Source organism: Pseudorasbora parva, chromosome 10, assembly GCF_024679245.1.
Source record: "Pseudorasbora parva isolate DD20220531a chromosome 10, ASM2467924v1, whole genome shotgun sequence".
In the NCBI taxonomy this organism is placed as follows: Eukaryota; Metazoa; Chordata; class Actinopteri; order Cypriniformes; family Gobionidae; genus Pseudorasbora; species Pseudorasbora parva.
The window spans coordinates 44,780,436-44,887,305 of NC_090181.1; the positions used below are offsets into that span (position 1 = coordinate 44,780,436).

Consider the following 106,870-nt stretch of genomic DNA (forward strand, 5'->3'; position numbering starts at 1 on the left):
TGAGACATGGGACATGGGACATGAGACATAGGACATGGGACATGAGACATGGGACATGAGACATGAGACATGAGACATGATACCTGGGACGTGGGACGTGGGACGTGAGACGTGGGACGTGAGACGTGGGACGTGAGACGTGGGACGTGGGACGTGGGACGTGGGACGTGATCATGAGACGTGAGACGTGGGACGTGGGACATGAGACGTGGGACGTGGGACGTGGGACATGGGACATGAGACATGGGACATGGGACATGAGACATGGGACATGGGACATGGGACATGAGACATAGGACATGGGACATGGGACATGAGACATGGGACATGAGACATGAGACATGAGACATGAGACATGATACCTGGGACATGGGACATGGGACATGAGACATGAGACATGATACCTGGGACATGGGACATGGGACATGGGACGTGGGACGTGAGACGTGGGACGTGAGACGTGGGACGTGGGACGTGATCATGAGACGTGAGACGTGGGACGTGGGACATGAGACGTGGGACGTGGGACGTGGGACATGGGACATGAGACATGGGACATGGGACATGAGACATGAGACATGAGACATGATACCTGGGACATGGGACATGAGACATTAGACATTAGATGTGAGACGTGGGACATGAGACATGAGACATGATACCTGGGACATGGGACATGGGACATGGGACATGAGACATGTGGGCTGCGTCCGAAAACCTGGGCATTGACTCGTTGCCTTGCTGCCTCATCAGACAATGACTTGTAAGGCAGCGTTTTGTGCATGAAGGCATCTCATGAAACTAATTTCGGACAGACTTCTAAGGCAGTGTAACACTTTAATAATCTACAGCTAAATAGAGCGAGCTTTGGTGAGAACTAAACTCGTATTTAATTACTACAGTAGTGATTTCTCGCTATAGAAATTACATCAGAAGTGTAATATGTTGGTAAAAATCGTACATTTACACACAAACTGACCTGCAAACGCAACTTCTGGACGCCATCTTTTTCCCCCCATCTCAACTGTAACTGAAAGGAAAGCACAGGATTGTGGGATATAGAAGGCGGCGAAGGATACATGTGCGCTGCCTTTCAAAAATCGATCAGATGAAGGTCTCTCAGCAGCAGTGGTAGAGGAAGTACTGAATCTCAGTACTTAAGTAAAAGTACAAGTAACCAGAAATATATTTACTTTAGTAAAAGTAGAAGTACTACAACGACAACCCTACTTAAGTAAAAAGTAAAAAGTACCTGATTTTAAATGTACTTTAAGTATTAAAAGTAAAAGTACTTGTATAAAAATGTATTCTCTTAATGTCTAATTCTAATAATTAAAAAGAAGAAAACAGTATGAGCGGTGGCGTTTTAATTGAGTTACAGGGAGTGCAGAATTATTAGGCAAATGAGTATTTTGACCACATCATCCTCGTTATGCATGTTGTCTTACTCCAAGCTGTATAGGCTGGAAAGCCTACTACCAATTAAGCATATTAGGTGATGTGCATCTCTGTAATGAGAAGGGGTGTGGTCTAATGACATCAACACCCTATATCAGGTGTGCATAATTATTAGGCAACTTCCTTTCCTTTGGCAAAATGGGTCAAAAGAAGGACTTGACAGGCTCAGAAAAGTCAAAAATAGTGAGATATATTGCAGAGGGATGCATCAGTCTTAAAATAGCCAAGCTTCTGAAGCGTGATCATCGAACGATCAAGCGTTTCATTCAAAATAGTCAACAGGGTCGCAAGAAGCGTGTGGAAAAACCAAGGCGCAAAATAACTGCCCGTGAACTGAGAAAAGTCAAGCGTGCAGCTGCCAAGATGCCACTTGCCACCAGTTTGGCCATATTTCAGAGCTGCAACATCACTGGAGTGCCCAAAAGCACAAGGTGTGCAATACTCAGAGACATGGCCAAGGTAAGAAAGGCAGAAAGTCGACCACCACTGAACAAGACACACAAGCTGAAACGTCAAGACTGGGCCAAGAAATATCTCAAGACTGATTTTTCTAAGGTTTTATGGGCTGATGAAATGAGAGTGAGTCTTGATGGGCCAGATGGATGGGCCCGTGGCTGGATTGGTAAATGGCAGAGAGCTCCAGTCCGACTCAGACGCCAGCTAGGTGGAGGTGGAGTACTGGTTTGGGCTGGTATGATCAAAGATGAGCTTGTGGGGCCTTTTCGGGTTGAGGATGGAGGCAAGCTCAACTCCCAGTCCTACTGCCAGTTTCTGGAAGACACCTTCTTCAAGCAGTGGTACAGGAAGAAGTCTGCATCCTTCAAGAAAAACATGATTTTCATGCAGGACAATGCTCCATCACACGTGTCCAAGTACTCCACAGCGTGGCTGGCAAGAAAGGGTATAAAAGAAGAAAATCTAATGATATGGCCTCCTTGTTCACCTGATCTGAACCCCATTGAGAACCTGTGGTCCATCATCAAATGTGCGATTTACAAGGAGGGAAAACAGTACACCTCTCTGAACAGTGTCTGGGAGGCTGTGGTTGCTGCTGCACGCAATGTTGATGGTGAACAGATCAAAACACTGACAGAATCCATGGATGGCAGGCTTTTGAGTGTCCTTGCAAAGAAAGGTGGCTATATTGGTCACTGATTTGTTTTTGTTTGGTTTTTGAATGTCAGAAATGTATATTAGTGAATGTTGAGATGTTATATTGGTTTCACTGGTAAAAATAAATAATGGAAATGGGTATAAATTAGTTTTTTGTTAAGTTGCCTAATAATTATTCACAGTAATAGTCACCTGCACACACAGATATCCCCCTAAAATAGCTAAAACTAAAAACTAAAACTTCCAAAAATATTCAGCTTTGATATTAATGAGTTTTTGGTGTTCATTGAGAACATGGTTGTTGTTCAATAATAAAATTAATCCTCAATAATACAACTTGCCTAATAATTCTGCACTCCCTGTAGTTGTGGGTTAATGTAGTTGTTCTTACCATCTGTTGCCTAGTTTACATTCTGACTTACAATTCTGGTTATCTGCAAAGTTAAATGTCATTTTTTTGAAGCAACATTCTCATCAGCTTTGAAGTATTTAAATCTTCATATTTATGATATTTTAACCTTTTATAAAGGACATTTTCCCCTAATCTTATTAAATATAGACTTTGCTTCAGCTTTCCCTTTATATTCTTACATTAGATTAATAAATTAAATTAGAATAAGATACAATAGGGTTGTTACCAATCAAATTAAATAATTAACACTGAAAAATTACAACTGCACTTAATAATGCTTGATTGTTTGATAAAGATTGTTTTAACTAAAAAAAGTTAACTAAACCACCAGACGGGACGAGGCCCTGTTTTAAAGGTTAATCACATATTTTTTTAGGGGGGGCTGAGGCATAAGTTCATAAAAAAGGGCCTAGTGACGCCTTTGACAGTATTAGCCTACTTGATCAATTTAAACAGCTATCTCTGATGTAATGTTTTTTTAAATTCAAATTAACTGCTATAATGTTCTGCACCTGAAATGAGCATGGCGTGTGGTCCGTCCAGTACTAATATTCAGTGTAATGTTTTGCTCAACATTATGATGGAGCGACCACCTTAGTAGAGAACAAGTAACCAATAAGTAGGCTAACATACCTGTATATTTCGCTGTTTGTATATTTCCTCTTTTTTCTTTTTACGATACTGAGCCCCTGATGGCTTTGACCTTTTCATGATGATGAAACTAAAGCACTCTGTAACGAGTAGAAATATAGTGTGGCCCCTTTAAGAGTTGCGCCGCGCGCGCTCCCTGCAAACGAAGTCTGCATTTTTGTATGTGTGCACTGAGTCTTGAGCTCCCATGTGTGGGGATTATTTTCTGTTTTCTGTTGCTAACACTCAGTTATTTTGTTTTATTAAGTAATGCTGTGGACGGAAAGGGAGTTTGTGATGAGAGTTCAGCGGGGAATAAAGTGCGATCTGTTTGATGTTAATCGCCTCCGTGTTTGCATCCACTCCAGTTACATTAAGTGAGCTATCCGCATTTTTCACTCGGACACAAGCGTTACAACGCCACGGATGGACGTTCCCTGCCGCCCTCTACATGATCTCATTTCATTACAGCAGCGCCACTATCACCATGGCGACTTCACTCCAATAATCGCAACTAATCATAATGCCTTGAAATAGCAAAAGTACGAAATATTAATAATAAAATATATATGAAATAACTAAAAAATCTTGTTGGGGCGGGGGCTCACTGGCGCCCCCCAGCTGTTGGCGCCCTAGGCGACGGCCTAGTTTGCCTATGCCTAGAAACGGCACTGTTGCTGTGCAATACGTTATGGTTCAGATGTGGAAATCTTGGAAATATTTTCGCTGCTGAAATAGAACAAAAGCAATAAAGCAATCAATAAAATGTAAGTGACTTGATGTTAATTCATTGTTTATGGAACTGTCAAATGAAATCAGTGTCACATTTTCCGTCGTGATGGTATTCAGGAAAACTACACTCGTTGGTCGTGTCATGTGATGTTTTTTTTTAACCTTTATAAAATATAAAAACTAAACATTTTGATTTTTTAATATAGTATGTTACTGAGTTTCTTTGTGTGAGCGGGGCTGATTTGTTTCCATTTCTCCCCGAGAGGCTGCGCGAGCCTCAACAGCGCAACCGTCAGTTCATTAGCCTATAACGTACATATTATTATCCGGGCAAGCCTTAATCTCGAGCCCTGAAACTGATCAGAAAATGTAACGAAACGTTGTAGAAATGTAGTGGAGTAGAAAGTATAATAATTGCTGCAAAATGTAACGAAGTAAAAGTAAAAAGTATGCACTATTTATTCTACTTAAGTAAAGTACAGATACGTGAAAAATGTACTTAAGTAAAGTAACGAAGTATTTGTACTTCGTTACATTCCATCACTGCTCAGCAGACAGGAAGTGAAGCAAACATTAAATTCGGATGTGCTTTGATGCCTTCCTGCCTTTAAATGTGTCCTCCAAATGCAGCATTTTCCAGGTTTCGGAGGCAGCCGTAGTATATGGCTACGATGTCACTTTTTTTCCCAAACGCACTTTTTTTTTTTAAAGAGACGGTAAAGGCATTTTGAAACCTGTTTTCAAAAGCTTGTGTTTCCAGGCAAGTGAGCATGAACAGCCAAACAAATAAAACGTTTTCTGTATTTTGTTGAACACGGTGTTGAGTAAACATGCTTTAAGTGTCACGATCACCAGCTGGAGTGCTCAGACCCACCAGAGGGCAATCCTTCCCGGACCATTGTCATTCCACCATGAACTGCATTTCCCAGAATCCTTTATCTGTACTTATTAATCCTTTATCTGTACTTAGTTTCCACTGTTTCTAATATACTCATGTTAAAGGGGTCATATGTTGCCATTTTTGTACAAGCTAATATGATTATTTAGTGTCTAAATTAAAACTTTGTAATATACTTTAATTAAAAATTCTATTTAGTATTCTAAGAAATCACTCATTTAACCTGGTAAAAAAAGCTCTGTTTTCAGCAAGCCATTTCTGTGCATGTGCCTTTTATGCTAATGAGCTTTGCTCACCCCGCCCCTCTGTTCTGCGGGGGCTTTGAGTGTGAAGTGTTGCTTAGACAACAGGAGAAAGTTTGACAACGCGAGTCTCTCAGGTGCAAGTTCGACCGTATAAATTCGATATATCAGATATATCAACATCAAAATGACTGCTGTGTTCATTATTACACCCAAGAACAGAACACCACAATCGCTTAGACGCCATTCTGCTCCAGCGTATCCACAATGACGGACAGCTTGCGCTCGCTCAGGGCGGGTCTCCGATCGCGCAACTTCACACATCGAACGGCTTGATTTCAGACAGGTGAAAACATATAAGGAGATTAAATAAAAACACTTGATGGATTTTTATCATTATAGGATGGTTGTGTAAAGTCAATACCAACACACATTGCTGTATAATCAACCTGTAAAAGTGCATGTACCATTCATCGTCTCATTCTGTCTGTGTTGTGTGGTGTGGTCACTGATTACTCATTACCGGATCACTCTCACCTGCTGCACCTTATTACCTGGCATATTTATGCGTGTGTCTCACTCAGTCTTGTTGTCAGATCGTTACAGTGTGTCCTTTGGGTTTCCTGTTGTCTCGTATTCGTCGTGGGATTGCTTCGCTCCGGTTCCTGGTTCCTGATGACCGTGTCTGCCCGTTTGCCTCCTTGCTTCGCAGAGAATCACCCAGTGCCCTGCCGTCTCCCCTTTATGGACAGTGCTGCTCCTCTACCTTCTGAGACATTACTGCTCTGTTCTACCGTGTGTATTGAGAGTAATAAAACCTTGTTTAATTCGCATTTGGATCCTCCTGCTCTTCCCTACCAGTGCACGCGACAGATGCTGCGTTCAACCTCCAGTGCGTTCCACTTCGTGAAGTGGACAAGGGAAGTTTATATGGACAGACCCTTGCTCCCTCGATTTTGACTGAGGGAGCGAGTCTACTTCATATGTACACTTCGGGCAGCTTCATATACCACAATCCAACACGGTTGTGACGTCACCACATATCGCGTTTAATTTACCCCACCACAAACAACTCTATGATATTTTAAATATTTTTCAAAACATTTAAATCAACCCAAATACACCTATATACATATAGGATGTTGGATTAAACAATTTCATAAAGGAAACAACAACAAAAAAATACACTCCATAGTGGATTCCAAGTGATCAAGGGCTTAGGGTGCTCCAGTTCAGTCCATTGCAAATCACCCTCATACCTTCAAATAGCACAGTATTTGAGGGAACAGCCATTTTTAGTGGTGTCATTATTACCATAGTGGACATTATTGAGCACATTTATTCAATCCCACATCCCACCATTGCACTGCAATAATGAGTGTACAGCCCATGCATACTCAATAGGTGTCCGACTTCACGTACTAGTTTTCATTCACTCCTTCAAATGAATTATAATAGTGGACTAATGTAGGGAATAGTGAATGAGGGTTTAGGGGGGGATTTCGGATTCAGCCCTGGTTAACTCAGGCCCAGTCCACACGAACACAGGTATTTTCAAAACCGCATGTTTTTTCAATGAGGTTTGGCCGTTCATCCACACGCAAATGCAGTATCCGGACCCTGAAACTGAACTTTTTTGAAAACTCCTGCCATGGTGAACATTTTTAGAAACTCTGGTTGCAGTGTTGTCGCGTGGACAGTGAAACCGGAGATTTTAGCTTGTTTGCGTTAAAACTGGAACTGGCAGTAACCTTTTTTCCAGGCTTCTGATTGCCCAACATGGCTTTACAGTTAGGGTTATATCTTTTGGTTTGGCATGCTCTTGACATGCGTTTTCATGTTCAACGGTAAGGGAAAAACTCTGTTTATAAAAATACCTGTGTACGAGGGCCTTAGTCCCTCTTTGCAAAGTCTTGTATGTGTTATAGGGGAGCGCGGGGCACAACGTAATTCGGGGTTAGTTGTAACACACATGGTTTACAACTTTCCACATGTGCCAGCGTGACGAAAAGTTGTGTATTTACTAGTTGCCATATCAACATTATTTAGAGAAACAAATGCGCCAAAATTAAAAAATCTTTGGAAGATATTACTGAACATTTATTTAACCACAGCAAAAGTAAATTTCTACTTAAGTTTATTTTGCATCTGTTTTTTGTGTTAATTTAAAATAAGACAAATCTGATGTTATTGTAATCTTATATTTGTTATATAACAGTTGAGATAGTTCTTTAATGCTGATCTAACAGCAGGAGACACGAGCCACGGTTTAAATCCCAATTGCGCAGATGGGGTGCGTTGTCACATTGCATTACAGTGAGCCCCTATATGCTTTTATATTCTAGACTTGTATTAATTATTTTGAGAAAGGGTGAACAATGACTGAGAGTCAAGAGATTATTCATTATTATTATGTTTTAAACTATGCTGCATAGTTGTATTTAGCCATGTTTGTTGCCAAACTCAAAATATATATATATTTGTAATGATTAAAAAATGCCATTACTTGATTTTAATCATGAAGTTCATCATTGTATTTTATTAACAAAATATTTTAGTTTGTCTTGGATATTTTTTGGATTATATCAGGTAACATTTTAAGCTGTCATTTGGTTATGCTATGATGAACCCCACCTATGGGGCATGTTGTCACATTTAACTTCCATTCTTTTGGGGTTAAAAAAAGAAAAAAGTATACACTGTATTTATGAAACAAAAACACATAATTGTACTAGACGTGTGCAGTTAATGTGGGGAAAAATAAATACTCTGAACCCCAAGTGGATTTAAACTGAGAAAGTCAAAAAGATGAAATACTACAGGATGAAAGACTACAATTCCCAGAATGCTTCGCTGCCCTGTGAGGCCATTCCCAAAGCCACCAACTTGATTACTGTGACTGAGTTGGAGAAGACACTACAATTAAAAACTGAACGTGTGTGTTCGATATAATGAGTGAGTCACCGCGCGAGTCTCACAGCACTGAGCACTGACTGCAGGAGTGAGATAAATGAGCTGATGAACTCTCGTGATGAGAGCTGAGGTAATCGCGACTACACTCAACGCAAGTTCAGTCTGGCGCGTTTCAGTTCATGCCTTTGCAAGCTTAACTTTCATAGAAATTAATTTGAGAAGTTAAAATACTTCCGTTGCTCAGCATAGCTCCGTTTAAATGAGTGCCTGTAGCTGAGCTGAGCTGTGAGTGTGATCTCCATCCCTCATGCGCAGGTTCAAAACATGCGGAAATGGCTCCCTCTGCTGGCTGTAGTCTTTAGCCTTTGGCATCGTCAATTTGCATCATAGGAGGAATTTTTCCAGAAATAAAATGCATAAATCTCTTGTCTCAGGGGGATATGAGGGGGGAAAGCACATTTATTTGAATATATCCTCCAGGGTTTCTACTGATATAAAGCCATATGTTAATCGCTGAAGTAACCCTTTCATGAATGCTTGTCTGTTTATTGGATTACATTCTTGATTTATTCTTTATTAAATTCTGCATTTGGATCCTCTTGTGTCTAAGAGCAGTTACGAAACTAAAGGTTTAAGGTTTTTATATTTCATTTATAGACAATAGCTGTATTTTACAGTTATTTCAAGTAACATAATTGATTTTGATGGTTAAGTTTTATTGTGCTCGTGAGGGCATTTTCAGGATGAATTTTTCAATGGTTTCTATCTGGCTAAGCCTCGCTTGTTTTCTGTACTTATGGAGATGAGGCTGAAAATCCTCCATATCAGGGCATTAAGACTGTTGAAGTGTCAGCCCTTGACTGTTGCCCTGCAGCAGGTTTAGCAGCGCCTGCCATCACCTCCTTTCCCTTACGTGAGTTACTGCACTGGTAATGAGCTGCAGTAACACATACAAAATGGGAAACTGACCTGGAGTTCACAGTTTAAAACACAGCGTGACTGAATATGAAAGTGGATGGCAATCTCTCACCTTTAATGTGTGTAAGTACTATCATTAGAGGCTTTTGAAGAACATCACAGGCAACCAATGCACGTAACTTAAATTATGAGACAATGTAGATGGAATACATCTGAGGCATTATAAATCTGAATCTGTAAAATTACAGTAAGGGCAAGGTCTCTTTGAACAGAGTACTTTGGATGGTGTGTTTTTTTTTTGCATATAAATAACGATAACTGAACTCATCTTGCTTACATTGACACTGTCATTAAAGGGATTGCTCATACACAATTTCTGTCATCCTTTCCTCACTGACAGGGCAAGGCTTTGGTTAATCTTCGAAACCCCAATGAAGATATTTGTAATGAAACCTGAAAGATCTCTATCCCTCCTTTTGAAAGCCCAGGCAATAAAATCTTAAAATGTCATAACGGCGGGGAAAAACAAATCCATGATATGGAATTTCAAATGAAGATATTAGTGTTGAAATCCGATGGCTCAGAAAGGCCTTCATTGACACCAATGTCATTTCCTCTCTCAAGACCCATAAAGGCACTAAAGACGTCGTTACAAAGCCCATCTCACTACAGCGGCTCTACAATCATTTTATGAAGCCACGAGAATAGTTTTTGTGCAAAAAAACTAAACACCAAATAATGACTTATGATGGCCAATTTCAAAACACTGCTTCCTGAAGCTTCAGAGCGTTATGAATCAGTCTATCGAATCAGCGGTTCGGATCGCCAGAGTCAAGTGATTTCAGCTGTTTGGCGGTTTGATATGCTGATTCATTAAGCTCCGAAGCTTCAGGAAGCAGTGTTTTATAAAATGGTGTCATTTACTCATGTCGTTCCAAACCTGTATGACTTATGTTCACACTTTTTGAGGAAAATCCCTCCACTGACAGCTACACAACTACCACTCTGGCTCTTCAGAAAGTTCGGCTGTCTGTTCTGAATACCAATTCATTTAAAGGATTTGTTGTGGAGTGAGGGGAAAACAGCCTAGGATTTATAATATTTGAAAACATTTTTGTTTTATTTACTGGTATTTAATATACATATAAATGAATGCAAATGTTTGCAATTACGAGGTTAATGGGTGTTTTTGGAGTAAGATCAGTTTCTACTTCTTCTTTTTGGCCGGGTTACATTTCTCCATGTCGTAAACTTTAGGGGCAAGACTCCTACACTCTAAAAAATGCTGGGTTGTTTTAACCCAATGTTGGGTCAAATATGGACTAACCCAGCGAATGGTTTGTTTTAACCCTATGCTTGGGTTAAATATTTGCTTAAGACAACCCAATCGCTGGGTTAAAAACAACCCAATTGCTGGGTTAGTCCATATTTGACCCAACATTGGGTTGTTTTTTTACCCAGATTTTTTTAGAGTGTATACCGTGAATTTTGAAGGGCGTGATATTCAAATGACAATTGTTTTTAGCCGCCATATCTCATTCATGGGATTTACAGCATATGAATTCATTAATCACATGTGAACCCTATCATAAAATGAGTTCTGTGCTCAGATATGCTCTCCTTTCTACGTATTTATAAATGAGGCCCATTGAATTCAGGTCTTCACATATAAACATTCATTAATCTTTGTTAAAAATTGAATGGGTTTGGGACACATTGACAAAATCCCTTTAAGAATGACTCAAATATATTGGCTTTGTGTTTTTGGGATGAGACCTTATAGGGATGACTGTAGCTATTACAACATGTCATAAAGTCTATGCAATTAATTGAAGTAACTTCTCAAATTACACAGTAAATATTATTGTGAATAAATGAATGCAGTGATTTCTAAGCTGATATGATTTACCTTATAATAGTAAGAATATGAAATAATAAAAGATAAAAAGAGAACCTTGGTTTTCTGTAATATATAATGGACTAATTAATACCAGATCCTTCTGACCTTTGCCCAGCAACAACTTCCCACACAGGAGAAAAAAGCACACAGGAAGTGCTAACATGGGGCCAGACTGCTGGCATGGCAACAGAACAAACACAAAAGTGATTGGAACTTGCTTCAAGGCCAGTTGTGTTGCATTACTGCATTGGTTTCCCTGTTGGCGTTCAGCCTGATAATGCAATAAGAACGCCTGGGAGTCTCCCACCACAGATATTCCACACAGTGTCTCTCTCAGCAGGGCTTGAGCTGTTAGCAGCCAGTTCAAGAACCACACTGCTTTATTTACAACACGCACAGTTTTGCTCATGCATCCTGCTAGCCCTGAAGATTTTCTAGGTTGCGTTTCAAGGTGACCAGACACCTTTTCCTGAGTGCCGACCCAGAGTGTGCCTTCTAATTATCTCTCCATCCCCTATTCACTGTTGGGAGAAAAGCCAAGGCACACCTAGTTACGGACTACTAACTACAGACTAGCTACAAACAACAACCTCCACTTCAGTCGTTGTGGACAACTGGGAGAGTTTACCAATTTTTTTATTTATTCTGTCATCATTTACTGTCATTTCAAACATGAATTCCCTTTTTTTAACTCTGTATGACGCAAAAGAAGATACTTTGAAGATATATTTTCCCATGGACTTGCATTGCAATGTATTAATTGTACATTGTACATAATGGATGTATATGGGAACCAAAACTTTGGTTATCATCATTCTTCAAAATATCTAATTTTGTGTTCCTGAATATTTGGTGTTTGCTTGTTTGTCTTAGAATGAGGTATTAGCATGTTTTGTTAAAAGAAAAAAAAAATCTAAACAGATAATTTAGAGCTATACGTTGAGCTGATAAATGCATACACAAACCCTATAACATTTAATCATCCAGTAATTACACCAGTCCATACTGTTGCTACACTGAGCCAAAGGGATTCAGGCCATTCCCCATTTCATGGAAGGACAGCGGTATGTTACAGCTGAGGATGCCGAGGTCTGTCAGCATAAATTTAACTGATATCACCTCCATCGGAGGCCTATAAAGCTGATTTATTATAAAAACAGCTCCCTTGTGTTTACCGCACACATTCTTCTGTCTGCAACATCTTTCAAAGTGAGCACATGCAGGTGCTGAGGCCTGTCTCAGCCGGACAGACTCGAGCAGAGAGGTATCACAAAAACTGAAAACTTAAATGCAATTATGGCAGATTTACAGTGAGCTTCGGCGTTTGAGACCACTTTGAAAATCCAGGATTCAGAATGTGGAAATACACACTACTGTTCAATAGTCTGGGGTCTGTAAGATTTTGTGATGTTTTTGAAAGAAGTCTCACCAAGGCTGCATTTATTTGGTCAAAAATACAGTAATAACAGTAATATTGTGAAATATTATCACACTGTAAACGTATTGTTTTCTATTTGAATATAATATTATTAATTTTGTAAAATCGTGATGATTTTTTTTCTCAAGATTCTATGATGAACGTTCAAAAGAACAGCACTTATTTGAAAAAGAAGTCTTTTGTAACATTATAAATGTCTTTACTGTCAATTTTGATCAATTTAGTGCACCCTTGCTGAATGGAAGTTTTCATTTATCTTGTTTATCCTATTTACCCTACAACTTTTGAATGGTAGTGTTTGAATCACGTGTTTCCATAAAATATTAAGCAGCAAAAACTGTTTTCAACATTGACAATAATAATAAATGTTTTAAGCATCATGTGACACTGAAAACTGGAGTAATGATGCTGAAAATGTCTCAGTTATGATGCTGCAGTAAAATGTCTGATTCGCTGAGAAGGGCACGGTGAGACGCTGCGTCAGAAGTTGACGCTATGGGAATGCCTCTGCATGATTTTCACTTTTAAAGATTGTGTGATGAGCTTTAATTTATAAAGCCAAACAGTGTCAGCTTCTGATTGGCCAAAGCAAGTCGATTACAAGCATGCACAAAGTATGAGCTACTGCCCCTTTGAAAGTGAAAGTGCCCTTTTCGATTGCACCTCAGTGCCCCCGAACACGATTTCTATCCAAGGGGGAATCTATGAAAGAGTGTACCAAAGAGAATTGTAATGCTGACAAGTCATGTTCAGTAACAACTTTTGGATTTGAAATAAAAATTATGAATAAATGCTGTGTTTGCGGTATATAACTGCGGATCAGTTGTGCACTGCAAACACATGTGAAAGTACAATAGCATAACACACTGCATACAGATTGCAGACGGATGTGAAACAGGCTAGTGGTGAAGGAGTTGTCTAAGGTGAACATCACACTTCACGACCAAACGTTAGCGATTGGTTATGGCAGATCCATAATTTTAAACTTTAACAGAGGAAGTAAAAACTTAGGGAAGTAAACGCCAGGGCTAGATAAGCCCTGTGTCCATTGACAATTCACACTCCTCCACTTCAGGTGAAGCTGGGGGAGAAAGTCGGTAACGCTTTAGATTAAGGCCCGGAAAGTACTGCATAATTAAAGTGAATTTACAGCATAAATTTCGGTAATTATAGTGTAACTATAAAGTAAGTGTGTGTAGGTATAAGGGAACAATATGTAATATTGGGGGAATAAAGTGGTAACTCTCAGGAAAATTAACAAATTATTTATACTGTAAGTATTTTTTAATTAAGGGGTAATTATCCGTGTAGTTACGGGGTAAGTATGAATGTGTGTGCTGGTAATTAAAGTGGTGTTTGTTCCCCTCTTGTTTCATGCAGTTACAGGGTAAGTACAATAAAAACACAAATATCAGATTATCACTCGGAAACCTTTTTTTTAAAAACGGGTTTACAACACATTAATTTCTCTAGCTTGGCTTCATCCTCCTCTTGTTCCTCTTCTTTTTCGTCCATGGCACAGATGAATCTTAAGAAGGAATCCTGCATGTCTCGCTAGTATTCTGTATTATGTAACCTAACTGTTACACTGAAAATACAGGGAGCGCATGTCCCCAACACTTTTTGAAACACCTCATGGTACAGATGTATCTAATACAAATTAAACATCTCTAGTTGACTAGCAGAGTTAAATAATAGGTGATCTTTTGCTGGAACATGTTGTTTTTTAAATTCAAGCTATGGTTAACCATTGCGGATACTCTTTATTTGTTCCATTGATATCACAAAACAAAACGCACACACGTCCTTGCTCTTGGTATACATTACAATCATTAACGATTCTTTGAGATTGTGACTGACATCTTTGGTTTCAAATTTTTTTTTAAAACAACAACTTACAAACAAGGGCGGATTAGAACACAGAACTTCTGGCATGCTTACAGGTCCCGTTCTTCGCGATCCCATTTTTCAAACTTTAGTTAGTGTGTAATGTTGCTGTTAGAGCATAAATAATACCTGTAAAATTATAACGCTCAAAGTTTGATGCCAAGCGAGATATTTTATTCAACAGAAGTTCTCTTTCAAAGCCTACAGCGAACGGCCGGTTTGGACTACACCTCTGCACTTCCTGCTGTAATGACGTCACTAGAACCGTTTGTTGACTAAAGCTCCGCCCACAACAACACGCAAAATAGGGGGCGTGGTCTCGTTGCTCTCCCACGTGGAGAAGAGCGTGCATTCAGCCCTTGCATCTCCCCGTTTTGGTAAGAGGCGGGACCTTTCCGGGCAAAGTGCGGTAAGCTGCTGTCCAATCACAACATGGGAAGCGCTGGCCCAATCAGAACTCGTTACGTATTTCTGAAGGAGGGACTTCATAGAACAAGGAACTCATCAGGCCGTTTTTAGGACAGAGGAAACAGCGCTGTACAGATAAGTCAATTGTGTGAAAAATACTGTTTTTTTACACACAAAACATGAACTATATTGCACGCTGTAATATTGCACGCTGTAAACACAATCAAAGCTGCTTCAAAAACACGAAAAATGTGACCTTTAACAAAACCGCCAGACCATTAGAACCACTTTTTAAAACAAAGTGGTCAATGTTTGTCCTCCTAATTCCAACGAAGGAAGTCTTAAATGTTTCTGAATACCAAGACATTTTGGGCAATGTCGTTTCCAAATTTGTAGGAACAGTTTGGAGAAGGGCCTTTTTTATTCCAGCATGGCTGTGGTCCATAATTGTCCATAAAGACATGGTTGGATGAGTCTGCTGTGGATGAACTTAACTGGCCCGCGCAGTCCTGACCTCAACCCCATCGAACACCTTTGGGATGAACTGAAACAGAGATTGCGAGGCATTCTTGTCTAACAGCAGTGCTTTATTAGTTTAAATTAAAGGACAACTATTCTTAATGATGTAATCTGACTTCTGACATGAAATGTTTGCCTGAATCATAAATATAGACTGTCTGTTCATTGGTCAGAGGAGAACTGACACCCCGACTGAGCCTGGTTTCTCCCAAAGTTTTTTCTCCATTCTGTCTACTAATGGAGTCTTAGTTCCTAGCCACCGTTGCTTCTGCCACCTTCAAAGTACACAACTTCATAACCTTAGCAAAAGTAAAAGTGCTACTGTTAAAAAATTACTCCTTTACAAGTGAAAGTTGTAAAAACAGATTTCAAGTAAAAGTACATAAGTATTTTTTTTTTAAGTACTTGAGTATCAAAAGTAAATTTCCTTTTTAATGTCAACGTATTATTTTATTATTGTTGCATTGTTGTATAAATGCACACTATGCCATCATGGTGGTTTAAGCCAGTCAGCTACCCCTTTTCCACCAGAATGAACCGGGTGCTGGTTCAGAGCCAGTGCTAGTGTCAGTTCTAAGTTGGTAAGACTTGAGAGCCTTTAAGAACCGTTTTGGCTTTCCACAGGCTGGAGAGCCACCACAGAGCTAGGGTCTTACGTCACTGTATATGTCTCATCTTTCTTGCTAGCGTTTTAGCAATACTAGCGAGGCAGCGGGAAATACAAACACACCATCTTGTTCGAGATGCATCGGCGCTGCTCGGACCGATCCGCGTATGATATCAAAATACCACGTGAGCGATTCAAAAGCATAAAGAGTCGTTTGTGCTCACTGTACTTTGATGTCATACGGCGATCGGCCTGCACAGCACCGATGCATCTGGAACGAGCCTTCCCTCAATGGCTCATGGCTTTATGATCCTACATCGGCATCAAAACACCGCGAATCCAACGCATTCATGCAGCTCTCCATGATTTGTATAGACGGAGATTAAAATCCAGCAGCTGTTAGCTTGATTAGTTGCCATTTAAAAATGGCGGTCACAAGTTTGTATTTGTCTTGTTGGTCACGGTAACCCCGCCTCCAGCCACTGACGCAAGTGGTTCTTACTTCTAGCCCAGCAATGTTTTGGTGCTACTTAAGAACGACTTTTCCTGGTTCGGAGCTGGTGCTTTGGCGGTGGAAACACAAAGAACCGATTTGAAACTAGGCTCTGGCTCCGATTTAGCCCCAGCACTGTCTTGGGTGAAAAGGGGTAAGTGATGCTCCATCTGACATGCTAGCATACGACTACCTTAAACTAATGTATACTTGTATAAAAGTTACAGAGCCCTTTACAAATCTTCTGTCGCTTTATGGCTGAATGCACGCATCATATAACATTGATGAACATTTTGAACATTTTGACATCCATCTTCTTCCATTTTCTTATAAACTGATCAATGCTGAAAAAATGCTAGTGTCACATGACCCTACAAGAGTGATTCATGTAAGGCTTTCTGCAAAAACCCAAACACCTTTTAAAAAAGAAAAAAAATCATCCACAGACTTTCAAAGCTGCTACAGAAACGACTTTTAACTTTGAGGACCTTGATAGAAATGTAGTGGAGGAAAAAGTACAATTTTTGTTTTTTAAAGTAGTGAATGTAAAGGTGGGCATACACTGTGCGATTTCGGACACTCGGGAGGTCGTGAGATATTGCAGACGCTACGGGTCAGTTAATTTGATAATCGCATCAAATCAGCTGGTACACGACACGACTGCACTGCAAGCCGAGCGGCGGCGATCACACGAGCTTTCGCGTTAAACACAGAGACTGGAGCTTTCAATGTTTCTTCTATAGCTCCAGATAGAAAAAATAAAGAAAAAATATGTGTGCAAATGATTTGTTGAAAAGCAGAGAACAGTAGCGATTTCTTTTAACCGAAACAACAAGAGGGAGAGAGACGGCGTGCGTGAGAAAGTGTGTGTGTGTCTGTGTGTACGCTGTATGGTTGCAGCCACTGAGCTATAGCCTAATAATACTCATAGTTTGAGCCTATGTGATGTGGTTGTGCATGATTTGGCAATAGGGGTCAGCCATACTTTAACAATGTTAGTAGCGTGTGTGGGTGGAAAGGAGAAGTCAGGAACTCGTGGGTTTCTTTATTTTCAACTCAGTATCAACATAAACTGGTGCCTCGTGCACTTAAACAGTTTCTCACACAGTATCTCTTTCCCCAGGCAGGTTCCCACGAGTCCTCAGCATCCCTCTCTCCTGACACTCCGTTCCTGAGTGGCTTTTAACCGGTCTCTCAGCGCCAATCGCTGCAATTAGACATGTTTATCATCATGCACCTGACCTACTTTCTCACCGCTCGTCTCCCGGCTCCCTCCATCCGTGCAGACCTTGCAAAACCATGCCCCCCTCGCCACACATACGCTGGTGAAAATTGGGCCTACACCCCGAGCTTTTTAAACAGGCTTAAAAAATATCCTAAGGTCGGGAGGTGCTCCTAACGTCCTTGGCTCCTTTCGCATTTCCTCTCACACGCTGCGAGCCATGACAATACAAGCATCCAAGATGTCCACGAGATTTCTCCCAATGTTATCACTTTCCCCTCTCCCCCTCCCCTGAGTCGAGGTTGCCAGATAGGCTGCAGGATCCAGCATGAACGTTTTTAGCTGCAGCGGTGGTAACTAGAGCAGATCTGGCAACCCGGATGCCGAAACACTACTGATTTCATGATTGGTCGATAGGTTGAGAGTGGAGCTTCAGTCCTGGTCCATCCACGCCACAGGATCCAGGTCCACCGACGCCTGAGGGTCCACCGACGCCACAGGGTCCAGGTCCGCCCACGCCTGAGGGTCCAGGTCCGTCCACGCCTGAAAATCCAGGTCCACCCACGCCTGAGGGTCCAGGTCCCACCACGCCTGAGGGTGGGACCTGCCACACCTCAGGGTCCAGGCCTCAGGGCCCAGGTCCCACCTCGCCTCAGGGTCCAGGTCCCACCACGCCTAAGGATCCAGGTCTACCTACGCATCAGGGTCCCACACCTGAGGGTCCAGGTCTGCCCACACCTGAGGGTCCAGGTTCTCCCACGCCTCAGGGTCCAGGTCTGCCTACGCCTGAGGGTCTAGGTCCACCTACGCCTGAGGGTCCAGGTCCCCCCACGCCTCAGGGTCCAGGTCTGCCTATGCCTGAGGGTCCAGGTTACCCCACGCCTCAGGGTCCAGGTCTGCCTGCGCCTGAGGGTCCAGGTCCCCCCACGCCTCAGGGTCCAGGTCTGCCTACGCCTGAGGGTCCAGGTCACCCCACGCCTCAGGGTCCAGGTTTGCCTATGCCTGAGGGTCCAGGTCCACCTATGCCTGAGGGTCCTGGTCACCCCACGCCTCAGGGTCCAGGTCTGCCTGTGCCTGAGGGTCCAGGTCCCCCCACTCCTCAGGGTCCAGGTCTGCCTACGCCTGAGGGTCCAGGTCCACCTACGCCTGAGGGCCCAGGTCCCCCCACGCCTCAGAGTCCAGGTTTGCCTATGCCTGAGGGTCCAGGTCCACCTATGCCTGAGGGTCCAGGTCACCCCATGTCTCAGGGTCGAGGTCTGCCTATGCCTGAGGGTCCAGGTCTGCCTACGCCTGAGGGTCCAGGTCCCCCCACGCCTCAGGGTCCAGGTATGCCTATGCCTGAGGGTCCAGGTCACCCCACGCCTCAGGGTCCAGGTCTGCCTACGCCTGAGGGTCCAGGTCCCCCCACGCCTCAGGGTCCAGGTCCCCCCACCCCTCAGGGTCCAGGTCTGCCTACGCCTGAGGGTCCAGGTCCACCTACGTCTGAGGATCCAGGTCCACCTATGCCTCAGGGTCCAGGTCTGCCTACACCTGAGGGTCCAGGTCCACCTACGCCTCAGGGTCCAGGTCTGCCTACGCCTGACGGTCCAGGTCTGCCAACGCTCCCAGGCCCGTCCCTGCCATGCCAAGGTCCATGTTGTGTGCCTTGGCATGGGCTTGGCTCACCCTCCCTCCCCCAAGTCCGCCCCCCTCAAGACTGTTTTGATTATGTTTGGGCACCAGGGGCCGCCCATAGAGGGGGGGATCTGTCACAGGGTGTTTTGGTGTTGGGTTCATGTTGTGTGTTTTTAGATTTTCATGTTCTCCGTCATGTTCTGTCATGCACTTCCTGGTTTGTCATGTGATCCTGCCATGTGCTCCCTTGTCTTGAGTTCCCATGTCATGTTGTCATTGGTTTATTGGTTAATCATCGTTCACATCATTTGAGTTAAAGGTAGTGTAGGTAAGAATGAACTAAAATACTTTGTCCAAATTTGTGTAAGCTTTCTTTATATGTCAATGCATAATTAAAATTTAAGTACTCTGAAAAAGAGAGTATAAAAATCAAGTGACTCTTGACTTTTTAATCTGCAATAAACACCGCTCATTATTTTCCTTCGGGATGAAACAAGTGATTGGCTTGGGCGACTGTCACTCACACTCTCACTACCATGGCGACCACCGCTTTTGCTACAGGTTCCACCCACACATGCGCACACCCCTAGAAAGAGCAAAAGCATTCAAAATGCACGGTGCCAGGTTGTACAGTCAGCAAAGGCAAACAATGCAAAAAAAAAAAAAAAAATGAAGACAGTAGGCCTTCATGTAAAGGCAATGCACAAGAAGTCTCTGGATAAAAAAAGAAATCAAACGCGAGTAAATATCGGCGTGGCTTTCCAACGATGGTGAGAACTGAGGGACCTGAAACACGACTCATTGCTGGCTGTATTTCTGCTGGACAGGTCATCTTTCATTTTGATTATACATTTTTTCGGTTAATGTTTTCATGAAGCATGTATCACTAGCACATGTAGCTGCCTAATATAGCTAACGTAACATTACTTAGCATAAAGTTACAATATTATACACTTAGCCATTAGTAGAGATGATAAATACTCAATATGCTTAGCTCAAGTTGATCGCTGTCGTGTGGAATTTCGCAAAATTTTACTGTAGATTACAAACTGCATGTGTAAAAGCTAGTACACCGCATCCAGGAACTTTTTTTAGAGCTAAGTTAGCTTTAGCTGCTGCTAATCAACAATGCTTTCATCATGGAAACTTTTACATGCAAAACACAGTATATGTTATGAATCTTACACGAAATACATCTTCATCACAGTATAACTGATGCTATTGGATTTAGTTTTTTTATCAATGCTACCCATTTTTAGCTTTGCCTTATAAATATAACTAGCTTGTTACCAAATAAAAAATATATATATATTTTAAACTTTACCAGTATCACTATTCTAGCTTGATAGTGAGTACTAAAAGACATCTTATTTGTTTATATTCATACTGATAAAGTTAGATGTTTAATTACATGTGATTCAGACATGATGTCACTACATGCACACCGCTCCTCTCAGGCCAATAATGCGTCTTCCAGCTGATTGGTCGGTGAGGCGCGTTCATGTGTTTTGGGGGCGTGGCTTTGGAAAGAGCCCAGAAGGGAGAAGGTGAATGGAAATAATGAGCTGTCTTTAAAACAGTCGTGAGAGGTTTACAGACAATCAAATTTTATACTCTCTTTTTCAGAGTGCTTACATTTTAATTATGTATTGATATATAAAGAAAGTTTAAACAAATTTGGAAAAAAAAACGTTTTTTAACCAATTCTTACCTACCCAACCTTTAAGTTAATAAAGTCTGCACTTGGGTTCATCAACCTCGCCCCCAGTGGATATGTGACAATAATTCACATAATTTTTCTTTCTAAGGAACGTTTATAATACCTACTTAAATGTCCTAATTATGAAGAATTAAGAGAATTTGTTTGTTTTTAATTACAGAAACTGTAAGAACTTCAGGCAAAGCATAATTAAAAATCATTTCTTATTTTGTGACTCAGGCATTTTATGACATTTATCCACATTATTTACAAGACACTTTTGTCTGCCTCAGCATGTAACTTAGGGTACATTGACGGTACATTATAATCCCTGATAGGAGCAAGTTAGATGGAAGGTGCTATAGATAGAGAAAAGAGGAAGAAATAAGTGGAGGTATTTAAAGTCTTCTCACTGTGTTATACTTCCTCTAAAGTGCATGGTGTCAATGGCAGCTTTTCAGCAAGATGGATAGCAACACTATGGCCGGGCTTTTATCAGTCTCCCAGGAACCAAACACAAAAGATACCAGCCATTATACGGACAACCAGAAGGCGCCTGGGGATGTATGCATTTATCTAGATCTGCTGGAAAATGAAAGTGCTCCCTGTGCTTTGGGCTAAAAAGTTAGTTGCTTTGCAAACAACAATGTGTTCAAGCATACAGTTGAGCAGAAAACTAGACCAGGAAAAAAAGAAGATAAACTTAAGGCTAACATATGCATAAAAACAACAAAACTTAGATTTTGACTTCATGAGAACTTAAAAAAAGTTTTTTTTTGTTTTTGTTTTTTTTGTTTGCTGTTTATTTTTTTATTATTTTTTTTTACTTTTTTACTCAATGCATGTCCCTTCTGCTCTTGCTTTATAACACATTATATTAGGTGGATTGACTACTATGCACTTACAGAAAAAGTTATTGAAAGTTACAGTGTACTTATTGTGTTGTATTGCAAAAAATGTTTTGGGTTACACATTATTTATACATGCTTTGTATTGTTAATCTGTTGGTATAGTACATGTACACAAACAATGATTAAACATCTTCCTGTTTATTTGTCAGCAAAAGTCAGTCAGGTGACAAAATGCATAATTCTGCAGACTTTTGACAGCTCCACAGCTTTTGTGAAAACTATTGTACGTCCTCATTTCTGTATTTCCACTCACAGACAGTCTGCCTGAAGCCTGAAGATCGCCAAATGGTAGTGGGAACAACTTTAGGGAGTCCATAACTCCCAAACTGGATGAAATAACCACATAGCAGATCTATACTGGTGGAGCTGGGGACTGATGCAACAGCAACCAATCAGCTGCACTATGTAAATAACGTTACCAATTAAGCCATCTAGAGTTTCATGCCAGAACTTGGTATTTATTTATTTATTTAGCATGTTTTTTTTAAACTTAATTTAACATACTGTATATCAACATTTTATTAAAGATCCTCTATCAGCAAGAAACTGTGTTTAATTTACAGTATTTTATTTAAAAATGTAAGTCAACAACATTGGGTGGAAGTGAAGGTCTTTGTTTGTGGAGGCCCTGCCCCTTTGAGGATACCGCCCACTTTTGGAGTTCTCTGGTCTACAGCTATATCTATTTGGATTGACAGAGGGTTATTAACAAACAGTTATTGTAAGAGTTTACCACTCAAAATGGTATCATACTTAATCTACTCTCTAAACAGCATTCTGGTAAAAATATTATGTCAACAGCCTGTTACCTGTCCATGACAGTGTTTTGTTCCGGGCATTTCTTTCAGTTTTTCCCTCTATTTGGCCTAAATTACTTTTTACATTGTCGTGTAAAAATGTTGACCACAAACACAGAGGTTTTTCAGATAGTCTATCGTATGCTTTCTCTCCATATTAATGATTCTTTGCAGCATTTAGCCATTCCCTACAATGCACTGGAAAACCTTCCCTGAAACCAGTAACTCACTCCCATTAAAAGTTTACTCCTTGAATTCTTCCACCAAAAACAATCAAAGTCAACACCATTATGATTATAATACGGACTGCTCCGAGACTTGAGTTGAAGATCCAAATGCAGATTTATTGAGGGTAATCCACAATTGTAATCCATATAAACAGGCATAGGGTTAAACCACGGCTAAAAATGCAGATAATAAAAGAATCCAAGACACAGGCAAACAGGGAAATTCATGAAGACAAGCAGAAGAACAAAACCATGACACGGAAAACCAGAACTAATGTGCAGAAATGCAGTGTACCATATACAAGACTTTGAAATAAATGAGTGAAATGAGTCTGGGCAATGGGGAATGCAGCCCATGATGAGATAAAGACAGAAGGAGTGCCTTCTGGCTGGCAGGCATGAGAGACTAAAAGTTTTCTAAGAGGTATTTCCTACTAAAGCAAGGTAGTATTTCACTCGAATGGAATGGCTTTGGATGGCAACATGTCCAGTACATTATGGGGATTTTCACGACATGCGACAGTGACGTTATTGTGTTTAGTAATCGTAGGTTTTTGAAGTCAAAGCGGTTGATTTAGGAGGTTTTTTTTGGCGTCTCCGTGCGGTTCTCTTCGGTATTGCGGCTTGAGAGGTCTACATTTAAATGTCCACTTTGCATAAAATGACTAAAATGAAAACAACCTTGTTGTTGTTGCTCTGTACACACACTATACACTGTGATGAATTCTGTAAAGGTTCTTCACTAATGTTGGTTTTTTTCATGGGTGCTTAGGTGTGTAAAAATGTATTATATAATATAATTTCATGGACTCCTTATATTTGGTTATTTGGTTTCATTTTGGAGTGTCCAATGATCCTTGAAGCTTGCAGAAATTACCGTTTTTTTAAAGGGGTACTTCAGCGCTGGGAAGATGAATCTGTATTTAAACTGGGTCATCAATGTAGTAGAAATGTGAAATCATTTTTGAATTTGGTGCTTTCTAGACTGAGAAAAGAAAATGTTTTTTTTGTCTCATGGGGATGAAAGACTACAATTCCCAGAATGCTTCACTGCCCTGTGAGGCCATTCCCAAAGCCACCGCTCCTGGATTACTGTGACTGAGTTGGAGAAGACACTCCAATTAAAAACTGAACGTGTGTGTTCAATATAATGAGTGAGTCACCGCGCGAGTCTCACAGCACTGAGCACTAACTGCAGGAGTGAGATAAATGAGCTGATGAACTCTCGTGATGAGAGCTGAGGTAATCGCGACTACACTCGCGGCATACATTTACAACGCGAGTTCAGTCTGGCACGTTTCAGTTCATGCCTTTGCAAGCTTAACTTTCATAGAAATTAATTTGAGAAGTTAAAAGACTTCCATTGCACAATCATTTAAATATACTCCAGGGTTTCTACTGATACAAAGCCATATGCTAATCGCTATAGTAACCCTTTAAGAATCCCCCTGTAACACTGATCCACTGGAGGCGAGGTTGATGAACCCAAGTGCAGTGAGTAAATCCCGCATGAAGCGTTATTTGCAGATGGGTCAGTGACTGTATTGAAGCATGTATGTGATAATAATATACTTTATAATCACTAAAAGCTGTAACTCATTCAATAAACGCAATCTCACAAAGTTATATTAATCCGTGAAGGTGGTATAGAATGAATCTTATTTTCCCAATTTCTTAATGTACAGAGACGCGCTTGTTAACTGAACTCAGCACCTGGACAAACATTCGAGCGGTGAGTGGATTGATTCCAAGTTTAACACCTGTGATTGGCCGACTGCGTTGCAGAAATCAACAAACATGTCTGTGATTGGTGACATTAATCAACGCGGCGGAAACACGTTAGAAATGTGATCATTTGACGAGTGCAAAAATGCAGATACACACTGGATCGTTTGCTAGTTCCCTTTCATTAATAATATGCTATTATTACGAATTCTTACAGAGGATTATAGATCCTAGACAGGCAGTTATAGGCAGCAGAAAGCAGAAGCAGAAAACCTAAAAACAAGAAACATGAACCCAACACCAAAACACCCTGTGACACCCTTCAATCTGATTGTTTACTTTGGTTATAGCAAATTATGACAAAAATCATGTGTTTAATAAGAAAAATGGCAACTGCTTAATTTTACAATAAACATGATTAATCGTGATTAATTGTACAACCCAGATGCGATTAATCGCAATAAAAAATGTGTTGTCTATTGACAGCCCTACTTTGTACACATTATGTCAAGATGATCTCTTGATGAAGTGGTTTGTTTCTGTAAGCAAAAAATTATGATCAAAAATAGATACTGGCCGTGTGTGTCTTCACGTTGAGCTTGATCACATCCAAAATGAACAACTTATGTGCTATAAATCTTAAAACATGCTTAAAGACAAGCAGAACATAAGCTGAAAGGAATATTTCCTCATCCTGTCTCCATATTGGTCTGTTTTTAATGAGATAATTGTAACTTTCTGTAGAAAGTGAATTATTTTAGAAGTTTGTAAATTAAAGAGTTGTAATGAGTGTATGTGTTGTTTTAAACTTATACGTTCTGTGAATAGAGCCCCTTTTTACCACTTTACTCAGTAATGTTTGTAACTATTTATTTTGTTTTGTTGTAAAAGGGTAAAAGTAGTTGTGTAAAACGGTACTTTCATGTTTCTGTAACAATTTATTGTAAAATAATAATAATAATTCCTGGTGAGTTGCCACTGAGGAAGCCCACATCCGCCTCTCATTATTTCTGTCCTTTTCTAGGAGTGCTGTAAAATGCCCACTGCAAGTAAAAGCAGCTTGAGTCTTCCAGCATCGTGCTTGCTTAGATGAGCACCGTTTTCCTCTTAAAACCTTCTCGTTTTTCCCCCAGTTTATAATACACACTCATTTTAATTCTAAATAAGCAATAAAATCACAAGAAAACACATGGGACTGATATATTTATGCAAGGATCAGCACATCAGAATACAATGAAACTATTGATACTCCTCAATCAATCTGCCCATCTCTAACAAAAAGAACATTTCTGTGTTGTTTCTTAAGAGAAAGCTCTTTGATAATAGGTTTTGACTTTGCTAAAGTAGAGGCAGCTGTCCAGATTCCTGAGGAGATGTATAATCATCCTATGATGTGTATAATTATATCGTGGATGTCAAAAAACAGAAGTGGCCAAGAGGGCAGCGAGTAGTGACAAGACACATTTATATGCTTTTTTGCCTTTAAAGGGGTAAGAATCGGAAGAAGCCTAATCTCTCTTGCTTATTTGAGTTCCTGAAAAGGGGCTTATTGAAACTAAACTGCAAAAACAGCTAGGGCTGTGAAACTTGGTGATGTCACACACAAGAATGCATCAGCATGGCCAGCCATATTTACACGTAAATGACACCTATTGCGTGATCAGAAACAGAAAATCAGAAACCAGTCAGGGCGAGGTTTTCCGTCATTTATGACACAATGATTCCCCGCCATTTAACAGTTTTTCTGGCAGTCCCTGTTTTCACTGGTTTTACGCATCTGCTAAAATAGTTCAGCATCTCCAGTTTCACAAACAAGCAAGGAACATCTGCGTAAACCCAAAGGAGATGATAGAAGTTGTTTACGCACAAGTATAAGCAAACGTGATCATCAAACATTCAACAGAATATTAATTAAAAATGCCGTCCCTCGCGTACACCTAAAAATGTAAGTATACTTTGGCCTTAACTGTCACAGTTCCCTTTCTAGGACTTTTATTTTGAAGTGTATTTTTTGGGTCCAATATGCCTGCTGTTTTACTTCCTGTTCTCCTTGGCTGTGTCCGAAATCGCCCCTTTGCCATTAAAAAGGTCATTATTCGAGGAGACAGCCATTTGTAGTGGTATCCGAAACCATAGTTGTTGAGTGCACTCATTCAATCCCATAATGCACCACTGTACGTTTCGTTGCTACCCATAATGCACTGTGAGAGTTGCGTGTCCAATGAATTCCAGTGTCTCGCCAGAAGACGCGCACACAGCTGAATCATCTATACTTTCATTTTCCAAACCGCTGATCCAATGTGGGTACAGCATAATATCATACAGGTATAAAATCCTTTTTAATTGATTAGTTGAACGTTTAATTAAGGTTTATATGCTTGTTTCCATGGCAACAATATATATCATTTGACTGAAGCTGCCAGATTTGCCAGGTTTCAAATGATTAAACAGCTCAAACTATACAAAAGCAGTAGCCCTTCTGGCGCACTCACCCTGTGTCCCAATTCGCATACTATCCATACTAAATGGACTTCCTGGTAAAATAAAGGTAAATAAATAATAAATATTCGAAAATAGAATTAGTGTGTCCCAAATCTTAGTATGTTGAACAGAGTATTCTAAAGATACCCGGATGGTTTACTATTTCCGGTCAGAATTCGAAGTGCGGATCGATGCACACTCTAACGGCTGATATTACCCACAACCCATTGCGAGTTGGACGAGGATTCAATTAGAACTACAAACGAGGATAAAAAGCGTTAAAAAACTACAAACATGACGGATTAACAGTAAGGCAGAGAGGTGTAGATTAAGGTCTTGAGTGATCAATTATCAGTATTTAACTTGACAAAAAGATATCAGTCTGACTGAATATTTATTCAGTGTTGTCCACGCTATATTTCACCTGCAGCAGCATTGTGAACTTTTGTAATGACACATTTATATGCATTATTATATTTAAACTGCAAACACATGAGGAGAGTCTCTGCATTAAAGACCCACGAATGTCAGATCAACAGAAATTAAACTGAATGTGCAGGATTTGACGATGATTGACTGGGCAGTTTAAACGTTGATAGGATGCTCGTAACTAAACGAGTCTGTTATAGATGATTACGTAGTATGTCCCGAAGCTTGCATACTCTTCTGCTACACACTCAAGAGTATGTACTTTCTTCACAAAAAGAGTACATACTTTTAGGATGTAGTATAAGTAGTCGAATTGGGACACAGCATCAGTGTTTAGATAGAAAAGTCAGAAATTAAATTTGTATTAGGGAATACATCAAATGGATAGCTACAGTGCCTTGCGAAAGTATTCGGCCCCCTTGAACTTTGCGACCTTTTGCCACATTACAGGCTTCAAAACATAATAATATGAAACTGTATTTTTTTTGTGAAGAATCAACATCAAGTGAGACACAATCATGAAGTGGAACGAAATTTATTGGATATTTCAAACTTTTTTAACAAATCAAAAACTGAAAAATTGGGCGTGCTTACTTTCAGTGCAGCAAACTCTCTCCAGAAGTTCAGTGAGGATCTCTGAATGATCCAATGTTGACCTAAATGACTAATGATGATAAATAGAATCCACCTGTGTGTAATCAAGTCTCCATAATAAATGCACCTGCACTGTGATAGTCTCAGAGGTCCGTTTAAAGCGCAGAGAGCATCGTGAACAACAAGGAACACACCAGGCAGGGCCGGGATTTCCCAAGCTTTAAACATCCCAAGGAGCACTGTGCAAGTGATAATATTGAAATGGAAGGAGTATCAGACCACTGCAAATCTACCAAGACCTGGCCGTCCCTCTAAACTTTCAGCTCATGCAAGGAGAAGACTGATCAGAGATGCAGCCAAGAGCCCATGATGGAGGAACTGCAGAGATCTACAGCTGAGGTGGGAGACTCTGTCCAAAGGACAACAATCAGTTGTATGCTGCACAAATCTGGCCTTTCTGGAAGAGTGGCAAGAAGAAAAAAGTGTTGTTTAAAGTTTGCCACAAGCCCCCTGTGAGACACACCAAACATGTGGAAGAAGGTGCTCTGGTCAGATGAAACCAAAATTGAATTTTTTGGCAACAATGCAAAATGTTATGTTTGGCGTAAAATCAACACAGCTCATCACCCTGAACACACACCATCCCCACTGTCAAACATGGTGGTGGCAGCATCATGGTTTGGGCCTGCTTTTCTTCAGCAGGGACAGGGAAGATGGTTAAAATTGCAAAAGACCTGAGACTGGGACGGAGATTTGTCTTCGAACAAGACAATGATCCAAAACATAAAGCAAAATCTACAATGGAACGGTTCAAAAATAAACATATCCAGGTGTTAGAATGGCAAAGTCAAAGTCCAGACCTGAATCCAATCGAGAATCTGTGGAAAGAACTGAAAACTGCTGTTCACAAACGCTCTCCATCCAACCTCACTGAGCTCGAGCTGTTCTGCAGGAGGAATGGGCAAAAATGTCAGTCTCTCGATGTGCAAAACTGATAGAGACATACCCCAAGCGACTTACAGCTGTAATCGCAGCAAAAGGTGGCGCTATAAAGTATTAACTTAAGGGGGCCAAATAATTTTGCACGCCCAAATTTTCAGTTTTTGATTTGTTAAAAAAGTTTGAAATATCCAATAAATTTCATTCCACTTTATGATTGTGTCCCACTTATTGTTGATTCTTCACAAAAAATTCCATTTTCATATCATTATGTTTGAAGCCTGAAATGTGGCGAAAGGTAGCAAAGTTCGAGGGGGCTGGATATTTTCGCAAGGCACTGTAATTAAAAGTTAATTAAATTTGGCACACACTTTGAAACACTGTAGGTCAGAAATTTGACCCATGGTCAAGTGGACCCCCTTTGCAAATTATGCTTTCTTTGCAAACTTACAGTGTTTGCTCTGGGACTTGAATTTTGTCTCGACTGCATGATACCTGTCCTATATACTTTGTGCAGGACCTTGAGAGAACTGAAACACAGCTCCCCAGCTCCCGAACTTGGATGAAAACTTCAGTTTTCAGGCTCAAAATGGACATTAAAGTCCTTGAGCTGACCTTGCAGATGTTGCAGGTGTTTGGCTGTTTTACTCTGATTTATGTTTGCCTTAAGCCTCTGCTATGTGGTATGACCTAGTGTGTTGTTTGATTCCATTATGAAATGTTAAAGATGATATATGTTGTCTGTTAAGGTTTCTCCTATCCCAGCTGTTATACAGATTCAGAGACTATGTTTAAGTCATTACTAGTTTAAAAAGTTGAAACCTCATATGGAAATGTAGAGGATTGCATTGAGGGTAGTATTATTATAAACATTAACTTATGATCTTTTCTCTGGATTCTGTGTGAATCCATTCAACCTGAAGAAATGTCCTCAAAGTCCCATGTTCTTAGATTAAATAGAGAGGCCTGTTGTGGTGGGTGATGTTTAGAGAATTTAGGAATTTCAAAATTTCAAAATCTCATTTCAAGATTTGCTGAGGTGAGTGTTGCTAAAGAACACTTGTGCATTTGCTAGGGTTCTTGTTAGTTGCAATGGTGTTGCTAGGTGGTTGTTAAAGGTTGTTAGAGAGTATACTCTTAGAAGAAAAGGTTCTTTAAAGAACCTTAAAAGGTTATATCGGCGCTACGTATTTGGAACCCTAAAAGGTTCTATATAGAACCCTTTTTAAGTGCCAAAAGGGTTCTTTTTTGTCATTAGAGAACCTTTTCAGCATAAAAGGTTCTTTGGAGTTGACTGCAAATGCATTTTTTTTAAAACCTTTTTAGCATAAAAGGTTCTTTGGAGTTCAACTCCAAAGAACCTTTTATGCTAAAAAGCTTCTATAAGGACAAGAAAGAACCCATTTGGCACTTAAAAAGGGTTCTATATAGAACCTTTTAGGGGTTCCAAATACGTAGCGGCAATACAAGGTGTTTCTCAATGTCAAGGATGCTTCCTTTGAAGGACTGATCCTTCCAAGTCACTTCCTTCAGAGGATAGGCGAGGCTCCTCTTTAGCATTCGGAGAACACTTAAATGGAACAGGCTAGCAAGTGCACGTCATTGCGTCATTGAAAAGCTCCGATTTCGAATTGAACCGGTATGAACGCCTCCGTTTATTCCTTGGTCCCTGTTAAAAAAGACGAGAAAGCTATTAATAATGCTGTGAATGCAACAATATTAAAGTAATATTATAATAATATTAATTATAATATTAATTTGTACAATTTATTTAGTTATTTATAAAAGAAATGCCGGTGACGGCAACTAAGCTTAGTTAAATGACAGGTCCAATGGCCATCAATAACGCGTTATGTGTAACGTTATTTGTATAATTTTTGATATCAATATGCAGTAATTTGTACCGGCATTTAAATGTTAAACTTTACTTATATTTACTACGGTTATAACATATGTTTGGTAACGTACACACACACACACACACACACACACACACACACACACACACACACACACACACACACACACACACACACACACACACACACACACACACACACACACACACACACACAGCCTCTCTCTCTCTCTCTCTCTCTCTCTCACACACTCTCTCTCTCTCTCACACACACACTCTCTCTCTCTCTCTCTCTCTCACACACTCTCTCTCTCTCTCTCTCTCTCTCTCTCACACTCTCTCTCTCGCGCACACGCGCACTCTCTCTCTCTCTCTCTCTCTCTCTCTCTCTCTCTCTCTCTCACACTCTCTCTCTCGCGCACACGCGCACACTCTCTCTCTCTCTCTCTCTCTCTCTCTCTCTCTCTCTCTCTCTCTCTCTCTCTCTCTCTCTCTCTCTCTCTCTCTCTCTCTCTCTCTCTCTCTCACACACACACACGCACACACACACACACACACACTCGCGTGCGCACAATTTTTCCCACTCACTTAACATTGTAGAATCGAGTCATTTTTGTTGTGTGTGTGTGTTCAGGTGGCAAAGTCTCGAACCGCTCAGATCAGGGGAAGTATTTTATAAAAATACATACAAATTATTTTGACCACATTTGTCCCCAAATGGTATGAGGGTTAATGGCTAGTGGTTACTTTAGCTATACAAAAGCTAACTAACAACTAACCTTTTTAGGTAGACTGGCTCTTCTGGCTGTCCGTCCGTGATTTTAATGTTGCATGTCTTGCAACGCGCAACGTTCGTGTGTGTAACGTTCGTCTTTTGCCATCTTGCGAATAATTGTTGAAGCTGAAAGCGATGACCATCGGTATCCCTCTGGGCTGGCTGACATGTCGATGTGATATCTGATCTAAGTGGCCGTGGTGTGCGTAAGGCACGAGAGGGCATGACTGAGGAAAGTGTCGTGATCCAGTCATGACAGCGCTGTTCTCAGTCTGCGCTCCAGCTGGGCCAACTTTATGTTTATTAAATAATTTATATATTTGATATTCAAACTGAAAACATGATGTGATTAATACTCAAGTCTTTCAAGTCATCGTTTCTCAAGTCAAGTCAAGTCCCGATCGTCTTTAACTTCCAAGTCCGAGTCAAGTCTCAAGTATTTTCTATTTTGTAAAGTCAAGTCACAAGTCATAAAAATAGCGACTCGAGTCGACTCGAGTCCAAGTCACCAAGTCTCAAGTCCCCATGTCTGGTAATTATACTTAAATGTAAAAGCATTGTGGCAAGCAGCGAGGCGAGGGACCGTGAGAGCGGTCCGGTGGAGTGATAATGAGCAGCAGCTGATCGCCACACCGGTCTCGGCTCACGGCGGAGTGACAGGAGTATAAAGGGAGGAGCGTGGAAGATGAGAGAGGACTAGGCCTGGACTTTATGTTATGGTTTGTTTATTTTTTATTATGTCTGTGTGGGCAGTCGTCCGTGAGGGGCTGCCCGCGTTACTTTCGTTTTGTTTATTATTTATTATAAAGTTGTTGAACGTTCGCCGGTTCCCGCCTCCTTCCTTCCCTTCTACGAACTCCGATACAAGCATATTTGCCCCATTAGCGCTCCAGTGTCTGAGATCGCAAAGCTGCGCGCATAGGATTGTGGGTGATTTGAGAGCGCGAATAGCGCGAAGTCTACTCATATGCATCCTTTCCTGTATATGGCATATTTTTCGAACGAAGGACTCATTGGTTGATATTCCGGGGATCTTCGACATTGGAACAGTCCTTCGACGGATCTTGATGAATTCTGGCTTCCGAGGATCCTTCCTTGACATTGAGAAACGCCTTGAATCTTTTTAAGTTCTATATAGAACCTTTTCTTCTAAGAGTGCATGCATCTCTGTCAATTACCCCTTAATTACCCAGAATTACCCCTTAATTAAAAAATAAAGTATAAATTATTTGTTCATTTTTCTGATAGTTACCCCTTTATTCCCCAAATACTGCATATTGTTTCCTTATACCTATACTTACATACTTTATAGTCACACTATAATTACAGAAAGTTAAGCTGTAAATTAATTTGAATTGCGCTGTACTTTCCGGGCTGTAATCTCAAGTGTTATCACAGCGTGCTACAGCAACTGCACCGTGCCAGATTACCGTGCCTGCACTCTGAAGGCTTCTTGCACACAGTAACACTTTGGTATGGGGAACACATATTCACTATTAACTATGACTTTTTCCTAATTTACTGCTGATTAATAATAATAATAATTCATTACATTTATATAGCGCTTTTCTAGGCACTCAAAGCGCTTTACATAAAAGGGGGAATCTCCTCAACCACCACCAATGTGAAGCATCCACCTGGATGATGCGACGGCAGCCATATTGCGCCAGAACGCTCACCACACACCAGCTGATTGGTGGAGAGGAGACCGTGTGATGAAGCCAATCAGGAGAGGGGGATTATTAGGAGGCCATGAAGAACAGAGGCAAATGGGCAAATGTGGCCAGGATGCCGGGGTTACACCCCTACTCTTTATCTAAGGACATCCTGGGATTTTTAACACTCATTCTGTGTATTGTGTCGATGCACCTGTATATTTACATTTGTATACCGTCATGTGCACTGAGTTGGCCTTTACCTCATCCTTTTACTTTATATAGAACTACAACTAAATTTGATATATGTGTGACCTCTCAGTTCCTACTTGCCTTCAGTTCGATTTAAAATGCTTCTCACCTCGCTCCGTGTTGGCCTTGAACTCGAGCAGAGATGCTCACAAGTCTCTGAGCTGGAGTCCAAGTCAAGTCTGAAGTCTCTGGGCTCGAGTCCAAGCCAAGTCTCAAGTCTCTTTATTATAATAAGTCTCTTAATCGTTGCATCACGTACAGTGACCCATCCAGGCTGTGTAGAACACTGCAAAGCTATAGGAATTCAAAGCATGTAATATGTTATTTTGACACCTTTCTCTATTAACATACCGTATCAGCTTTGATTTTGTTATATAACTGTAAACAGGCTATTGCAACATGACAAAAACACCAAGAATGCTTTACCTTTAAGATAATATCTGTATTTTGCCTTAGCATAAACACACAGTAGCCTGTACAGACCAAAAATTTAGGTTCTCACGAAAAAGGACTCCTTTGGCTGTCGCTGAATTACATGATATGATAATATATGAGAATATTATATGATAATGCGCACCTGTGAGAGCACCAGCACCACACCATACTAGGAGGAAGTCCATATTCCACGAGTAGGAATATAGCGTGGCCCCTTTAAGAGCTGTGCGTTCCCCATTGAACTGCCGGTATGTATGCGCGCGCCGAACTGTGCCGCGATTCACGCAAACAGTGTGAGTAAAGCCCGGTGCACACTGTGCGATTTTGGCCACGATTTGGCCGTCTGAGACAAATTTAGGAAATCCTAAAAGATTCCTCAGATCCTAGGCTAAAATCTGACGTCTTTGGTCGTTAGTTTGACATGTTCACCGGCAGCCGATTAATGAGCTCTGCGATCAAATTTTACCTCAGACGAAATTCTGGCAGTGTCAGAAGATTTGGCACACAATCCTGCAGTGTGACTTCTCCTACGACAACAGTCAAATATCTCCGTTTTTCAAGACAAACTATGACCAAAACGAGAGCTAGAAATTTATTTGTAGCCAGTATTCAGTCCCGCGTGTAATGCAGCTTAGAGTTTAGATTCTCTACCCGAGCCCGAGCCCGAACCTGACCCGAACCGACCCGTGGGCCGGGTCGGGCTGAGATTTCCCTGCACTATCCTCGGGTCGGGTTGGGCCGGGCCCGTGATCAAGCGTTTTTTTTTTTTAATCATTAGCCTACTTTACTAGTCTAATTGGGTGGACAGAAAGCTATGCTATAATCAGAAATTATATATATATTTAGCAAAGTAAGAACTAATACAACAACTAAGAAACAAATGTGTAGGCTACAATGTTGCACAAATCAGGATTAGTGTAAATGCGTGTTAAACTCACAGCTCGAGCAGTGATGGAGCGCAGCATTATAAACAGAAACCCTCTGAGTCAAGAGCTGCTCGCGTCAACACTGCACTTTGCTTAATTAAATATCTTCGAATCGTTTCGTTTAAAAGTGGTCATTTCAAGCTTTCTATACGCATATTTGTCATGTCTGTGAGGCAAGTATAGCCTGCTGAGTTTGGGTTTATTTATGAGACGCGCGCTCCAGTTCATGAGATGAAATGAAAGCAATCACTCCCACGACTTCACCTCACGATTATAGTCTGCTATTTGCTTTTTATTTATTAAATCCAGGCAATTGGCCCAAGAAACCTTTTTTTAAAATTAAGATACAATTTAAACAAAACGAAATAAATGCTTTCTACAAAACAAAACTTAATATTAAACTAAATATAACCACCAAAATCATTTCTGACCCACTCGCATCTTTTCACTCATAATCAGATGAAATGTAAAAATAATATTATAATATTTAAACATAAATATGAAGGAAAAAACACATTGTTTAATGGCTAGAACAAAGTAAGCTACAGATAAATGTCTGAGCTGGATTAGAGCAAACATCAGTGTACCGGTGAGCGGATCATGAGCGCGCGCCTGCGGATTATTGAGCGGAGTCAAGTCAACTCTATTTATAGCCTATAGCGCTTTTACAATGATGATTGTTTCAAAGCAGCTTCAAAGTGTTAAACATGAAAATATTGCAACAAAATGTTATTCGGCTGTACAGTCGCTGTGGAGAAAACTGAAAACTAAATGTAGTTTAATCATGAGCCTTACCAGTCCGTTTCGCTGCGCTTTGCTCATTACAGGCTCGTTCTCGTCAAAACGCCCACATATTGAACAATGGTCGGGTTTAAATCGGGCTCGGGCTCATAATTACAGTTAATGTGTCGGGCCGGGCCGGGCTCGGACACAACGTGCACGGGCTCGGGTAGGGTCGGGCTTGATTTTTTGAGCCCGATCTAACCTCTAATGCAGCTCACTGTCACTGAAAGCGTCATTCAGCTCCGGGTGAGATTTCTTGCGCGCGTCCGTTTTTAGCGCGCCTAAACTATCGTGCAGTCTGACATTAATGACAACTGAGATCTTACAGTGTGACACCGGGATCATGTTCGTACAGTCTGACAAGGGACATTCGCAAAGGATTTTGAAAAATCCCACGGTGTGCAGGACCCATAACACGGACTCGGGAGCGCTCTTGATCAGAAAACTAACCTGTGTATTCATTTTAGCCGATTTAATGTATTTAGTTTAATAAAACACATGTGCTGTAAGCGGTGATGGTGTGATTTACCTCAGACATGAGCGAGAGTGAGCTTCAGTGCATCACTCGGACGGCAGAAAATGTGCTCAGTGAAAAAACGCACTTTTCAATCTGGAGTCTAATAAAAGTTACGTAGAAAATATGGCATCTTATGTAGGCTATAACTGCACTTGTTTCAGAGTAATGTTATTGTATGTGAACCCTTCCCCTATTAATGTTTGCTACTGCTGCATTCCTATAGCTGATCTCAATTTCTCCAACTACGGGCCAAAGATAAAACAGAAAATGCACTGCGTTAATAAAATTAGTGTTGTTAAAATGAATTTGCATTAACGCCTTATTAGCACGTTAATTTTGACTGCCCTACTAAAAATAAACATTGTTCACGAGTCCCGCAGCTCCAGTCTGAGTCGAGTCTGAAGTCTTTCGAGGACAAGTCTCAAGTCGAGTCTGAAGTCACTGTGAGTGCGACTTAAGTCTCAAACTCGAGTCCCCATCTCTGAACTCGAGTTGCCGATGTGGGAAGCAGGCAGGCTAACAAGTAGAGGTGGGCAGATCGAAACTAATATCGATAATATCGATACCAACGTTGGTATCGGTATTGATCGATACAAACGTGAAAATATCGATACTTAAGTTTCAGTTTCTCTCGTTTTGCGAGCTGGCCATGTTTGTCAAAATGCTGCTGCTGTCACAGAGCAGAGGAAGCTCTCAAGAGAGTGCTGCTCGTGCTCGACACTGCTCTCCTCCCCCTCTCCTGTTTTGTACCGTCACGTGACTCACCACTAGCGCTACCACCAGCAGTCAGGCGCGCGCGCCGCTCAGCCGCACATTTTAATTTTCAGCATTATATCGTATTACAAGGAGAATTTGTTTTACATTTTTTATATTTATTGTGAAGTAAAACTTTGTGACTTTGTTTATTTAAGAAAAAAAGAAAAATCCTGAAAAGAAGTGCACTAAAGAGGAGAGACATTTTTTGTTAACATGCTACTTGAAAAGAAAATTTGTTTTTACATTTTTTATATTTGTGGAGTAATCATTTTGTAACTTTGTTTATTTAAATAAAACAGAAGTAACCAAAAGTTGTTTCTGAACAAAAGCTTTTGTAGTACTGATTAATAACCCAAAATGCAAATCACAAAAACAAATTAAAAGTCATGAAAATTCATTTAGATTTAGGTTGAAGACGCATCCACCTTAATTATTAAAAAGTATCGGTATTGGTATCGGTATCGACGATACTGGCCCTGTATTTACTTGGTATCGGATCGATACCAAATCTAGCGGTATTGCACACCTCTACTAACAAGGACACCAAAGACTCATCTCTAGCATCAGCTACTAGCTGCTAGCTTTTACTAGCTGCCCTCTGTTACATATACACTGAAACACATATGTTGGCAAAACTTAAAAAAATTAAGTTAATCAGTTACATACATTTTTTGTTTTAGAAATTCTAACTATAAGTAAGCATAACTTGCAGATTTTTGTGTTCTAATAATTGTCATAATGACTCAAAGGGATAGTTCACCCAAAAAATGATTTTTTAATGTTTATCTGCTGATCCCCACAGCAGATATAGATGACTTTGTTTCTTTCGTTGACTACAAATGAAGATTTTTAACTCCATCTTTTGCAGTCTGTTAGATGTATAATGCATGTCAATAATAAAAAAAAAAATGCACCAACAAATCCTAATTAAACCCTACCACTCGTGAGGACACATTGATGTCTTAAGACAAACGAGAAACCGAACGGTATTTATATATATTTTTTAACCTCTAATACACCACTATGTCCAACAGCCTTCAGTGCGCCATCACTTCTGGTGATTGAGGTCATTGTAGACGATATGGCGTAGTTTTACACAAGTGTCGGAAGTGATCTCTCACGAGCGTCTCTACGCCAGATTACGTACATTAACCTCACTTACCGGAAATGATCGCGCACCGAAGGCTGTTGGACAAAGCATGCTGGGAATTAAAAATCCCAGCCCTGTTTCAGTTAAATTTAGGCTTGTCTAAATAAAATAAAAAATTAAAACAAGCTTGGAAAACAATGAAACAATTCAGATTTACTTAACAAGAGTCAGTTTGGTGAACTTAAAAGAAAAAGAAAGTTCTAAATACTCATAAAAGTTCATTTTATTGAACTAATTTGTTTATTTTAAGTTTTCCCTAAAACAATGAATTATTTTAAGCATTAGGGTTGACAGTGATGTACAGATTTAAAAGCACTGCAGTTTACACTTCTGCGTATGTAAATCAAGGAGGTGTGCACTTAACAATGTTGGTCCATCAGTCACAAGAGCAATGCTGTTTTTTGGCATCCCAACCTCAAAAAGTGTGTAATCTTCTAATAGATCAAACTATTAGAAATGCATAGCTGAAGATTTTTTTTTATTTATTTTTTTAACAAAGGTTTTTATTGTCAAAATGTTCTAAATATCTTGCATTAAAAGTTACAGCAGTGCCAAGTATTTTGTCCTTGCAGTCATTGTGGTTGCATTGGTTCATTTTAATCTACTACAGAGCTGATCACTGTAATATTAATTATTAATTTGGTGCTATTTTGTGCTGCATAGTTGACTTCATTTGTGTCTACTGTCTGTGCATCGCATGAAGGCAGCTTTTTGTTATATTTTTTGTATATTACTTCACGCTCACTCTCATTCATATCCAAGACGAATCATCATCACTAATGTGTTTTACTGAGCTAATGACATAATCATCGGCTAAAACACAACTTTACTTCCAGAACAAGTGTGAACCCGAGTTTTAAATGCTTTCACATTCACCCGACCGAATCACACCACAGTTTCATTGCAACCACCTCCTAGAGTAGTCTTATTTCCAGGACGTGTGTGTCCCTCAGTTCACACGACAGCTTTCACATTACCAATTGTTCATGTAAAATAACCCGATCATCAACATTAAACAGCATGTAAATCAAAATGTAACTAAATTAAATGTAGAACCAATGAAGAGGAAACGGCGGTGAAGGTGTTGATGGACTCTTTGTTTTGATCATCGCTCTGAATCTCTCCAGAATGTAGTCTTTGACAAAAGGCAGTTTCGTCAGCTTTTTGTTTGAAATGTTTCTTTTTTTTTATGAAACTCACCCTCATTCAAGTGTTAATAAAAGAGGATGTATGAAGCTAGAATAAAACATTTTTAAAATGGAAGGGGTACAGTTAAAATAGGCTACACTTAAAAGTATATATTTCAAGTATAACACAAATAATACCTAAATTGAACATAGTAGTATACTGAAAGTATAATAATATATAAATAGAAAACTATACATATGATGTTATTAAAGAAAACTTACAAGTATACTTGCAGTATAAAACTATTAACCTACTGAGAGTATACTTTAAAGTGAACTTTCATGAACTAAAAAGGCAAAGTATTTGACTAGTAAACGATTAGTATACCTATAGTTCACAGGTAGTATAGTTGCAGCTAGTTTTGAAATAGTACACTTGAAAGTTCTAGTACATTGATATTAGCAAACTTTAAAACGAAAACTAGTCAATTGGAGTGAATTCTCACCTTTATAGTCTGAAAAGTTAATTCAGGAAACGCTTGATAATCTGCAATATAAAATATGAGGAATATATAATAAACAGGTTGTGTGCTACATTTGTCCAATAAATGACATTGTCACTTATGTAAACGAAAACGTTAACCCAGGGATATAAATGAACAGTGTGAAATCGTATAAATACCCAGGAATAAATGTTAAAACAATGAACAATGTGAAATGTGAAGCAAGATTGGCTATGATTCTGTTTACCTGGGGTTTAGAATGACTCAGGGTTAAATATCCGAAGTGTCTATTTACACCAAGTGCAAATAGCGTGCCTTGTTGGTAAGAGCTATTCGCACTAGCTCTGCTTTACAATGCCTGTTTGGAAACCGGTAGAAATAAGGTATAATGCTTAACATTTACATTACATTTACATTTAGGCATTTGGCAGACGCTTTTATCCAAAGCGACTTACATTGCATTTAAGGTACACATTTTACATTTTTGTCAATGCTTAAAAACAACCTGGTCTCATTGGCAAAACGTACCTGTGGCAATGTTTTTGCAAACCACAAAAAACATACCAATACGTACATACCGTGGCAGTTTCCAACAGAAGTTAACACTAGAGGCAGTAAAACAGCATTTTTTATTGATTTGTAAACGAATACATTTTGGAGTTTGTGTCACTTAACCAGCTCCATGTATTTGGCTTTTCTGACATACCAAGCTTGCTCGATAGCTCAGCTGGTAGGCTACAGATTTGTATTTGCAATGCTTGGGTTCGAATCCAGTGAAAAAAACAATTAATGATAAAAAAGCTCAAAGACGAGTTCAAAATACAAGCTAAAATGACATGGATACAATTTTATTTTTGTCACATTTGCTTTTGTTAACACTCTCGTGTATGTTTAGGGTTTGGTGTGAGTGTTCGTTAAAAAACCAAAGTAACAAAACATGCCAGATTCACGCACATCCGTTCCGGTTTTAGCTTTTAGCGCCACCCAGTGGACATTTCACTTTGAAACTGTTGTGTACAGGTCCTTCTAAAAAAATTAGCATATTTCATCCGACCAATAAAAGAAAAGTGTTTTTAATACAAAAAAAGTCAACCTTCAAATAATTATGTTCAGTTATGCACTCAACACTTGGTGGGGAATCCTTTTGCAGAAATGACTGCTTCACTGCGGCGTGGCATGGAGGCGATCAGCCTGTGGCACTGCTGAGGTGTTCTGGAGGCCCAGGATGCTTCGATAGCGGCCTTAAGCTCATCCAGAGTGTTGGGTCTTGCGTCTCTCAACTTTCTCTTCACAATATCCCACAGATTCTCTATGGGGTTCAGGTCAGGAGAGTTGGCAGGCCAACTGAGCACAGTAATACCATGGTCAGTAAACCATTTACCAGTGGTTTTGGCACTGTGAGCAGGTGCCAGGTCGTGCTGAAAAACCAAATCTTCATCTCCATAAAGCTTTTCAGCAGATGGAAGCATGAAGTGCTCCAAAATCTCCTGATAGCGAGCTGCATTGACCCTGCCCTTGATAAAACACAGTGGACCAACACCAGCAGCGGACATGGCACCCCAGACCATCACTGACTGTGGGGACTTGACACTGGACTTCAGGCATTTTGGCATTTCCTTCTCCCCAGTCTTCCTCCAGACTCTGGCACCTTGATTTCCGAATGAAATGCAAAATTAGCTTTCATCTGAAAAAAGTACTTTGGACCACTGAGCAACAGTCCAGTGCTGCTTCTCTGTAGCCCAAAAGTGTCTTGACCTGGGGAATGCGGCACCTGTAGCCCATTTCCTGCTCACGCCTGTGCACGGTGGCTCTGGATGTTTCTACTCCAGACTCAGTCCACTGCTTCCGCAGGTCCCCCAAGGTCTGGAATCGGTCCTTCTCCACAATCTTCCTCAGGGTCCGCTCACCTCTTCTCGTTGTGCAGCGTTTTTTGCCACACTTTTTCCTTCCCACAGACTTCGCACTGAGGTGCCTTGATACAGCACTCTGGGAACAGCCTATTCGTTCAGAAATGTCTTTCTGTGTCTTACTCTCTCGCTTGAGGGTGTCAATGATGGCCTTCTGGACAGCAGTCAGGTCGGCAGTCTTACCCATGATTGCGGTTTTGAGTAATGAACCAGGCTGGGAGTTTTTAAAAGCCTCAGGAATCTTTTGCAGGTGTTTAGAGTTTATTAGTTGATTCAGATGATTAGGTTAATAGCTCGTTTAGAGAACCTTTTCATGATATGCTAATTTTTTGAGACAGGAATTTTTGGTTTTCATGAGCTGTATGCCAAAATCATCAGTATTAAAAAAATAAAAGACCTGAAATATTTCAGTGGGTGTGCAATGAATCTAAAATATCTGAAAGTTAAATTTTTATCATTACATTATGGAAAATAATCAACTTTATCACAATATGTAAATTTTTTGAGAAGGACCTGAATTTGTACGTATTTTGGGGTTTGCAAAAACTTTGCCACAGGTACATTTTTCCAATAAGACCAGGCTGCTTAAAAAAGGTCTAGGTTTTGACGTGATCAACCCAGATTCGAACCAGCAGTTTGCCGAGCTCGCTCTTCTACCTTTTCGCATCACATCAGAAAGACATTTTCTAAAAATGGCAAGGCAAGGCAAGGCAGCCCTACCAGTTATTGGGTCGGGGTAGGGGTAAGGAAGGCTTTTATTATCCTATTAAGGCGCCATCCATTTAATAATTGTAATAAATGTAATAATTTACACTGTTATTATTGCATCCTGTTAATGTACAACAATACTGAGGGTGCAAATATGTATCTGTCAAAATAAAGAATAAATAGCATGTAATTACTATTCACACATATTGCAAAGGACTGCTACTTTTACATGGTGTAAATAGAATATATCACTATTTTCACTTAGTAAATAGCATCTACAACTATTTGCTCTATAGCCGCTGCCTTAAATATTTCAAGTGTGATAAAACCTAGAGAATGAAATTTAGGATGGACTTTTTTAATGCAAAAATCTTCATAATAACATCCAGTAGCATAATATAAAGATCTGAAAATGCATTCCATGACCCCTTTAAGTTAAACGAAACTGAGCTTATAGAACACCTGCTGTAACATCAGGGGTGTCTAGTTTTGCAGTCAAGGAAATGTGACTCAAACTGTTGCAAGGATAAGCTTTATTGCAGAACCGCAGTTGGCCAAAGAAGGGTTGAGGGTGGAAGGCCACGGGGATGCTGGGAGGAGAATGTAAGGAATGTCCATTGCTGTTTACAGCCCGGGACGCTTCACACATGCAGGTCAGGGGGCTGTCATCTGTCTTCCACTCTCTTACGCTCAGCTTCTCGTCCCCCCTCATTACACGGGGGTCAAGCTCAGAGGTGACCTAATTAAAAGCTCATTACATCACAGACAATATCCATTAGCATGCCAGGTCAAGCTGTTAATCCATTAGTGTTGCAGTGGCTGCTTGTCCAAGCCTCATATTTGGACGCAGATAGTGTCAAGTAGACATTCTGTGTGCGAGCACTTATATACTTTAGGAAAGAGGGGGCTTTTAAAATGTAAGATCTCGCACAGTCCTCGGATAATCATTGCGTGGAGTGTAAGGGATACAGGTTGCTCACACTCCAAATCCTAGTGAGCTGCTTACCTAGATAGCATTTTAAGACATCATACATGCTTAAAAAAAAGGTTCTTTATTAGCATTAGTTGGTTTAACTTTTAGCATTAATTGCCTGTTTTTTATAGTACAACAAGGTTAATCAGACTATTCATATATTCTTCACACAAGAGTGGATTTTTGAAGAAATGTTCACTTAAAGGTTCTTTGGGGAACCCACAAGGGTTCTTTAATGGCATTGTTACAAAAAAAAACCTATTGAGACTTGTATTGTTAAGACCGTAGGCAGACACAACACAACCAGCTGTGGTAAAGAAAAAAGAAAGAAAATAAAGGGATCCCTGAATATATCCTTTTTTAGAGAAGGCAAATCACAAAATGCATTGCACTGAGCAAACAGAAATCATTGGAATGAAAAGATTTCAGAAATATATTAGTTCATGGTATTCTTAAGACCATATTTGGTGTCTAAACCAAGAGTGAGGTCGTGTTTACACCTGGTATTAAGATGGTTTCATACACATTTACACCTGGTGTTTTAATCCGTTTCTTTTTTCCACTCTCAACCACTTCTGTCCTGATTTCTTTGAAGGGGAGGGTCAATGGGTGGGGGTGAGGGGGTATATAATATCAATAATATATTGATATATACTTAAAATAACTAAGTAGTTAAGCAATAAAAACGCAAACGGGTTTTGAGTCCCCCCTCTCTTGCCTCACAGTGGTTTGGCCCACGCACCTTTCCTACAAGTAGTTGTGGAAGGCCAGTTAGGGCTGTTAAGGCTATTTTTTTTACTTCAATCATCAGATTAAGTGATTATTGTATCTTTAATACATTCAACAAAAATAGATTTATTAACCATACAAGTATAAAGGGAAATTATAATAAAAAGGGTAAACCAAAGGTATTAAAGGGTTCACACCCGTAAGACCTCCGTTCATCTTCGAGACACTGTTTAAGATATTATTTTATATTTAGTCCAACAGCGTATATAAGTTTATGCACACTATACTGTCCATGTCCATAAAGGGAATAAAATCATCATCAAAGTAGTCCATATGTGACATCAGTGGGAAATCTCATCGGAAATACATTTTGGTCAAAAAATAACAAAAAATACGACTTTATTGAGCATTGTCTTCTCTTCCGCGTTTGTTTTCAAACCTAAAATAAAGATTCAAACAGTCACGAATCAGCGGATTGATTCATGATTTGGATTGCATGTCAAACTACTTGCATCTTTATTTGAGGTTTGAAAACGTGGAAGAGAAAACAATGCTGAATAAATTCGTAGTTTCGCTATTTTTAGATCACAATGTATTTTCGATGCTTCAAGAGACTCTAATTAACCCACTGATGTCTCATATGGACTACTGTGATGATGTTTTTATTCCCTTTCTGGACATGGACAGTATAGTGTGCATACACTTGGATACGCTCTCGGACTAAATATAAAATATCTTAAACTGTGTGTGAAGATGAACGGAGGTCTTACGGGTGTGGAACGGCATAAGGGTGAGGAGTTAATGACATTAATTTAATTTTTGGGTGAACTAACCCTTTAAATTCAGGAATGGACAAGGCCAAAATAACAAACAGAAATAACGTCTCTGTTACGTATGGTAACCCTCGTTCCCTAAAGGAGGGAACGGAGACGTATGTCACCAACGAATTGGGATCACTTCTGGGAGCCCCTATCCGCTTTGAGATATAGAGAACGGGCCAATGACTATTGGCTTGCGAGACTTGCATCTCGTGTGCCGCCCCGCAGGGCGGGCATAATGAGGAAGCGATTGCAATGCACTATTGTTTTTCACTGAGGAGCCGAACTAATGACTCGGCCTGCAGTGACGGCACAGTGACTGTGGCGACGGGACGTACGTCTCCGTTCGCTCCTTTAGGCGGGGAAATTCACGCAGGGAGAGTTTTGCTGCTGTTCTTCAAGACCTATTCAGCAGACTTTGGATAATGCTGGGAAAGCGTGCCCCGGGGGGCTGCTGCGGAAGCCGAAGCCACATCATGCCCAGGGGGAGCTACCATGTGGAGAATACACATATGGACTGGCCGTGGGCAGTACAACATACGGAAGTGTCAGGGGTGGCTCTGGCCATTGTAGGTGGGGGACCAACACCAGACACAAGGGAAAGACATGGGCTTGCCGTAGGGAGCTGCTCCATGGAAGAATACACATATGGGTCCACCGTGGGGGTCATAACATATGGAACCCAGCATAACACAAGTTCCACCAATGCATACGAGTGTTAGACCTGGCGTCGGATGCTCCGCCACGTCCGACTGCCACAGGTTGGACAGGGTTCGCCATTCTGGGGAACTTGACTGGAGCATATAAGCGCACATATCCGTTCCATGGGGAAGGGAGTGACGCAGCAAGCCGACACTTAGAACTGGCACTTTTGTGTCAGAGGAAAGCCAAGGCTGGGTCTGCCTCTTCTGAGGGCAGCGCTTGCAGGCTCACCACCTGGTTCCGGAAGGGAGTGGTGGGAACTTTGGGCACTTATCCAGGCCGGGGTCTTCAGAGACAGAATTTTTAACCAAAACTAAAGGGAGGTCTCTGCAGTGCGGTCAGCACCAGAGACAGGTCCCAAGTGGGTACAGAGGGAGGGCGAGGCAAATTTAGTCTCCTTGCCCCCCTCAGGAACCTGACGATCAGGATGTGCTTCCCTAAGGACTTTCCACCTACCAAATCATGATTAGCATTGACGCGCGCTGAACACTCAAACTCTCATGGGGAAGGCGAGATGTATAGCACGCTGACGTGATCCCATTATCCTGAGAGAACATGGATAACCCACGAACGCAATCTCAACATCGTAATGCGAGAGGGCTCATGGCCGTCAGGACAGGAAACGACCGCACCCAGAAACGCGCGACCGCACCCAGAAAGTTGCAGTGTCACACCCGCGCTGCTTTTTTAGAGGAAAACTTTCTCTTTTAAATGAATGACCGCAGAAAAACAGAGGAGAGTAGTGCAGCCTGTGTATGCACTTACCATTGGGAACACCCTCACCGAACCAACAGACCAAACAGTGCCTGGTATTGGCAATACAACAAGAACTCTATCAACAATCTGAAAAGAGCGCTGCACAGCTTCATGATCATAGCAAGTTTTTATTTTCTCTTGAACAGCACTAAGTGATTTTCTTGCCAAGCTCCAGACAGTATGCAAACAGTCACGGAAACTACTGACTTAATCTAAGACTTTCCTTGGCTGAGAGAACCGCTCACCACCTAGTATCTGTTGCTGCAGAACTTCCCATACATAATGACCAAAAATTAACTCTGATGGGCTAAAACCAAGTGATGCTTGTGTCGTGTTACTGACAGCAAACAATAACAGAGGGATTTCTTCATCCCAGTCTCTCTCGCTCTACACAAAAAGTACGGCGCATTAATTTTAACGTTTGGTGAAAACGCGTGGCCTGGGTCTGTGGATGATAGGCACTAGACACTTGGGGCCCTATCTTGCACCCAGCGCAATTGACTTTGTACACCGACGCATGTGTCATTCCTATTTTGCACCCGCGCAAAGCACGCTTTTCCCTCCACAGAAGCACGTCGCTAAACTAGTGAATGAACTTGCGCTCCCTGGGCGGTTCAGCGCAAAAAAGGAGGCATGTTCGGCGCAAACAATCCCTGGTGCTATTTTGCTGTTCCATTAAACAGTTGCGCCACTGACCAGAAAAAACCTTGTCTAAAGTCAGGGGCGCGTTGCGCGTTGTTCATTATGCTATTTTAAGGGCGCATGCTTGACCATAATGTATAGCGTACACAACGCGCATACACTTTGCTCATGAAATCTACACAGATGCAACAGTTATTTTTGCAAATCATAAATTGTTACACTAAAAAAATATTAACACATAAAATAGGCATACATCTAGCTTACAAATTATTCAGGCTAATTGTAGCAATTAAGGATCAGACCTGTTTGCCCAATAGTGGCAAGACATATATGTATATAAGGACATCTGACAAATTGGTTTGTCCGTCAAGAACAAAAAAAAAAAAAAAAAAAAAATTCGACTGAAAAACTGAAAAAACTGTTTAACCGGCGCTACTTTGGGTGGGTTTCTCCCATCCCCATACAACACAACTTCTCTGTCTTTCACTGCTCTTACGAGAACATCAGGCTCCTCGGCTGTGAACCGCTCCTGGCGTGCGCCTGGTAAATACGCCATTATAATAGCAATCTATAATGGAACTTGTTTCAGTTTTAGTTTTAGTAATTATAGTTAAGCAGAGTTACCATAATGAACTGTAGAGACCAAATCAAGGTTTTTAATTTCAGCAAAGTTTAATGTTTGCACAGATTAGAGTTTAATCTTACTAAACATCCTTAAGTGAAATAACTTGATAAACGAGCATTATTGTTTAAACCCAGGACGGTCTTACAAAACATGCATAAAGTTGGGTCTTCACCTTTGAGCAAAAAAGCTTGAGTCAAACTACGACCTATACAAACAACGATCTGGAGATTAAAAAATGAAATAAATTATATTTTGATATTAAAAAATTATATTTGATATTTTTGACATAGGCTAATACTCAGAGGATCTATATTAAAGGGGGGGTGAAATGCTGTCTCATGCATACTGAGCTTTTTACACTGTTAAAGACTTGGATTCCCATCCTAAACAGAGACAAAGTTTTTAAAACTAATGTTGGACGTTTGATGGAGTATTTCTGTGTCAAAAATACTCCTTCCGGTTTCTCACAAGTTTCAGAGAGTTTTTTTCGAGTATGGGTCGACTTGACGTTACTAGAGCGGAAGGTCCTTGTATGGGCCGTACGGGCTCTTCTCCCGGTAGGGTGCGCGCGCGTGACTAGAGCAAGAGAGGAAATGCACGCCCATAAACACTCGCTCAGGTGCAGATCCATGGTGTTTCTCAATGTCAAGGATGCTTCCTTGGAAGGACTGATCCTTCCAAGTCACTTCCTTCAGAGGCTAGGCAAGGCTCCTCTTTAGCATTCGGAGAACACGTAAATGGAACAGGCTAGCAAGTGCACGTCATTGCGTCATTACGTCAGTGAAAAGGTCTGTTGGCCATCAATAACGTTATGTGTAACGTTATTTGTATTTTTTTAAATCAATACAGTAGTAATTTGTACCGGCATTTAAACGTTAAACTTTACTTATATTTACTACGGTTATAAAAAATGTTTGGTAACGTAAATAAAAGCATTGTGGCAAGCAGCGAGGTGAGGGACCGTGAGAGCGGGCCGGTGGAGTGATAATGAGCGGCAGCTGATCGCCGCCACACCGGTCTCGGCTCACGGCAGTGATGGGAGTATAATTGGAGGAGCATGGAAGATGAGAGAGGACTAGGCCTGGACTTTATGTTATGGTTTGTTTATGTTTTATTATGTGTGTGCGGGCAGTCGCCCGCGTTACTTTCGTTTTGTTTATTATTTATTATAAAGTTGTTGAACGTTCGCCGGTTCCCGCCTCCTTCCTTCCCATCTACAAACCCCGATACAAGCATATTTGCCCGTTCACGCTCCGACTCCGGGAACGACTGAAGATAGCAAAGCTGCGAGCATAGGATTGTGGGTGATTTGAGAATGCGAAGAGCGCGAAGGCTACTCATATGCATCCTTTCCTGTATATGACATATTTTTCGAACGAGTCCTAGGTTGAAATTCCGAGGATCCTCGACATTGGAGCAGTCCTTCGTCGGATGTCGATGACGTAGCATACTTGGAATTCTGGCTTCCGTGGATCCTTCCTTGACATTGAGAAACGTTTCCAGTCGTCCGTGAACACTTATGTCGCGTGCCGGGCTCCACTTTATTCCTATGGGTGACGTCGAGCGACTTCAACGCTTCAGCACAGCATTCAGGGAAGGCAGCGCTGCATTTGAACCGATCTGAACGCAGAAATGACGCGAAGCTTCACAACATCGTTTCACAACATTGGATTTACACGTCACTGCTGTCACAGGACTTCACCAAATCATACCAAAGAAGTGTGTTTTTGACAGAGCGGTCCCAGCGATAAGGGTTCGGTCCTGCTTTGGAAGCAGCTGGTGAGTAAATCTGCTTCAAATGTCTGTGCTGTTGGCTATCGTCGCGTGAGTAAACATCAGTTAACGACACGATCGCGTGCTTCGTCATTCAAATACGCTAACGGTTACTCCATTGCTGTTCTCTGTATAACGTTACACTAGTCTGACGTGCAAAACCGTTTTGCTTGCTACCTCTAAGGTCTAGTCGCATACAATAGTCCATAAACCGAATCATGTCCTCATAAACTGCGAGTAAAGACACACAAATGTTTGACAGGCCACTAAATACAGTCCATACCACAGAGACGGACGTCCTGCTGTTGCCGTTTCTCCTGTTCAATTTATTTCAGCCTCCGGATCTGATTCTGGATCAAATCTGTATTAGCTGAGATAGCCATGGGTTTCTCCACTCATTCTTTAGCTCCGCCCACACGATACGCCTCCAGGCGCTCGGTTTTTTCCGGAAAGACTCGGTACAGCCCATATTTCTTTTATAAATATAATAAAACTAAAGACTTTTTGGAGATATGAAGGATGCAATACTACTCTATAGGTACTCAAGATTGACATGAGATTGACTGAAACTGAGTGTTTCACTCCCCCTTTAAAGAACAAAATAAATGCAACGAAAAATATAAAAGTAAAAATTATAAATTCCAGACAAACTCATTCATAACAAAGATGAAATATTGTTAAACAATTAAAAGCTTATTTTAATTTCTTCAGTAGTACAATGTAGGCTAGCAGTGTAAGACCACAGCTAAAGTCATCTGAATACAGCCAACACACACTGTTGTGCTCTGTGTGTGTGTGTGTGTGTGTGTGTGTGTGTGTGTGTGTGTGTGTGTGTGTGTGTGTGTGTTGTGCTATAATTGTAAAGGGGACCAGTGTCCTCACTTATCTAGTAAAATATTATGATAACTGACTAGTGAGGACATTGGACTGGTCCTCACTAGTTAAAAAGGCTTATAAATCGGCCGAAACATGTTTTTATTTAAATCTATTGTTTTGCACTTTCTTGGGATGGGTAGGTTTAAGGATAGGGATTGGGTTAGGGGATATAAAATATCATTAACCTGATATAAAATCAATGGAAGTCCATGCAATGTCCTCACTAATATAGTGAAACAAACGTGTGTGTGTGTGTGTGTGTGTGTGTGTGTGTCCGTGTCCTGGTATTCCCTACTTTGTGGGGAAATGTCTCCACACAGACAATAATATTATTAGTAGTAAATGATTATGATGACACCTTTGAGCCTGTCAATATTATGCAAACATGAAATCTGAAACGCACAGTAGGCTAGTTGCTACTATAGTTGCTGAATTTGCGCCTGCGTCTCTTGTCGCGTAAGAAACGGCATTCTAAAACAGTGAGCTTAAGTTAAAAGAAGTTCAACGTGCATCTCATTACCTTGTGTTATTTCCCATTTCACTGCCACGGACGCATTGATTCTTTGTGAACTGCTGTTTAGGACTAGCGATGTGCTGCCTGTCTGCACGCGTCCGTCAGGGTAGCGGTTAATCTCCTCAGATCACTTCACGCGCAGTAGCGCATAGACTCCCTCAACCGCCACAGTCAGATTTTCCACCACATTAAAGAGAGCTTATTAATAACGAAAACGAATATTTATTTTTGCTAATTACTATTTTATTTCAGTTAGTTTTTTAGAAAGAGTAGTTAGTTTTGTTTAGTTTTAGTTTTTTATTTATTCAGATTTTTAAATTTTATTTCAGTTTACGAAATTGTTTTTTGACCAATAGTTTAAGTTTTAGTTTTAGTTTTCGTTAACGAAAATAACCTTGCGGCGGGCGGGGCCATAATGACGACGGCCGAGTTGCGTTTGCGTGCTTCTAGTAAACACAGAAACTGGCGAACGGCGGTCTTTTGAATCAGCTTTGACCGCGACTCTGGAAGACTTGGAGTTAAGCTTTTCTCTGAGAAAAGAACAAAGAACGGCACTGAAGTCATTCTTAAGAAGGGAAGATGTGTTCGTAGTTTAGCCGACCGGATACGGCGAATGTTTAGTCAGTCAGCGAGCTCTGCTTCACCTTCGTTGCTCTGGTTGGTGTAGTGCTATCCTATCGCGTGCAGAGGGAGTTTGAAAGACAACTGTTTATCCGCCCCTCAGATTGAGCCGTCAATGGGGAGTTTCCAGACCAAACATCTTGATGTGGGTCTGGCTTGTCAGGCTACTAAAACGCCACACATATACTTAAAATTAAAATTGTGGCTGTATTATTTGTGTCCCCTTCAAAAATTGCCTTTGGGATATTTTTTGTTTACTCACCCCAACTGCTAAAAACATGACATTTAGCCCATGATGGGTGGATGGATGTATGGGCTTCTTCAGATCTTTTGATCTAATGAACAAAATAAGCTTGCACAATTTACATATAAGAAAAACACACAGAGAGCATCAGCTTTTGTTTCTGCTCTGACAGCCGCAAGACCAGCCGAAAGCTGCGAGTGTGTGTTAGAAATCAGGAATGAAGAGAAAACATTGAGTTTGGTACATTTTTGTCTTCAAACTAAACTTGGGAATCCAGCCAACAAAGTTTAAATCCCGTCTGGATAGCGCGCTTCCCATGATGTTTGTGCATTAGGTCTGTAGGCAGAGAGAAGATGGTCTTTTAGAGGCTGTTCAAACACATTCGACCACATGAACGCGTTTACACTACAAAAGCAATGTGATTTTTTCGACTAACTCTGGAAGTGGTCAAAAGTGGACAAGCTCAAGCTGTTTAAGACATGTTTACACCTGTATTCAGCATTGTCCACTTGTGATCTGGTCGAATGAAACAACCTTTAATTCTATAAGCAACAATTTGTTGTTTGCCATGACACATCCACCAAGGTTAAATAGCGTGATTTTGCAGTACCAAGAGATAATCACTCAAAAAGAATAGGAAATGTAAAAATGGTCAAGCAGCTTTATCGTTTTTTGACCACCTGAGATGGACTAAACATTACAAACAAGATTTGTTAAGCACGTCATTGGTAAAACAAATGACAGTAACATCTGTGCACATATTTATGCAGTCTACTTTTGAACTGAGGCTTTCCACAAGATGCCAGGAGACAGTGTGGATTTCGTGCATTATATAGCATCTCCACCTTCACATAGGCTTCTCCTGTCCCTTGAATCTCCTGTAGCGTCTATTGAAGTTTTGTTCAAACAACGACCCATGCACCTGCGAGCTGAATGCATGTATTTATCTGTTCACTGGGGACTGAGCCATACAGAAGCACTCTGCTATCTCTTTGAACCTGCTTCCCCTGGTGGCTTCCTAACTATACAGCACTCAATGCTTTGTAAGTGACTCCAGTAGTGGGGGCAGACTGAACAGAATAGAAAGTTAACCGAGGAGAAGAAATGGTAAAACAAACAAAAAAGACCTAGGAAAATGTCTTTGATGCATGAGGAGCGCACAGGGGGATCAAAGACCTTCACGTTGACCTACGGCTTTTGTCTTTTAGACACTTTATTGAGCTCATGTCTGGACATCAGTGTAAGTCACCACCATATTCAGGACAGGGAAGTTCGTTCCCACTGTGGGACACTAGATTTCCATCCAATTCCTCTAAAAAAAACATTCAGTCAACGGCCACTCTTGTGCCTTCCTCTCCTGCACGGTTCCAGAGTTTCAAGTGAAGGGGAGTGACATATAAATCTTTACATGTCAGTTTACCCACAAAGAAAGCGAGACAATTGTGGGTAGATTATTGGAGAGAAGATTTGCCCGTGTTGTACCTCCTTTAGAGAATCTGACCGTTATAAAGACAGGATTAACAGTAAAGGCTGGAATGCAGTGCACAACTTTTGTACATGATCTGCAGTCAGGACAAGTCAACGCTAGTTGCCAAAAGTCAGAAAGTCAATTTACAGATTTTGGGCTGAGTTGAGTGTTTGGGCACAGATTTTTCTTTTACCTCAGGGTGTGGTCACATTTACCACTGCTCACAAAATTTCATATGTGAAATTGAGTCCTTTCGATACAAATCTGTGCATTCATATGTTTTACATGAGGGTGAAAGCATTTCCCACAAAGATTTTGCTCATGTTGGTCACGGGAATTTGACAGAAAGATGCATGGTTTTAAAGTGACTTCTGTGTTATACATCACTACACTATTTACAATTGACCATTTGGATGGGAGATTTTACTAAAATATTGCTAATGTGACAACATTAAGTAACAGGGCTCCAGACAAAAAAATACATTGAGGAGCTATTGGCTCCTATAAAGCCTAGTTCACACTGCCCGATTTTGAGTCGCCGACAGGTTTTGTGAAATCGCCGACAAATGCCCGCGATCACAGGCAAATCGGTGCTCGTGCATGCGAATGACAATCACGCAGTGTGAATAATCAAAGACACGATCAGAGAGAATCGCTGACAAGTCGCCAACGCCGGTGAGATATTTGGCATGCTAAATATCTGGACCTGTCGGCGATTCAAACTCCTGCTGTGTGAACAGCGTTCTGACTGAAAATTACATCGGCGATGACCAACAGCCAATGAAAGAGTGAGATACAGGGCAGCGGGAGGTTCAGAGAGGAGTTATATCAGTATTTTAATAGATATATTTACAATTCTATCAAACAGAAACAAAGGCCAAACATTTGCACATCCAGCCGAAGGAGCCGCACATTGCAAAATTGTTTATTTACCTCAAACTGTCTTTGCAGAACACAATCCTGTCTCCCTCTGTCTCTCCAACAATTTCTTCCGCCATAATCTTTTTTTAATTTTTCTCCACAAATCAGCGCACATACAATTTGAAGCAAACTTTGTGCAGTTTATCATTTTTAATAACAATTCCAAGTGTCGCGCGAGAAACTCCGGTCTGACGCACGTGTGATCTCGCGTTGTTTACTCGTCACATCGCACGTGTAGTTGGGAAACGTAGTTTGCGCACCGGAGAGAGAGAGAGTTGTCGGCGACTCTTCCTCTTGTTCAGTCATGCAGTGTGAACTCCTCTGTCGTCAAACCATCGGTCAGTGTGAACACAGCAGTGACTGAATGATACCCCAGATAGTCATGCAGTGTGAATAGAGCAGTGACCCGACGAGTTTGAAAATCGTGCAGTCTGAACTAGACTTAAGTGAAAACAATAGGCGCCAAATTATTAAAAGTGCCACAAAAGAATAAATGTATTAGTTTTGTCATGTGTTGTCACGTCTGCCTTCCATCTTGTGGATGCCCTGGGAACTAAGATTCACTTAAAGTAGGAACGAAATTGCTTTTACAACTTGAGAACTACATACAGTCACAGAGAATTGTTCTTTACACAGAATCTGACCCATAATAATGGCAGCATCACTGGGCCAATGAGTGTAGTTTGGCCTCCTCCTAATGCATCCTATTAACATATGTCTTGCACACGCCCAATATATTTTTCTTCATTAGCTAGTATTATCTGAGAGGTATATTTGATGATATCACATGCAATTATATGGGCAGTGTTGAATTTCATTTTAGATCCTTCCATTCTCTCTCATGTAGACAACAGGTAAAGTAAAAATATAATGATTATACAGTGTATATACAATATTCCCAAAAGTATTGGGACGACCCTCCAAATCATTGAATTCAGGTGTTCAGTCACTTCATGGCCACAGGTGTATAAATCAAGCTCTAGGCCTGCAGACGCTTCTACACACATTAGTGAAAGAACGGGTCGCTCTCAGGAGCTCAGTGAACTCAAGCGCGGTGCCGTGATCGGTTGCCACCTGTGCAATAAGTCCATTCGTGAAATTTCCTCACTACTAAATATTCCACGCTCTACTGTTAGTGGGATTATAACAAAGTGGAAGCCATTGGGAACTTCAACAACTCAGCCATGAAGTGGTAGGCCATATAAAAAGCACAACGCGGGGTCAGCGCATGCTGAGGTCCACCGTGCACAGAAGTCACCAACTTCAATAGCTACAGACCTACAAACTTTGTGCAAATATTTGGCCTTACGATTGCCAGGAGAACAGCACTTGTCTGACTGCACCAAGTGTAAAGTTTGGTGGAGGGGGATTATGGTGTGGGGTTGTTTTTTCAGAGGTTTGGCCCCTTAATTCCAGTGAAAAGAATGCTTAATGCTTCAGCATACCAAGACATTTTGGACCATTTCATGCTCCCAATTTTGTGGGAACAGTTTGTTGGAACTTCCTGTTCCAACTGGACTGCGCTCCAGTGTACAAACCGTCGGACCATTAAGACATGGAGGAGCAAGTTTGGTGTGGAGGAATAATTAATAATAATAATTATTATTAACAACAAACACACAACTGCACAAACACCTGACCTCAACCCGATTGAAAAGCTTTGGGATGAATTAGAGCGGAGACTGAGAGCCAGGCCTTCTCGTCCAACATCAGTGCCTGACCTCACTAATGCGCTTCTAGAAGAATGGGCAAAAATTCCTAAACCTTAAGGAAAGCCTTCCCAGAAGAGTTTCAACTCCATATTAAACCCTACGGATTAAGAATGGGATGTCAATAAAGTTAATGTGCATTTGAAGGCCGGCATCCCAAAGCCATAGTGTTTTAGCAAAATGTCCTTTCTACAGTATTTTTTTTATCTGACTAATGAGTTTATGATCATTGAATGGCTTTTCTGAGGTAAATTTGACATTATGTGACATGATTATTCTCAAGCTGTTTAAAAGAAAAGGCACAACATTTTTATTCATAACGTGAATTTATATTGTCTGTACACATTGTCAAAAACCAAAAAAACTAAAATATCATTCGCAAATAGTGATAGTTGCAGACTGGAGCTTTGAGTGAGAAACCTATCAATTATTTGGCTTGATATGTTTTTATAATGGATTGAGACGTTTGACAATTAGATTTAATTGTCCGTCAGCAATTGCTTCAGTTTTTGTAAAATCAATCTTACACTGTCAGATCCTACCACTGGCTGATGAATACGACTAGCCAATGTGACAAAGGAATTAGCATTATAAAGACTGTCTTTATAAAGTAATCGCACATTATTTAAGTACTGTTGGGGTTAGTTAGGGAAAGTTAGGAGACTTGAAGTGTTTGAGGGTTGGGGGTAATTAGGGAGGAGATCTAGAGATGGGGGTTTAAGTATGTTGGGAACGAAGGCACACAAATTGTCCAGCTTTCATTAGTGTGGTGAGTGAAGACTCCGCAGAGGGCTTGATTCCCAAGACTCTCAGATAACAAGTGGCTTCTCACACTGGGGCTTTCTGTTTCCTCCAAATAAAACCAAAAAGAGAAAAAAGGAGCGAGATGGAGAGTGAGTTACCACAGAGGGGGGAAAAATGGGAGAGTGATTCCAGCAGCCAACTGTTATCTGCCTGACATTCAGTCAGTGTAGAGTTATTTTGGTTTATTTATCCCAAGAGCAATGAATGGCTGCCGACAAGATATTTCTGATAGATGTGATAAGGGCTTCCATCCTTTAAACATGCCCTCTTAGCTTAAAGTTAACCTCATCTCTAAAAGCCATTAGTGACAGACATAAAGCTGGAGGTCTTCACTGAAGCATTAATCTGCACACAAGTTATTCTAGACATCTCCGAAAGCAAACAGGAAAATGAAAAAGTCCAGAGTGGAATTTCAGGAATACGCAAGACTGACACCTTTGTTTCAACTAGAAGGTCAATCATCTTTAGCTTTAGCATTTTAGCCTCTAGAGCACTGACTTCCATGGTTGGGTCAAATTAAGAATTTAACAAATGGCTCGCTCCTCTTCCACTGTAAATTTGATATGAACTGGACACCAGGATTAATTGTTATTTTAATTCGAATGACAGAAAGAGGAACTGACTTATCAGATATATAAAAGAAAAAAACGTATGCACATTTTGATAAACCAAGATCTTTTAGTCTATGCTTTTTTCAGTTGATCCATGAACAAAACTTCAATAAACATTATTTGAAGCACACCTGTCATCCGATAATCGCAATAAGCTTTGTTACTTTTGAAATTCTGTCAATTTTAAAACTCAATTGAAAAAATAAATGTGTGTTTTACACTCTTTTCTCTTGGCATTACAGATAACTGCAGCTCCTTAGTTAAAGTACACACATATATATACATACATACAGTCTTGTTCAAAATAATAGCAGTACAATGTGAGTAACCAGAATAATCAAGGTTTTTAGTATATTTTTTATTGCTACGTGGCAAACAAGTTACCAGTAGGTTCAGTAGATTCTCAGAAAACAAATGAGACCCAGCATTCATGATATGCACGCTCTTAAGGCTGTGCAATTGGGCAATTAGTTGAATTAGTTGAAAGGGGTGTGTTCAAAAAAATAGCAGTGTGGCATTCAATCACTGAGGTCATCAATTTTGTGAAGAAACAGGTGTGAATCAGGTGGCCCCTATTTAAGGATGAAGCCAACACTTGTTGAACATGCATTTGAAAGCTGAGGAAAATGGGTCGTTCAAGACATTGTTCAGAAGAACAGCGTACTTTGATTAAAAAGTTGATTAGAGAGGGAAAAACCTATAAAGAGGTGCAAAAAATGATAGGCTGTTCAGCTAAAATGATCTCCAATGCCTTAAAATGGAGAGCAAAACCAGAGAGACGTGGAAGAAAACGGAAGACAACCATCAAAATGGATAGAAGAATAACCAGAATGGCAAAGGCTCAGCCAATGATCACCTCCAGGATGATCAAAGACAGTCTGGAGTTACCTGTAAGTACTGTGACAGTTAGAAGACGTCTGTGTGAAGCTAATCTATTTTCAAGAATCCCCCGCAAAGTCCCTCTGTTAAAAAAAGGCATGTGCAGAAGAGGTTACAATTTGCCAAAGAACACATCAACTGGCCTAAAGAGAAATGGAGGAACATTTTGTGGACTGATGAGAGTAAAATTGTTCTTTTTGGGTCCAAGGGCCACAGGCAGTTTGTGAGATGACCCCCAAACTCTGAATTCAAGCCACAGTACACAGTGAAGACAGTGAAGCATGGAGGTGCAAGCCTCATGATATGGGCATGTTTCTCCTACTATGGTGTTGGGCCTATTTATCGCATACCAGGGATCATGGATCAGTTTGCATATGTTAAAATAATTGAAGAGGTCATGTTGCCCTATGCTGAAGAGGACATGCCCTTGAAACGGTTGTTTCAACAAGACAATGACCCAAAACACACTAGTAAACGGGCAAAGTCTTGGTTCCAAACCAACAAAATTAATGTTATGGAGTGGCCAGCCCAATCTCCAGACCTTAATCCAATTGAGAACTTGTGGGGTGATATCAAAAATGCTGTTTCTGAAGCAAAACCAAGAAATGTGAATGAATTGTGGAATGTTGTTAAAGAATCATGGAGTGGAATAACAGCTGAGAGGTGCCACAAGTTGGTTGACTCCATGCCACACAGATGTCAAGCAGTTTTAAAAAACTGTGGTCATACAACTAAATATTAGTTTAGTGATTCACAGGATTGCTAAATCCCAGGAAAAAAAATGTTTGTACAAAATAGTTTTGAGTTTGTACAGTCAAAGGTAGACACTGCTATTTTTTTGAACACACCCCTTTCAACTAATTGCCCAATTGCACAGCCTTAAGAGCGTGCATATCATGAATGCTGGGTCTCATTTGTTTTCTGACAATCTACTGAACCTACTGGTAACTTGTTTGCCACGTAACAATAAAAAATATACTAAAAACCTTGATTATTCTGGTTAGTCACATTGTACTGCTATTATTTTGAACAAGACTGTACATACACACACACACATATATATATATATATATATATATATATATATATATATATATATATATATATATATATATATATATATATACACCTTGTATATATGGTTGTAGACATACATAATGTAGATGCCTCATTCGACCGATCCTCGCAGGCACTAATGAGAAATATATTTATATGTACTATATATGATCGCGTCGACCGCGATCATAGACAGATCATATCAGACATACCTTGATCTCACCAGACAGAAGTTATAACTGATGGGAAAACTTGATGAGACTCATTGGGATATTAGGTAAAAAAAATAACAAATACTGTTCGGTTTCTCACAGAAACACATCGGTTCGTGTCTTAATAAATCAATGTGTCGTCAGGAGCAGCAGGTTTTTTTTTTTTTGCATGTTGCCCGAGCATGTTTTTTTGTTTGTTTGTTTTGCTCTCATATAATTGCAACCCGATCACACATAAATGCGTATAAATAGTACGAGTGTGCAATGTCGTGGAATGTATACGCCAAAACTCATTTTGGCGTGCATATGATACGCTGTTTTTCGCGTGCATATGATACGCACTTTATGGTGTATATATGACACACGCTTGGGTAGGTTTAGGGTAGTGGGGTGGGGGGTTCGTATGTATAATACACCATAAAATGCGTATCATATGCACGCGAAAAACAGCGTGCCATAGACACGCCAAAATGAGTTTTGGCGTATACATTCCACGACATTGCACACTCGTACTATTTATACGCATTTTTGTGAGAATACCCTGATAATTGTTACCCATTCACATGATTATATGACTGGGACACAACAACGGTTGGAGTTAAAAATCTTCATTTGTGTTCTACTGAAGAAACAAACACACCTACATGCTGGATGCACTGGGGGTCAGCAGATAAACATCTAATTTTCATTTTTGGGTAAACTTTTCCTTTAAAAATGGTATTTCAGTTTCAGTGTTTTGATAAACAGTTAATTTTGATGCATCGCTACAAGGAATCTTTTCCACCCCCTTATGCCCGGTACACATTGTACGATTTTGGGCTGTCCCAGGTGAAAGACCAGTCATGGCGATTTCTGTGGTCGTGGCTCCTAAATGGTGGTCGTAAGTCGTACAATGAGAGAGGGTCAAAGATGGCCGTTGTCACAGTCTTGTGACTGAAGATAGCCTTCGATAATTTTCTGGCTATGTCCTACATCTATTGGCAAGCCAACAAAACCGCAACATGAAACACTGTATTGATCAACGTGACATGGCGCTAAAACTAGGCAGCGGCTATTTCAACCTGATCTTACAGCAATTTGTACATATTTTACGAGGTGGCTAATTCGTACAAAGTTGTACTAGCTCATTTGTACGGATTGGTATGTTTAACCTTAAAACTAAACCTACAAATACATACAAATTGGTTGAGATAGCTTTGACTATTTGCACTCATTAAAAATAATATTTTCTTAGCAATAGATGATATTTACACTTAGTGTAAATAGCTGTGGTCAAAAAAGAAATATAATCTATTTACACCGTTCAAAAGTAGTTATTTGCTAAATGTGTAAATAGTAATTAGATACTGTTTATACTTTATTTTGACAGATACATACTATTTGCACCTCAGTATTGTTGTACATTAACAGGATGCAATAATAACAGAGAGTGTACATTTATTTATTTGATTGTAAAATTATTGGATTTAATGGATGCCGCCTTAATGGGACAATAAAAACTCTCCCTACACCTACCCAATAAATGCTTTTATTATTATTATTAAACATTTCATTAGGCACTTTGTTTGCATTTTTAGAACATTTTTATTGAAAGTAAATGCCTTTCCGAAGGGATATGTGATGGGAAAAGGGAGAAGAGCCAGCTCAGCAAAAGGTGGATTTGAACCCGGGTCACTCACGTCAAAACCTAGATCCTTCCCTTACGAAAGGAAGTATAAATTTATAAACTTGAATAAATATTATTTTTTTGAACAATATATGGAATAATATATTGATGGTATTATAAAATATATATTCATGCAATATATTGCAAAATATACAAATGATTGCCGCTTTCAATATATTGCAATATATTGGAAAATATAAATATTAAATCCCATATATGTGAATATATTGCATGATATTTTCAAATATATTGCTATATATTTTTGTTCCGTAAGGGTTAAGCCTTACACATTACTGATGCACCACTGAAGATATTGAAATATGCCCCTTGTGTTTTTAGTTTGTTTTTACAAAACAGGCATTGTTAGGCGGAGCTAGTGTGAATAGCCCACAAGGCACTTAGGCTGCGTCCGAAATCGCGTACTATGTGAGTAGGTACTACATTTGAATTAGAACGTACTTCGCGACCGTTAAAAAAGTACGTTCTATATAGTATGAATACAGGTAGAATGAATGGAGTCGGACGTACTACATGCGCTATGATGGAATTGTCACGTGATAGACGCCGTCATGACAGCGCGGAGATTTAAAGAGCCCATTCCACCGACTGCATACATTCGCGAGCGATGTTTTTAGATCTGTTTCGCTTTTATCTGTGTTTTTACATCGTTCGAGCTCACAATCCAGAGGAGGCGATGGTCAGCTCCTCGCAGGTCACGCCTACGTCGAGAGCTTGTGCGAAATTTCTCAAATAATGCAAGTATTATAATGTATTTAGCTTTTAAATATTACCTCAGAAATAAATGAGTGCGCGTCTCTCTATTAATGGAGCTACAGTGGTCCCTAGAGGCGACACCCACCAACCACAAAAATAAAGCAAATACATTTTAATGGTGTCTGGAGTGTGTGTGTTTTTCTCTACATGGCAGCACTCGTATTCAGAGTTAGACAGCATATTTTTCAGATACACGTGCAATTAGCTTGTTTCAAAAACCGGCAACACATACAGAACGCTTAAACAAAAATACTCAAGGCCATATATTAGCACTTTACCACTGACAATCTAGCTAACGTTACTATAAAGCCCTAGGAATTAAGTTTTGTAATATAACTTGCTATAACAGCATGACGGTGAATTTACAAACAAATGAAAAGAGACACTGTATCATTTGATTTCTAGTCTAATACTAGTCATTATTAGTCTAATAATGATAAAACTATAATTTTTCTGAATCGGCTGGAAAAGGACACCCTTAATTTACATCATATAAACTTCTAACAAGACAGTCGTTTACTTATATGATGTTAAACAAATACAATTTAACCACAAATAAACAGAAAGTTGTTTCTAAAGTACTTACACTTAAAAACAGCTGCATCTCCGTTTTCTGCCATTTTCAAATATAACGACAGCTCCTCTCTCCCGTGGCATCATGGGATAGTAAAGTGTCCATCGTATGCGCACTTCATAATCTCGCCGGAAGTAGTAGGCCATCCGGGTACTTTTCGCATACTGTTTTTCGAATTCTATGAATTCGGACATACTACTCTGCTCATGTACTGTTTTTCGCATACTATATAGTATGGAAGTACGCGATTTCCGACGCAGCCTTAGTGTAAATAGACAAATTACATTCATCAAGCTCCATTTGCAAAATTAGCATGCCAAGTTGGCCCTTTTCCCTAGCCATGACTTTCACATCCTCATCTTTTTTTCAGCGCACATAAAAACCACAATTGTCAAAATTAGATATATCTTGCGCTATTTGTATACTACTATGCTGATGACGTTTTATTCTTCTATATTAGCTTGCGTCGTAGCCTGTGATTCAATAGCTGTCATCACAGTACAGCCTACACACAGCGTGATTTGTAATGCTCTTATAGGATTGCTGAAATTACAACGCAGTAACTATAAGGTATTAATAATGGATTTGGATAATGGTTTGGATGATGGATAATGGTTTCGGGGGGAAAAAAAACTTAAAAAGAACCCCTTTATAACCCAACATATATATTTTTGAGTTGAGTCAAAAATAATGGTTGACTCAAATTTCTTTACAGGTGTTATCAACCAGATGGTCTAGAGAAACCTTCTCATATGGCGGTCGATCTCTAATCAATACGCTCTGTTTTTAGCATATGAAGTGAAAGTTTTCATATTTCTGTGCCCAGCCATCTGGCCAGCTCGTGATGAGAAGCAGAGATGATGGCTGGTATACAGCACTGGCAGTGCTCAAGTTTCTGCTATCTTTTGGGAGCCTTTGATGTGCACTGCTCCCACCCCTGGCTTCCTTCTCTCAGGAAATTGCATTCTGTCTGTTTCCACTGCAGATAAATGATCTAGGAAGGGGGCTGCACACTGTCACCAGCCAGTCCTGTGTCGGGTTAACTGTGTGTGGCTTCATCTGCTGCTGGCCAGGTAATGTGCAAACACACTGCATGCTTTTCCCAATCTGAAATAATTAAAATGATGCATTGATTGTTTTATCAGAATAATATTTTTCATTGGCAGTTCTTTAAGGGAGTGCCAACAGTGCATCCTCCTCCTAAAAAAAAAAAATTATAATAAATCGCTGTTACAACTATATTCAATTCAATGAAATACAGCGGTTATAACCCCTTAAGATTTTTTAAAGCTTTTACTTGTCTCGGAAATGGTTGCTAATAAGAGATTTTTACATTACATTTGGACATTATAGCAAAAAGGAAAACTCGTTCACTAATTATTCACTATCACAGCCTCATTGTGTTTATTTTCTTGCAAACTATTTTACCTCAAAGCATTCTACCCTTTAATTTGCCTATTAGTGAAAATGTTTTTTTTTAAAACAAAGACTGAAAGAGTTGTCGGAAACTTAATGGTGATGACTAAAGTCATGTGACCCTGGTGTAGTTTGTTCATAGGCTACGTTTAGCTTTTTACATCTGTTCTGTTCCTATAGGCCAGTGGTTCCCAACCTTTTTAGGGGACTGTACCCCCAAAACACTTTATCCTTCCTGAAGTACCCCCACAAGCGCATGTGATCGGTGTGATTTTTAGATTTGGTGTAAATTTTAGGTTTGCACAGTGTAACATCTAATTTACCTGTAAATAATAATAATATTTTGACTTCCTATAATAACTCATACTTCTCTTCGTTCAATTTGTATCATTTGTATGACTTTTATTTTCACATCTTCACATGTCCAGAACAATTATACAAAAACAAAGATAACATTTTATATACATAGTAGCAGCCTACTGTTTAGATCTGTGTATGACACAAAAGGACTCACCAATTAATGAGAAACTTGACCCTGTCTCTCACTCATACGCTTATTATAATGTTTTGAGAATCATCACACGTACCCCCTGGGGACTGCTCGCGTACCCCTAGGGGTACATGTACCCCCGGTTTGCTATAGGCTTCAAAATTCAAAAAAGTTGTGTTCAGGTGTGAAGATTACATGAACAATGAACTTCTGTTGGCCACAGAGCTTATTTACTGCAATAATCCAAAAGCCAATGGGAATATATAGTTGGGTTTTAGTCAAGGAAACCAGGGTGAAGATAACTTAAAGGCATAGTTTACCCAAAAAAATGTATTATCCTATTATTTACTCACCTTTTAAGCCATATATGTGTATTTGATTTTCTTCTTTCAGTTATGTTAAACAATATCCTGGCTCTTCCCAGATTTATAATGGGAGTGAGTGGTACCAAAAAAAAAGCACCCATCCCTCATAAAAGTAATCCATACGGCTCCAGGAGTTAATAAAGGCCTTCTGAAGCGAAGCCAAGAATAATATCCATATTTATAACTTTATAAACTATAATCATTGGTCTTCGGTAACAGCCCTACACTGTAAAACATTTAAAAAAACAAAAATGCTCCAACTGAAAATGTTCAAGTGACCGATCACATCTAAATTTTTCAGTTGGCCATATTGAAAATCTGTGAATTGATGCAATTTAATTCAGCTAATTGAAACATTTAAATGTGATCGGTCACTTGAGCATTTTCAATTGGAGACCTGATTTATTTTAAATTAGTTCCGGTGGAAGAGTGACCTCTGACCCGATGCATGACGCAGTGACGAACATGGAGGCGCAGAGGATAGAGCAGAACAAAACACTGGTCATGAATTCGAAAATTAACGTTTTTAAAGAGATTTGCCTACTCTCTCATGAGATGACCTACTCTCATGTCGTTTTAAATCTGCATCAACATTTTAAAAAAGAAGACTTTTTGAAGAATGTTGGTAACCAAACTGTTTTCAGTTTCACTTCACACACTTCTCTTTAATTTGTCTCTACGGTTCCGTGAAGAACTTTTAACATCCATGGAGCCTCTGAAAGGTTCTTCGGATACAAATGTTCACTAAGAAAAAATGGTTCTTTTATGAACTGTTTTCTGTAAGGGGAACCAAAAATGGTTTCTCTATGGCATCACTGCGAAATCCCCCTTTGGGAATCTTTGTTTAAGAGTGCACCTCCTTATAATGCAATGGGTCAAAGGTCATCCCAACAAAAAAAAAATAGCAACCTTGGCTGTCATCAACATTAGCATGCACTACCCACATTACGGCTCTGGAAAATGTTGCGTCTGCATTTCTGAGTCATTCCCTTTGATGACAGACAAGAGCAAGGCTACCTCAACCCTCCGTCCCATTCCAGACGACTCCCTGCCTCTCGCAAGGCCTCTGACTGACGGGCCGTGAAGGTTCTCGTTTCATTCAAGTACCGCGTCACCCTCCATTCACAACATCACAGAAAAAAAACACACTTGAGTATTTCGGCGCAGGAAGTTTCCTGCGGGGAGAAAGTTTGGTTTCAGGTCAGTGTGCTTTAGTCGGAGAGGAGGTGCGCAGGGGGAGGTGGTGGTGGAAACTTGAAGGCAGTGGGAGTGCTAGGCAGCTGGTCGGAAAAGGAAAAGCCGGTGGGATTTTGGGATCTTAATGTTGGGGGTGGGCGATAGTGCGGTTGGGTCCTTGGAGGAAACATTAGCAAAGCGTGGAGGAAAAGCTGCCAAATTAACTTCTCACCCTTTCAATCACACCCCAGAGAATTCCTGTCCCACTTCACCTCTGCCAGTCTGGTTCGTTTTTTCAGCCTCTTTTCCCATTGCATGTAAAGAAAGCGAACGACCTCTGAACGCCGTCGCTCCCCAACAACCCAGAACACTCAGTAACGTTAACACACCAACAAGCCAATGAGGTCGTATGGCCTCTTTCTGCCCTCGACTTGTTATTTTTCCTTTTGTGTGCCTTACGAGCAGAACTTAGTGAGGCTCCCCCTCGTGTACCTTTTGAAGGAGTGGAATAAATGTCTCATTTGTATCAGTGACACTTGTTCTAAATGGTCCGTTTATGTTTAGGCCGATTTTAAGGTGTTGCCGCAAGTCTTTTTAGCTTGAGGTATTTTTATTCTTCGCCCTTAATAACATTCACTAAAATGAAAAGCAGATGCAGACCATATTGGACCCATTGGGGAAAAAAAAAGTTATTTTTTTGAGTGGTACTAATTTATTATGCTCTTGCAACATCTGGAATGCTTTATAATTAATGCATTGACCTCAAGATTTACCTTCCACCTGTCAAACCCGAGATGCTCTTATGAATGACTACGGACATTGGGCCTCATTCAAGAAACACGAGCAGAACGAATTTGTGTGTAAATCGTTCGTAAAGCCGCTCCGATTTTTGAAATCACGCAAATTTTCGTATTTTCAAAATGTTAGTTGGTTATGAAAGAAATGTATTCCTGCTCCCTACCACGTGTAAATGGTGCGTAAAACATTTTAACATTCTGTGTCCTAATTTAGGCAAACTGATGACATTGCATTTTGACAGTGGAGGAGGGGCGGGACAAAAACTACACTGACCAATCATCCCAGTTGTACACCGAATGAACAACAATGGAGAAGTTAATATTGCTTTTTTACTGCATTTTTTTATTTAGCAATATTCTTCAAAACAAGATACTAACACGTTTTTTTTGTATTATAGCAACCAAAGTATTTCAGCTGGAAAAACGCTGCCCTTAAGGCGGGCATACACTGTGTGAATTCGGACACTCGGGAGGTCGTGAGATATTGCAGACGCTACGAGTCATTTAATTTGATAATCGCATCAAATCAGCTGGTACACGACACGACTGCACAGCATGCTGAGCGGCAGCGATCATACGAGCTTTCGTGTTAAACACAGAGACTGGAGCTTTTAATGTTGCTGCTATAGTTTCAGATACAAAAAAATAAAGAAAAAATTTGCCAACGATTTGTTGAAAAGCAGAGAACAGAAGCCATTCCTTTCAACTGAAACAACCAGAGGGAGAGAGAAGGGTGTGAGAGAGAAAGAGAGAGAGAATGTGTGTGTGTGTGTGTGTGTGTGTGTGTGTGTGTGTGTGTGTGTGTGTGTGAGCCTGTTTATGTGGTTTATGAGGACACAAATTTGTATAACTACATGGGTATTACACTGGTATTACACTATAAATGTGGTTTATGAGGACATATCAAATGTTCTCATAATTCAAATGGCCTTAAAAACATACTAAATGATGTTTTTTTGAGAAAATAAAAATGAAGCATGTTTCCTGTGATGGGTAGGTTTAGGGGCAGGGGCAGTGTAAGGGGATAGAAAATACGGTTTGTACAGTATAAAAACCATTACGCCTATGGAGAGTCCCTGTAAACCACATAGACCAACATGTGTGTGTGTGTGTGTGTGTGTGTGTGTGTGTGTGTGTGTGTGTGTGTGTGTGTGTGTGTGTGTGTGTGTGTGTGTGTGTGTGTGTGTGTGTACGCTGTATGTTAGGAGCCACTGAGCTAATAATACTCTACAGGGAGTCTAGAATTATTAGGCGAATTAGTATTTTGACCACATCATCCTCGTTATGCATGTTGTCTTACTCCAAGCTGTATAGGCTGGAAAGCCTACTACCAATTAAGCATATTAGGTGATGTGCATCTCTGTAATGAGAAGGGGTGTGGTCTAATGACATCAACACCCTATATCAGGTGTGCATAATTATTAGGCAACTTCCTTTCCTTTGGCAAAATGGGCCAAAAGAAGGACTTGACAGGCTCAGAAAAGTCAAAAATAGTGAGATATATTGCAGAGGGATGCAGCAGTCTTAAAATAGCCAAGCTTCTGAAGCGTGATCATCGAACGATCAAGCGTTTAATTCAAAATAGTCAACAGGGTCGCAAGAAGCGTGTGGAAAAACCAAGGCGCAAAATAACTGCCCGTGAACTGAGAAAAGTCAAGCGTGCAGCTGCCAAGATGCCACTTGCCACCAGTTTAGCCATATTTCAGAGCTGCAACATCACTGGAGTGCCCAAAAGCACAAGGTGTGCAATACTCAAGAGACATGGCCATGGTAAGAAAGGCAGAAAGTCGACCCCCACTGAACAAGACACACAAGCTGAAACGTCAAGACTGGGCCAAGAAATATCTCAAGACTGATTTTTCTAAGGTTTTATGGACTGATGAAATGAGAGTGAGTCTTGATGGGCCAGATGGATGGGCCCGTCGCTGGATTGGTAAAGGGCAGAGAGCTCCAGTCCGACTCAGACGCCAGCAAGGTGGAGGTGGAGTACTGGTTTGGGCTGGTATCATCAAAGATGAGCTTGCGGGGCCTTTTCGGGTTGAGGATGGAGGCAAGCTCAACTCCCAGTCCTACTGCCAGTTTCTGGAAGACACCTTCTTCAAGCAGTGGTACAGGAAGAAGTCTGCATCCTTCAAGAAAAACATGATTTTCATGCAGGACAATGCTCCATCACACGCGTCCAAGTACTCCACAGCGTGGCTGGCAAGAAAGGGTATAAAAGAAGAAAATCTAATGATATGGCCTCCTTGTTCACCTGATCTGAACCCCATTGAGAACCTGTGGTCCATCATCAAATGTGCGATTTACAAGGGGGGGAAACAGTCCACCTCTCTGAACAGTGTCTGGGAGGCTGTGGTTGCTGCTGCACGCAATGTTGATGGTGAACAGATCCAAACACTGACAGAATCCATGGATGGCAGGCTTTTGAGTGTCCTTGCAAAGAAAGGTGGCTATATTGGTCACTGATTTGTTTTTGAATGTCAGAAATGTATATTTGTGAATGTTGAGATGTTATATTGGTTTCACTGGTAAAAATAAATAATTGAAATGGGTATAAATTTGTTTTTTGTTAAGTTGCCTAATAATTATGCACAGTAATAGTCACCTGCACACACAGATATCCCCCTAAAATAGCTAAAACTAAAAACTAAAACTTCCAAAAATATTCAGCTTTGATATTAATGAGTTTTTTGTGTTCATTGAGAACATGGTTGTTGTTCAATAATAAAATGAATCCTCAAAAATACAACTTGCCTAATAATTCTGCACTCCCTAGAGAAATACTATTCAATTCTGTTTGTGCCCATAGTAGATCGTATTTATTATAACAAGGTCCAAACTTAACATTGAGTAAATTAAACAGAATAACTCGCCTAATGACTTTTTGAGAAATTACACCATTAATTGGTTTAAATTGAACTGATGTGAGCAAATGCAATCAAATACATATAAAAGACAGAAAGGAAGCCAGTAAAACAAGACGTGGTTTGCACAGAAGCAGTCCCTTATTCAGAGTAAAGCAGGAGAACCAGAGGACCTTTTTGGATCACTAGCAGATTATAAAATCATTAGTCTAAGCGTAGCTTTAAAGGCTGTTACTCTACAGAAAATAGGGGACAAGCTAATTAACCTAAATGACTAACTGAGATAATGAGAGCCCATTCCTCTCAGAGCAGCAGCACCTGGAGTGAAATCTTTGGTATAAATTTATTTTAAAAATTAAGGATTTTAAAAAAGCATATTTTAACTACACTGTAAAAATTATTTAGAAAAAAAGTTACCTGGTTGCCTTAAAATTTTGAGTTGATACAATGAACCTTTATTTGAGATTCGACAATGTTTATTAAAATATTATTAAAAGATTTTGTAAGCATATTGGGTAATTTCTGTTTTTTTCTAAATTCTGTGTTTTATTTCTGATGACGCAGTGAAACATGCCAAATAGCGCTATTTTCATGATTTATCAATTTGTTTATGTGGTTCAGATACAATAATATTTTGAGTTTCTATTTATTAAACAAATTTCCTTCATTGTATCAACTCAAATTTTTAATTTCAATGAACTCAAAATTTTAAGGCAACAAGTTTACTTACTTTTTTAAGATAAACCAACAAAAACCAACACATTTTTTTACAGTGTAGATAATTAGCATGAAATTAATTTCTATAAGAAAACTAAATATAGCAAAGCTAAGCTATCAATATCATGATGTAATCTTGACAGTGCTGTGCACTAAATATGTTTTACATGGACCAAAATTATTATTCCACTTTAAAACATGCTTACCGTGCTTGCTTTCAACAATGATCCTCAAAAACTAGTCTGGCTAATGTTTTTTTGGAAACCAAATAATGATGCACATCATATAAAATATAAAACAATGACAGAATATTTTAGGGGAATATCTGTGTGTGCAGGTGACTATTACTGTGCATAATTATTAGGCAACTTAACAAAAAACAAATTTATACCCATTTCAATTATTTATTTTTACCAGTGAAACCAATATAACATCTCAACATTCACAAATATACATTTCTGACATTCAAAAACCAAACAAAAACAAATCAGTGACCAATATAGCCACCTTTCTTTGCAAGGACACTCAAAAGCCTGCCATCCATGGATTCTGTCAGTGTTTTGATCTGTTCACCATCAACATTGCGTGCAGCAGCAACCACAGCCTCCCAGACACTGTTCAGAGAGGTGTACTGTTTTCCCTCCTTGTAAATCGCACATTTGATGATGGACCACAGGTTCTCAATGGGGTTCAGATCAGGTGAACAAGGAGGCCATATCATTAGATTTTCTTCTTTTATACCCTTTCTTGCCAGCCACGCTGTGGAGTACTTGGACGCGTGTGATGGAGCATTGTCCTGCATGAAAATCATGTTTTTCTTGAAGGATGCAGACTTCTTCCTGTACCACTGCTTGAAGAAGGTGTCTTCCAGAAACTGGCAGTAGGACTGGGAGTTGAGCTTGACTCCAAATAATGATGCACATCATATAAAATATAAAACAATGACAGAATAAGTTCAAGTGACTATAAAATTGAAAGTGATTAATTACAAAACTGCCCATTTGTTGTCATGTATAAATGATGCAGGCCCATGGAATGTTAATTAGTAGTTTCCACAAAGCCCAAACATACAAGAGCAAAGATTTATTGTGAGAAGAACAAGGGCGCTCTTTCCATTACAGAACGCTTTCCTTTGTTTGACTTTATTAATACCAATATATTACTCAAAGAAGCAAGGGCGCATTACAGCTAGAACATGTACCTTAGGATAATAAATGGCAGCATTGTGAGGGCCTAAACATTTTCGTTCATCCCCAGCTGTTTCCTTGCTCATCATGCTGCGAGATAACATGAAACACTCACGCAACAGCTTCATTTCACAGACATCTGTCATCCATTAAGGACAACACACTCAGCCTCTAAGGGGCAGAGGCTGATCTCTGTAGGGTGTGTGTGTGTGTGTGTGTGTGTGTGTGTGTGTGTGTGTGTGTGTGTGTGTGTGTGTGTGTGTGTGTGTGTATGTGTGTGTGTGTAGTAGTAGTAGTAGAGAGAGAGAGAATGGAAGGGGCTAGGCTGAAACTAGATAGGGTTCCTTTAAAAAGACAGACATTTCTAATGGACAAATTCCGCAGGATATAATGCTGCCAAAGAGCTTAACAAGATTTTTTTAACATTCCAAGACTATTTTTTCTCTAATTGCTTTGCTAATATTTAGGGATGCAAAGATCATGCTTTTTTCATGGCCGATTCCAGTTTTTGTTATGAGCAAATAAGTTGATTCCGATACAGATTTTTTTCTTTAAAGGAAGTGTATTTAAATCAGCACTGGGTAACTTTTGCTCTCGGGGTCCCCCTACAGTTGGGAAAAAATAATGTCCTCAACTACTGCCGTAAGCTCTGTCCTCCTACAACAGGGGATGCCATCGCGTGTGCATTTGCTGACATGACAACCCTGATAGCCCTGAACTAGTGATGCGCGGGTCGTCTCATAACCCGCGGACCCCGTATGTCTATTTAATAGTCACGGGTGCGGGGCGGGTTGTAAAAATATATACAGTGGTGCGGGGCGGGCCAAATGACTTCATAAAAGCGTCCCGCGGGTCGGTGCAGCACTAACAGTTCCCCTGAACACTGCAGGAGGAGTTCACATGCAGGTGTTCTTCTGGCGGCGCGTGTGAAATGTCTTCATCCCAGGTAACGTTACAGTCAGTGGCATATGTTTCAGCATGTCATATGAATATAATTTCATGGATTTTATTTTTTTCAAACGCCAAATAATCGTGATGCTCACATTGACAAGCCAGCGTCATTATAGTAGTCTATTGGTTACCGTTTTACAGAATCTATATGATACTTCAGTTCAATGTTTGAGTGGTAGGTAATCACCGTAACAAGCAGGACAGCATCGGTCGGGCACGCCTCCTTCAGCTCACGCCGACGAGCAAACGCTGGCCCAATGTTGATCCTCGTCCTGCCTTTAATCCCATCACTTTTTCATTTCCTCTTTATTGCTTTCCTCCAACAAAACATTTTCTTTCTTATTTGTCTGTGCTGCTTCGGACATGACTATATTATCCGACGGACAAAGTTGGGCTCGCACATCCGAATGTAAGGAAGTGTGGGTGTTGGTGGAAGTGACGTATATGCCGTAAAGCAGTCGAATTTTGTAGTTCTTTTTGTTCTCGGGTTACTACCCGAAACCCGAAGTTTAAAAGTACGATTAAAAATGATACAAACCCCATCAAGCTATGGCAGACGTGTCATTCAACCTATTGTAAGTCGATTTATCATCACAAGAGTCTTGAAAATATATTATGAAGGTTGAAAAGTTACCTAGTGCTGTTTAAGATTGTGGCCAAAACTGGTACTGCAATCACTTTCAAATGACTGTAGAGCTGTTCCCTCTCTGACACTAGGTGGCGCTTATGAAACAGCAGCAATAAGAGTTTCCTTGGTTGCTGCTCTACACAAAGGAGCGCTGCACTTATAACACTAATTTAATAGCCAATAAGATTGAAAACTTTTTTTTATTTTATTTCTGCAATTCAAACTTTTCTAAAGACAGTCAGTTCCCTTCAGAGATGCATTCATATAAACCCTCATCATTAATTTCGTATTTATATTTTTAATTCATTTAGTATTTATATTTTTCTTCCAATATTTTCGAACAGTGAGTGGGACAGTATTTTCTCTGCTGACGCGTTTTGTCGCGCCTGTGCTCTCCTCTCTGTGTCCATCTTTAACATATTTTTCTGTAACGTAACCTCTGTTAACGTCCTGCTTACTAGACTTTGGAATATTTCCACATTTTGGGAAATTATTGCATTGCAGTTTGTGTAGATGTCCGGAAAAGAGATCAGCCAAAATCAAACAAAAAACGTGAGTTTAAAGCAAAAACCATCTGTTTCAGATTGATGTCTGGTCGACTGGTGCATCTCTACTAATATTTGATCATGTATTGGCTCACCATCTTTTAGAGGAAAAAGTAACTTTAAAACACAAAGTTCAATGAATTCATCTTGAGACTTCAGATTCATCTAGCTTGTAATCTTACGACACAAAAAACATTGTAAATGGCCAACAAGTGGTCATTTGTCCATTATTATTATTACCTTTACCTAACCAGGAGGAAAAAAAACTCAGGAGTGCCTGGCCAAGACAACAGTTATTGTCACGGCTGTAATGAGAGACAGAGAGGATCCAATAGCGAATCAAAAACAAGTTTATTGTTCCACAGGACGGCAAGCGTCAACAATAAACAAGACTCAGATAACAGGCAAAAGTAGCAAAGAGACAGGCTCCAGGGCACAGGCAGGCGAACTGCGGCGAAGGTCAGGTGCAGGCGGTCAGGCAGACGATACGGCAGAGCAGGAAAGCAGCGGACAACCAGAGGCCGAAATCCTGGACCCGGAACAGAGATAATCCCCCAGGGGAAACAGAAGCCGAAGCCAGCCACGCCAGAAACGCCTGTAACAATCTGACAATGGGTGCCAGTGAGAGAGCGGTTTATATAGTGAGACTGATGAGTGCAGCAGGTGAAAGTGATGAGTCCCATAATCAGTGGCCACGCCTCCAACACAACCTCACAAGACACAAAGAAGGAGAGAATGAATTCATAAACCGTGACAGTACCCCTCCCCCTAGGAGCGCCTCCTGGAGCTCCCAGGAGGACCTACCTGTCGATTGTAATCATCGATAAGGGAGTGATCCAGTATGTCCCTAGCAGGAACCCAACTTCTCTCCTCCAGACCGTAACCTTCCCAGTCCACCAAGTACTGGAATCCGCGTCCCCTCCGTCTAGCGTCCAGAATACGATTGACCGTATAAGTTGGTTCCCCATCTACGAGTCGCGGCGGGGGGGGAACCGGGGTAGGCGGATTAATAGGAGCATGAAAAACAGGCTTTAATTTGGAAACATGAAACACGGGGTGAATTCTCCCGTACGCGGGAGGTAGTTTGAGGCGGACTGTCACCGGGCTAAGAATCTTGGTGACAGTAAACGGGCCAATGAATTTAGGGGCTAGCTTATTACTCACGGAGCGGAGAGGAATGTTCTTAGAAGAAAGCCACACTTTTTGACCCACGACGTAGACGGGAGGCTTAGACCAGTGGTGATCGGCTTGGGCCTTGGTGCGTCTACCCACCCGGAGCAGAGTCTCACGGGCTCTACTCCAAGTGTCTCGACACCTCTGGACAAAGGCGTGCGCGGAGGGGACCGCAACCTCGGATTCCAGACTGGGAAAGATAGGTGGCTGATACCCTAAACTACATTCAAAAGGCGAAAGGCCCGTACCTGACACTGGTAATGAATTATGTGCGTACTCAATCCATGAGATGAGTTGACTCCAGGAGGAAGGATTTCTGGAGGCCAAACATCGTAACCCTCTCTCAAGGTCCTGGTTGGCCCGCTCTGTCTGGCCATTGCTCTGAGGATGAAACGCCGAAGACAAACTAACCGTCGCCCCTAATAATTTACAAAATTCTCGCCAAAATTTGGACACGAACTGGGGTCCCCTGTCGGAGACCACGTCCATCGGAAGGCCATGTAAACGAAAGACGTGATCGACGACAGCTACCGCTGTCTCCTTGGCTGAAGGTAATTTGGGCAAGGGAACAAAATGTACCATCTTCGAGAATCGGTCCACGACGGTTAAAACAACCGACTTGCCCTGGGAGGGCGGGAGGGCGGTGATAAAATCTAGAGCGATATGGGACCAGGGTCTCAAAGGGACAGACAGCGGTTGAAGGAGCCCATCGGGAGGGCGGTTAGATGTCTTCCCCATGGCACAGACTGAACAGGCCAAAACAAAATCTCGGATGTCACGAGCCATACCGGGCCACCAGAATCGTTCCTTAACCAAAAATTTGGTTCTATTAACTCCTGGATGACAAGCGACATTGGAGCAGTGTCCCCATCGAACAATGTCGGATCGAACTCCCTCCGGAACGAATAATCGGTTCGGTGGTCCACCGTGCGGAGGCGTTACCCCTTCTAAGGCCGTCCTGACCTTCGATTCGACCTCCCATACGAGTGTGGAGACTCTAAGTCTCTCAGGTAAAATGCACTCGGGAGTAGACAGGCGTTCGGAGCGGTCAAAAACGCGCGACAAAGCATCGGGTTTGATGTTTTTGGAACCCGGGCGGTACGAAAGAGAAAAGTCAAAACGTCCGAAAAAAAAGGGACCACCGAGCCTGCCTGGAGTTGAGTCTCTTAGCAGATCTGATGTATTCCAGATTCTTATGGTCGGTCCAAACGATAAAAGGAACCCCCGACCCCTCTAGCCAATGACGCCACTCCTCCAATGCCAGTTTGACTGCCAACAGCTCTCTATTATCAATGTCATAATTGCGTTCGGCTGGCGACAAGCGATGAGAAAAAAACGCGCAAGGGTGCATCTTATCATCCGAGGAAGAGCGCTGGGATAGAACCGCTCCTACCCCCACCTCTGACGCGTCGACCTCCACCACAAACTGGCGTGATGGATCAGGGGTCACTAAAATGGGAGCCGAAACAAAGCGGCTCTTCAGGTTGGTAAATGCAGTCTCGGCTGCAACCGACCACCTGAACGCTGTTCGGGTGGAGGTCAAGGCAGTCAGAGGCGCGGCTAGCTGGCTGAAGTTGCGAATAAAACGCCGATAAAAATTGGCGAACCCCAGAAACCTCTGTAGGGCCTTACGGGAATCTGGACTTGGCCAATCTATCACAGCCCTAACCTTATCGGGATCCATACGCATTCCCTCGGACGAGATGATGTAACCTAAAAATGGTACAGACTGTGCATGAAACGCGCATTTCTCCGCCTTGACAAAAAGCCCATTCTCTAGCAACCTCTGTAACACTAGTCTGACGTGCTGGACATGTTCCTGGAGAGAAGAAGAAAAAATCAGTATGTCATCCAGGTAAACATAAAGAAACTGATCTACCATGTCTCCCAGCACGTCATTGACCAGTGTCTGGAAGACTGCGGGAGAGTTGGACAGCCCGAAGGGCATGACCAAATATTCAAAGTGCCCCCTGGGGGTGTTAAATGCAGTCTTCCATTCATCCCCCTTCCTGATGCGCACCAAATGATAGGCATTGCGTAAATCCAATTTCGTGAATATGGATGCTCCCTGTAACCTCTCGAAGGCTGAAGACATCAACGGCAAAGGATAAGTATTCTTTACCGTGATGTTATTCAGCCCCCGGTAGTCAATGCAAAGTCGCAGAGAACCATCCTTCTTACCCACGAAAAAGAACCCCGCCCCCGCTGGAGAAGAGGAAGGACGGATGAACTTGGAAGCTAGAGAATCAGAAATGTATTTCTCCATGGCCTCCCTTTCAGGAGTAGAAAGTGAATATAACTTGCCCTTAGGCGGAGACTTGCTTGGAAGTAGATCTATAGCACAGTCATAGGGACGATGAGGAGGAAGAGAAGCAGCCCGGGACTTACTGAACACCTCCTTCAGGTCGAGGTACTCCTTAGGCACGTTAGATAAATCCACCGTCTCCTCCTGCAACACAAAACTAGACATACACGAACGAGCAGACACAAGACAAGAGGCATAACACTGATTACTCCAGGATGTGATAGTATTATGTCCCCAGTCAACCCTGGGATTGTGTTTCTGTAACCAGGGATGACCGAGGACAACAGGTGCATGAGGAGTGTCAGTGAGGAGGAATGTGATAGTCTCTGTGTGGTTCCCAGAAATGGTGAGTGTAATGTTTTCAGTGATGTGGGTGATGGTGGGTAAAGTCTGGCCATTGAGGGCGTGAACAGAAATGGTACTGGAAAGGGGGGTGACGGGAATCCTGAGTCGTTGTGCCAGAGTCTGATCGATAAAATTACCCTCTGCTCCAGAATCCACGAGGGCTTGGCAGATGTGAAAACTGGCTGCCCACTGCAATCTTCCCGGAAGGAGAGTCCCGGACGAGGCTTTCTCCAACGCAGCTCCACCCGACAGTAACCTCCTTACTACTGCCGGGCTCGATCTTTTACTGGACACTGGTTGAGGAAATGCCCCGCCGCGCCACAGTAGAGACAGAGACCCCCCGCTCTGCGACGCTCTCTCTCCTCCCGGGAAAGCCGAGCTCTACCCACCTGCATGGGCTCGGGATCGTTGGTGGGGCTGACCGTGTAGGCGCCACTGGACTCACGAAACTCAGATGTCCTCCGCATATGAAAGCGGGATTCCAGGCGTGAGTCAACTCGAAGTGCTAACGTCATCAGTCCATCAAGATCCGTAGGTAAATCCATGGCGTACACCTCTCGCTGTACACGGTCAGCCAGCCCATGCAGGAAACGGTCCCACTGCGCTTCCTTGTTCCAACCACACTCAGCGGCCAGGGTATGAAAGTCGATGATGTAATCAGAAACGGGTCTACTGCCTTGTTGCAGATCGGCAAGCCTGCGGGCCGCCTCGCGTCCCACGGCAGCTCGGTCAAAGACCCGTTTCATTTCTTCCATGAGTGCGAGGAACGAGGAACAACACGGATGGCGATACTCCCAAACCGCCGTTCCCCAGCGTGCCGCACGGCCCGTGAGCAGGTTGATTACCAACGCCACCTTGGAAGTCTCTGAAGCGAACGTGGTGGATTGCAGAGAAAAGAACAATGAACATCTTGTTAGGAAGGATCTACAAAGATCGGGCTCACCAGCGTAGCGTTCGGGCGTCGGAATCCGGGTTTCGTGCGGGTTGATGTCAGCTGGTGGCTAGGGAAGCGGCGGCGGTGGGGGCGCAGTGGGAATCCGTAGCTGTTGAAGTTGGTTGGAGAGCTCGGACACCTGCTCCGCCATCGCCTGTAATGCCTGGGTGGTAGCAGTCGCCTGTTGCTCCTGGCGATCCATCCGCAGACTGTTCGCGTTGAGATACTCCTGTAATTCGTTCATCTTCGCTGGATCCATAATGGTCAGATTGTTCTGTCACGGCTGTAATGAGAGACAGAGAGGATCCAATAGCGAATCAAAAACAAGTTTATTGTTCCACAGGACGGCAAGCGTCAACAATAAACAAGACTCAGATAACAGGCAAAAGTAGCAAAGAGACAGGCTCCAGGGCACAGGCAGGCGAACTGCGGCGAAGGTCAGGTGCAGGCGGTCAGGCAGACGATACGGCAGAGCAGGGAAGCAGCGGACAACCAGAGGCCGAAATCCTGGACCCGGAACAGAGATAATCCCCCAGGGGAAACAGAAGCCGAAGCCAGCCACGCCAGAAACGTCTGTAACAATCTGACAATGGGTGCCAGTGAGAGAGCGGTTTATATAGTGAGACTGATGAGTGCAGCAGGTGAAAGTGATGAGTCCCATAATCAGTGGCCATGCCTCCAACACAACCTCACAAGACACAAAGAAGGAGACAATGAATTCATAAACCGTGACAGTTATACCATCAAAAGTTACATAAACACAACATTGAGTTTACTCTAAAAATTATGTAGTAAAATTTTGAAATGACTACATGTCACCAGTTCTTTTAGCTTCAATTCAGTCTGGAGAAAATTCAAATCTGAGGCAGTGGAAATTTTAAGGATGTTTTACCAAGCTCTGTTCCGACAAAGGGCACACAAAGATTATAATTTGATTCAGAACGTAATGCATAATTGCCTTGTTGTTTCCGTTTAGTCAAACGACAAAGATAAATTGGCAGATAACCCAATATAGCTTTGTAGATCAGTATGTAGCAATGCATTTTTCTTGCATTGTTCGTCAAAGTTCGGTATTCAGCGATGGCCAGGCAACCCTTTTGTATAAATCACAGTGATGTGTTGAAAATTTACAATCAGTGATAAATCTCAGAGCATCATAGTACAAAGCATCCAAAGAGTTAAGATGATAAGCTGTTAAACTACATCCCCGTAATCTATAACTGGTAAAAAGGTAGTAGACACTAGGTTCTTCCTCACATTGAATCAGAAGCATGACTTGTTTCTAAAATAGAATCCTATTTTTTTTGTGTGTAGTTTTCCATAAAAATAAATAAATAAATAAAAACACACATCGAACTGTGTCCAACTTGAGCCATTCCGAAATCTGCATGGGGACATTTTTCCTTACACATTGCATGTCTTTGTGCTTTCGACGTCAACATATTAATCTATTGTTAATACGATGATGCCTTAATTCGAAGAGACACTCACAGGCTATCTCTCAGAACAACCTCCACACTGGTGGGGAAAGGTTTTCATGCAGCAGGTCAGGCCGGTGCGTCGCTGCACACCATGTTGGTGTTACAGGCGTGCCAGGCAGACCTGCTAAAGGATTTGAGTGCGGTAGGTTAAATCAACGAAGAATCGTTCTCTGAGCTTTATTGAGAAACATCCTGCGTCCCAATTCGCATACTATCCCTCTTAAATAGTATTCCCCAAATCGTAGTATGTTGAAAAGAGTATTCCAAAGATACCCGGATGGTTTATTATTTCCGGTCTGAATTCGAAGTGCGGATCGATGGGCACTCTTACCGCTGATATTACCCACAACCCATTGTGAGTTGGACGAGGATTCGATTAGAACTACAAACGCGGATAAAAAGCGTTAAAGGTCCACTGAAGTGCCCTGAAACGCGCCACATTATTCAGTGTGTTGACGTAATTTCCCCTAAAACGGCTTCAGCTGTTAGCAGCTCCTCCCCTTTTTTGAAACAGCCAATAGCGTTTCGTTAATATACAGTTTGACTAGAGCGCAAGAGCGGACCTTTCTCTGTTTGGTAAAGCCAGTTTCCTCTAACACTGTTTATCATCATAATCTTCTCCATATTGCTTTGAAATGCAGAATTCTGTGCAAAATTCAAATGGGTCGATGTGTTTGTTGTCAGCGCGGACTCGCGCATATGATCCGTGCAACGCTCTCATGTCTGTAGTCTAAATTTAGACCAGAGCCATTGGGGTGTGTGTGCTACTGCGGTGTGTGAAACTAAAGTGAAAACAGACTTTATTCGCCTCAAATGAAAGCATATTTACACTGAATGGTTTCCTATCACATATATAGTGTGCTATGTGCCTTTCACCATGTAGAAATTAGGAAATGTGTGTTAACAACTGACGGATTTCAGCCGCAGCTTCTGCAGCATAGAGGGTGGGCTTTAGAATCTAGAGAGCATTTTGATTGGACAGAAGATTTGACGAGAAAGTGAAGTCTGCGATGATGTCACCAAAATCTGAGATTCGTTTTAACGGAAGTGGGAGACTGTAAATTTTGAATGCTTATATCTCCTAAATGCAAATTTTGTCATAGTTTTGGAACATACCAGCTATTCATAAATGTAATGCTAATACAGTCATACTAAAAGCTAAAAAAAAAAAAAAAGCTTTAATTTTGATTTCAGTGGACCTTTAAAAAACTACAAACATGACGGATATGCGAGTTCGCCGGTTAAGTAGAGAAGTTTAGATAAAGGGGTTTGAGTGACCAACTATCAGTTTTTATTCTGACAAAAATATATTTATTCAGTGTTGTCCACATTATATTTAGCAGCATTGTGAACTTTTTTAATGACACGTTTGGCCATTAACTTTTAAATGCATCATTATATTTAAACTGCAAACACATAAGGAGATTCTTTACATTAAAGACCCACACATGGCAGATCATCGTGCGACTACATTTCTCTCCGATACGGCAGGAGATTAAACTGAATGTGGAGGATTTCAACTGTGAAGAATCTGACGATGATTGACAGGGCAGTTAAATGGTGATGGGATGCACGTAACTAAGCGACAGAGTCCGTTAAAGATGGCGAAGTAGTCCCGAAGCTTGCATACTTTTCTGCTACACACTCAAAAGTATATACTTTTTCTTCACAAAAAGAGTACATACTTTTAGGATGTAGTATAAGTAGGCGAATTGGGACGCAGCAACAGACTTGTCTCTCTGCGAGACTAAACAGATGGCTCGTGCCATTGGTTGTTCAATGGTCACCATGAACAAACATTTGTGGTTGAACCTGATGGGCATCAAAGACAAAGATACTTGTTTCTGCTCGATGCCCCTCTTTCACCTTACAGGCAACTAGGTTTCACAGTCATCAGCAGATTTTGGGAAGTGAAGAAACACAAGGAAGCATTCATGTAGTTGCTTCATCGCCATACTTAAGGGGAGGGGCTGTCAGCTACCCAAGCCAAACCCGGTCCTTCTCAATTTCGAGAGGCACAAAAGGAGAGTGTGGTGAGTCCCACTCCCTCTTGCAAAGATTGAGGACCGGCTCGTCTCGAAAAAAGAAGAAATTTCTGATGGCTTTGTGCCTAGGTCCACAGATTCTTTTATATAGAAATCCAGCCACAACACAGGGAGTTTCTGAGGTTTGCTTTCGGGGGCGAAGCTTACCAATTTCAAGTTCTTCCATTCGGCCTAGCTTATCACCCTGCACATACACAAAATGCATGGATGCACCTCTGGCTTCACTGCAACTCCAGGGCATCCACATTTGGCCCAGACTCAAAAGCATGCGCTTCGACATCTATATGTTATCCTAGCTCATCTGGTCTCTCTGGGTTTGAGATTCTAAGACAAGGACAACTTACTTAGGGGTTATATAGGACTTTATCACTATGCGGGCACATCATCTCCCGCTTGTATCAAGGCCATTTTAAACACCCTAAGCAACATCAGATTAGGTCAGGATATTTTCAAAAAGTCTTAGGTTTTTATGGCAGCTGTGTCCAGGGTGATCCCTATAGTCCACTTCAGTTGGACCAATCCCCAAAGGGAAGTAAGGTTTATGTGTAACGGTCTATGTACCCTTTCTATGTGGCTCAGACCCCGACTCCTCGCCAGATGCGACCCTTTCAAACTGTAATGCTAGGTGGCTACTTTGAAGGGGCCATCATGATGGCTATGGCTAATATATACTAGTGCAGGTGGACAACACAGCGGTAGTATCTTATATATAATCACTAGGGCAGTCTGCGTTCACGCCGTCTAAACAGGCTAGAACAGCATACTCTCGTTTGACTCAGGATAAGTTCTTGTCCATCAGGGCGATTTATATCCCTAGATATCTCAATGTGGGAGCAGATTTATTGTCCCGACAGACTGTGCTGAACGGAGAATGGAAATTCCACCCCAAGGTAGTCAATCAAATCTGTGAAAGATTCTACGAAGCAGAGGTGGACCTCTTCGCATCTCAAGGGACAGCAGAAGGTGTCATCTTCTAAGTCATCCAGCCCCACGGGGTCTGGACGCAATGGTGCATACATGGCCTAGAATGCATCTTAATGCATTTCCACTGATCACTATGCTCAAGGGGATTCCTGGCCAAAGTTTGTCAACAAGGGTCTTGCCTCTTTCTTACAGCACTGTGTTGGTCAAACAGTATTTGGTTCTCAGAGATAATATCCCTCCTCGATGGTTTGCCATAGGTGATACCAAACAGGAAGGCTCTCCTGTCTCAAGCACAGGGAACAATACTTCATCCCCAGCCCGAATTGTGTAGCCTGCAAGTTTGGCTCCTGAAGGGTACCACCTGAGGGACACTGAGCTATCTATGTCATTAAATGGGGTGTCTTTGATAGGTGGTGTGCTGCATGCCAAGCAGACCCAGTTAACTGCCCAATTGCTTCAGTGCTGAAGTTTCTGCAGAAGTTATAAGCAGGCACATGTCATACCACTCTCAGATTTTATGTGGCTGCCATATCAGCCTGCCACTCCCTGACTGGCGGGGTGCCAGTAGGGAAGCATTTTCTGGTCACCCGCTTAATCCCTGAGGCCAAACGACTGAGGCCTCCTGTTAGAGTCAAGGTTCCCTTGTGGAACATAGCCATAGTCCTCAAGGGGTTGGTTGAGACACCCTTCAAACCCCTACAGTCAGTATCTGACAAGCTTCTGACCCTGAATATAGTTTTTCTAATGGCAATTACTTCACTAAAGAGAATTGGGGCTTTTGGGGCTTTGTCAACCTCACCATCCTACTATTTTTCATCCTCATCCTGCCTTAGGTTCCATTTTCAAATATACATCCGGTCACTTTTGAAGCCTACTGTCCATTCACAAAGCAGGAGCAGAAGCAGGAGAAACTTTACCGATTGATCTAGTCCGTACTCTTTAGACCTACGTCCACTGCACGAGCCAGTGTTGTAAATCAAAGCAAGTCTTTGTCTGCTTGTTTGCTCATTCCATCAGGGGTGCTTCCTCCCAGGCTTTGGTAAGCCCTTGCAACAAGTGTGTGATGTGGCACACTGGTCATACATTCATATGATTTTAAAGTTTGGATGTTCATGCTTTCCTGGGCTCTCACGTCTTGGAGTCAACGTAGCCTTTGACAAGTGCACATTCCAATTTCCATCAGAGGTTCAAATTCAAGGCCAATTTCATTGGAGTGTTTGCACACATTCTTCACAGCCAGTCTCACACAAATTGTTCCCCTAGTGCTAGAATCAGCGCAGCATCTCATTCCCTTTCAGAGAACAGGGTTATACTCAAGTAACCAGAGATATTCGCACTAAGATGAATATTAGGTATGACACAATGAACAATTATGTCTGTTCAGACCAACATGTAAAGTCCCATACCATCAATGCAATAGATATTTTTTTACGGATAGATTTTTTCCCCATTAAACTGCTTTTAGTCAAATGTCCAAAGCCAATGTGGTTACATAAAACGATATAGACAGACTATTATGTTAAATCTCCAGAACAGACTCTTTAATCTCTGTACTCTTGTATTTGGTGTAGTTTAATGAGAAAAAAAATCTGAACAAAAAGTTGGGTAGCCATTGTATTTCTGCTTTTCCACTGCAAGCGCCACCTACTGCCAGAGAGTGAATTTGCATTTTTTTATGAAGCCTGTCTGACATTTTTTACGCATTCATCTTGTGAAAATCAGACTGAATTATGTTGCCAACCATTTGTGTGCATGCATTCTCCTTCTTAGGGAACCATGGTTACAGTCTTAACCTGAGACGTTCCCTTTCGAAGTGGAACTCTATACTGTATCTTTGAGTTTATGCTCAGCTCTTACAGGCCTACATCCGTTACACTGGCATGGCTACGATGAGGAGGCTGCACCGGGGACCAGATAGCTTGCAAGAGACTTCTCATCCCAAGGCATCCCTGCATTTTTGTGTTCATTGAGCCAATTCATCTTGTTTGCATAGTAAAGTGGCATAACATGGGCCGAAAACAGCTTCTCCCACAATCTGGACACCTCAAGGAATCAGGTCTAAATGTATCATTTTCTTTTTTTGGTCCAGAACAAAAGAACCAAGAGAACCTAATTACAAGTGTGAACACACCGTAAAGCTCAAATCTTTTTTGTTGGTTGGAGCATTTCATTTTTGGACAAGGAAAAAAAAGGACACACACACGCACCAAAAATAAAACTTGCTTTGTCAGTGGGTGAATTTTTACGTGTGGTGTGGTCTCAGTAATCCATAAAATTTTAAAAATGTATTTCCAATTAAAAATAAGGTCTGGTGTGAAAGGGCCTCAAGCTGGAAAATCTTTTTTTCCCATAAAATAACACTCCTACTAACCTGGTTTTGGACATACTGTCTGGCTGGCCTATCCTCACATAAACGCTGTTTTTATTGTGTCATGGTTGGGAGTGGAACATGATTGTGATAATGAATTATCAGTCAGACAGCACGTACACTAGACAAAATACATTCACATTTATAGCAATTGATAGGTGCTCACAAAGACAACTGTTAAATGAACAAAGTGAGGGTGGATTTTTATAACCATACATGAAAACATTAAGTGGCATTTAATTACAGCTAATTACAGGGCTTTGCCTCTTATTCATATATACTGAGAATCAAGTCGAGTCGCATCCCTTGAAGATTTTTGATGATACTGCTTGTACTCTGGGTGGATTTACAAACAAGAAATTCATACAGTATTATCCCACAACATAGCCATGCATGTGTTGTCTTATGTTAACAACACATTCAGTGTCAATTTATTAAGTGGAATATATTCTACTCTTCACTGGCACAATGTGTAGATCAGAAAGAATACATGAGCATTGCATTGCAACATCCATTGCTAAACTGAAATTATGTGATTTTTATAAAAAGGGCCATAAATTGTATCTCTTCAGAGTCTAGCATTTCAGTTCATGACACCATTTTTTCCATTTTCAGAATGCTTTTATAATGAATGTGCAATTAAAATCTGTGCTGTGACTTTGATAATCTGGTTCATTTCTGATATTTGTTTTAGCTAGTAGAAATTATTCAGAATTGTTCTATATTTAGTAGCCAAATTAGTGAGTGGAAAAGTTCATTTCAAACTCTGATTAAGTACACAGTGTGACAGTACAACACCGACATGAAAAGTACTCTATTAATTCATCACCAGCATGTACACTAAAAAAATTTTAGTTGGTTTTTGTTGGTTTAACTTAAAAAAGTAAGTAACCTTGTTGCCTTAAAATTTTGAGTTTATTGAAATAAAAAAATTGAGTTGATACAATGAAGGAAATTTGTTTAATAAATAGAAACTCAAACTATTATTGTATCTGAACCACATAATGCGATAAATCATGAAAATAACACAATTTGGCATGTTTCACTGCGTCATCAGAAATAAAACACACAGTTACCCAATATGCTTACAAAATCTTTTAATAACATTTTAATAAAGGTTGTCGAATCTCCAAAAAAAAAAAAAAATCATTGTATTAACTCAATTTTAATTTCAATGAACTCAAAATTAAGGCAACCAGGTAACTTTTTCTAAATAATTTAAGTGTATTGTTGCTTACTCTTCTTTGCATTTCTCAGTTGTCATGAGATGGGTGAATATATTGGAGACATTTTCTAATTTTAGACTTATGCACATGCCTAGAGAGATATATTTTAACAATTATATTGGTCTACTCTCTGCACTACCTTGCCATTAACTAAACAATATCTTAATTGTATATCAGTATCAATGATCCAATAGAGTTTTCTGAAAAATGCTATTTTTCATTTTAATTAAAAATGAATAAAAATTCTATCCAAATTGTATTCACCTACGTAAGATGATAAATGAGCAGCCTGTTAGTAGAGGAATGGCATTGTCCAGGATCTTAGGTAGGTGAGGTATAAACAGTGATGCTTGCTCCCATCTAGTGGTGGTGGTTTAATGGCAGGCTGGCCAAGAAAGACTGAGTTTAATTTTATTATCATGGTAGTGTTACACATTTATTTATGTATATTCATTGGTAGACATAAAATACCAATTTACTAACCATACAAATTTAACTTTTAGTTACTTACATAAATTGGTTTAGGTAACTTTATTAAAACTTCAAGCACAAACCTAATTTGAGAGAATTTGAAATGGAGAATTTGAAGCAGAGAAACTAAAAGAAAAATTCACGTTTGTTCAGAAGAAAATACATAATTAATTTTAAATATTAAATGCAATAAAACTTAACTAACTTTTTTGTTTTACTTATAACTTTAATAAAACATTTTATATGATCATACACCACTGCATGCATGCAGGGTATTATAAATCCAGTTGAGAAAACACCAGGTTGTTAACATCAACTAAAATATTTAATATATATATATATATATATATATATATATATATATATATATATATATATATATATATATATATATATATATATATATATATATATATATATATATATATATATATCTTAAACTAAAATTAGCAATGTTGTCATTTCAATAAACTGATAGAAGATGAAGCAATAAAAGAATAAATTAAGCAATATTAAAAAAATACAAATAAAAACTAGTTAATGAATTAACATAAAAAAAAAAACCCTTTTAAAAAAGGATAAATATTTTACTACATGAAGGCATTTCAGTCCAATAGAGCTACCAGTGGATCATTTGGTTGTATCTATTATACAAATTACTGATGAATTTCATGAACCATGAAGACGATTTAGCTAATAATACTATAAGGGGAACGGCACTGAAACAGTGTTGGTAAAACAAAGACAAGACAAGAAACCGAGGAACCTCAGGAGTATAAATACACCGGATGGTAACAAACTAAACTAGAAACAGAAACACCTCAGGAAACACCGGAACAACAGAATGAAAATAAGAGTCCTTGAAAAAAGAAATCCATAGATATATGATTGCACTTACTAGTTTGTTCTAAGTTCAACTGTTAAATAAAAAAATGACAACATTTTATGTTATTTCCCCCCCCCCGCCATACAGAAAAAAAATGAAGGGAAAAAAAAAAAACATCTAAACCAATGTATTTTTACCGAACTGTCATGAAGGGTGTGAATGATCAGACGAGAGAGAGGATCAAAAACAAGGATGTGTAATGACACCACAAGCAAGACAGATAACACAAGGGACCAAACTCATACAACAATGGACAAACCACTACATATACACAGACAAACAAGATAACAAGGAGGCGTGGTTAAATGGTAACACCCGAAGAACTAAATCACCACGAAAAACTACAAAAACTACAAAGCAAAACACAACAGGAAATAACGTAAAAGTCCACAAATAGACACGCAAATATAACACAAAACATCATTTTTGTCTATTACGTCTCTACTATCATCTAAATTAACTGTTAACTATAATTAGCTGGCTGCTATTACTGAATATGACTGACCGGATCTCTCTACCAAACACAAATATCATTTCCTGCTCTACAGGATGAAGAGCTTCGATGTGAGAACATCCTTTGGGAAAAAGAGAGGAAAACTGAGTGCCAACCCTTGCTGTACCTAAAGAAGACTTTATGCGGTCTAATATTAGAGTCTTGTTGACATGGGCGTAGGTTTAGGGGGGGACGCTAGGTACTAGTCCCAATCAATATTTTAAGATGGCAAAATTGTCCCCACCAATATTTTAGCAAACTCCTTCGTGCTGCTATATGGATCGATTCCGTATCGTCCTGTGTTTACAAGCAAAACGACGCGTCCCGCCGTATCAAACCAATACGGGACGGGATGCACAATATTGCGTTTTAGCAGCTTTGCTGCCATAGCGACGGAGTCTCGAGAACATGCGCTGTAAACTTGCGCGCTTTTTTAAAAACATGTCGAGCTTGCGTCCACCGTTTAAACGCAAGAGGATTTCCAGATATAGGGCTGAATAGAACAAAGGTATCAGTGGGTCTGTCCAGTAACTTAAGATGAACCTAAGACAAACTGCACCCTTTGCAGAGAAGCATTTCAGTGTCTCAGACTAGTAGCAGCGATGACGGACACATCCGTGCTTAGGTAACGTTAGGCCTATTGTTTTTTTTATGGATAATATATTACTATAATATTCCAAACATTATCAAAGATTGGCAGACTTATTTTTCTAGACATTAGACCGGTTAATTAATAGATTATAGCCTAATTAATGTTATTAATTTATCATTTAGCTATAGGCTATATTAATAATAAATAACCATGTCATATAAAGTTTGACATTTAAAAAATATTTAGATAAAAATGGGACAAATTGCATATATAATTACAATAAATAATTGCATATAGTCATAATAGTAAATTAATAAAGACATTTTTATTTAATATTTGAATTTCAGAACATTTTGGTCAATAAAGTGGTTACTGGTTCAAAATGACTGCTTAAAGAGACAGTGCACCTTCAAGTTGTTCCCAACCTGTATACATTTCTTTGTTAGTTGAATTCCTACCATGAAAGGAAATGTTGCCCCCAAAGCAGCCTGGTTGCAAACTTTCTTCAAAATATCTTTTTTTGTGTTCAGCAGAACAAAGAAACTCATACAGGTTTGGAACATCATGAGGGAGATCTTGACAGAATTTTTATTTTTGGGTGAGCCATCCCTTTAAAGTGCACCAATATACTAGGCTACTAAAGAGTTCTTTAGAAATAAATAAAATAATCAAATGTAAAATAATATAAAATGTGTTCTGTTGCAAATTTGCATAGGCCTACTTGATTCCATGTTTATTGTTGAGCTGTTGTCATTGTTTAATTGTCACTCTTGTCACTACTATCATTCTTTAAATGCCAAGTTCATAAACTGATTCAAAACTGATTTGGGGAAAAAAAAACTTACACACAAAATAACTTATTTTCAATATGTGATTGTGCATGATTATATAGCATTATGGCTTTACAATCAAAAAATGTGGTTATAATGGAAGTCAATGGGGCAAAAACAGCCACAAACGGTAAATGAGGGAGAAACAAATCTGATCCTGTACAAAAACTAACAATGCATCAAATCTAAAGTCGTTACTAATCTTTAACATGCTCAATAGTGTGATAAGAGGTACAAAAATATCCAGTCCACAATCATTTTTAATATTGAAAATAAGTAATTTTGTGTGCATGTTGTGTTTTTTTCCAAATCAGTTTTGAAAATCATTTAAGAACTTGACAAGTAAAGAGTATTTTGTTTTATTATTATTATGGTACTGGATTGGGCCGAAAAGCCTCATAAATTAGTATTCGTATTCATTCCAAAACTATGGTGCATTTTCCATACTCAGTAATAAATAATAGACTATATAATCTGGGCAAACCTGGTGGGATGTCCCCACCAAAGCTGAGACCAAACCTACGCCCTTGCTTGTTGATCTGTAAGATGCCTTCAGATATTGAAAGATGAGTCCGTGAATTGACTCTCTCCAAACACATGAGGGCGCTGGTTTCTCTGCTGTGTAAATACACCTAATACTGATAATGTAATAATACTGAGACTTAATAATCAAATAATCGCTTATTATGTTTTGCCTGACCAACTAATATCCCCCATTCCCGGTATACCACAAAAACAATGATCTACTTTACTGTAATGCATACTTAACACATTGTTACACCTGGAAGCAAAAGGTTTCTTTTAAATGTGTTCATGTGTGCACTCTGAATTTGACCAATCAGTAGCTTCCGTAGTTACCCAATTCAAAACTGTGGACCCTGTATAGTGTGACATAATATATATACTTTATATTATTTATATACTATATTTTAAATGTCTGTGGAGGAGCTCTGATGTCATATGTGGTACCATTTGAAAGCTTAGAGTCTCTACTTTCTGGAGAAATGCATCACTTTGGCATTTGTTTTAGACAAAGTAATGTATTTACACTAAATTATTCTGGTACCATTTCCGCCTGGATTTGGCCTAATTGAAAAGCTTGTAAGCATGAATATACTGTATATTAGTTTTTGTAGTTGAGCACTTTTGTGACAATAGGCAATAGATTAATTTTACAGTCAACATATCCTTCCATGAAATTACTAATTCATCTATTTGTTGGGTAGATATTACAGATGCTCACACCAACACTTACAGGTATTGGGAGATGTAGAGTAACTAAGATCTGGGACCATTTTGGGGCTGGATTTGGCCTACCCAAATTGAAAAGCTTCCTATACACACATACAGTGGTTTAAGTTCAAAATTTTGGTGTAATTTTACAGGAAACCCTTTAAAGTTACAGAAAACACTGCTAAAAGTGATAAATATGTTGAAAAATTTTGGTGTAATTTTACAGGAAACCCTTTAAAGTTACAGAAAACACTGCTAAAAGTGATAAATATGTAAGAATAGGTTGTCTTAGCTGTAATAATGTAGCAGTGTTTTATGAAATTTCAAAGGGTTTCCTGTAAAATGACACCAAAATGTTTAACTTAGTGTATGTGTGTATGGGAGGCTTTTCAATTTGGGTAGGCCAAATCCAGGCGGAAATCCCCAAAATGGTCCTAGATCTTAGTTACTCTACATCTCCCAATACCTGTAAGTGTTGGTGTGAGCATCTGTAATATCTACCCGACAAATAGATGAATTAGTAATTTCATGGAAGGATATGTTGACTGTAAAATTAATCTATTGCCTATTGTCACAAAAGTGCTCATAAACTGGTCATGCAATGTGGGATTTGGGCTGCAAAAACTACTATACAGTATATTCATGCCTACATGCAGTGTGTGTTTTGTAATTCCATCCTTAAGATCCTGTTTCTGTCTGTTGAGCAATCGATCCATGTGCAGTGTCTTGTCAGGTGTTTCCCCAGCTAAACAGTCCTGGGATCACTTTAGATCCACATCCAAACGTTTTGGTATAAACAGCCTCTCCTGCAGTAGAGTTGTGTGTGTCTGTGTACTTTCTGTGTGGTTTGTTTGGCTTTCAAGTCAAGTCAGCTTTATTTTTATAACAATAGAGCAGGGTTCCCAGACGTCCAATAATTATTATACTTGTCCATGTATTTGTATGATCATTTTGACCTCTGTACGATTTTCCGAATTTTGTGACACTTCAAATGATGGCTGTTGTATCATCCATACATTAATCTAGCTGTGGATCCTACGTCTGCCGTCATGATTGTGAGGAGAACGAGATCGTGGAGTTACGCGTCTTCCATTTCATCTCACATTACGTCTAAAAAAGTGCCTCTTGCAGTTCAAAATGCATACACTGCGTCTGACAAGCGTAACTGGTAGCGTAAGCATTTTAAACTGTGATAGGCACTTTCAACACTTTTTCCACGGAAGGTGATCGGCCGGAACTTTACTTTATAACGTTTTAAATCCGTGTTCTTTCTGTGTCTTTTGTCTAAGTGGTGTCCACAAAATAACATAGGGTCATAGATAATTGGAAAAGCTTTTGGGGCAGACCTGATCTGTTGAAGATAGACGGCATTCATCCCTCCTGGGTTGGTGCTGCTCTTCTCTCTAGTATTTTGGCACATAGTCTTATAAACCTTGACTCACTGGGGCCCAGGTCAGGAAGCAGACAAACTTGCTAAACCAACCGTCTGCTAGCTGTCCCACGTCACCAGAGTCAGCTAAATCCCAGCACATAGAGACTCTTTCAGAAACTGTGTCTGTTCCCCAATTAGTAAATACAACAAAAAAAAAACATCAAAACCATTCAACAGTAAAAATGTAGTAGCTGATGTCAAAAAAATAAACAACTGATATAATAGAGACGAGCAAATGATAAAGCTTGGGTTGCTAAATATTTGATCTCTTTTTCCAAATGTGCTTATTGTTAATGATATGATTATAGATCATAACCTAGATGTGCTGTGTTTGACAGAAACCTGGCTAAAACCTGACGACTACATTACTTTAAATGAGTGCACCCCCCGAGATTATTGTTATAAACATGAGCCACGTCTGAAAGGTAAAGGGGGAGGTGTTGCTGTAATTTATAATATCTTCAGTATTACTCAGAAGTCTAGTTTCAAATATAATTCCTTTGAAGTTTTGGTGCTTTATGTAACGCTGTGTAGTGTAAATGATAAATCCCATCTGACATTGGTGTTGGCTACTGTATACAGGCCACCAGGGCACAATACAGACTTTATCAAATAATTAGCTGACTTTCTATCAGAGTTAGTACTGGCTGCAGATAAAATACTAATTGTTGGTGATTTTAATATCCATGTAGACAATGAAAAAGACGCATTGGGATTGGCATTTAGAGACATTCTAAACTCTATTGGAGTTAGACAACACGTATCAGGACTCAGCGCCGTAATCATACTTTAGATCTAATAATGTCAATGAATAAATGTTGATACCGTTGAAATTCTGCAGCAGAGCGATGACATCTCAGATCATTACCTAATATCATGTATACTTAATTTACCTAAGGCTGCAAAGCCATCCCCTCGCTTCAAATATGGCAGGACGATAACCGCTGCGACTAAAGATTGCTTTGTGCATAATCTTCCTCATCAGTTCCATCTCCTCAGCATTACAGATAGCCAAGAGGAACTTGATGTTGCAACAGAAACTACTGACTCTCTCTTTTCCAGCACTTTAGACACAGTTGCTCCCCGGCGCTTAAAGAAGATTAAAGAAAATAATCCAACGCCGTGGTACAACGGCACACTCAGGCCCTTAAAACAGCAGCCAGAAAAATGGAGCGCAGCTGGAAGAAAACAAAACGAGGTTTTTCACAATTTGTGGAAAGAGAGCATGATGGCATATAGAAAGGCCATAAAAACTGCTAGATCTGCTTATTTCTCGACTCCCTTAGAAGAAAACAAACACAACCCTAGGTATTTATTTGATACAGTGGCTAAATTAACAAAAAATAAAGCTTCAACTTCTGATGTTTATAAACTGCACAGCAGTAATGATTTTATGAACTTCTTTACTAGTAAGATTGATAATATTAGGAATAAAATCATAACCATGCAGCCGTCTTCTACAGTATCACATCAGACAAAGCATTGTAGTGTCACAATGAAAATTACACTCATTCACTGCTATAGGAGGAGAAGAATTGTCTAAACTTGTTAAATCATCAAAATCAACATCATGTATGCTTGACCCTATACCGACTACTAGGCTATTAAAAGAGATACTTCCAGAGGTCATAGATCCTCTGCTTAATTTCATTAATACATCCTTGACATTAGGATATGTATCTGCATTGTTCGGGAAGCAGACACACTCTGTCAGTTTAAATCTAGACTAAAAACACACCTCTTTACTATGGCAAACACACAGAACATTTTTTACTTTCATTATTCAAATTAATTGACTGATTGTTAGGCTGCATTAACTAGGTCAGCTGGAACTGGGAACACTTCCCATAACACTTGATGTACTCGTTACATCGTAAGAAGAGTGGCATGTACGCTAAAGTTAGTATTTCTGTTTATCCCGAGGTTTACTGCAGTCGGCCAGATCCAGGCCGTGTTCGGATCGGATGGTGGACCTGCGCCCAGACATGACCAACTCATCCCTGGAGTGTCTGCTGAGACCGTGTCCATTATTGTCTCCTCTGAATTTGCCTCACCGGCACGTCATCCTCAATAAACCCCTCTATGGTGTGATGACTCCGATCTTTCAAATATTCATATTCTTGTGTAATCAACGCGCCATCCTAAATAAACCCGTCTCTTGCGTGATACACAGAAATGTTGAATATACCGATTGAATATGATTTCTGACCTTTAAGGTGGAAGGAATAATAATCATACACGGTGTGTTAATAGGCCAGAGGAGAACTGGCACCCCGACTGAGTCTGGTTTCTCCCAAGGTTTATTTTTCTCCATCATGCCCTGATGGAGTTTTGGTTCCTTTGGTCGCCTTTGGCTTGGCTTGCTCAGTTGGGGACACTAAAATTATGATCCAAGTTATTCAACTGAATATTAAAAATGAAATTAATTTATTAGGTCTTCTTTAATTCTATAAACTATAATACTGATTATAGCCAACATTGTCGCTCTATGATAAATTAAAATAAGCTGATAACATCACTGTTTTCTCCAGAACGAGTGTACAGCCAAATCTAATGCCATCGTCATTGTAAAAGTGCTATATAAATAAAGTTGACTTAAATTAAATCATCTAAAATCATCTTAGTTCATCTAAAATAAAAATGTCATATACACCTAGGCTGACTTGAGGGTGAGTAAATTATGGGCAAATTTGTTTACATTTTTGGGTGAACTAGACCTTTAAGTCTAATAATTAAGGGGAACACTTTTTGTGCTTTATGCAACTGGAAACTGGCATATGTCAAATCATCTTAGGTGTATTAAAGGTGCACTATGCAGCTTTTGTCCACTGGAGGGCGCCTATGCAAAACAAATGCGTAGTTTGATGACGCAAAGTGTGAGCGCAGCATCTTGGGAAATGTGGTCTTCTCATCACAGCCGGTGAAAAATAGGACTCGGGCAGAAATCACGTTCATGCATGCAGTTATTAACGTTACTGTAGTCTAAAGCAGAGCAGGACCGAGTGTTATAACCCTGAGCAAAGCTGCTGGAGCGATTGTTAAAAAAATACCCGCCTTGCGAATACCGGGACTTTTATTATGACGGGACAGGACTCATTTGCCGGGCGCCTGCACAGATCCGCTCTTCCGGTTATGATTTTGAGGTAAAGCAGCTCTGTTTATCATATTAGATACATTTAAGTGTGTTTAAAACGATGTTATGACGTTACTCCGTGCGTTCAGTTGTTCACACTGCTAAGAGTAAAGCGCTCCTGCCAAATAAAAGCCAAAACCGAGGATAACGCAGATATGACGCAATTGACAGGCGACTCTCTCAAATGCAATGCTGCAACGTCCCGGTCCTTAGTTAAAATAGCAATTTTCTCACAATTTACAAATAGTTGGAAACATCTAGGATATTGTAAGTACTCAACTGAACAAAATATATAACACTGGCCTAGTGGTTTTTAGATATTTTACTGCAAAAATACTACATAGTTCACCTTTAACCAGAATGTTATTTTTGTGTTAACTATCCCTTTAAAGGATTTTCTTGGAAGCATGATAAGTAGACTTTTTTTTAAAATCTATTTATCAAAAAAAGTGTAAAATAGCAAAAGGATATTTATCAGTCTTTGGGATGCATGAAACTGGCTGCATACTGGCATGGGCCCAGCATTACCACAGGCCCCAGCTGACCAATAGCATATAAAAACAGCACAGGAATAGATTAGTGTGATACACTACACCACAGTCAGATGGTACACCCATAGAGGCACTGGAGCACAAAGAGATTAGGATAATAAGCCAAAGCCAAGAAAGCGCTTTCAAGAGAGAACGTATAAGATTGCAACCTGCTATCAGGTTGGCTCTGGTTCGCCCTGGATGACATTGTGAAAGGTGTCAGTCTGTAGACTGAGTTACACACTCATTTATATTTACTATAACCTTAATTTTGTAACCTATTTTATTTAGAAGCAAATAATACAAAACCTTTTGCCAAAAAAACAAGTTATATACAGTGGCGAAAGGTGATGGCTGGAGGGGATATTTCTTTTAAATGACCCTACAAGTTTGATTTAATCATCAAAATATGAGAAAAATATATTTTTAAATTATTTTAAATTTGAGGGGAAGAACAAAACACCAAGCTTCGCAAACAACTTAGCTGCAGTTTGCCTATGTAAAAAAATGCATAGAAAAACTAAAAGCTGACAGGAAAAAGTAAACATTGACTACAACTAATATTTCAAAGGTTCTCTCGTTTTTGCTTGTGTTCATAACTTCATTGTATAAGAGCCTGGCCAAAAATCATGTACGCACAATTTGGCATGTTTAAATCTTAAATAAAACAATTGACACTAAACACGCTATGCTCAAAATATATTTTACACATTTTTAAAGGGGGGGTGAAACACTCAGTTTCAGTCAATCTCATGTCAATCTTGAGTACCTATAGAGTAGTACTGCATCCTTCATATCTCCGAAAAGTCTTTAGTTTTATCATATTTATAAAAGAAATATAGGCTGTACCGAGTCTTTCCGGAAAAAACCGAGCACCTGGAGGCGTATCGTGTGGGCGGAGCTAAAGAATGACAAGCACGCAAAGCGGTGACGTCCTCAAGCGTGGAGAAACCATAGACTGTAAAAAAATATGGACGTAGCGTCCGTGACGTCACCCATAGGATTCTGATAAGCCGTTCTGAAGCTGAAAGTATGGGTGAGCTGGGCGTTGCCATCTTGTGAGCGAGTCATCGCGTGTCACTCCCGGATAACAGAAAATGGGCAAAAAGGCGGGATGTGCGCGGAGCTGAGGTGACGCAATAACTATAGACGGCGGATAAATGGCTATCCACTTGTAACCACGCCCTTAATTATGCAGAACCTTAAGGCTTTATATAACGTAAACGAATGAGTTATAAAAAAATTCACCCCCCTCAGAGTTGTCATGAAGATCAAAATTAGCCTTATAAGCCAAAACCACAATTTGTACCAGGCTGTAAACATGTTTTTTTCTGCTTTAAAGTTGAGAATTTTAACATGGGGCTCAATGAGATTCTGCTCCCTTCTGGAGCCTGTCCCTAGTGGCCAGTTGAGGAATTGCAGTTTACATTACTTCCGTATTGGCTTCAAGAGAAATCGCGGGAGGTTGCCGCTTGGGAGAAACCCATCTATCTCAGCTAATACAGATAATGATCCACAATCAAATCTGAGGGAGAAATAAATTGAACAGGAGAAACGGCAACAGCAGGACGTCCGTCTCTGTGGTATGTAAGTTACTGTATTTAATGGCCTCTCCACATTTCTGTGTCTTTACTCGCAGTGTATGAGGACATGATTCGGTTTATGGACTATTGTATGCGACTAGACCTTAGCAGTAGCAAGCAAAACGGTTTTGCACGTCAGAATACTGTAACGTTATACAGAGAACAACAATGGAGTAACCGTTAGCGCATTTGAATGACGAAGCACGCGATCGTGTCGTTTACTGATGTTTACTCATGCGACGGTAGCCAATAGCAGAGACATTTGAAGCAGTTTAAGTTAACTCACCGTCGAAGCTTTATCGCTGGGACCGCTCCGTCAGAAACACACTTCTTTGGTATGATTTGGTAAAGTCCTGTGACAGCAGTGGCGTGTAAATCCATTTTGAGACGCAACTGAAACGATGTTGTCAAGCTTCCCGTCATTTCTGCGTTCAAATCGGTTCAAACGCAGCGCTGCCTTCCCGGAATGCTGTGCTGAGGCGTTGAAGTCGCTCGACGTCACCCATAGGAATAAAGTGGAGCGCGGCGCCGTTCACGGACGAGTGGATCTGCAGCTTAGAGACTGTTTACAGCGTGCTCTAGTCACGCGCGCGCACACCCTACCGGGAGAAGAGCCCGTACGGCCCATACAAGGACCTTCCGCTCTTATTAACGTCAAATAGACCCATACTCGAAAAAAACTCGCCGAAACTTGTGAGAAACCGGAAGGAGTATTTTTGACACAGAAATACTCCATCAAACGTCCAACATTAGTTTTTGAAACTTTGTCTATGTTTAGGATGGGAATCCAAGTCTTTAACAGTGTAAAAAGCTCAGTATGCATGAAACAGCATTTCACCCCCCCTTTAATAATATTATGATAAAGGGGGAAGATATCATTTTTCCTAGGCTACTACCGTTCTCCTAAAAAAAGAAGAAGAAGGGTTTAAAAGACAATAATATTCAGTGATATTCGAGAACCAAATTTGACCTGAATAACTAACTTTGCAACATTGAGTTATTGAACTGAAATGAATAATGAAATTATTAGCCGCTTTACAGATTAAATAGTTTTATAATTAGTTTTATTTATTTTTGATGAAACAATCTGTATTGTATAAAGCACTATGCTAATAAATGTGATGACTATCGAAGTCACTGAAAAATGTAATATTTTACCAAAAACTCTTATTTTACCGATCTGAGCTCATGGTGTGAAGCATAATGCAGGTGCACTGATGGCGTGTCTGAATCTACTTTTGCTAGTTTAATGATGGAGAAAACAGTCAGCGCGCAGGCGCATGGTCCAAAACGGCTGTCCTTCGTCTCTCAATGAGTCATGGGTGTGTTTTTGGCATCACATGCAATAAACCAATCAAGACTGAACGCTTCTCCAGAGAGGAATACTTTAATATTTAAAAATGTTTGTGTGCTGCTGCATTTCGAAAAATTAGATTTTCGCAGCTATGGAAATGCTTGCATTGTTTTTGCAATGTTAAGTTAAGTTTTCGCATTTACAGTCACCTGGCATACGTTAAAGACAATATTTTTCTAAAGATGACCCCATATGTTCAGACAGGCCGCAACCATGTATAAGGGGCTTTCCTTGGCATTAATGCTTGAATAACACACGTCTTCTTCAATTAAAAATAATGTCAAGTTTGGTGACTGGGGTATACGCAAACACACGTTGGCATAATTTATGGAATGACTTATCGCGAGAGGAAAAAATTTTTTTTAAATCTCAAAATCGGTTAATGGAAACGGCGTCATTTCGTAATTGTTTTTTAATCAACATTTCAAAGTATATTGCAAAAGTTTTGTGCAAATCTGTAATGGAAACGCGGCTTTTATTAAGCCCTGGTGTTGTTCTAAAATGTCTATTTTCAAATATATATACAAGTGGTAAAAATAATTTCCCAACTTTACCAACATCAGACTTTGATGAAGCATTGAAATCATCAGTCATCACAATAAACCGCTTCAGAGCATCTCAAACCTCTAATAGACACATTCTTAGAACAAACTGTCCACTAAATAACACGGACACCATATCAGTTTCGTCTGTTATTGTTTTGTTTATTCAAAGAACCATGAATATTTCAAAATATAAAGTGTTTAGGTTATGCAAAAGAACATTTAAGAGGAGGTCTTGTTTAATCTATTCTCTATTCTACTGTATTTACAAAAATCTTATTCAAACAAAACATTGTAACCCTTTATTCAATATCATTCTCTTTTACTGGCTAATGATGCATAAATGTCTGTCAAAACAATACGAATGATGCTACCTCATTGTGGATGACGCATTCAACACTGATTGGCACAATTTAATAATTTAAGACATTTCATTGGATACAGGCAACTTTAGACCTTAAACGTATACCTTACAAACAGCATGTCTTATTTATGAGCTGATTACTTTAGTTTGACTTTTCAAAAGCATTGTCTACTGTCTGCTAAAGCATTGTTGATGGAAGGGACACAATGCAGGTGTTTTGCTTCATGAACATTTGATCATTTCCATCATGTAAACAGAACTTTTTATTATCCGTCAGTGAAATGTAGACATATAATTAGCTGTAAAGACTGACGTACATTTTATCTTCAAAATATGGTCTTTGTACTGGGTTATTATTTTTCTTTAAATAATGTACCAATGTACCATAAAAACAATTTTTCTAGAACTTCATGAATAAGCAGTTGGGCCCATATCACATTTCAGGACATTTGCATTGTAGATTAGCACATGACACTGCTGGGTTACTAAAGCTACATGTCGTCAGCTAGTCTGCAAGTTGCAGTTGGAACAAGACATCATTAATTATTAAAGCCAGAGTCAGTTTGATTTGTCTCCTGACAATTACACATGCTTCTGTTCAAGCATCTGACATTTGATGCAAGTTATGAGGCCAAATTATACAAAACCCATTCCAAAAAAAAGTTGGGACACTGTACAAATTGTGAATAAAAAAGGAATGCAATAATTTACCAATCTCATAAACTTATATTTTATTCACAATAGAAGTGAGACATTTTGAGATGTCATGCCAAATATTGGCTCATTTTGGATTTCATGAGAGCTACATATTCCACAAAAGTTGGGACAGGTAGCAATAAGAGGCCGGAAAAGTTAAATGACATAAGGAACAGCTGGAGGACCAGTTTGCAACTAATTAGGTCAATTGGCAACATGATTGGGTATAATAAGAGCCTCTCAGAGTGGCAGTGTCTCTCAGAAGTCAAGATGGGCAGAGGATCACCAATTCCCCCAATGCTATTGCGAAAAATAGTGGAGCAATATCAGAAAGGAGTTTCTCAGAGAACAATTGCAATGCGTTTGAAGTTACCCAGCCAACACACCCATGTGAGTCTTTTGATGGGCTCATACCGGACCCACGTCGGTAACCCAGAGGTAGCACCCATTTGTGTCCTACATGGGTCTGCCCATATGGGTTGATGACTGGGCTATGTAGGGCTCTTATGGGCCACAACAGATATACATGTGTCTATGTATGTATAATGCTATCATATTTTCTTTTATCTTATAGTAAACCCCTAAATACAAACGTCACATGTAATCCACTGACTACACTAAACATTTTAAAAGGTATTCAATGAACAGAAACCAGTAGTTCATGCTTTAGTTTATAATGCAAAGTTTATTTGGAATAATTTGAAAATTACTCGCTACATTTACAACTTTATAAAACAAAAGAACAGTCTAAGATAATGTATTTCACAAACAAATCAAAGCAAAACAGTGCAGCTCCTCTCTCACCTGCCATCACTCTCCCAACAGCCCTTTGAAAAAGACCAAATTAATCAACCTGTCACCTTTTGCCCCACATTAAATTGATCTAGATAAAATGTTCAGTAGGGTCAGACAAAAACAGATGGCTAAGAAATGACACACACTAACTGCAAAATAATTAAGAGTAAAGGTGAAGAATTAAGTGTGAAACTATCAGGAACCCTTCAGTCTCCAGCACCAGAATTTTCCAGAACTTGCATAATTATATAACTGCAACCTACGTGGAGTCTCCAGAAGTGCACGGTGTCAGGATCTCAGAGTCTTCAGTTAGCTAAAGAATCCTAAAAAATGACCCCCACTTTCACGAATCACAAGAAGATGTGTTGTAAAATGTATGGTTTTGGTCTTGGAGTACCACCAGGCCTGCAAATGTTGTATGTATCCCTTTATCTGACAGACCCATTTCAGGTTTTTCAGTCTCTACTAATGAGCTCATGAGTTGAATCAGGTGTGATAGATGAGGGAGACATACAAAATTATATAATTAATTATAAAGTGAAGATCCTGGTGTAACCTATTGACTCAGTATTACCAGTATTATCCTTCTGAAGGCATTACACATTATTTGGAACATTACTCTAAAGTGTTACTATTGGATATCTTTTGTGCATTTGTTATTTGAATTAGCACTAAATAAAAAGGGGAAAAGCACAGGCAGCCGAGTCAGGAGATGGATAAAGCTCCTTAGATCTCATTTATCAGTGGAAACTAGTTGCTCTGTGACAAAATAAAAATGTATTAAAGATCTATTTAAAATTAAAGAGTTGAGAATGGAAATATATCACTCAATGTGAATAAAATCAAATATCACTCACTTTTAGAATAAAATCAAAAATGGTCCCTGTATGGCGCTGTTTTGTGATCACAAAATAAACTTTTTTTTGCCTTTTTCCTCTGTAAAACAGGCTCTTGATGGCTGTTACTATATGGCAGAATATTTGGAAAAATTGCAACTGTGCTGGCATTTTTAGATTTTGATTAGATTAAAGTCACATTGTGTTTAAGTGTCAAAATAACAAAATGATTTCAAGGGTGATATTTGTGTACTATCTATAATAAACCTTTGGAATTGACTGTGTTTGCACTAGTCTTTACTGTGAATGAGTTAGACCATTGAGTAGCCCATTTTCAACCCATGTACTCATTTTCCGTTAGTGAACCAACTAGGTCCCACATGGGGAGCCCAGCTGGTTTGAACATGTGGGACCTACTTAGTTCACCCAAGTGGGCCCCAGATAAGATGCCATTTTGAGCCAATGGCCACTCTGAACCACTGTAGCCCATGTTTAATCCTGAACTAAAAAAGACAAGGACAACCTAAGTTGTTTTCAGCGCTCAGTCCAGAAGCTGCATTTCTGCTGGTATGGGGTTGCATGAGTGTGTGTGGCATGGGCAGCTTACACATCTGGAAAGGCACCATCAATGCTGAAAGGTGTATCCAAGTTCTAGAACTACATATGCTCCATCCAGACGTCGTCTCTTTCAGGGAAGACCTTGCATTTTCCAACATGACAATGCCAGACCGCACACTGCATCAATTACAACATCATGGCTGCGTAGAAGAAGGATCCTGTACTGAAATGGTCAGCCTGCAGTCCAGATCTTTCACCCATAGAAAACATTTGGTGCATCATAAAGAGAAAGATGTGACAAAGAAGACCTAAGACAGTTGAGCAACTAGAAGCCTGTATTAGACAAGAATGGGACGACATTCCTATTCCTAAACTTGAGCAACTTGTTTCCTCAGTCCCCAGACGTTTGCAGACTGATATAAAAAGAAGAGGGGATGACACACAGTGGTAAACATGGCCATGTCCCAACTTTTTTATGTGTTGATGCCATGAAATTTAAAATCAACTTATTTTTCCCTTAAAATGAAACATTTTCTTAGTTTAAACATTTGATATGTCATCTATGTTGTATTCTGAATAAAATATTGATATTTTAAAACTTCCACATCAATGTCCCAACTTTTCTGGAATCTGGTTTGTATTTGAATGAGTGATTCTTCAAATCATGTGTGTTGCTGAGCAGAGTGTGCATGATCAGACCCATTATTTTCACCTTGTGGCTTATATAACAGGTTACTTTTCTCAGTGCAGATGAGGATATTACACTTACACGCTTGTTTATGAAAGCCATATGTTTGCAAGACAATGCATTGTATTGAAAGGTGTAGTTCACACAAAAATTTAAATCAGCCCATTATCACTTATATTACAAAATATCTTACTTTCCAAGCTTTATAATGGCAGCCCAAAATTTGAAGACCAAAAAGAGCATCCATCCACTGAACTAACCCTTTAATATAAGCCCCGTTTCCACCAAAATTACCCGGAACAATTTGTACCAGGAACTTTTTTTACAGGAACTTTTCTCCCTCCAGACCTGCAGCTGTCTGCGTTTCCACCGCGATCTAAAGTACCGTGAAGATTAGGCAGATTAGTCCGGTGATGTAGGACTGCGCACAACTGCTCCTCCAAGTCAGTGACGGACAGTAATCATTTTTGCGCGACACTAGCCACGTTTACAAACAATGAAATTTTCAATCATCCGATTGAAAGATTTAGTGGGCTGTTTACATGAGACGTTATCTAAACCGATCTGGTGTTTACATGTGATGACTTTCAATCGCAATCATTTTGTGACATGCAGTTTGTGCATCAAAAATGTCAGCGCTGTTTTCTCCAGCAGCTGGAATGTGTTAACTGTGGCCATAGCAACTCTTAACGGCATTATATAAGCTATTTTTTTTTTGTAAAGTGTAATAATAATCTCAGAAAAAAATGTATTCTTCTGTCAGGCGCAGTTAAAGTAAAAACTGCCTGGGGCAATATACGCTGTGTCAATATTCCAACATTATCTTCATAACTTACGAAATAAAAAGTTTACCCCTCAGAAAAATGAGCTTTCCTCTCTTGTCAACATGAGCGCGGCGCGCGCTGTCACGTCATGTAAGGACGTCATGTAAGGACGCACACTCTAAAAGTAATCGGTCAGGTCGTTTACATGGTGAAAATAGACTGTAAAAAATGAATAACGAGTATGGAAGAGTAATAGGTTTACGAGTATGGAAATTTACGAGTATGTATAGGTTTACTAAAGAGGAAATTAACAATGACAGAAAACAGCACTAGCATATCAGAAAGCTTGTAAAGCTAGATTTAAAATGACAATGTATATTATTATCAGCAATTACGGACATTGACCGTGAGATGGCTGAGACGAACGCGCGCCATCAGACAGAGAGCAAGACTGATATTTACTGAACGCAGAACGAACCTCGCAAAAGACTTTTAAAAATGACGGTTGAAATAAAATGCTAAACCAATCAGCATGTTCAGCGCCCGAGTTCCGCCCTCGAAAGTTCCTGAACTTTGAAAAAGTACTACCTCGCGAGCAGCGCCGTTTGGAGGAGGAAATATTTACCCAGAACTTCATTTAGAGCCTGGTTCCTGCGGTCAAAACACACCGAGTACCACCCAAAGTTCCTGGCTCCTGGGTAAAGTTCCTGCGGTGGAAACGCGGCTATAGACTGCTTTCCAGTTGTATTCAAGACCCAGCTCTTGCATTTATAGGTTTAAACATTTATATTTTGCATTAAAAAAATTACAAATTGAGAGACAAAAAAGAATCATGTTAGTGAACAAGAAGAGAATCCTTGCTTATACTATACTTGACTAGTCAAGTCATTTTTATTTATAAAGCACTTTTTACAATAGCGATTGTTTCAAAGCAGCTTCACAGGGTTAACAAGAAAATAATCCAACCGAATTTGTTTCGGCTGTACAGCCGCTCTGGTGAAAACGGTAATGTCATCGTCCAGCTCAGCTCAGTTCTCATACTGTCAATGTGGGCGGATCAGTAATATAGTTGAATATTTAGTGTCCCCAACTAAGCAAACCAAAGGCAAAAGAGGCAACGAACCATGTATTATGCATTTAATTACAGAATAATATTAATTAAAACATGTACTTGCAATAGGGTTAGGGTTAAGTTTAGATTTACAACCCCAAATCAGAAAAAGTTGGGACAGTTTGGAAAACGCAAATAAAAAAAGAAAGTAGTGATTTCTAAATTTACTTTGACTTGTATTTCATTGGAGACAATATGAACACAAAATATTTCATGTTTTGTCTGGTCAACTTCATGTCATTTGTAAATATGCATCCTTTCCTGTCATTCAGACCTGCAACACATTTCAAAAAAAGTTGGGACAGGAGCAATTTAGGGCTAGTAATGAGGTAAAAGGGTTAAATAATGATGTGATTTGAAACAGGTGATGTCAACAGATGATTGAAATTATGATTTTGTACAAAAGCAGCATCCAAGAAAGATCTAATCCTTTAGGAGCAAAGATGGGCCGAGGATCGCCAGTTTGCCAACAAATACGTGAGAAAATTATTGAAATGTTTAAAAACAATGTTCCTCAAAGAAAGATATTTCACATTCAACAGTGCATAACATAATTACAAGATTCAAGGAATCTGGAGGAATTTCAGTGCGTAAAGGACAAGGCCGCAAGCCTAAGCTGAACAACCGTGATCTCCGATCCCTCAGGCGGCACTGCATCAAGAATCGTCATTCATCTATAAGCGATATCACCACATGGGCTCAGGACTACTTTGGCAAACCTTTGTCAAGTACCACAATACATAGTTACATCCACAAATGCCAGTTAAAACTGTACTGTGCCAAAAGGAAGCCTTATGTTAACAGTGTCCAGAAGCGCCGTCGACTTCTCTGGGCTCGGAGGCATCTGGGATGGACCATCACACAGTGGAAATGTGTACTGTGGTCAGATGAATCAGTATTTCAGGTATTTTTTGGGAGGAATGGACGCCGTGTGCTCCGGACCAAAGAAGAAAAGGATCATCCAGACTGTTACCAGCAACAAGTCCAAAAGCCAGGGTCTGTCATGGTATGGGGTTGTGTCAGTGCCCTTGGCAAAGGTAACTTGCACTTCTGTGAAGGCACCATTAATGCTGAAAAGTACATAGAGATTTTGGAGCATAATATGCTGCCTTCAAGAAGATATCTTTTCCAGGGACGTCCATGTATATTTCAACAAGACAATGCAAAACCATATTCTGCACACATTACAAAGTCCTGGCTGCAAAGGAAAAGGGTACGGGTACTTGACTGGCCTGCCTGCAGTCCCGACCGGTCTCCAATAGAGAATGTGTGGCGCATTTTAAAGCGCAAAATGCGACAACGAAGACCCCGTACTGTTGCCCACCTTAAGACTTATTTGCAGGAAGAATGGGACAAAATTACACCTGAAACACTTCATCACTTGGTGTATTCAGTCCCTAAACGTCTTTTAAGTGTTGTGAAAAGGACTGGCAACATTACAAAGTGGTAGATGCTTTACTGTCCCAACTTTTTTTGAAATGTGTTGCAGGTCTGAATGACAGGGAAGGATGCATATTTACAAATGACATGAAGTTGA

General features: G+C 40.2%; 1 protein-coding gene across 1 annotated transcript; it reads left to right on the forward strand.

Annotated features, from left to right (window-relative positions):
• The first annotated feature begins 390 nt into the window (after positions 1-390).
• On the forward strand, positions 391-74,191 carry LOC137090470 (basic salivary proline-rich protein 1-like). Its single transcript, XM_067454432.1, has 4 exons — positions 391-522; positions 18,249-18,900; positions 19,045-19,380; positions 74,007-74,191. The coding sequence occupies exons 1-4, from the start codon at positions 391-393 to the stop codon at positions 74,189-74,191; spliced, it is 1,305 nt and encodes a 434-aa protein (XP_067310533.1).
• Positions 74,192-106,870: the final 32,679 nt, after the last annotated feature.

Coding starts and splice junctions, on each gene's coding strand:
- LOC137090470 (XM_067454432.1), top strand. CDS start 391: ATGAGACATGATACCTGGGACATGGGACATGGGACATGGGACGTGGGA. Junction 18,901..19,044: donor CCCCACTCCTCAGGGTCCAG/GTCTGCCTACGC, acceptor CTCAGGGTCGAG/GTCTGCCTATGCCTGAGGGT. Junction 19,381..74,006: donor GCCTACGCCTGACGGTCCAG/GTCTGCCAACGC, acceptor ATTGTTCCACAG/GACGGCAAGCGTCAACAATA.